General features: G+C 39.7%; 2 protein-coding genes and 1 pseudogene across 3 annotated transcripts; 1 reads left to right on the forward strand and 2 right to left on the reverse strand.

Moving 5' to 3' along the window:
* Nucleotides 1-2,734: 2,734 nt before the first annotated feature.
* LOC121296719 lies at nt 2,735-4,247 on the reverse strand (annotated as a pseudogene).
* Nucleotides 4,248-7,417: 3,170 nt separating this feature from the next.
* cops7a (COP9 constitutive photomorphogenic homolog subunit 7A) lies at nt 7,418-38,211 on the forward strand. The gene is made up of 8 exons (XM_041222071.1): nt 7,418-7,719; nt 19,530-19,694; nt 20,400-20,475; nt 20,711-20,799; nt 31,899-32,101; nt 32,318-32,423; nt 32,653-32,840; nt 36,225-38,211. The coding sequence occupies exons 1-8, from the start codon at nt 7,489-7,491 to the stop codon at nt 36,262-36,264; spliced, it is 1,098 nt and encodes a 365-aa protein (XP_041078005.1). The 5' UTR covers nt 7,418-7,488; the 3' UTR covers nt 36,265-38,211.
* A 5,827-nt stretch (nt 38,212-44,038) lies between these two features.
* On the reverse strand, nt 44,039-120,911 carry LOC121296224 (Na(+)/H(+) exchange regulatory cofactor NHE-RF1-like). Of its 2 annotated transcripts, none has more exons than XM_041221554.1 (6): nt 120,161-120,911; nt 66,154-66,321; nt 63,356-63,509; nt 58,658-58,701; nt 45,691-45,792; nt 44,039-44,229 (listed from the first exon to the last, which is right to left on the reverse strand). In XM_041221554.1, the coding sequence occupies exons 1-6, from the start codon at nt 120,617-120,619 to the stop codon at nt 44,083-44,085; spliced, it is 1,074 nt and encodes a 357-aa protein (XP_041077488.1). In that variant the 5' UTR covers nt 120,620-120,911; the 3' UTR covers nt 44,039-44,082. The 2 variants fall into 2 exon arrangements, with proteins under 2 accessions (XP_041077488.1, XP_041077486.1); XM_041221552.1 differs by having other exon boundaries at nt 66,154-66,324.
* Between the last annotated feature and the right edge of the window lie 23,268 nt (nt 120,912-144,179).

The raw sequence follows: 144,179 nt of genomic DNA on the forward strand, positions 1-144,179 counted from the left end.
GGAATTTTAATATATATATATATATATATATGTTTAATTATCCCTTAGATAGCCCTAGATTCATGATGAAAAGAGATTAACAATTAATATTATGTATGTTTAAGTCTTTCAAAGTAATCATAAATGTGTATTTGTTATAAGCCAAGAATAAACCTAACAATCCAAAAGATTATTACATTTATTTATATGGAGTCCCCCCAGAGGAAGCTGTCCGCTATAAAAGGGGGAGAGGTCTGGAGACCACCTTCCCCCGCAGCAGTTTCGCTGCCAGAGATCTTGGGGGAGGTCTGGAGACCACCAACCCCAGCAGCTTTTCCGCTGTTGGACTTGCCCCGGCTGAAGGAGTCAGTCTGGAAGTTGTCAGCACGTCTGCTGACAGCCGCACCATTGGCTGCATTTCCGCTACCAGTGGTACAGCGGGAGGAGAGACTCGCCCCACTGTCAGCACGTCTGCTGACAGCATGGCCAGTGTGCTTTGCAAAGGGGGGGGAAATATGTGACAAAGTGCCCGCCCCTGTGTGTATTTTCTGTTATATTGTATAGTCATTGGTACACGGGATAGAAACGGGTCTGTGTAACACGCGTGTTTAAAATATATATTTGTATTTAGGCACGAGGATTGCACAGCACTTCACGTGCAAGTAAAAAGTAATAATATGTGAGCACAGGGAATTGCACTTTATTAATTCACGTGCAGTTGTACCACAACTCCAACTGAATGATTGATTAGCAATCGAGTCACGGTACAGTTGCATAAAAGCTGCATGTTTTCACCCACTTGGGGTTGTGCGTTCGGTGAGTGGAGAACGGGTTTGGAGACGGAGGTAATAATAAGTGTAATAATAATAATGATTGTTAAATAGACGCTCACTGTGTTTTGTCTGTATAGTCCGTTTTGTTTGTCTTTTTGTTTTGGCGAATGTGCCGTGTCCTGTGTCTTGTTTGTCTTTGCAACCTTTTCTGCTTGTATAAATTATTAAATGCTGAGCGAGACCATTCACTCAGCTCCACCAAACTCCACCTCTCTCTTTGTTTATTTCCTGGCTCTGGTCTGAGCCACCCACTCCAACCGTCTTTGTGACATGTAGGCAAAAACTTTTGTCATTCCGGTGACAGCCCATCATCTCCGGGACAGCTTTGAAAATTACATCATTGTGTCTTTGTTGAAGAACTTCAGAGTTTGCTGACTTGAGAGCGATGAGATGTTTTGAATCCAGCAAGAAGAGAGAGACCAGAGCAGAGAGTTAAAATCCTTGTTTTGAGTTTAAATAACATAATGTACAGGCGTTCCCTTATACTGTAAAAAAATCCTTATCGGTCCTTCCATTGGTTCACAGTATTTGATAGACAGTTGCATGTCACACAAACAGGGTGTGTTAGAAATGGAATGTAAACATCTATTTTGTTATCAAAGGATTTTACATTTATCATTTAAACCTCCTATTAAATATAATTTTAGTTACATTCATTGGAGAAGCATACAAATTTGTTTCATTCTCTATACAAAACTACGATTACAAGCATATAAAACACATAATACAATCAAAGGATAAAATTTAAAAACAAATATTAGTTTATAATAATCATTTAAAACACAATAAACACTTCAGATTTATTGGGAAATAACTATTAAACTTGTATCCACAAGTAATTACAAATGATTCTTAAAGGATTTTAACTAACTTTTAACCCAATAATGGAGCAACTGCACTGTAGCTTGGCATGTTTTATGAGACCTTTCACACCTTAGGAGACGACAATCAGATAACATTTTGGAAGGCGAGTTTCAAAGAGTTAACACAGTTTGAGGTAACAACCCATTCCCCATAGCATGACACACAGACAACAGAATTAAATATCTGAAGAATGCTTATATTAAAATGAATTTAACCATGAATTTCCTTGATAAACCCCCATTCTCAAAATATAATTATATTGCAAGATATAATTCTACTTTGAAACACTTTACAAATTAAATTCATATCATTTTGCAAATTTCAGATATTAAAATATCACCAGTTATAAAGCATTTATTTTCTCTCTATTACAATAATTTAGCTGAGTAGTTTGCAAACAATAAGCATTCACCTTATCAATCAGTACGACATCTCAGATTTCATCATACAAAGTATAAACTACTTTAATTTTAAAAGTATTGGATATTTCTTAAAATGATCAGGTCATATACAATTACACATTGACATTTCCTGTTAATAATCAGATATATTAGCCTGTTCTGCGTCAAATTGACCCAGTGCTTTATAAGTCACCTCAAAATAGTCATTACGCCACAAAAATGTATTTTACCTTAATGACCATCAAGTCACTCAACTATGATTATAAAAATAACTTTTTTCTTTTTTTTATTCTATATATACCACATTTGTCTTAAAATTATCCACCTGTTTTCATCATAAAACATATAATTTGCAAACATTTTATGCTATAATGGACATAATGTTATATTTTTATTTGCTGAATTTGTTTCTAGCATTTTTTTTTAATCAAAGATAATTTCAAACATGACATGAACAAGACCAAAAATGTTTTTATCCATACACAATGTCACAAGAACAATGCAATCATAAAGTCATGCAGGTATATATGTATTCACATCATGTACACACAGAACACGAAGGGGAGTATGTGTGTTTGTGACCTGCAGATTAACTTTTTGCATTTGCAGCATTGTGTGGCAGTCTTGGTGTCCTTCTTCCAGGGACAGATATGGCCATTATACTTGTTTTCTGCTCCCAGATGGAACCCTCTCAACAATCGTTGCAGCGGCTGGGGCTCTTGGAGTGAATATTCTTCTCTGGATGTAGGGGTTCACAAGAGCCTTTCCCAGCTGCTCAAGGAAAGCCTCCTCTGGCAAAGATTACCACTGTGCCAGCCAGGGTCCATTTTTGTCCAGAGCACAAACACATTGTACACAGAGACATCAATGATGTTGTAGAAGACAACCAGCTGCCAACGGGCCGTCTTTCTCTTGCAGCTGTATGTGCCTGTCACTTTGTCCAGATTGTCCATTCCTCCCTTGGTGGCATTGTAGTCCAGAATCATGGTGAGTTTCTTGTCCTCTCTGGTGCTCACAGCAGCGTCCTTGTGCATTGTGCTCTTCAGGACCACATTCTTGTGTTTTTTTGGCGAGTATGATACAATTGTCGTGAAGGTGAATATGGAGGTGAGAGGGGTTCTGTTTTACATTGCCAGCAGTTCCCTTGGAAGTTCTGGCTTGTTCTTTCTGACAGTCCCCACCGTGGTCAGTTTTCTCTTGAGAAGCTCCTGTCCAAGGTTGTAGGAGGTAAAGAAATTGTCACATGTAATGTGGTGACCCTTTAGACCTTGGTTCATGTCCAACACCACATGCATTCCTTGGTTCTTCTCTGGGGCTCCTCCAGGGGGTTTCCTTGAGTACACATGCATGTTCCAGGCGTAGCTGGATTGGGCATCACATGCAATGCATATTTTTATTCCATATTTTGCTGGCTTGCTCTGTATGTACTGTCGAAAAGGACAGCGGCCTCTGAAAGGAACCAGTCTTTCGTCCACAGTGACATTAGGCCCAGGATTGAACATGAGTGGTAAGCTCTCCACCCACTTATCCCACACATCCCTGATAGCTGCAAGTTTGCCATCTCACGTCGCCTGGGTCTTGTGTCTCGGTTGTCAAACCGTATGACCCTGGAAAAGATATGGAAGGTCTCCAGCAACATGGTTGTACAAAAGATTGCCCTGCCAGTTTCTGCATCCCATAGGCTGGCAACAGATTTATTGTTGGACCTATAGACCCCAGCCAGTATGAGGAGCCCCATGTATGCATGTAAGTGTGTTTCATCAAGCTCCTTCCAATTGTCTGCAAACACACATCTCCCTTCCATGTTTGACATATTCAGTATTATTTTTTCTATTGCTCTGGGAATGAACAATTCAAATGCTGACGTTATATCTTTGACATGTGCAATAGCATATTGTGTGGGACCTGGGACCATTCTTTATATTATATTTTCAGCAGGCACTCTTCCCTGACTTTCATGGGGGGATGGGGACCATTCAATGTTTCCATTCTTTGACATGAACGCCTCACTTTCAGGCTGTGAGGAAGTTTCTTCTTCATCAGCAGATGAATCCTCATGGTCAGAGTTCACTTCTGCATTGTCCTTGGTCTCAGACACCTCTTCCTCAATTTCATTGTCATTGTCAAAGAGGCTTTCTAGCACCTCACTGACTGAAAGTCTTTTGATCATGTTTCAAGAGAGAACATACAGTTCTGTTGTACAGAGAGTGAAGGTTGGGTAGGACCCGGTGTGGGACCCTTTTAGAACATAAGAACATAAGAAATTTTACAAACGAGAGGAGGCCATTCGGCCCATCTTGCTCTTTTGGTTGTTAGTAGCTTATTGATCCCAAAATCTCATCAAGCAGCTTCTTGAAGGATCCCAGAGTGTCAACTTCAACAACATTACTGGGGAGTTGATGTTGATTCCAGACGCTCACGATTCTGTGTGTAAAAAAGTGCCTCCTATTTTCTGTTCGGAATGCCCCTTTGTCTAATCTCCATTTGTGACCCCTGGTCCTCGTTTCTTTTTTCAGGTCAAAAAAGTCCCTTGGGTCGACATTGTCAATACCTTTTAGAATTTTGAATGCTTGAATTAGGTCGCCGCGTAGTCTTCTTTGTTCAAGAATGAAGAGATTCAATTCTTTTAGCCTGTCTGCATATGACATGCCTTTTAAACCCGGAATAATTCTAGTCACTCTTCTTTCAACTCTTTCTAGAGCAGCATTATCCTTTTTGTAGCGAGGTAACCAGAACTGCACACAATATTCAAGATGAGGTCTTACTAGTGCATTGTACAGTGTTAACATTACTTCCCTTGATTTAAATTCAACACTTTTCACAATATATCCAAGCATCTTGTCTGCCTTTTTTTATAGCTTCCCCACATTGTCTAGATGAAGACATTTCTGAGTCAACAAAAACTCCTAGGTCTTTTTCATAGAGTCCTTCTTCAATTTCAGTATCTCCCATATGATATTTATAATGCACATTTTTATTTCCTGCGTGTAGTACCTTACACTTTTCTCTATTAAATGTCATTTGCCATGTATCTGCCCAGTTCTGAATCTTGTATAGATCATTTTGAATGACCTTTGCTGCTGCAACAGTGTTTGCCACTCCTCCTATTTTTGTGTCGTATGCAAATTTAACAAGTTTGCTTACTATACCAGAATCTATATCATCAATGTAGATTAGGAATAGCAGAGGACCTCCACTGGTTACCTCACTCCATTCTGAGGTTTCTCCTAATCTAATCAACATTACATAACACAGAACCCGAACACACAACTGGAGAACTTTTTATTGGAGAACACAGACAACTTTTGCAACATTTTCCAGACAGCACCTGCTACAACACCACAGATAGCCCAACCAGCTTCACGCATTTCTGCAGAACCCCAGTCCTGCACACATTTACATAAATTACATTTATTTGATCCCTGGGCAAAGAACGACAGCTTCAGCAATGGCACTAGGGAAAATGTCAACACAGTCTGAACAGCACCCTCCTTTACATTGCCCTTTCCCAAGTTACTTTCTGACCCAGGAAATAGGGGGAATGTCCTTGATAACAGAGTGGAGGTTTTGGACCAGGTGGGAAGATAGTCAGTGGAACTGAGGAAAGGGCGATGAAGGGGGAACTGGTTGCTGTTCCATGGCGGTTACACTATGTCCAGCTGGTTTGAAGGAGTCAGATTGAACCGCTACAGGAGTCCATTGTGCAGGTTTTCCTACTTCCGAGCTCACAGCACGATGCTGCAACAGTGATTTGAAATTCCAGCACTATTGAATGGCTAGTACTCTTTCACAAGGGCCTCAGCCACTGTATCTACCTCCTGGTTTGGGAGTACATACTGTAGATATCATGCCATGTTGTAAAATTATCCACTGAGACAACTACAAAATAATTGCCAAGGTCCAAGGTGGGGAAGGGACCCAAGATATCACTGGCTACCCTTTCCATTGGTGCTCCAGCTGGAAACTGCTGAGGGCAGTCCTTGCATCTCCAACAGAAATTTTCAAAATTCTGACAACTGTGGCCACAGAAGAAATTGGTTTTCTGAGCACCCGACGGTAGTATGCAAAGACCCTTTCCCTGATTTGCCACACCTGGGAAAGTACCACCCAAATTCACCAATCACTGGGCAAAGTGCAACTCAGGGCATCAAAGTCCCAAAGATCAAAGATCTGCTGGCAGTCACATGTCAGAATTGGAAAATGCAATATGTTGTATGATAAAGAATGGTATGTTTACTATATGTATAGTTCATTTGGGGGGTGTTTTATTGTGTAGTTTTGGAATTAAATAACTTTAAATCGGCCACATTGCATCATCTGTCAAAATGGGGAAATGCAATACGGAGCGTTTTCAAACACTTTTATCTAATTTATTAAAACGTGCGTTGGATATTCAAGCTGTATGATAAAGAATGATATGTGTACTATAAGTATGGTTCATTTGGGAATGTTTTACTGTGTAGTTTTAGAATTAAAGAACTTTAAATCAGCCACATCGCATCATATGTCATAATGTGAAAATGCATTAGGATGCGTTTTGCAACACTTTTAACTCGTTTGTTTTAAAATGCGTTGAATATTCAAGAAGTATGGTAAATAACCGTATTTTTACTATACGCGATCATATGATATATATATATTATATAGATATATATTATATATATATATATATATATAATATATATATAATATATATTAATACATTTTTCTTGAACTACCCCCACCAATGTCTCCCCACGAAACAGTCTTTCATTTTATCACACCAAAAGAAATATCAAAGGGAATCCTTGGGGTACGTTGCAGAAGCTGCTGTGTGTGATCTCTGCCTGGGAAAAACCAGAAAGCCCATGACCCAAGTGTGTGAAATAGCAGCCTCACAATGTTTAAAAAATATTCCTTAGGAAAAAAAAACAAAAAAAACATTAGATATCAGTGCAGCAAAAAAACAAAAAACCAAAAAAAACATACGCAATCAGTGCAGAAAACTTGTTCATAATCTGATTGTAAAATGTTATCATAATTTATCTAGTGTGTGATCATGCCGCAATCCAAATATGTTAAAAGTATTTAAAACCAAAATTAGAATAGCGTGTTCACTTTACCGCAGTTGAAACTGTCATGTAATCGGGTGCAGGGTGAGCTACCCTCGAACTGTCAGTGCGGTCACGGAGATCATTCTGCGCAGATTCTGTGTGGAATCTGACCAATTTAACCAATGGGTGCGTTCACTGAGATCATTCTTAGAAGACCATTGGCTAAATTGGTCAGCTTCTGCACAGATTCTGCGCAGAATGATCTCCGTGTACGCAACCCTCTGCTTTATGCTGTCGATAGAAGCTGCGCACGCATTTAGTACGCTGTGTGCCTCACGCACGAGCTGGAGCCTCAGTCAGCAGTTATGTTACAAAAAAATGCGTTCTAGCCCACCCTCAAGCTGTCAAAACATTTATTTGTTCCAATCAATAAATGGTAAAGGAGACATACTCCAATCGAAATACAAAAACAGTTTCTCGGGCCGCCTCTCATGTGCGGCTGCTCCAATCAGCAGGTCTAGTTTGTTGCTGCCTTTTGTGAAGGGGGATCCAGGCGCTTTAGACTCGCAGCTAGGAAGCAATCAAGAAATCGTTTCAAGAAGAAAAAAGGTGAGAACACAGCTAGCTATCGGCGTGCATGTTCAGCTAAGTCTGTCCATAGCCACTCTTCCCTCGCCCGGCTCCAAACTCTCTATGAATACACGGTTCTTGTTATTTAGGCCTGCTGTCTACGAATGCTCCCGGAATCGAGTAGAAGTAGCTGCCGGGAGTGGGAGCGCAGAGGCTGGGCTGAGTTTGATTTTAAGCGGTCTGTTTAATAAACATGCATTATATATATGTGTGTGTGTGTGTGTGTGTGTGTGTGTACTTTGAATGCAATTGGTTGCAGGAGTGTTTAGAGAGACGCGGGGACTGCACGGGTTTGGTTGCCAGTTACTGTCTGTACTGCAAGTCTTCCATGTAGAATAGATTAAAATCAAAATAATAAAGCCAATTTCTATTTATACATTATAATGTGAACGCAAATTAAAAATGTAAGTTAGTTACTTTTGAGTTTGAGTTTGATAAATACAATGTGACGCACATCGGCATGTGTGTATCTTGTTAAAAACAGTAATAATAAACCAAAGCGTTCATCTTGAGCAGAGCAGCATGCAGCGAAATCATACCGACTAGCACGGACAAAACACTCAAAAAAACAGTTTTCAGAGATGAAAAATCACCGCTGATTGTTGGTTTTCCGCTTTTACTCAGTCCCCATTGGCTACTGATGTGATCAATGCAGATAAGGGGAGGAGGAAAAAAAAACTTTTTTTTTTTTTTTTTTTTTAATGTTAAGCGATTAACACATTTATGAAAGTTCGTGTAAAGTTGTTTTTTGCAGCGTAACACCGCTAAGTTATTATAGATGTCGATCTCGGCAAAGTAACAACAGAAAAACAAATCAGTGCTTGCAGACGGCTGTCTTTGGCTGCTATTTTATTGGTCCACACAAGTACAATACTGTCAGTTAAACAGTTATGGTGCAGTTCTACAGTTAACATTGCAGAAAATACTGGAACGGAGGAAGGTGCTGGTGAAAAATTAAGATACATATTTCTTTTCTGTTTCACTTGTGGACCGAGCGAGCGTGGTGGGCGGAGTTGATCACGGGTGTTGTTGACAAACCCTGTAAACCCCAGCTCTCTTGGAATAATGCATAAACAGTGAGCACCGTCTCTGCCTTTATTATAAATTATTTTCTGTTAAAAATGTACTACAACAAGAACGAAGTCTGCATTGTTTTTGTTGGTCCACATGCAAACCTGCGACTTATTCGTAATGTGAACCCCTATGAAAGAGGATATAAGGCGGTGGAAAGCCATATTCTCTGCAGAAAACATGTAGACAAATACACGTCGCAGTAACTACAGCTTTTTCTTTGTGACCTGGTGTTGATGGAGACAAACATGGTGATCCAGTGAATTAGCAAGTGTACCGCATGTTTAAACAGCCATCTTTTGAAAAACAAGAAGTCGCCAGACATTTGATTCCCATAGAAGACTGAGTAAAAAATCAAGAGGTTATTTTAAACTTTTTTTTTTTTTAATTAAACATACGTGACATAAGCAATTAGTGTTTGTTTTTATTAGCACTATAGAAAATGTCAACTTTGTGCTTTAATAAACATTTACAGTGTTAAATGCTTAGTATTGCAAATGGGCTCAAACGAGTGGATGATTAGCGCAGGTTCAAGAGCTCTTGTCTTGTGTGTGACGCACTGAAAGCATTTTGTGTGTCCTCTTTTGTAGGTTCAGTGTTTAGGTATTATTATTATTATTATTATTATTATTATTATTATTATTATTATTGCCTGCATTGTAAAACTCAGAGGTTGTTTTATCTCGGTTTCCTCATGCCTGCGTTGTAAAATACAGATGTTGTTTTCTCTGTTTTATTATTATTATTATTATTATTATTATTATTATTATGCCAAATATTTAAAATGTCTGTAAAATCAACACAGTTGCACAAAAAGTCACAAAACTTGGTACGGTGTAGAAGCCTATGGGGCATTGTGTCGGTACAAAAACGAAGGTCATAGCTCACATCGTCCAAAACTGCTTCTGGTACAGATGTGAAATTTAGGCCCTATATTTAGACCTATTCAACGCATATTGATTGGTCACATGGTTTGGTGGCCATACTGGATTTGTCAAATATTAAACCGTCTTTTTCTCTGAAACCGTTGTGCTGGTTTAAGCGAAACTTTGCATACATGGCCTTGGCAAGGTTGTCCATCAAGTTGATTCAAATCAAGTCGCTACATAAAAAACATGGATGCCACGAGCCAATCAAATTTGAGCTATGGTCAATTTGCGCATATTACCTTGCTAATGTGTGTGTGTTTATATATATAATATAATATTAATAAAATCTAAATTTTTGACTCATCAAAGTAGCCATCTTTTGCAGATATAACAGCCGAACACACTCGTGGCATTCTTTCTACAATGGAAATCAAGTATTGTTCGGAAAGTTCTTCCCAACACTGTTGCAGAAGTTCCCACAAATGTGTTGCACTTGTACGTTGCTTTGCTTTCACCCTTCTGTCCATTTCATCCCAAACCAGCTCTAGGGGTTTAAGTCTGGAGACTGTGCTGGCCATTCCATGATTTGATGCCTACTGTCTTGTTCTTTTCTTCTAAGATAGTTCTGACATAACCTGGAGGTATGTTTTTGGTCATTATCTTGCTGTAGGATGAACCCCTGACCAACTAGGTGTATACCAGAGGGTATTGCATGGCGCTGCAAAATGCTGTGGTAGCCGTTTTGGTTCAGGGTGCCACTCTGTGCAAGTCGCCGACTCTGGATCCAGCAAAAGAGCCCCAGACCATCAAGCTTCCTCCTCCATGTTTGACAGTGGGTGTCACACACTGAGGATCCATCCTTTCGCCTACTCGACGGCATACAAAAACCCTGCGTGATGAACCAAAGATTTCTAATTTTGATTCATCGGTCCATAAGACCTTCTTCCAGTCTTCAGTAGTCCACTGGCGGTGCTTCATTGCCCAGGCAAGCCTCTTTTTCTTATTTTGCCATCTTAGCAATGGCTTTCTTACTGCCACTCGACCTGTCAAACCTGCAGCTCGAAGTCTCCTCTTCCCAGTTGAAACTAAGACTTGCTTACTTCGACCAGTGTTAAGCTGTGCTTGAAGCTGTTGTCCTGTGAGCCGCCTATCACTCAAGGTGTTGACTCTCAGAAACTTGTCTTCTGATTCTGTTGTGGCTTTTGGTCTGCCAAACCTCTTTCTGTCAGAGTTTCCTCCAGTTTCCAAGTGCCTTTTGATGGTGTAGGAAACTGTACTCACTGACACCTTGGCTTTCTTTGCAATTTCTCTAAAGGAAAGACCTACACTTTTAAGGGTTATAATGGTCTGTCTGTCTTCCTTTGTTAATTACCCTTTTCTCGTCATTATGATAGCAATATACTACTTCCTGCAGTACTATACTGTCCAAATAATGCTTAAGAGGGTGTAGTAACACAGTCTGTTCCAACACTGCTTTTATACAGACAGAGGGTTTGGATGTAATCAACAAAAGTTGGGACACCTGTAGGAATTGTTGGCATCAACTTTCAAGACTTAATTTATTTCCATTGCTGCAGAACAGCTGTAAGTTGTTAACCCATTACTTGTTCCCTGAAAAAGGCCTTTTTGTATAACTCTGAAATGTACATTATTTTTCAGTTTTTGGTAACCTAAACTTTTTTTTTAACCTCTGTATACTATATACATACACATTAAAATTTTGCCTGCCCAGTTGGGCCCATGGTGCTTCATAACTACTGGCCAAACTGAGCTCTCTACCTGCCCCGTGCCATGGTTAATGTCAAACCCTGCTGCGTGATGTGCAATATCATGATTAATTTGGTATAATAATTGTGTAAAATGGTAATTTTATTGATGTTTGTATTTGTACAAGGCACACGGGTCAGTTTGCTGTTTTAAGTTTACCGTTTCAATTTAAAATGAAAACTTTAAACATTAGTAAACAACACAAGCTATGGGAATAACAAAGTTAAACCATTTTCAGAACATGAGGTCAAGGCAATATTGCCTTTGTTGGGTGTGAAAATTCAGGGGCACCAAGACAGCTCTAGGGGGCAAAAAGGCTAAACATAAATCCAACCAAAGGCACCAATGCAATTTCATATTCATTCATAAAACAACAAGAATGGGTAGCCTATTGTGATGATGAAATTTTAATTCAGACAAACACAAATACAGTGCCTATAGAAAGTCTACACCCCCTTGAACTTTTTTCACATTTTGTTGTGTCATTGCCTCAGAGTTTCATGCATTTAAATGAGGATTTTTTTAACACTTATCTACACACCATACTCCACACTGTTAAGGGGGAAAAGATTTTTATTGAGAAAAAAATATATATTACAAATACAAAACTAAAAGATCATAATTGGATAAGTTTCCATTTCCCTGAGTTAATACTTGATGGAAGCACCTTTGGCAACAATTACAGCTGTGAGTCTATTGGGATAGGTCTCTGCTAACTTTGCACACCTAGATTTGGCAATATTTGACCATTCTTTACAAAACTGTTCAAGCTCTGTCAAGCGTTGATGGACAGCAAGTCATGCCACAAATTTTCGATTGGATTTAGGTCGGGGCTCTGACTGGGCCACTCAAGGACATTTACCTTTTTGTTCCTTAGCCACTCCAGTGTAGCTTTGGCTGTGTGGTTTGGGTTGTTGTCATGCTGAAAGGTGAACTACCGTTCCAGTTTCAGCTTTCTTGCAGAGGGCAGCAGGGTTTCCTCAAGGACTTTTCTGTACTTTGCTCCATTCATTTTCCATTCTATCCTGACAAGTGCCCCAGTCCCTGCTGATGAGAAACATCCACATAAATCTTGCAATTTACGCTGTGTACTGGTAGAGAAAGCAGTTTTCTCTCTCGAGCTCTGAGTGAGTGGAATCTGCCAGTATCCCTTCGTCAGATCCAAAGTCGAGATTAACCGCGCCTTACCCAGCTGGTCGAGGAGCTCATCCACCCGAGGCATTGGATATGCATCGAACTTGGAGATGGCATTAACGTTTCGGAAATCCACACAGAACCATGTGGAGCTGCCCTTCTTGCCCACCATCACAATAGGACTGCACCACTCGCTCCGGGGAGGCTCAGTGACTCCAAGCCCGAGCATATCCTCCACTTCCTTGCGAACGGGACCCCTGCGACTCTCTGGGATCCGGTACAATCTCTCTCGGACCCTGACACCTGGCGGAGTAATAATAGTATGACAAATAACATTAGTTCTGCCAGGCAAGTAAAAAAAAAAAAAAAACATCACTAAACAGTTCCACCAACTGGTGGAGCTCACATTTCTGATCTGGAAGTAACTTTTCCCTCATCGGAATGTTAGTTGTAGCCAGTGGATTGACAGTGTTACCAAAATCCTCTTCTAAACTGTCACAAGCTATAAATAGGGCTTCCCTTTCACTCCAGGGTTTTAGCAAGTTAATGTGATAAAATGTGGTCTTATTTCATAATTCACGTTACCAATAGCCCGTATCACCTCATATGGCCCCTGCCACTTTGCATACAACTTAGACTCTGATGAAGGACGCAGCAACAGTACCTTATCACCTGGTCGAAAAGTCAGAATTCGTGCTTGTTTGTTGTACTGCTGCTCCTGACGATGCTGAGCTAGTTTTAGATTTTCTTGTGCCAAATGACCAACCAATGCTAGGAGGTCTCTTAACATGATTACATACTTGACTATGTTTTTGGAAGTTTTTCTTTGCTCCTCCCACCTTTCTTTCACAAGATCAAGGATACCTCGTGGTTGCCTCCCATACAGCAGCTCAAAGGGAGAGAACCTGGTCGAGCTCTGAGGCACCTCTCTCACTGCAAACATCAGGTAGGGGAGGAGTTTAATCCAATGTTTCTGCTCTTGGTTGACAAACTGGTTCAGCATCTGTTTTAAAGTCTGATTAAAGCATTTCACCAAACCATCCATCTGCGGATGATAAGCAGATGTTCGAATGGACTTAATTTGCAACAATTTATACAATTCTTTCAAACATTGTGACATGAAGTTCGTTCCGTGATCAGTGAGGATTTCTTTTGGAATCCCTGGTCCCACTATAATCTGTACTAGCTCTCGAGCAATTGCTGCGGCACTAGTAGATTCAATGGTACTGCCTCTGGATATCTAGTCACGTAGTCCACCACTACCAAAATATGCGTATATCCAGAGTCAGACTGGCTCAATGGACCCACTATGTTCATAGCAATGTGTTCAAAGGGAACTGAGGTCAGGGGTAGTGGGACCTGCAGGGCCGGGCGAACCCTCCCTGACGCTACTTGCTGGTATTCCGGACACTCCGCCACATGTCCCGTCACCTCACTAAAAACTCCCATCCAATAAAACTGAGCCAATATTCATTCCCGAGTCTTATCGCTACCTAAATGGCTCGAACACTGGACATCGTGAGCCAACCGCATGATCTCACATTGAAAAGACTGAGGAACGAGTAATTGTGTTACAATCTGACTTGTGCTTGTGGCTTGGGATACCCTATACAGCAAATGCCTGACAGTCATGTGGTGAGGATATGTGAGCGGCCTTTTATCCTCTACATCCATCCCCTCGATAGACCGAACCTGCCCCCGGAGTTACAGTAGCTTCAGCACTGGGGGCCTCAGTAACCCACCCCCGCAGGTCACACTGAGTACCAATCCTCTTTCCCTTACATTTAACAGACTCTGAAGTTTCCCCCAACAGACCCCAGCCTTGTGTCATTAACATTCCTTCCCATTTTTCAACCCTTCGCTCTCTTTTTGTTTTTTTCGGGCAAAATCGGGAATGGAACAAATCAGCTTCCACGGGAGGATTTTCCCAATAGTTTCTCAAGCTGCTCCCATGGTCTTATCGGAGACTGGCTTTACCGTTTTATTAATCATTGTTTCAAAATGCAGCCAGTCTCGACCTAAAATAACTGGATATGGCAACTTTGCAGCCACGGCCATGATTATGCGGCAGGTATGACATCCAACAGTCAAATCTAATTTTTGTTATCCCCATGAATACAGGAAATGACCACTACCCTGCGTGACCACCAAGGTACCCCCGTCAACAGAGCCTCCTCAATCAAAGTTTGCCCACATCCTGAGTCCAATAATAGCTTGTATGTCCCGCTGCCAGTTTTGCAGGGGGGAGGGGGGGAGGGGGGGCTCTGTGCTCTCACATCGCTGGGGGTCGACCTTGCCCTCCATGGTTGTGGAGAAAGGCCATCCGTGGGGTGCCGATGAGAAGTAGCCCCGTGGGGGGAGGGGGTGAAGTGCTATGGGGGTCCTGTCCTTGGGCCAGTTGTTCCGGGTCGGTTAGAGGGAGGAGCGGGGCCAACGACCACTGAAGGTGGTGCCAGTACATCCTCATATCCCTCCGCTAATTGAACTGCTGCTTCCAGCATAGTGGGTCGATGCCTGGTGACCCAGTTCTGGGTGTCCGGTCCCAGCACCTTCACAAACTACTCTATGGCAATCAGCTCGGTGATCTTCTCTCCATTGTTGGTGCCAGGGCAGAGCCACCGGGTCACATGATCTAATTGCTGGGCCACCACACAGGGTCGCAGTCCTGGGGGTCGCTGGTATTCCCAGAACCGGCGGCGGTGCATCTCCTCTGTAATGTCAAGGCGCTAGGAGGCAGCGTACCACCGTCTTTACACAACGCCGTTTCTGATCAGGAGGGAGATTTACAACATCAATCCTTTCCGTCTTTATCACAAGGCCATTTAACTTGATGTGTGATTTTGAAGGCGATTGGTTACATCTGAGCTAATTTAGGATTGCTATTACATGGGGGGCGCACACTTAAACAACCAAGCTATTTCAGTTTTTATTTTTAATACATTTTTTGCAAATTTCTAGAATATTTTTTTTCACTTGGAAGTTGTGGGGTAGGATGTGTAAATAAATGAAAAAGTGTGTGTGTGTATATATATATATATATATATATATATATATATATATATATATATATATATATATATATATATATATATATATATATAATCCAGTTTAAAAACAAACTTTCATCATGAAAAAATTCGAAAGGGTAATTTGGCAAAAAATGTTCTGTGTATTTTTACTAAACTCTGTCAGGCTGTTAAAAGAGCTAAATATATAGTGCTTGTCTGTGTCCTGTAATTAAAGCTTTATTAAAACCCTCTATGCTGTGTGTTTCATAATTTATGGTATGCAAGTTCAACTGGATTTCATATAAATGAAATATGTCTGCTGGTGAAGTGAACGTTTAATCAATGCATTTTTATTTTTTTTTAAATTTGAAATTGCCAATTATTTTTTCTTGTTTTCCCTCAATTTGGAAAGCCCAATTATTTTTTTTTATTTCAACCCGGCTCACCGCTGCCACCCCAATGCTGACTTGGGAGAGACGAAGACAGACACATGTGTCCTCTGAAATGTGTGCCTTCAGCCGTCAGCTTCTTTTCACTCTGCAGGTTGCAGCCACTTTAGATCTACAGCGTTGGAGGACCACATAGCTCTGGGCAACTTACAGGCAGGCCCACAGTCTACAGGGGTCGCTGGTGCGCAGTGAGCCAGGGAAACCCTGGCTGACCTAAGCAGTGGAATAGCCTGACTTGAACTGGCGATCTTCAGGCTATGGGGCACATACGTGGGTGGTGTGCCTTTACCGGATGCGCCACTCAGGAGCCCCAGTCAATGCATTTTTAAATGCTAAAAATAGTGTTCTTTCAGAAATTTAGATTTTGACAGAGAATTGGGTGTTATTATCTGGACAGAATTGGTTTTAATTCATGGAAATTGTGAAATCCATGCTCACCGTGAAAGAACATAAAAAAGTTTACAAACGAGATGCGTGTTTGCAGTTGAAATAATGTGTTAACCGGTGTATAACAGAATTACGCATTTAGATTATTTCCAGCTGTCCGTATGGTTCCTTTGCAAGGTGCTGGCAGTATCCCAGAAAACACCAGTTTTGAGCTTGTCTTTTTAATTTTCTTCCTAGAATTTGTTTTGCAGGGATCTTGATCTTTCTCTTCCAATGTTGTTTTTACCAATGTGGATGACTACTACCGGGTCATCTTCTGTTCATTCTGGGAGCCTGTCCACATTCTCAGTGATGTGCATGACAGGCTCCTGGAAGGCAGCGCACTGTTGTAGTAAGTGGGTCCAGGCTGCGCACTGAACTTACTGTGTTTCTCAATATGGAGTCCCCAATAATCATGACCTCCCTTGATGTTGTCATCGTTTATGGGGTCCTGGAGGTTGTTCCTTTTGTTTTGTTGATGCTGGTTTTAGTCTTATAAATTATAAAGTAGGACAAATTTGTTTGACGTTTTGATTTCTGGTGGTTGTGTTTGACGTTTTGATTTCTGGTGGTTGTGTTTGATGTTTTGATTTCTGGTGGTTGTGTTTGACGTTTAGATTTTTGGCCGTTGTTTGACTACGTTTCTTTTTTCCCTTTCTCTGCCTGTCTGGATCCTGTTGTTTTGACCCTCTTCTATCTTGCTGGTGGCTTACTGTCTGTTGGGGGTGCAGACTTCCAAAAATGTCGGGTGTGTCAGCTCTTCAAGCTCCTGTAGCGCTCTCATTTCTTGCAGCTCCAATTCTAGCGTACTTACTAGTTGAAGCAAGTCCTGCATATTGCAGCACTTTACACACACATGGTTTAGCTCTTCTGGGTTTTCTCGAATTTCCCACATCATTCAGGTGTCACAGATTACTGGCTTGAAGGTTTATATTTATTTATATATATATTTATATATATATATTTTTTTTTGTAACTTTAAGTTCAGTTTCTGCAGCTGTCAACCTGCTTTCATACTGTTGCACTTTCCACACTGTTGCTGTATGAAGTGTATGTCTTTATTTGTGTCTGTTCCTTTGTTCGCTCCGCCCCGCTCCCTTGACAACAGCACATGTAAGGAAGAGTTTAATAATGATAGCGATCAATTGAGTTGTTCAGTCTGCAGTGTCTGCGCAACTGTAGTTTGCTAACCGCTATTGCAAAACCTGTACCACCTGTCCAAAGAACATAAAAAATAAAAAAACTTGAAATAAAAACTTCATCAGGCAGTGGAGTGCTCTGCATCACAGTCATGAACAGCTAGATATACTTAATGTTAGATGTTTACATTTGAGAGACTTTATATAATTTCACAGTTCTTGAAATGTACAGTACATTTACAGGATTTACAGTTCTGTTATGGTGCATTGCTGGACACTCGATTCAGGGAAAAAAAGTATACTGTTTTTCAGCATACACATTCTAACCCCATTTGTGAAAGCACATGCTTTACTAGTTAAAAAGCAGAACTGTAAGGTAGTGGTAATATATTACACAAAAATAAATGAAACAGAAATCGATACACTTCTCAAGATTGTATTTCATTCATTATTATGTTATCTCTCGTGCTCGTTTCACAATGCAGGGAGCTGCTACTTTAACCATGTCATAGCTACTTACTCTGTTGTTGTATGTTTTTTTTTTTTTTTCTGATATAAGAATTTGAGCAAAACTAATAATTATCTACCTGTTGTGTGAATTTTTAGCATTGATGTTTTGGGGAATAACATCAAATTACAAAACTACAACAGTCATTGAAAGGTCTATATAAATTGGCAATTTATTTACACTGAAGACATGAAATAAGTTAATGTGTATTGCACCTTTGTATTTTATAACATTGCAATTTTAAGCATAGTATCAGATCTTATACCATATATGATCATCGAAAATGCTGTTATGTGTAATGTGTTAACGTTATGTTTTTTTTTGTTTTTTTTTGTTTTTTTTTTTTTTTTTTACTAAGCTGTAAATTAAAAAAGGGCATTTAAATATAGTTCTACATTATTTGAAGAATATTCACGTGTATGTGAAATAGCGGACAGTGAAGCATCGAGAATGCTTGAGAATTCCTGGAAGTGCGGTCATATTGAGCTTAGTCTAACAGCGTCCCTCCCTCTGTTTGCCCTTGATTAACCAATGATAGTCATCTTTTTCATGGCGTAGTGCTGGGAAGTGCACCGTAAAAAGAATGGCAACAATAATACATTATAGTAATGAGTCATTTTCTCACAAAACGAGATTAGACAGAATTAAATTGCGACAGAACGGGCCAGCCGAGCAAGTTTGTGAATAGGTTGTAGATCAGATGTGCTGGTGCTGATGGACATTGACGACAGTGACGGGCGGGCATACAGGCAACTTTTGCTGTAATTTTTAAAAAAATTTGAGAGGCATTGCGGCAAATGGCTTGGACACTGCGGCAATTGCTGTCGGTGCCGTTGGTTGTTTCGTGCCCTGCATTTTCCTGTGTTTTGGATACAGCAACATAGTGCATCCTGTGCTCCAGTGACCCGGATCCGATCCCGTTTTTCTTCCCATTGACTTCTATACTTAAAGCGCTTTGTGATGGTGTTCCACTATGAAAGGCGCTATATAAAATAAAGATTGATTGATACTGACGAGTGATTATACCAAAAAAGTATTGTGAAATAAGTTTTAGTATTGCAATGTGAGGAGGACATTTCCCCATCATTGATAAAGTGAGGGGGGGCTGTCCCCTGTCTAAATTACACCTATGATCTGATCAGTGCTTATCTGTGTGTGTGTGTGTGTGTGTGTGTCTGATCAGTACTTTTCTCTCTGTGTGTCTCATCAGTGCTTCCGTGTGTGTCTTATCAGTGCTTCCGTGTGTGTCTCATCAGTGCTTTTATCTGTGTGTGTCTGATCATTGCTTCTTTCTCTGTGTATTTCTGATCAGTACTTGTGTGTGTCTGATCAGTGTTTTTTTCTCTGTGTGTCTGATCAGTGCTTCGCTGTGTGTGTGTGAGAGTCTGATCAGCGCTTCTTTCTCCGTGTGTCCTCAGATGTCGGCAGCTGAGGTGAAGGCTGGCTCTCAGAATCTGGAGCAGTTCCTCCTTCTTGCCAAATCCACTAAAGGAGCTGCGCTGGCAGCCTTGCTGAAGCAGCTGCTGGAGAGCCCCGGTGTGTACGTGTTTGGAGAGGTGTTAGACATGCCCAACGTAAGAGAGGTGAGGGGGGGGCGTGTTGGACATGCCCAAAGTGAGAGAGGTGTGGGGGGGTGGTGCTGGACATGCCCAACGTAAGAGAGGTGAAGGGGGGGGCGTGTTGGACAAGCCGTGTCGGGTTGCAAGCCAACGTGAGAGAGGTGGGGGGGGGGGGGGGGTGCTGGACATGCCCAACATAAGAAAGGTGAGTTGGGGGTGCTGGACATGCTCGAGGTGAGGGAGGGTGCTGGACATGCCCAACGTGAGCTCTGAGTGGGGGGGGGTGTCGGGACATGCCCAATGTGAGAGAGGTGAGGGTTACAGGTGCTGGACAGGCCCCCCGTGAGAGAGGTGGTGGGGGGTGGGGGGGGTGCACCATGCCCAACCCCCAGAGGTGAGGGGGTTGTGCTCTCTCCATGCCCAACGTAAGAGGGTACGGGTTGGTTCTCTGGACATCCCCACTTGAGAGGTGAGGGGGGGAACTCTCCACTTGACATGCTCCAACACGAACTGTACGGGTTGTACTCCTCTCACCCCCACCCCCCCCTTTATTACCAAACCGAAATAATTGTAAAAAATGTTTTTATTAAAATAATTTCAGAGAGAAAGCGTGCCCCCCTGTACACTGTACATGTCCATTCCCCCTGAAACTGCAGCACAGAATATTATTAATAATAATAGTAATAATAATAATAATGTGTAACATCAGAGCAGCTTTTCTTGTTTTAGCTGGAGTCTGGTCCTCATGCTTCAGTGTATCAGCTTCTCAACCTGTTTGCGTACGGAACCTACTGCGACTATAAAGGTGAGGGAATCTGCATGTGTGTCTCTGTCTCAGGCTGTGTATATTTTTAGAGATTTTCAGGAATTAGAGGCCATTACATTGAGTAAAGAAAGGTGTTGTTTTCCAGTCACAGTGATTACATCGTCTGTATAGTGAAACAGTGGTGGTTGTTCAGTGCGATTTGGAATTCAATGGAGGTGAAGGCACAGAGAAGCCAATCTTCACATCATAATGTATTTCTCTCTCTCTCTCTCAGAGAATGCATCCTCCCTGCCCGAGCTCAGTGCTGCTCAGAAGAACAAGCTGCGCCACCTCTCTATAGTCACGCTGGCATCCAACCTCAAGGTACCTGTGTGAAACTGTACACCTGGGTAGCATCTTGGCTCCAGCTTCTCTATATTTACACTAGAGATGTGCCACAGCTCCCCCTTACCCTGGAAATCCTGGCTTCAGTTTCTGAACTCATTGATCAGCCATTGAAACATGGCGGGATAGTGTAGTGTAACACGGTGCTCGCCACCCAGGCTCGCACTGGGTTCTTTGACCCAATACACAGACTGACAGTTAAGCACTTTTACGCACAGTTTTAATAAAAAATAAACAAAATCAAAACACCTAGCTCCTTTGAGGAGCACTGACTAAACACTTAAACAGCCCTGTCTAGCCAGGGACAGCTAAGCTGTTTGCCCGATACAAAAACAAAACACAATTTTACAAAATGCACAATGTAATTCGTACACACAGTATTCACACTATTCGATGGCTGCTTCCATAGCAGGGTACACAGCCTCTCTGCTTCCTCCAGACCCAGCAGCCTTGAATGAAGGATCTGTGCAGCTTATATGCCTCACAGGAACAGGTAACAGGCTCAGGCAGCTGGCTTCAATTTACACCAATTGCCAACTGCCAGAACAATTAAAGAATTAACAAAACAATTGCAGGGAGGATTTTAACCCCCTCCCTGCCAACTAAACAGACACTCCCATGTGCAGGCCCCCCCTGCCCTGCCACAATAGGTACACTGACACAATCATAACTAACTATTGTTAGTTATAATTACAGTCGAGCAGAGAGACCAGTCTTTGTTCTGTCTCGGGTCATTTGTAACAATTGTAAATGTTCGAGTGTCATCATCACTGGTAGCCAGCAATGTGAAGAAATTAGTATGCTTCTGGACTGTAGTCGTTCTGCTGAGATTCACAGAGCTGAAGCACTGTTTACGTTTCTTTTTGCCATATAATCCAAACACAACATGCTTTGAAACAAAAGGTAGATTGCTAGATTTAATAGATAAAAAAAAAAAAAACTGTGTTGCCATCATTTTTTTTTTTTAAATAAATGTGAATACATGGCCTACTTCTGATTTGTTTTATCCAATGTGTAATGTAGGCTTGAAGAGTGTATCCTAGCAACGCGCTAATCTGGAAACTTAAAACTGAGTACTAATTCGATTCACCAAAATGTAATTGAAGCTCGGTAAAATTTAAGGACATGATCAGTAATAGGTGCATCGATTAATTGTTGTGCCCCTACTGTGTACACTTCCGGTGTGAAATAACTGCAGTCTCCCTGCTGAGATTCACAGAGCTGAAGCACTGTGTTCAGGTTCTAGTGTGTAATAACTGCAGGCAACCCGCTGAGATTCACAGAGCTGAAGCACTGTGTTCAGGTTCTAGTGTGTAATAACTGCAGGCAACCCGCTGAGATTCACAGAGCTGAAGCACTGTGTTCAGGTTCTAGTGTGTAATAACTGCAGTCTCCCTGCTGAGATTCACAGAGCTGAAGCACTGTGTTCAGGTTCTAGTGTGTAATAACTGCAGGCAACCTGCTGAGATTCACAGAGCTGAAGCACTGTGTTCAGGTTCTAGTGTGTAATAACTGCAGGCAACCCGCTGAGATTCACAGAGCTGCAGCACTGTGTTCAGGTTCTAGTGTGTAATAACTGCAGACAACCCGCTGAGATTCACAGAGCTGAAGCACTGTGTTCAGGTTCTAGTGTGTAATAACTGCAGACAACCCGCTGAGATTCACAGAGCTGCAGCACTGTGTTTGGGCTGATCACATCTGTAACCAGTATGTGTGTAGTGCATTGTACTTTAAATAACATGTCTTGGATAATGAATACAATAAACAATTTTAGGCAGCTATTTTGTTATAAATATAAATGTTTTAATGCAGTAATAGCATTCATATGGCTAGCAATGGAACCCTCTATTTGATGTTGTGTAAAGGTCGCTACACACGACACGATGCGACAAAATGAATAGAACCTGTGCTTATAATATAGTATAATACATAATATTTAAAAAAAAAATTGCCAATTTCAACCTCTTTCCAACAGTTATATAACAAAAACTTTGTAGCTGCACAATTTTCCAGGGATTTCAAATCTGAAATCAGAATTGAAATGTCTTCTACAGTTGCAGAACTAGATACGGTTTTAAAATGCATAGTATTTTACAAAAATCAACCTCTGAAAAGGCAAATGTAAAATATTCATACATAATTTTAAAAAATTGGCAATTTCAAAAAACTTTCCAAGTTTTATAGAAAAAAATATATAGTCTATTGTAGCTTCACAGTTTGTCAATGATTAAAAATTTGAAATCAGAATTAAAATATTTTGCACAGTTGCAGAGCTAGATTAGGCAAAGGCAAAGGCAGCCCAGGGCTAAGATTTGCCCGAAAAGTGAGATTGGAAACACTATTGCCCTGTGAGAGAATTGTTTTTCAGTAGAAAAGTAAAGAAACAACACACAAGCTATAAAGTAAATATATATTTTTTTTAATTTGAAAAAAAAAAGCATATAACAAATAAAAGTGCTGTTAATAATTTTATTTGGGAGGGAGGGAGACAAAAACCCTTCCCTATCGTGCTGTATTTATTTATTTTCAAAACTACCCTGCAGTTGAAGTGCTGGGCTGGGGCTCCTGCAGATCATTCTCCTCCTCCTCTTCATCATGGAGGTCCTCGTCCATGGCGTCCTTGCCCTCAAGCTCCTCCTCAGTCAGGGATAATAATTATTCCTCATTCATTCACACTTCGAGTAAAAAAAAATATTAAGTTAAAACAATAGTAATGAATGCATAGCTAAATAATGACTACAGATAAATAATTGATTGACTAGATAAAGTAAACAAAAACTAGCTAATACACAGACGTACACAAACACCTAAATGTTCTTTTGGGACCAGAGGGTATGCTTGAACCCATGACTGCTTCACCTTCCTGTGACTATCGCTGTCATGTTTTAATTGTATGTACATGGTTAGTATTCCTTGGGCTACATATTTCGGAACATGAGTCTGATCATTTGTCTGTACAATTTTTTTTGTAAGTAATCGTGCTGGCAGTTTTGCACAAGTCAACCGTGACGAACTTGGTGAAAAATAGTTGAGCCGCAAGGGAAAACGTTTCACTTGGTGACGTAGTGAGAGGCTAGCGGGAACGTAAGCATATATGGGTTCCTATATGTGTTCCATAGTAACCATTACCCTATCTGCACTGTCTAAGGAATTATAAGCTAGTTTTTAATTTGACCTCTAGGAGAGGTTAGAGGTCACAGGCCAGGACATTTTTTTGTGGGAACATGTATGGGTTCATTTATGTGTTTTATAGTAACCATGACCCTATCTACTCTCTGTAAGGAGTTTAAAAGCTAGTTCTACATTTTACCTTAAATTTTTCAAAGTTCAAGGTCAAGGTAATTTTTGAATTGAGCATACATTCATAAGAACATAAGAACATAAGAAAGTTTACAAACGAGAGGAGGCCATTCGGCCGATCTTGCTCGTTTGGTTGTTAATAGCTTATTGATCCCAGAATCTCATCAAGCAGCTTCTTGAAGGATCCCAGAGTGTCAGCTTCAACAACATTACTGGGGAGTTGATTCCAGACGCTCACGATTCTCTGTATAAAAAAGTGCCTCCTATTTTCTGTTCGGAATGCCCCTTTGTCTAATCTCAATTTGTGACCCCTGGTCCTTGTTTCTTTTTTCAGGTCGAAAAAGTCCCTTGGGTCAACATTGTCAATACCTTTTAGAATTTTGAATGCTTGAATTAGGTTGCCGCGTAGTCTTCTTTGTTCAAGACTGAACAGATTCAATTATTTTAGGCTGTCTGCATATGACATGCCTTTTAAGCCCGGAATAATTCTGGTCGCTCTTCTTTGCACTCTTTCTAGAGCAGCAATATCTTTTTTATAGCGAGGTGACCAGAACTGAACACAATATTCAAGATGAGGTCTTACTAGTGCATTGTACAGTTTAATTAATTTTGATTAATATTATTATTTAAATTCAAAACTTTTCACAATGTATCCGAGCATCTTGTTAGCCTTTTTTATAGCTTCCCTACATTGTCTAGGTGAAGACATGTCTGAGTCAACAAAAATTACTAGGTCTTTTTCATAGATTCCTTCTCCAATTTCAGTATCTCCCATGTGATATTTATAATGTACATTTTGATTTCCTGCATGCAGTACCTTACACTTTTCTCTATTAAATGTCATTTGCCATGTGTCTGTCCAGTTCTGAATCTTGTCTAGATCATTTTCAATGACCTTTGCTGCTGCAACAGTGTTTGCCACTCCTCCTTTTTGTGTCGTCTGCAAATTTAACAAGTTTGCTTACTATACCAGAATCTAAATCATTAATGTAGATTAAGAATAGCAGAGGACCTAATACTGATCCCTGTGGTACACCACAGGTTACCTCACTCCATTCTGAGGTTTTTCCTCTAATCAGTACTTTCTGTTTTCTACATGTTAACCACTCATGTGTTTCCTTGAATCCCAACTGCGTTCAGTTTGAGAATTAATCTTTTGTGCGGGACTTTGTCAAAAGCTTTCTGGAAATCTAAATAAACCATGTCATATGCTTTGCAATTATCCATTATCGATGTTGCATCCTCAAAAAAATCAAGCAAGTTAGTTATACACGATCTCCCTTTCCTAAAACCATGTTGACTGTCTCCCAGTTACCATATAGGTAATTTTCCATTTTGGATCTTATTATAGTTTCCATAAGTTTGCATATAATAGAAGTCAGGCTTACTGGTCTGTAGTTACCTGGTTCAGTTTTGTTTCCCTTTTTGTGGATCGGTATTACGTTTGCAATTTTCCAGTCTGTCGGTACCACCCCTGTGTCAAGAGACTGCTGCATGATCTTGGTTAGCGGTTTGTAAATTACTTCTTTCATTTCTTTGAGTACTACTGGGAGGATCTCATCCGGCCCAGGGGATTTGTTTATTTTAAGAGCTCCTAGTCCCTTTAACACTTCTGCCTCAGTTATGCTAAAGTTATTTAAAACTGGATAGGAACTGGATGACATGTGGGGCATGTTGTCAGTATCTTCCTTTGTAAAAACTTGTGAAAAGTAATCATTTAATATATTTGGATTACCTATAGTGCTTATAGAAACACATTCGTTTTTGTGAAACAACATCACATCTAATACATTATAAACATACAAATCTTGTATGTGTATTCAATCCACAACAAATCAAAACCAATTTGTATTAACACACATCCTACATTAAATAGTAAAACATAAATAAACACTTTATATAAATCATATTTCAAAACTACTATGTGTAAAAATCATACATGCACAACACACTGAGCTACTTCAGTATAACGTTTACCAGGGACAGTATTTAACAGGGTTAAAGTAGGTTTAAGAAAGCGCTGAAGTTAATATTCCAATATAAAAGTAGTATTCTGAGGAGTTCTGTCTATACTTTTCTAAAATAATTAGTTCAATGAAACATATGCTTCTAAAGTTGCGCCACATTAATAATAATAATACCAGCAATAACAATAGGCCTAATAATAATAACAATAATAATAATAATAATAATAATAATAATAACTAGAACAGCCAGGCAGTTTTACGGCTCCCAAGTCCCAGTATCAGTACCTGTCTAAGCTTGTTTAGTTCTCAATGTGCCAAGTTTAAAATCAGCAACTTCAACAGTTCCGCAGAAAATGATTTTTGAAAATGTAAATTCTACCGACACAGGCACGATGGTTTTCAAGTTTAGAGTTAATCAAGTGAACCATTTTTAAACTGAAGCAGTTTTAAATATTTGAAGAAAATGTAGGAGTGGCAGCCATATTGTTTCACAAAACATAACCATTTTAACATATTTGTATTCTGCTGTCACCGGAACGATGCCTACCAAGTTTGGAGTCTGTTGGTCAGACAGTTTTCAAATAAAAGCAGTCTGCTGTTAAGGGCGTGTTTCAGAGAAGTTTGTGGCAGACATTTTACTATTGAATTGTATCACAGCAACTTCTGCTTTGCAAGCAGGTTTGGATGGTGACAATATATGCCAAGTGTCAGATCAATCACTTGAACGGTTCCAAAGAAGAAGATTTCGTGAGGTTTGAAGAAGAAATGCGTTTTACGGCCATTTCGGTTTAACACCAGTTTCTTAAAAGTCAGTTGTATTGCCACAGTGTCAAGGATGATGCTTGTGAAGTTTGGAGTTAGTCAAGTAAACCGTTTGTCAACTGAGACAGTTTTAAATTTCAGACTTAAACGTACATCTGGCGGCCAGATTGTTTTATAAAACATAACCATTTTGACATATTTGTATTCCATTGTTACTGGGACAATAACTACCAAGTTTGGAGTTTGTTGGTCAAACGGTGTTCAAGTACAGCAGTTTACTGTTAAGGGCGCGTTTCATTAAAGTTTGTGGCAACCATTTTTACATTAAAATTTATCGCAGAAACTTCTGCTTCACAAAATTGATGCAGGTTTGGATGCTGATGATATATGCCAAGAGTCAGATCAATCGCTTCACCGGTTCCCAGGAAGATTATTTCAAAAGGTTTCTAAAAAAAATGCGTCAAACGGCCATTTTCATTTCTGGTCAACACAGCTTTGAAGCAGCAGCAGTTTAAAGTTTTGGGAAGAAAAATTAAAATAAAATAAAATAAAATAAATAAATAAATCTTAACAAAAACAATAGGCTTCCCAGTCATTGACTTGGAAGCCTAATAGTAATAACAACTAGAATTGCAAGCAACTTTACTGCTTCCTATTTTTTATCGTGAAATTTACGCGTATCGATTGTTCACCATCCATGTGACCAATTACATTCATTTAATTGTGGGCATTACTTCCCATAGGGTACTACTATACAGCAAAGTTTCACAGGTTTTTGTGCAATGGTTTTATCTAAACTTTCTAAGTAGATATAAGGTAGCTTTTCATGTGACCTTAAGGAGAGATCAGACGTCCCAGTCATATATGGTATGTCCATGCTGTGACCAATGAGCACCATCTAGTGGACAATTTTTGTAAGACCATATATGTGTTCCATACCAACCATGACCCTGTCTGCACTCTATGCAGTCATAAACCAGTTTTACATTTGACATTTAGGAAAGGTCAGAGGTCATGGTCAATGACATTTTTTATAGAGCAACACTCCAAACAACAAGCAAACATCACCACACTCCAGAAAACAAGCAAACATCATCACAGCACTCGAGACAACAAGCAGACATCACCGCAGAACCCCATACAACAAGCCAACATCACAGACAGCACTGCAAACAACAAGCAAATATCACCACAACACTCCCAACAACAAGCAAACATCACAACAACAATCCAAACATCACTGTCGCACTCCAAACAAGAAGAAAACAGAACCACAGCATTCCAAACAAGAAAACACCACCACAGCATTCCAAATATGACCACAGCACTCCAAATATCACCACAGCACTCCAAACAACAACCATACACCACCACAGCACTCCACACATCCAGGAAACATCACCACAGCACTCCAAACACGCAAACACCACTACAGCACTCCAAACAACAAGTAAACATCGCCACAGCACTAAAAACAACAAGCAAACATCACCACATCACTCCAAACAACAAGCAAACACCACCACAGCACTCCAAACAACAAGCAAACAAAAACACCACAGCACTCCAAACAAGAAGCAAACATCATCACAGCATTGCAGACAACAAGCAAACGTCACCAGAGCACACCGGACAACAAGCAAATATCACCACATCACCACAGCACTCCAAACAACAGGCAAACATCGCCACAGCACAACAAACTTCAACATAGTACACCAAACAGCAATTCACTCCAAACATCAAGCAAATATCACCACAGCACTCCAACCATCACCACAGCACTCTAGACAACATGCAAACACCACTACAGCACTTCAAACATCAATCAAACTTCACCACTGCACTCCTAACAACAATCAAACACCACCACAGCACTCCAAACAAGAAGCAAACATCACCACAGCACTCCAAACAAGAAGCAAGCATTACCACAGCACTCCAAGCAACAAGCAAACATCAACACATCACTCCGAACAAGAAGCGAACATTACCACAGCAGTCCAAACGAAAAGAAAACATCACCCCGTCACTCCAGACAACAAGCAAACAACCACAGCACTGTAAATATGACCAAAGGAATCCAAACAACAAGCAAACTTCACCACAGCACTTCAAACAACAAGCAAACATCACCACATCACTCCAAGCAAAAAGCAATCACCACAATCATCACACAGCACTCCAAACAAACAAAAAGCAATCACCACAGCACTCCAAACAACAAGCAAACATCACCACATCACTCCAGACATCAAGCAAACATCACCACAGCACTCCAAGCAAAAAGCAATCACCACAGCACTCCAGACATCACCACAACACCCCTAGCAACAAGCAGACATCACCACGGCACTCCAGACATCACCACAACACTCCTACCAACAAGCAAACATCACCACAGCACTCCAGACAATAAGCAAACATCACCACAGCATTCCAGACAACAAGCAAATATCACCACCTCACTCCAGACAAACAAGCAAACAACCACAGCACTCCAAATAACAAGCACACATCACCACAGCACTCCAGATAATAAGCAAACATCACACACAACACTCCAAACAAACAAAAAACAATCACCACAGCACTCCAGACATCACCACAACACCCCTAGCAACAAGCAGACATCACCACGGCACTCCAGACATCACCACAACACTCCTACCAACAAGCAAACATCACCACAGCACTCCAAACAATAAGCAAACATCACCACAGCACTCCAGACAACAAGCAAACGTCACCACAGCATTCCAGACAACAAGCAAATATCACCACCTCACTCCAGACAAACAAGCAAACAACCACAGCACTCCAAATAACAAGCACACATCACCACAGCACTCCAGATAATAAGCAAACATCACACACAACACTCCAAACAAACAAAAAACAATCACCACAGCACTCCAGACATCACCACAACACCCCTAGCAACAAGCAGACACACCACAGCACTCCACAGACATCACCACAGCACTCCAGACATCACCACAACACGCCTACCAACAAACAAACATCACCACAGCACTCCAAACAACAAGCAAGCATCACCAGAGCACTCCAGACAATAAGCAAACATCACCACAGCACTCCAAACAAGCAAACGTCACACACAGCACTCCAAACAGGCAAACAAACAACACCACAGCACTCCAGACATCACAACACTCCTAACAAGAAGCAGACATCACCACAGCACTCAAGATAATAAGCAAACATCACACACACCGCTCCAAACAAGCAAACATCACACACAGCACTCCAAACAAGCAAACAACACTCCTAACAAGAAAAAAACATCACCACAGCACTCCAAACATCACTACAGCACTTTAAACATCACCAAGCACTCCAGACAAGAAGCAAACACCACCACAGCACACAAAACAAGCAAACATCACCACAGCACTCCAAACAAGGAAACATCACCACAGAACTCCAACCATCACCGCAGCACTCCAGACATTACCGCAACACTCCAAACATCAAGCATAGCACTCCAGAAAAGAAGCAAACATCACCACAGCACTCAAAACAAGCAAACATTACCACAGCTCTCCAGACAACAAGCAAACAAACACCACCACAGCACTCCAGACAACAAGCAGACATCACCAAAGCACTTCAGAAAACAAGCAAACATCACACACAGCATTCCAAACAACAAGCAAAAAGTAATCACCACAGCACTCCAGGCATCACCACAACATTCCTAGCAACAAGCAAACATCACCACAGCACCCCAGACATCACCATAACACTCCTAGCAACAAGCAAACATCACCACAGCACTCCAGACATCACCACAACACTCCTACCAACAAGCACACATCACCACAGCACTCTAGACAACAAGCAAACAATACCACAACACTCCAAACAAGCAAACATCACACACAGCACTCCAAACAAGCAAACAACACTCCTAACAAGAAGCAAACATCACCACAGCACTCCAAACAAGAGGCAAACATCACCACAGCACTGCAGACAACAGCAGATATCACCAAAGCACACCAGACAACAAGCAAACATCACCATTGCATTCCAAACAAGCAAACATCACCACTACACTCCAAACAACAAGCAAACACCACCACAGCACACCAAACAACAAGCTAACATCACCACAGCACACCAAACAACAAGCAAATATTACCACAGCACTGCAAACAAGCAAACATTAACACATCCCTCCATACAACAAGCAAACATCACCACAGCATTCCAAACCTCACCACAGCACTCCAAACAAGCAAACACCAACACAAAGCTCCAAAAACAGCAAACTGGGGTCACGTAATCCTCTGGATATCTGTGGCTGTTTGTTTATTTTGATCACTATGGAAATTTGGTGTAATTATTCCAGGGTAGTGTCTTCTTTTGTGCTGTGAGACTTACTTTAATTGTCTTACTTCAGTTTTAGTGGTCAGTTACTGCAGCATGATAAGTGTTGTGAACATGGCTCATTAAAATGGATGTGATGTTTAACAATTTGACCCTGAGCTTGTTAGCATGGTGTTGTTCTGTACAGTCTACACCCAATAGCTTTCAAGTAAAGATTCATCACTCAACACAATCTGCAAGGTACCTGTCAGATAATCAGGGAACTTTTGAAAAATAAAAGTAACAATTAAAAAACTCAATACTGTACATCATTTTGTTGTAACTGGAAAGTTGAGCAAATGTTTTATATGCAGTTTTTCACAGTGAAAAATCTTGCACAGAATTTAAACACAACAAAATGTGTTTTCTTCATTTAATGATGGTTTTATGAAGGTTATTTAATGAATTACCTTGTTTTCTCGGGTGTACCTTGTGTGACATAGCTTAACATGTGGCTTAAAGTTCGTTCTCATAGCAAATCAGCTGCATTAGCAATGCATGCATGTATATTATAGCTCAGCCATGATAATGACATCGGAGATAACAACAGCTACAAAAGCAAAAATGAGCTTGATGTGAGTTCCTGGCCCTCCCCTGTGTGTGATACTGCTGTTATCTTTTTCATTGTTAATGTTATGTTGGTTTGTCCCACAGTGCCTGCCCTACTCCCTCCTGCTCACGGAGCTGGAGATGAGGAATGTGAGGGAGCTGGAGGACCTGATCATTGAGGCGATCTACGCTGACATCATCCAGGGCAAGCTGGACCAGCGCAAGCAGCAGGTGGAGGTGGACTTCAGCATGGGCCGGGACCTGCAGAGAGGAGAGCTGCCTTCCATCTCGCACACCCTGCAGGAGTGGTAATACAGCACCGTCTGTGGGTGTGGATTTAATACATCACTGTGTGGGTGTGAATTTAATACACAGTGTCTGCATGGGTCTGCCTGTCTGTCAAGTGTGCATTTATTTGTGTAATTGTGGGAGATGTAGTTCTGATGTCAGTGCTTTGTGAAAAGATGTGTTGAGGATTTCAGGGAACTGGTTTTGGTTTCACTGCTTCTATGATGTCATTGCAGGTGCTCTGGCTGTGAAGCAGTGCTTGCTGGGATTGAAGAGCAGGTGATGAGGGCCAATCAGTATCGTGAGCACCAGCTGAAGGTCAAGCAGCAGGTCGAGAACGAGGTCAGAAACTGGGGCTGCCATCTTGGCTGTTGCTTTCCTGTTATTACAGGAGACTGGCCCTCTACTCTGCTCTGTGCCCTGTTCCCTGCCCTGTACTCTGTGCCCTGCGCGCTGCTTGAAGAAGGCATCTAGTCAGAATGTTTGTCATTGAAATGTAGTTTCTTTTAGTATTTCTAGATTATTGATATGTGTATTGGTTATTGATCTCTGTATTGATTCTCTCTCTCAGGTCTCGAATCTCCAGAAAACTCTCAAGGCTTCCTCCTCTAACTCCTCCTCTACGTCATCATCAGGCCCCACCTCCGCCACTGCTGCAGCCAATCAAGACCCAGAGCAGCAGGCTGGCGAGCCACGAGACTCCGTCCCCTCCCAGGACCCCCGGCAGCCAACTAGCAAGAAGAGCTCCAAGGTCAAAGGGTATGAGACATGACTTTATAGCGAGGAAACTGACACCCTGCGTCTCAAACACAGGAGAAAGAGGGAGAGGGAGAGGGAGAGGGAGAGGGAGAGGGAGAGGGGGAAGGGGGTACAGGGAGCTGTGCGGGAGTGTGGCAAAGTGGTTTGCAGTGCTCAAGGCAATGACAAACAACAAATTACTGGTGAAGTGGTAGTTTGTTTATAATCCAAAGTCTGATAACAGCAGTAAAGAAATGGAGGGCAGTCCCGAAATAATAATAATAATAGAAACAGTTAAACACACACATGGACACACACACACACACACACACACACACACACACACACACACACACACACACACACACACACACACAGTGGCTCTCAAAAGTATTCACCCTCCTTGGACTTTTCTATATTTTATCATGTTACAACATGGAATCAAAATGGATTTAATTAGGAGTTTTTGCCACTGATCAACACAAAAGAACTCTATAATTTCAAAGTGAAAAATAAAGTCTACAAATTGTTCTAAATTAATTACAAATATAAAACAGAAAATAATTTGACTGCATAAGTATTCATCCCCTTGAGTCAATATTTGGGAGAGGCACATTTGGCAGCAAGTACAGCCATGAGTTTATTTGGATAAGTCTCTACCAGCTTTGCACATCTGAACACTGCAATTTTTGCCCATTCTTCTTTGCAAAATTGCTCAAGCTCCGTCAAGTTGGATGGGGACCTTTGGTGAACAGCAATTTTCAGCTGTTTCCACATATTCTCAATTGGATTGAGGTCCGGGCTTTGATTGGGCCACTCCAGTGTGGCTTTGGCTGTATGTTTGGGGTCATTGTCCTGCTGGAAGATGAATCTTCTCCCAAGTCCCAAGTTGTCGTATACACAGTGTCTCCCAACTCAGCCATGGAAGACTAACTCCTTTAGAGATGCCATAGGCCTCTTGGTGGCCTCCCTTACTAGTGCCATTCTTGCCCGGATACTCAGTTTTTGAGTATGGCCTGTTCTAGACAGATTCACAGTTGTGCCATATTCTCTCCATTTCTTAACAATGGACTTTACTGTGCTCTGGGGGTTATTCAGTGCCTTGGAAATGTTCTTATATCCTACCCCTGATTGGTGCTTTTGAAGAACCTTATTTTGGATTTGCTTTGAATGTTCCTTTGTCTTCATGATGTAGTTTTTGTTAGGAAATGTACTAACCAACTGTAGGACCTCCCAGAGACAGGTCTATTTAACCAGAAATCATGTGAAACACCTTAATTACACACAAGAGGACTTCATTCAACTAATTATGTGACTTCTAAAGGCAGTTGGTTGCACCAGAGCTTATTTAGCTGTGTCATAGCAAAGGGGGTGAATACTTATGCAATCAATTATTTTCTGTTTTATACTTGTAATTAATTTAGAACACTTTGTAGATTTTATTTTTCACTTTGACATTATGGACTTTTTTTGTGTTGATCAGTGGCAAAAACTCCTAATTAAGTGTATTTTGATTCCATGTTGTAACACAATAAAATGTGGAACAGTCCAAGGGGGGTGAATACTTTAGAGAGCCACTGTATATACAGTGCCTATAGAAAGTCTACTCCCCCTTTCAAAATGTTCACCTTTTGTTGCCTTATAACCTGGAATTAAAATGCATTAAAATAGTTCTTTTTTCATTTATCTACACGTCCTACCCCACAACTTCCAAGTGAAAAAAATATTCTAGAAATTTGTAGAAAATTAAAAATAAAAACTGAAATAGCTTAGTTGGATAAGTGTCCACCCCCTTTGTAATAGCAATCATAAATTAGCTCAGGTGTAACCAATCGCCTTCAAAATCACACAGCAAGTTAAGTGGCCTCCACCGGTGTTAAATTGTAGTGGTTCACTTGATTTCAGGATAAATTCAGCAGTTCCTGTAGGTTCCCTTTGCTAAGTAGTGCATTTCAAAGCAGAGACTCAACCATGAACACCAAGGAGCTTTCAAAAGAACTCTGGGGCAAAGTTATTGAAAGGCACAGATCAGGGGATGGGTATAAAAAAATATCAAAAGCCTTGAATATCGCTTGGAGCATGGTCAAGATGATTATTAAGATGTGGAAGGTGTATGGCACCACCAAGACACTGCATAGATCAGGCCGCCCCTCCAAAATGGATGACCGAGCAAGAAGGAGACTAATCAGAGAGACTACCAAGAGGCCAATGGCAACTTTGCAAGAGCTACAGACATTTATGGCCAAGACTGGTCAAAGTGTGCATGTGACAACAATAGCCCAAGTACTCCACAAATCTGGCCTGTATTTTACTCAAGAAGTCCACCTTGAATCCCATTTGAAGTATGCAAAAAAACACTCGAGAGATTCTGTAGCCATGTAACAAAATGTTTTGTGGTCTGACAAAACTAAAATGCAACTTTTTGGCCTAAATGCAAAGCGTTATGTTTGGCGCAAACCCAACGCAGTGCATCACCCAGAGAACACCATGGTGGCAGCATCATGTTATGTTATGGGGATGTTTCTCATTGGCAGGGACTGGGGCACTTGTCAGGATAGAAGGGAAAATGAATGGAGCAAAGTACAGAAAAGTCCTTGAGGAAAACCTGCTGCCCTCTGCAAGAAAGCTAAAACTGGGACAGAAGTTCACCTTTCAGCGTGACAACGACCCAAAGCAAAAAGCCAAAGCTACACTGGAGTGGCTATGGAACAAAAAGGTAAATGTCCTTGAGTGGCCCAGTCAGAGCGCCAACCTAAATCCAATCGAAAGTTTGTAGCATGACTTGGGAAGACTGCTGTCCGTCAACACTCCCCAAGGAACTTGACAGAGCTTGAACAGTTTTGGAAAAAAGAATGGTGAAATAGTGCCAAATGTAGGTGTGCAAAGTTGGTAGACCCTTATCCCAACAGACTCACAGCTGTAATTGTTGCCAAAGGTGTTTCCACCAAGTATTAAATCAGGGGGGTGGAGACTTATCCAATTATGATCTTTCAGTTTTGTAATTTTGATATATAATCTTTTTCTCAATAAAAACTTTTTTCCCCTTACCAGTGTGGAGTATGGTGTGTAGATGAGTAGGGAAAAAAATCCTCATTTAAATGCATGGAACACTGAGGTACTGACACAACAAAATGTGAAAAAAGTTCAAGGTGGTATAGACTTTCTATAGGCACTGTATATATATGTGTATATATATATATATATATTATATATAATATATATATATATATATATATATATATATATATATATATATATATATTATATGTGTGTGTGTATATATATATATATTAGACACACACACACACACAAATGCAGCTCCACAATCAGGAATATATATGTGTGTGTGTGTGTGTGTGTGTGTGTGTGTGTATTTTATTTATTTATTTATTTTTTTTTTAACAGGTTGCGAGGAAGTGGCAAGATTTGGTCCAAGTCTAACTGAAGGAAAGAAGAGAGAAAGAAACAAAGGAAATGAGAGGGGCTTCTGCTCTACAGAGAGAGAGAGACCCCTAAACACACACATGTGCGCACTGACACACACACACACACACACACAGATTTACATGCATCAATATTGTTCATTGGGTTGTGTGAATGCTTCGTTTTATTTTCCTCACTAATTAAAAGGAAAGTGTTGCTAATGGAGATTTCAATGAGAGAATGGGCTTCATTCAAGCCTGGTTTAGCACTTATATTTAACTTAAAGGGTACATCAGAACTACATGAAAGATAAAACAAACTATCTCACCTTGCTGTTCCGAATGTATTTGGACATTGTATAATAATCCCTATGCGCCCAAACATCTGCATAATGCCACACTGCTATGTCAGTGAAAATCACTGTTCTCAAGCATCATTTCTGAGCCAATAAATAAATAAATACTGCATTTTTTCATCCTTCGTATTTGGTTTTCATTTGCATTTACCGTTGAGTAGGAAAGTCGAATTCGGCCACAAATTCCAGCTCCCTATCACTTTCTGAAAAATTTGATTTTGAAATATTGTCTGGCATTATTTCGGACGTTCCCTGTGTATAGTCACACTTGCTGAGGAAAATTTGAATTTAAACTGTTAATGACACAGCTTCGATATTTAACAACGAAAGCGCACATGATGCATAATTTACTATACAGCGTAAGGTTCCATTATAATAATATTCGTGGTTCCAATTCAGCCTGTAAATCCCTGCAACTTGTAGCAGTGGAACGGTGTGTTTTTCTTTCCGTTTGTAGATGTTTGCTTGCCATTGTAACTGTGTCTGTTTGTTTTTCTGTGTTTTTGTTATTTCTGTATACCCCAAGGTGTCTGATATCAAACAAACCCAAACAGACACAGTTACAGTGGCAAGCAAAAATCTACAAACAGAAAGAAAAACACACAGTTCCACTGCCATATTGAAGCTGTGTAACTGTACACATGGAACGTCATAAATAATGCCAGACAATATTTCAACATCAGACTGTTCAGAAACTGATAGGGAGATGGAATTTGTGGCTGAATTCGACTTTCCCACTCAATAGTTTGAGATGTGTTGAATGTGTTGTGAATGTGTTGTGTCAGGAAATGCAAATGAAAACCAAATGCGAAGGATGAAAAAATGCAGTATTTTTTAGGTTGGGTCATCCTCAAAGACCTCATTCCAAAGGGAAATACATAATTTCTGAATCTCATTTGCTATTTTATTTGTTACGTGTCAATTCTGTAAACATTCCGAATCAGCTGGAGCTATATCTAAGACTTTGAGGACGTATATTGAAATAACACAGTGCTGCTATAATTATGGGTAGGTCCCTTCATTAGTTAGAAATTAGAACAAATCTGTCTTGGGTTTTGTTTTCCCCGCAACCACTTACACAGCACAGATGTGTTTTTTTTTGTTTTAAAAATTGAATGCAACATTAATCATAATAATACATCAAATTACAACATGCAAAGAAAACGTACAGTTTGAAAGATGCCTACTACACAAAACGAAAACATGTACAAGTTCCTTCCTTATGGAAAATTAAATGGTCCGTGTTTGTCACACAGACTAGTGTGTTTCCACACGGGTAATATTGCTTATACAATGCTTGATTGGGCATGCACTGGTATGTTTCAGAGTACATGTGAGGGTACATGCAGAAGTTTTTTGGCATAGAAGAGATGCTTGAGAACTGTGATTTTGGACATAGCAATGTGGCGTTATGCAAATGTTTGGGCACATATGGATTGTTATACAATGACCAAGTACATACGGAACAGCAAGGTGGGATAGCTAAGTGTTTTATCTTTCATGTAGTGCTGATGTACCCTTAGATAAGTCATGCGTTTTAAAGAAATCTTGTCCTCCTATAGTGGTGTAAAGAATGTATCCTTGATTGTTGAAATAAAATACAAATTAACACAACCCTCTTTTAACTGTTGTGTTTCATGATCTTCCATTTGTGATGCTGTTTTGCTGTTTTTTCCTTGGACTCCTAGCCTATTTCTACAGCAAACAGAGAGGCCCTGAGAGGCAGCAGTGTGGGGGAGGGGTGTAGTTATCATGACACTCCACACTGCTATTAGTGATTAGCAGACACAGACACTTCCTGTAACCATCAGGACCCCTGTCGACTGTCTCCATCTGCCTAAATGAAAAACAACCACTTGAATATCTACTATGGCCAAAAGCTTTACATCACCATCTATATAGAATTAACTCATTTTGCTTCATCAAGTCGAATGAAATCTGCTAAATAATGTTACGTTAACAAATTGAATTGCATACCGCTGGTAATTTTCAAAAAATAAAAAACTACTTTCGTATCTACTACTGTACTACTATTATAGTTTCTGGTAGACTTTTTTGGCAATATCATTTTGTAGTTTCTTTGGTGACATGATGTTAAATAAAATGTCTAAATTATGTTCTTGCAGTTTTTAACCCTTTGCGGTTCTATGTCAGACCAGGGCCGACATTACAATTTTCCCTTTCCAGTATTTCAAAAATACAGCGAACAAGGGTGGGGCTTGGCTGGAGATGTAGTACTGAGTGTCATTTTGCTATACAGTGCCTTTTAAACCTATTTTACACTGAAAGGAAATTATTTTAAACGGCGCATGTAAAATAAACAGCGCGTGTGAAAATAAATTGGGCCTGACAAGCACTGAATAAATGGACATAGGACCGTAAAACAAGCGTAAAAACCAATCAAACTTAGATACTGTGTAGCAATTTTTTGTTTCAATTGAATAAGCGGTTTCCAAGAAGATGCTGATTTGATGATTCTACATTTTTACTGTTAATTTTTAATAGGGCATATATGGGTTTCTATATGTGTTCCATAGTAATATTTGCCTATCTCTGCACTCTATAAGGAGTTATAAGCAAGTTTTGCATTTTACACACACACATATATATATATATATATATATATATATATATATATATATATATATATATATATATATATATATATGCATGTGTGTGTATATATACACAGTGCCTATAGAAAGTCTACACCCCCTTGAACTTTCTTTCACATTTTGTTGTGTCAGTGCCTCAGAGTTTTGTGCATTTAAATGAGGATTTTTTTTCCACATATCTACACACCATACTCCACACTGGTAAGGGGAAAAAAGGTTTTTATTGAGAAAAAAATTATATATTAAAAATACAAAACTGAAAGATCATAATTGGATAAGTTAATACTTGGTGGAAGCACCTTTGGCAGCAATTACAGCTGTGAGTCTGTTGGGATAGGTCTCTACCAACTTTGCACACCTACATTTGGCAATATTTGACCATTCTTCTTTACAAAACTGTTCAAGCTCTGTCAAGTTCCTTGGGGAGCATTGATGCACAGTAATCTTCAAGTCATGCCACAAATTTTCGATTGGATTTAGGTCGGAGCTCTGACTGGGCCACTCGAGTATATTTACCTTTTTGTTCCTTAGTCACTCCAGTGTACCTTTGGCTGTTTGCTTTGGGTCGTTGTTATGCTGAAAGGTGAACTTCAGCAGGTTTTCCTCATGGAATTATCTGTACTTTGCTCCATTCATTTTTCCTTCTATTTTTCCTTTTTTCCTTTATACCCATCCCAATCCGTGTATTTCAACAACTTTGTTCCGGAGTTCTTCTTTGTTCCGGAGTTCTTTTGAAAGCTTCTTTCTAGAATATTTTTTTTCCACTTGGAAGTTGTGTGGTAGGATGTGTAGATAAATGAAAAAAAAAAACAATGTTAATTCCAGGCTATAAGGCAAGAAAAGGTGAAAAGTTTGAAAGAGGGTGTAGACTTTCTATAGACACTATATATATATATATATATATATATATATATATATATATATATATATATATATATATGAAGAGTTTAGATGCAAAACACGATATACGCTATTTGCACCAAAACTGAGCTAAAAGCAGGATCATTCATCTCACAGTACTTATTTTCTGATGTTCAGTGTCTTTTGTCCTCAAACCACTATACACAACATTAAATACAACTCAAATGATCGTTTCTTACGTCAGGCTTCTAATTTAATAAAATGACCCTTTTATGGCAGTGCCCAGGAGGAGTATAGTAGGGTATTTAATCTTGATTTTATGATTAAATGATGAATAATTTAAAAATATGCAGAGAAGTCAATTTTCTAACAGGATGTAGCAATGGTGAATATGCATTCACAAATAATGCTTAGAAAACAGTCACGCGATTGGAACTGTGAAACCTCCCGTCATCTCCCTTGCACTTAGTGGTGTTTTACATTTGTGTTCTCCCTCTGTGTAGGATGTGAAGTTTATCATTTGAATTTATTGAAACACGTTGCATCTTTAGAAGTAGGTGTAAAGTAATTTTACAAAAATGTGGAGATTTATAGGTGGTTACGACCCTGACTGAAGATGTCATTAGCAGGGGCAAGGGGGCAAGTTACACTAACTATGTCAAACAATAGGTCACGTTTTACTAAACATTTTAAAACTAATAAACAAACAATTACCATAATGAACACTATCGTAGTATGTTGCTTAAAACATAATAACACAATATTCATAATAAAATTGAGTTCTTATTTATAAACAGTAACACATTTAAAGCTTGGGACTCCCTGTCTGTAGTTTGGTGTTGTTTACATTATCTTCAGCATATTTTAAGTGATTGAAAGCTGAAAATGCTTTTTTTTACAAACACACTTTTCTTATACCAATATAGTACTGATGAACCATAATCAGTTTGTTTGAAAACCAGGCTTTAATCACTGATAATAGGTGCACAGACAGATATTCCGTGAGTGCTGCGGGGCTCAAGCACCAATGGGGGAAAATACGGTCCTGCACAGCGTAAATAAATCACCTGTTCTGTCATATTATAGTGTGGATGCTTTACAAGCAGAACTGTTATTGCAGAGTTTAGAAATATAAAACTAATTTATATCAAGACTCCCAGCTTTCTTGAAAACATCTGCATTTCTCGTTTTTCTTTTGCTCTCATTAGTATCTACAGCAGATACAGTGTCCATCAGTTCTGGCAGATTCTACTGTATGTTGAAGTGGTTTTCTCCCACTGCTAATTAAAACAAAAACAGCCACCTAGCTATTTCACCCCGAGAGCTCAACCTGTGTCATGCCTACTTAGAAGCCAGTAACCAGATCCAGTCTGCCGAGCTTGATCGTATGCCTGGAGAGGACATTCATCTTATGGACTGTGGATCGCCCTTGTAAATCCCAGAGAAATGTGCTGACAAAAATGAACGCCTACAAAGCTGCCTGCAGTCGTACAGCTGGACTGGAAACTACCATATGAGTCAAAATAGGCTGCAAACTGGTGCTTGGCAAGAACGTTGACATTGCCACCGGTCTCATCAATGGAGCAATAGGGAAGCTTCAAGCTGTTTCCTACTATCTGAAAAACACAAGTATGGTCAAAACCATAACCATCTCATTTAACAATGGAGTCACCCATACCTTTGAACGTTTACGCTCAAAGTTTGAAATCATGGACAGAGTCTACATTGTTTAGAGGGCACTTCCCAGTCATTGGTGCTCATTCAATCACCATTCATAAATGCCAGGGTAAGACTCTAAAAACTCTTGGTAACTCCATTTCCTCCTATGGACAAAGTTTTGTTGCACTTTCCTGAATTACATCCTTAAGCAGTGTCCACCTTATCAACTTTTTGACCCCACCTGCACTAAGGCACCTCAAGCTGCAGTTCCAGATTACAATAGGCTCAGAGGGATTTATTGTCCTAAGCTGTTAAGCTTGAAGGACACCAATAAGCACAAGGGTCACAAGGTGAAGAGCGAGTGCATTTCATTCACCGAGCCATCACTAATGTTCAGGAAGAGCCAATCTTTTAATAGAACACTTTCAGTTACACATCCATTCAGAGGCTTGAGCAACCCCAATTTCAGCTAATGTTATGCAAATGCAACATTGCAGTTCCTTCTTCACTTGCAGCCTCTGAAGGATTCATTAAAATGCAGTCAACTAGAGGCTATCAGTAGCTTTGTTCACAACTATGAACACTAGCCATCCACTGCATCTCTAATTACTGTGGATATTTGTCACATCTTAGGAGAACCCTTCAACAGAGGTTATCAGCAAGATTTTGCAGTTTCTCACTAAATTGTCTGAAATTTGTCCTGAAGTATCTTGCATGGTTTCAGACACAACAAGTCAAGACATTCTATGTACTTTACCCTCTACATATACCTGCTGGTACAGATTCCATGTGTTTGGAAGAACTCACTTATAGAAATGCTAGGCCTCAGGTGAATTCATCTTCTCTATACCTGCTGATGCTGCTGGAGATAATGTGGTGCCAGGCCTCAGAGTTCACAGCTGCCTTTCCCTGCTGCAATGCAAAGGCAGCATTATGCAAATAACACATCTTGTAAGTCATTGCAATGCAAAGGCAGGTGTAGAGGTGTTGTTCCTTATTAATGTTGGTTACTGTGTGTGATTTGCATGCCATGTGAAACATCATTGTCTGTTGAGGGACCTATTGTGATGCATTAAAAGTAGTCAAGAGGTAATGTGCACAAAAGGATGAGGAAAAATTGTTTATTTTAAATATCACAGAATAACATCCTGTTTCTCATTACACCAGACCAGGGAAACGGCAGCACTGTGCACTGGAACCTTCCCGGTCTGCCCACGAAGGCAGACCTACAACAGCAGCAGGCATCTGTTTGGGTTAACCTCTTAACAAACAGCACATCATTTGCTATTTCTAAAGGTGAAAGCTTTTGAAATGTAAATAACTGTCCTCAGAGTGGAAGCAGTTAATCCAGGCACCCATTTATAGCTGGGTTGCACATCAATGGCTCCCAGTGTATCCGACTATCGCAGATACGAAAGCCAAGATATACGTTCTGTAATATAATATATATATATCGAACTATCATATAGATATATATATCTATTATATATAATATATATAATATATATATATATTATTTTTTTTTTTTTTTTTTAAATTCGAAATTACTTTTTTCTTCAATTTACAGCACTACAAAATCACTTTGAAAAATCCAACAGCTTGCAAATGTGACAACTGGCATCAGAACTCATTTTTGGTCAACTAAAAACAACATTGCAATGGTTTGATTGTCAGATAAGAGCTACTCTAACCCCATCGACAGAAGGCAAAATCAAATTAAGATATGAGGTTAAAATATTGGGAGGTTTGGTTTTGTTCACCATAAAAACCTTCTAGTGGTATTGATAGAGAAATCAATCCCACAGGATAGCCCAACTGAGCTGCCACATTTCACTTTAGAAAGGGGGTGGGGGTGGAGCGTTGATATGAAACTGGCCTCCAGCCATTCTCCCTTCAGGAAGAGCAGCCTGCTGTTACGGAAAGGCGCAGGCCACTGCATTACATCCAGGGATCAGGGTGTTAGTGGAAAGAACAATCCTGTTAAATGATAGCTTTGATAGCGCTGGTGGACAAACTTAAAAGAGTTTAAATAACAAAATACTTGAGTATTATAAAACAGAGTTAAAGATAGGGTCGTGAAATTTTATTGTTTGTGTTACACATTAATATATATATATTTTAAATAAAATTTTCATATATGAAGACTTTGCATTGTTAAAATACTGTAATTCATTTTTGTATTTACTTTTGTTTTTATTTATCCTAAGATTGTTTTTGTTTTACTCCACTAGATAAAAAATAAACATCTGACTTTCTTTTAAACCTTGCGAGTAGAAGTCAAAGAATATATGTTTGTTTAAAAAAAATAAAAAAATAAGACAGGACAGTACAGTGGGAAGTAGTCAGGCATTTATAAGTTGCTGAAGAGCTCGTTCTTTTTGCTCCAGTCCATCGCCGGCGCTTGCTTGCTGGAGCGTTTCCGATGAGCGCGTTCCTTGGCTTCTTGCAGGGACAGGCCGGAGGCGAGGCCTTTGAGATCACTCTCCACTGGCTTCTCCTGGGAGGGACACAGGAATGAGTAGGATTTTTAAAAATGTCTATTTATATGGGTGTATATTACACACTTGTATTTGTATCACTTCTTAATATTGGCACCACTGTCTTGTATACTCATATTTTAGTAAGACTGTAAACAAGATATGGCATGGTTTATTTAGATTTCCAGAAAGCTTTAAAATCACAATATTATAATTCAAATAATAAAATAAAATAATAAAACCTGTACACAAAGCAGCTGTGCTCGTCTTCTGCGCAAGACAGAAAAACGCACAACACAAGACAAATACTCACAAAAACAGTAATAAAACAAATTACAGTTCTAGAAAATAGTTTCCAAAAACAAACATTTTTATTTATTTTAATTTTAACTCCAGCCAGAGTTATTGGCAGCCTGTAGGAGAGCATAAGTCAGCCGACTTAAGCTGCTTGATCCCTGGAAGGTGCGGCAGAAGCCACCTGCTATGGGAAGTAACAAGCCACAGGCTGTGTGAAAAAATTGTGTGTAATTAGTAAACTACAAATACAAAGTTTAAAAAAATTACTGCGTTAGTAATGAAATATATGCAGAAATGTATGCTCTCCCATCATGATCTTGAAAGGAAAACGATTACTAGTACCTGTGTCTGCAGTCCTCTTATGTTCTCGGGGGCGAGCATGACTGCGTCACGGGCGCTCGAACACAGCTTTGGTATACTATTCAAGTTCAGGATACTTGCAGGTAAAACACCCATTCAGTAATCGTTACATTTCGTGCTTGACAGGGAACACTACTCAGTTCATAAGAACCTAAGAAAGTTTACAAACGAGAGGAGGCCATTCGGCCCATCTTGCTCGTTTGGTTGTTAGTAGCTTATTGATCCCCAAATCTCATCAAGCAGCTTCTTGAAGGATCCCAGGGTGTCAGCTTCAACAACATTACTGGGGAGTTGATTCCAGACCCTCACAATTCTCTGTGTAAAAAAGTGTCTCCTATTTTCTGTTCTGAATGCCCCTTTTTCTAAACTCCATTTGTGACCCCTGGTCCTTGTTTCTTTTTTCAGGCTGAAAAAGTCCCTTGGGTTGACACTGTCAATACCTTTTAGAATTTTGAATGCTTGAATTAGGTCGCCACGTAGTCTTTTTGTTCAAGACTGAACAGATTCAATTCTTTTAGCCTGTCTGCATATGACATGCCTTTTAAGCCCGGAATAATTCTGGTTGCTCTTTTTTGCACTCTTTCTAGAGCAGCAATATCTTTTTTAGTTCAGCAATTTCATTAAAAAATGGAACATCCTACATGACCACCCTGCTTATGCGTTGCCCCTAGACCCCCTACATGAAAACACCCTGCCTGTGCTTTGCCCCTGGACCAGTCTCAAGCACAAGCAGACACTGCTGATCAGCTCTGTGATGAGGAAGACTGAAAACAGAAAGGAAGGGAAGACCACAGTCCCCTTAGAGAAATGCATCCAGCACTTACCTCATTGGTAGGCGTGCCAGTAGAGGTGTTCGAGGAGGTGTTTGAAGGAGATTGGCTTACAGAGACTTCATAGTCTGCTTCCTCAGCCACCTTCCCATTGGCCTAGAGTGAGAGACGAGAGAGTCAGGAAGGCTCAACTTTATAGACAGCTCAATGAACCAACCACTCAACTGTAGGGGCAGTTTGATGTTGTGAGTTGAACTTCAGTTTACATTGGTTCACCAGGTACAGAGTTTCCCACCTCTAAGGTCACCAATCCACACTCAGCCTACAGGAACTCTGAAGCAGAATAAACCAACAGCATCTCCGAGTTTCATAAAGGACTGGGCACTGGGCACTGTGTGGGTTACGTGTCTGCAGAGCTGAGCTTATTTAGATTTCCAGAAAGCTTTTGACAAAGTCCTGCATAAAAGATTAATTCTCAAACTGAACGCATTTGGGATTCAAAAGGAAACACATGTACATGGATTAGGGAGTGGTTAACATGTAGAAAACAGAAAGTACTGATTACAGGAGAAACCTCAGAATGGAGTGAGGTAACCAGTGGAGTACCACAGGGATCAGTATTAGGTTCTCTGCTATTCCTAATCTACATTAATGATTTAGATTCTGGTATAGTAAGCAAACTTGTTAAATTTGCAGATGACACAAAATAGGAGGAGTGGCAAACACTGTTGCAGCAGCAAAAAACATTCAAAATGATCTAGACAAGATTCAGAACTGGGCAGACACATGGCAAATGGCATTTAATAAAGAGAAAAGTGTAAGGTACTGCACGCAGGAAATAAAAATGTGCATTATAAATATAATTTGGGAGATACTGCAACTGAAGAAGGAATCTATGAAAAAGACCTCTGAGTTTTTGTTGACTCAGAAAAGTCTTCATCTAGACAACGTGGGGAAGCTATAAAAAAGGCCAACAAGATGCTCGGATATATGGTAAAAAGCGCTGAATTTAAATCAAGGGAAGTAATGTTAAAACTGTACAATGCACTAGTGAGAGCTCATCTTGAATATGATCTTGAACCTTCCTTCCATGACCTTGAATCCTTTTGAAACTGTGTACCTTCAGAAGAAATAACAACAGAGATTTTCTAACAAAACTATTTGTTTGTGTTCAACCCTTAGAATTTTACTTTCCCCATATAACAAAAATAATGCAAGAGCAATCCCTATGAGGTTCAAGGCCACATTCAAAGGCCTTCCAGATCAGAAGAGGGGTTTTTAACACTAGGACTGGAGAGATACTCATACCTAAAAGCCCCGCAGCAGCCTTTCTGATGACTGTATTCAAAACACTGTAAACAGTATAACAAAAGGAGAAACAGGTCGGATGTAATTATTATTATTATTTTTATTGAGTACATCACAAACATATGAACAACCGAAGCATGCATGCATGCGTATATCTATATATACACACACATTACATTATATATATATATATATATATATATATATATATATATATATATATATATATATATATATATATATATATATACACACACACACACACACACACACACACACAATACACTACCGGTAAAAAGTTTTGGAACACCTCCATTTTTCCAGTTTTTATTGAAATCTACGCAGTTTAATGTCTCAATGTACTCTGAAATTAAAGCATAGAACAAATAAACAATTGGAAATAAAAAATAAATCATGGAATTGTTTTGTTTAATAAAATTGAACCTAAATTTTTGACTCATAGTAACCACCTTTTGCAGATATAACAGCCGAACACACTCGTGGCATTCTTTCTACAATGGAAATCAAATATTGTTCGGAAAGTTCTTCCCAACACTGTTGTAGAAGTTCCCACAAATGTGATGCACTTGTAGGTTGCTTTGCTTTCACCCTTCTGTCCAGTTCATCCCAAACCAGCTCGATGGGGTTTAAGCCTGGAGACTGTGCTGGCCATTCCATCATTTGAAGACTACCGTCTTGTTCTTTTCTTCTAAGGTAGTTCTGACATAGCCTGGAGGTATGTTTTGGGTCATTATCTTGCTGTAGGATGAACCCGACCAACTAGGCGTATACCAGAGGGTATTGCATGGCGCTGCAAAATGCTACGGTAGCTGTTTTGATTCAGGGTGCCACTCACTCCTTGTAAGTCGCCGACTCTGGATCCAGCAAAAGAGCCCCAGACCATCAAGCTTCCTCCTCCATCTTTGACAGTTAGTGTCACACACAGAGGAACCATCCTTTCGCCTACTTGACGGCATACAAAATCCCTGCGTGATGAACCGAAGATTTCAAATTTTAATTCATCGTTCCATAAGGCCTTCTTCCAGTCTTCCTTCAGTAGTCCACTGGTGGTGCTTCATGGCCCAGGCAAGCCTCTCTTTCTTATTTTGCCATCTTAGCAATGGCTTTCTTACTGCCACTCGACCTGTCAAACCTGCAGCTCGAAGTCTTCTCTTCACAGTTGAAGCTAAGACTTGCTTACTTCGACCAGTGTTAAGCTGTGCTTGAAGCTGTTGTCCTGTGAGCCGCCTATCACGCAAGCTATTGACTCTCAGATACTTGTCTTCTGATTCTGTTGTGGCTTTGGGTCTGCCAGACCTCTTCCTGTCAGAGTTTCCTCCAGTTTCCAAGAGCCTTTTGATGGTGTAGGAAACTGTACTCACTGACACCTTGGCTTTCTTTGTAATTTCTCTAAAGGAAAGACACACACTTTTAAGCGTTATAATGGTCTGTCTTCCTTTGTTAATTGCCTTTTTCTCACCATTATGATAGCAATATACTACTTCCTGCAGTACAATACTGTCCAAATAATGCTTAAGAGGGTGTAGTAACACAGTCTGTTCCAACACTGCTTTTATACAGAGGGTTTGTAAGTAATCAACAAAAGTTGGGACACCTGTAGAAATTGTTAGCATCAACTTTCAAGGCTTAATTTACTTCCACTGCTGCAGAACAGCTGTAAGTTGTTAACCCATTACTTGTTCCCTGAAAAAGGACTTTTTGTATAACTCTAAAATGCACATTATTATTTTCTCCTCTGGGAGTTTACCGCTTACCTTTGTACCATTTCAGGTTATTCACTGGACTTGAACTGCTTAAATTTCAATAGAAACTGGAAAAATAGAGGTGTTCTAAAACTTTTGACCGGTAGTGTATATACAGTACCTTGCAAAAGTATTCAGACCCCTGACCAATTCTCTCATGTTACTGAATTACAAATGTACATTGAAATTTTGTTCTGTTTGATATTTTTTTTTTAAAACACTGAAACTCAAAATCAATTATTGTAAGGTGACATTGGTTTTATGTTGGGAAATATTTTTAAATAAAAATAAAAAACTGAAATATCTTGCTTGCATAAGTATTCAACCCCCACACATTAATATTTGGTAGAGCCACCTTTCGCTGCAATAACAGCTTTAAGTCTTTTGGGGTAAGTATGTACCAGCTTTGCACACAGTGTCGGAGTGATTTTGGCCCATTCTTCTTGGCAGATTTACTCCAGGTTGTTCAGGTTGGTTGGACGACGCATGTGGACCGCAATTTTCAAATAGTGCCACAGATTCTTCTCTCCTTGATAAATTCTTCTCTGTGCATTCTTTGTAAAGTACCCAGGAGCTGATGGCTGATAGGTCCAATACATTGTAAAACACCTGAACAGATGACCGTCGGGAGCCAGCTTTCAGGGAATATGTCTGTGCCATCTGATCCAAAACATCAACTCCAAATTTTGTTGCATTGTAAAACTCCACGGTCTCTGGTATTTATTTTCACTAGTCCTGATGTAATTGACTGACCAAAGCAGTGCAGCTGGCAAGCAGAGGCTAGCCTTCAAAAGGCTGACTGAAAACAACAGACGTCAGTCATTCACTCAGGCAGAGAATAGAGACTAATCTAATTAGAGCTAAACATTGCAGACTGGTAAATAAAAATAATAAAAAAAAAGCAGAATATCGTTCCGTATAATCAAAATACAATTGTTTTCTGTGTGGCCGTCAATGTGACTGCTCCCGGGGCTTTTACGTATAATGTAATATATCTTCTTTATTTCTGTACTGCCGCATTTCATGCGTTGTGAGAATATTTAATACATACAGACAGAAAGGAACATGAACACACAGCCCCATATGTGTTACACAACAGAATAAAATTACATTTTAAAACGAAAAACTGCCGAAATGACTGCCGCAGGGCTTCTAGTGTTAAATATAGGACAAGCCAAAAAGCACTCACATTGTATCATAAATGGCATCTTATCAGCAGTTATCACAATATTTTTTAATCCTCCCTGTTTTAACACACACTTATCAATAAACCTCTCATTTGACTGTGCCCATCTGAAAATTAGATCTGGTACTCGGAATATTAAAAAAGAGAGACTTGAAATCACCAGCATTCAAACCCAATTACTGTGATGCACAATGTGCCACATTACCTTGGCTCAGGACACAGTAACTAGTCTCCTCATATAATACAGGCTATCCATGCTCCCTTCACTACACTTGCTTCACACTGAGTGTGTGTGTGTGTCTCAGTCACTTAAGTCATACAAAGAGCATTTCAAGTGGAGCAAAGTGATCAAAAAAAGTGCCAAGTTAGAAGCAAGAATTGTTTGAATCTGGATCCCAGCACCTTTCCAATTGTACCAGCATTCAAACCCAATTACTGTGCTTGACAAGATTAGCCTAATTGCTTCTCCTAACTTGGACTTTTGTGGTTGATATCACTCCTTTAAACGGCTGTTACATTTTTCTAACTTGTTTTTTTTTTTTTACATGGACAATGTTTTTGTTATAGATATCACTTATTTTATTTACTTGATCAAATAAGGGCCTTTTGGACAATATTGAAAGTATAAACCTTGTATTGTTTTAGTTGTAACTGTACATCCATGACTGGTGAAAACAATATGTGTTTTGATAGGTATTGATATATTGATATTTACGTAGGTACAAAACAAGTGTTATGAATGGTTAAAAACAAGTGTTATGAATGGTTGTTTGGTTTGCAATGCAATCATTCTTCCTGTTGACTGAATAAGTTCACTTATTGTGACTGAAACAATGCGAGATACTTCTCATTTAGTGAGAAACTGCATAATCTTGCTGCTAACCTCTATTGAAGGGTTCTCCTAAGATGTGACAAATATCCACAGTAGTTAGCGATGCAGTGGATGGCTAGTGTTCATAGCTGTGAACAAAGCTACTGATAGCCTCTTGTTGACTGTGTTTTAATGAATCCTTCAGAGGCTACAAGTGAAGAAGGAACTGCAATGTTGCATTTGCATAGCATTAGGTGACATTTGGGTTGCTCAAGCCTCTGAATGGATGTGTAAGTGCAAGTGTTCTCTTAGAAGATTGAGGCTTTTGCTGTTCCTGAACATTAGTGATGGCTCGGTGACCCTTGTGCGATTTGGTCTCCTTCAAGCTTAACAGCTTAGGGCAATAAATCCCTCTGAGCATATTGTACTCTGCAAACACAGTCTGAGGTGCCTAAATTCAGGTGGGGTCAAAAAGTCGATAAGGTGGACACTGCTTAAGGATGTGACTGGAAAGTGCAACGAAACTTTGTCCATAGAAGGAAATGGGTGACTCCATTGTTAAATGAAATGGTTATGGTTTTGACCACACTTGTGTTTTCCAGATAGTAGGAAACAGCTTGAAGCTTCCCTATTGCTCCATTAATGAGACCAGTGGCAAATGTCAACGTTCTTACAAAGCAACAGTTTGCAGCCTATTTTGACTCGTATCTCAGTTTCCAGTCCAGCTGTACGACTGCAGTCAGCCCTGTAGGCGTTCATTTTTGTCAGCACATTTCTCTGCAAGTTAAAAGGGCAGTCCACAGTCCATAAGATGAATGTCCTCTCCACACATATGATCAAGCTCGGCAAACTGGATCTGGTTACAGGCATCTACAGTAGGCATGACGCATGTTGAGCCCTCGGGATGAAATAGCTAGGTGGCTATTTTTTATTTATTTATTTTTTAATTAGCAGTGGGAAAAAAACCACTTCAGCAAGTACAGCAGAATCTGCCAAAACTGATGGACACTGTATCTACTATAGATATTAATGAGAGCAAAACAAATACAAAAGAAAAACAAGGGACACACAGATCTTTTCTAGAAAGCTGGGAGTCTTTGTATAAATGGATTTTATATTTTTAAATGCTGCGATAACAGTTCTGCTTGTGAAGCATCCACACTATAATTTGACAGAACATGTGATTTATTTGCACTGTGCAGGACCTTATTTTACCCCATTGGTGCTTAAGCCCCACAGCATTCACGGAACCGCTGCCTGTGCACCTATTATCAGTGATTAAAGGCTTGTTTTCAAACAAACTGATTATCTCTTACCAATACTGTATTGGTATAAGAAAAGCGTGTTTTTAAAAAAGTAATTTTATCTTTCAATCACTTAAAATATGCTGAAGATAATTTAAACAACACCAAGCTACAGACAGGGAGTCCCAAGCTTTAAATGTGTTACTGTTTATAAATAAGAACTCAATTTTATTATGAATATTGTGTTATTATGTTTTAAGCAACATACTACGATAGTGTTCATTATGGTAACTGTTTGTTTATTAGTTTTAAAATGTTCAGTAAAACGTGACCTATTGTTTGACCTCGTTGGTACAACCGTCCTCCTTTGCTAACGACCTCTTCAGTCAGGGTCATTACCAAGTATTTTTGTAAAATTACTTTACACTTATTTCTAAAGATGTAATGCGTTTCAGTAAATTCAAACGATAAACTTTTTATCCCACGCAGAAGGAGAACACAAAACGGAAAACACTGTTAAGTAGGGTTGGCACTGCAAGGGAGATGATGGGAGGTGTCACAGTTCTGATTGAGTGAGAGTTTTCTAAGCATTATTTCTGAATGCGTATTCACCGTTGCTACACCATTAGAAAATTGACTTCCCTGCATTTTTTAAAAATTATTCATGGTTTAATCATAAAATCACAATTTACAAGATTAAATAAGCTACTATACTCCTGCAGGGCTCTGCCATAATAGGGTCACATGACTGATACTGTACACAGATTGACTCAGTGGATATGTCAGATTTTGCTAAATTAGAAGCCTGGAGTATAGCGAGTTATGGAAAGAAACGATCTTTTCAGTTTTATTTAACGTGGAGTATATGTGTTTTGAGGACAAACGACATTGAACATCAGAAAGTAGGCACTGTGAGATGAATGATCCTACTTTTAACTGTTTTGGTACAAATAGCGTATATCGCGTTTTGCATCCAAAATCTTCATATCTATCTATTCCCGATTGTGGAGCTGCATTTGTGTCACATAAATGCGAGAAACGCCATGAGTGTGTGTGTGTGTGTCCATCTGTCTGCGGTTATTGTTATTATACAGTTCTATGTTTATGCACCATACAGCGCTGTGAACACGGTTCATATTTTCTGCACTCTTAAATTAAGGACAGTTCATACACTAGTACAGCCAGGGTGGTCCGTCAGCCCCATCGACTCACTTATATGTGTTCGTGGGTTGCTTTCAGCTCCACGCGAGATATTCGGATACAAATAAGCCCTGTATGAAGCTAATTTGATACGAATCATATGCAAAGTTTGAAATATACGTATGTTTTTTAATTCAATTACATAAATTTGTAACACCTCCCTATCTGTGCCAATATTCCCTTTACCGTTAAACCTATAATATGACATCAGGTGTGTTATTCTATTTATTAAACTTAACCCTGTTACTTTGAATATTAAGTGGCTTATTTAATATAAACGTCGAGGAGTTAACAACATATAAACAATTTATTTGTCTGTGTGTGTTTTGGTTCAGCGCAGAAACTGGACGTCACAGGTTTACACCTGGTTACATTCAATGACACATAAACCCATAAAATCCCACTAACCTGTTCCGTGCACTGATATCCACAGTAAGCCTTATCAATGGAAGAGCAATTACATTCAGAGTTTCACTTGTTTAGGCTGTCTTCAACGTGCCGCTGCCCCTGATAATTATTTCTTAATTTTATTTAGAACTTTACAGCAAAGCTGCCCTTTTAATAATTCTAAAATAAAACCAAACAAAAACACACTGCTTATCAGAATCAGTCTATGTAACTTAAATAAAATCAGTTCAGTCTCTGTAATTTTTCACCAAGTTCTTCCAGTGTAGAACGCAGTAATGCACAGTCACAACAGCCCACAAGCTCATTGAACGTTTCAGTTTAAGGTCTTTTTAAATATAGCAAACTGTCTTTCTCAACTCCTGGTTTATTTAGTTACCCAACTCCTTAAGCTGTGACTCCTGGACTTCCCTGCCGGCTAACACTGTCTCTGGAACCTTGCTAGCTTCCCTTTTGGGGTGCTTGATAAAGCTGAGTTTGGTTGGTTTCACTTGTCTCTGTGACTTGCTCTCATGCACTGCTCTGCGCTGCTTGTCTGCTGAATCAGGAAGAGAGAGTGCATTCACCCACGCAGTCCTTTGTGCTGGTAAGCTGACCTCTGCCCTCTAGGTGTGGAGCCGGGAGGATTATTAAAGAAGAAATCCCTTTCATTTTAAACACATAGTAATGCAGCTCATCTTTTAGCAACCGCTAAAACTTCTCTGAGCACTTTGTCGGCTTTTTTGAATAGCTGTTAATTTTTATTTATTTATTTATTTTACTTGGGTCAAGGTATGTGATTTATAAGGACAATTAAATAGTATTCCTTTCTGAATGTACAATACACCTTTTCATCTGCAATCGGCAACACAAACAACAGCTAGTTTATATATACAGTGGCTTGCAAAAGTATTCAGACCTCTGACCAATTCTCTCATATTGCCGAATTACAAATGGTACATTGAAATTTCGTTCTGTTTGATATTTTATTTTTAAACACTGAAACTCAGAATCAATTATTGTAAGGTGACATTGGTTTTATGTTGGGAAATATTTAGGAAAATTAAAAACTGAAATATCTTGCTTGCATAAATATTCAACCCCTGTGCTGTGGAAGCTCCCAGTTTGCACGATTAAAGTTGCTGTTACATTTTCTGGATAAAAACCCCACTGTTGAAGGATCATTGGTAAGGCTGTGAATCTGAAGGAAAATGAAGACCAAAGAGCATTCTACAGAAGTTAGAGATAAAGTAATACAAATGCATAGATTAGGGAAAGGGTACAAAATAATATCCAAGTGTTTGTATATCCCAGTGAGCACAGCTGGATCAATAATCAGGAAGTGGAAGCTGTATCACACCACCCAGGCACTGCCAAGAAAAGGCCGTCCGTCAAAACTCAGCTCTCAAACAAGAAGGAGACTTGTGAAAGAAACCACAGAGAGGCCAACAATCACTTTGAAGGAGCTACAGAGTACAGTGGCTGGGAGTGGAGGAATGGTGCACCAGTCAACCATATCAAGAGCTCTGCATAACACTGGCCTGTATGGGAGGGTGGCAAGAAAGAAGCAGTTACTCAAAAAGTACCATCTGAAGCACATCTGGAGTTTGCCAGAAAGCATGAGAGTGACCCAGCTGCGATGTGGGAAAAGGTTTTGTGGTCAGATGAGACCAAGATAGAGCTTTTTGGCCAAAGCTCAAAGAGCTATGTGTGGCGCAAACCTAACACTGCCCATGCCTCAAGACACACCATCCCTACAGTGAAGTATGGTGGTGGCAGCATCATGCTATGGGGTGCTTATCAGCAGGGACTGGGCATCTTGTTACAAATGAAGGAAGAATGGATGAAGCAAAATACAGGAAAATACTGCAAGAGAATCTGCTTTAGTCCGCCAAAAAACTGAAGCTTGGGAGGAAATTCACCTTTCAGCAGGACAATGATCCCAAGCACAAGGCCAAAGCAACATTGGAGTGGCTCAAGAACAAAAAGGTGAATGTCCTACAGTGGCCCAGTCAAAGTCCTGCTCTCAATCCCATTGAGAATCTGTGTCACTATTTGAAAATTGCGGTCCACAAGCGTCATCCAACCAACCTGAACAACCTGGAGCAAATCTGCCAAGAAGAATGGGCCAAAATCACTCCAACACTGTGTGCAAAGCTGGTACATACTTACCCCAAAAGACTTAAAGCTGTTATTGCAGTGAAAGGTGGCTCTACCAAATATTAATGTGTGGGGGTTGAATACTTATGCAAGCAAGATATTTCAGTCTTTTTTTTTTTTCTTAAAAATATTTCCCAACATAAAACCAATGTCACCTTACAATAATTGATTTTGAGTTTAAGTTTTTTAAAATAAAATATCAAACAGAAAGAAATTTCAATGTACCATTTGTAATTCAGTAATATGAGAGAATTGGTCATGGGTCTGAATAGTTTTGCAAGCCACTGTGTGTGTGTGTGTGTGTGTGTATATATATATATATATATATATATATATATATATATATATATATATATATATATATATATATATATACACACACACACACACACACACACACACACACACACACACACACTGTACAATAAAGTCTGAGTACACTTGCTGGAAACTAGGTTTTTTTCATAATTGACAAAGTTTTACGTTGTATATGTTTCTGTAAATACTTGAAAATGAAAACACGTTACAATATACATAACAAAACATAACGGGTATCAAAGCAATGTTCAAGAAAATTGAAAATTGTCTCTAAATTTTGGATTCCTCAAAATAGCCACCCTTTGCCTTAATAACAGCCTCACAAACACGAGGCATTCGGTTAACATGTTTCAGCAGGAAATCACCTGACATGTCTTCCCAGCTCTTCTGGAGCAATTCCCAGAGATGTAGGGCATTTGTGGGTAGCTTTGCTTTGACTTTTGTCCAGTTCGTCCCATACAAGTTCTAAGGGTTTGAGGGCTGGAGACGGGGCAGACCAGGCCATTGTCCTTCACTTTCCTTTTTCGCCAGATAGTTCTTGCACAACTTTGAGGTGTGTTTCGGGTCATTATCTTGCTGAAGAATGAAGGACTGCCCAACTAGCCATAATCCTGATGGAATGGCATGCCTCTGAAGTATGCTGATAGCCATGCTGGTTGAGCTTGAAATGGACTTGGTAAAGATCGTCAACTCTGTCACTAGCAAAGCAACCCCAGACCATGACACTGCCTCCTCCATGCTTGACAGTGGGAACTACACATGCAGAACCCATAAGTTCACCCTCTCTGCATCTTACAAATACTCGGCGGTTAGACCCAAATATTTCAAGTTTTGACTCATCGGCCCGTAAGACCGACTTCCACTCCTCAAACGTACAGTTTCTGTATGTTTTGGCCCAGGCAAGTCTCTTCCTCTTATTCTGCACTCTTAACAATGGTTTCAGCAATTCTTCCAGTTAGGCCAGCTTCACGCAATCTTCTCTGAACAGTTGATGTTGAAACATCTGGACTTCTAGTAGCATTTAGCTGAGCTTGTATTTCAGGCACAGTTATTCGCCGGTTTCACAGACTTGTGACTCGAATGAACTTGTTCTCCGATTCTGAGGTCACCCTTGGCCTGCCTGACCTTGTTCGCTCCTCATGAGTGCCAGTTTCCTCAAATCGTTTGATGGTCTTGGCCACAGCAGTTATAGACACTTGCAAAGTTCTTGCAATTTGTCTTAAAGATTGACCTTCATTTCTTAAAGTAATTACAATTTTCTTTGCTTAACTGAGCGTATTTTGCCATTTTCTGCTCCCTTACATTCAGGAATGACAAACTTGTGCCTATGCTACCTATATTTATAGTAATCGTGGACCCTCACCTGTTAACAATAATTGGTGACAAAAGGATAATTAGGTAATATGCTAGTTAACTCAGAGAACATCTAACAAAAACACTTTTATACTTAGGCCAGTTTTCTAAACGCAGCTCAGTCTGGATATAGTGCGCATCAAGTGACACACGCAACAGAAAACAGTGACAAGTAACTAAATGCAATAAAAATAAAATGTCTGATATATGTGCCCGTTGTGAAACAGCAGTATGTGGTAAATGCACACGACAAGTTGATAAGTGTTACTTCTGTGTGGATTGTGCTAATATGGGGGCTACTTTGAAGTATGTTTTCTTGAATGTGCATTCCCGTTACACAATGTGAACAGAGTTATTTTCTTTTTTATAAGAAAGATTTCGATTTTACAGTTCTGTATGAAGGCCTACATATAACCAGTTTACAGCTGGTTACACTACTTTATATTGATAATGTTTATTTTTTTATAGTTTTCATTTTTTGAAGTCATGCAGTAGGCTAATGTGAAAAACAAACCTTATGTTATTTTTGTAAATAATGACTTTGTTTTTGTTTATTTTATTATAGTTTTTAATTAATTAATTAATCTATTTATTTTTAATTTTAGTCATTGCCAATTATTTTTTATTTTCTCCTACTTGGGGGAACATTCTACCAAACAGGAAACCAGAAATTTTCAAACAGGAAATAGAGCATTTCTATGAGCAAGCAGAAACCGAAGTTTTCTGCAAAAGCTGATCAGGAATGGATGTAAGATTAAAAAATGTACGCATTTCAACAACTGTCAGGTGGTGCAGCGGGCTAAAGCAGTGTGCTCTTCAAGGACGTCATGTTGTAAGTTCAAACCATGGCAATTCTTTTTTAAATTATTTATTTATTTTTATTTTGCTGCGATATGTGCCGTTTTAAAAAATAAATGCATTGTTTAATATAAATGGTGTGGATATCAAACTGCTTGCGTTCCCTGGTTTATTTTGACATTGACCAACATGTGTAATCACGATTGGTAGATGTCCAGTTATTTAGTTATTTTTTCTGTTTAAATAGTCGCTACACACTGTAAAAGAGGTATTTACATGTTTTTTTTTTCACATTTGATATAATAAAGTTTCAGACTTTTGGTACAGGTACAGATGGTAATTCTAAGTGGTTTAGTTTTGTCGCTGCAGCATGGTGAAAGCAGCAAAACTCTGAGCTGTATAGAGACACGGTAGTTTCAAACAAGTTTTTCTAACTTGTATGAGGAACTACCGTTCCTCTCAATATTTATTGTCTTCAAATAAAACAAATTATTACCTTCTCTTCCACATCTCCATTGAGAACAGGTTCTGGTAAAGGACCTGCAAACAGAGGAATCTGTTAGTTGTTAGCTCATGGTATTCATGTTCTCTGCAGCTAGCACACATGCACAGGTTCATGGCAGAAGCGCAGGACAGGTTTACAGCAGACTGTTCCTGTATTCCAGAAATGTTGAAAGTAAAAGTTTAAATAGCTTGGGTGCCACCAGCAACAAGTCACCAAGTTTAAAGACAGCTTCTCCCACAAATCAGAACCCCCTTTCCAGCACTGCTAAGGGAACGTTACCTTCCATGGCTCTGCAGCCCTGTCTAATTTGCAAGCCTGCACTGACTCCTGATTCCTTGCTTGGCTGCTTATAAGCCTGCCCTAATCAGCTTTGCCAGCACCCAAGGCAGTTATTTGTTTTCCCAACAGCACAGAAAGGGCTGTTATGTAAAGTCACAGTTGGAAGTCCACTGTGCTTATTTTGAAGCCCTTGGTAACCGTACAATTGGTGCCATAATGAGGTGCGGTGAAAAGAAAGGACTCACTAAGTCTGAGTGTTTAAATACAAGTGTTACCTGGCGACAGAAGGAAATAAATTTCTCACATCAAGAACTTATTGCAAACTTTTGCAGAATACTGTTCAACTATACAGTATAACTGGGAAGTGTGGTGTTAAACATACTGTACAACCATACAGTATAACTGGGGACTGCCGTGTTAAATATACTGTACAACCTTACAGTATAAGCAGGGAGTGCTGTGATAAATGTACAACCCTACAGTATAACCAGGGAGTGCTGTGTTAAATGTGGAAGAGCAGCTGCTAGATACTGGCTTTGGACGTAACCCGTTCACTTTCAACTGTTTTCAAAGATACCTCGTAGCAGACAGATTTAACTAAGTAAATGGTTGAATGAACTGTTGGCCAGAGATGTTCTACACTATTCCATAGAGCAGGTGACGCCTATGAGACACTTCTTGGAATAAGAAAGCAGAGACAGTAGACACCTCATCTAGTAAGCTCAAAAGAAAAAGTAGAGAAAATGATTCATTTGAATATAGTTGCAAACCTCCCCCCAACCCTCTATCCCTGCAGATACCATATTCCATCTTGTGACAAGATAGTGGGTACAAAGTTCTAATGAACAGAGCCACTTGATTTAGAGATACAAATGTAGAATAATGTTTCTCCATATTTACAAAATGCTCACTCCAGCATTTCATTTTGAAAGTTGAAAATTCCACTATTTACAGTGGCTCTCAAAAGTATTCACCCCCCCTTGGACTTTTCCACATTTTATTGTGTTACAACATGGAATCAAAATTGATTTAATTTGGAGTTTTTGCTACTGATCAACACAAAAAACTCCATAATGTCAAAGTGAAAAAAAACTACAAATTGTTTTAAATTAATTAAATATAAAACGGAAAATAATTGATTGCATAAGTATTCACCCCCTTTCTATGACACCCCTAAATAAGCTCTGGTGCAACCAAGTCACAGAAGTCACATAATTAGTTAAAGGAAGTCCTCCTGTGTGCAATTAAGGTGTTTCACATGATTTCAGGTTAAATAGACCTGTCACCGGGAGGTCCCACAGTTGGTTAGTACATTTCCTAACAAAAACTACATCATGAAGACGAAGGAGCATTCAAAGCAAATCTGAAATAAGGTTCTTCAAAAGCACCAATCAGTGGTTGGGTATAAAAACATTTCCAAGGCATTGAATATCCCCCAGAGCACAGTTTGTATCTACATTTGTATTACTCCCCAGTAATGTTGTTGAAGCTGACACCCTGGGATCCTTCAAGAAGCTGCTTGATGAGATTTTGGGATCAATAAGCTACTAACAACCAAACGAGCAAGATGGGCCGAATGGCCTCCTCTCGTTTGTAAACTTTCTTATGTTCTTAAAGTCCATTAGTCCATAGTGATTCTGTCTAGAACAGGCCGTCCTCAAAAACTGAGTATCTGAGCAGGAAAGGCAGTAGTCAGGGAGGCCACTAAGATGCCTATGGCAACTCTAAATGAGTTACAGTCTTCCACGGCTGAGCTGGGAGACACTGTGCATATGGCAACAATAGCCCTGGTGCGTCACAAAACAAGCCTTTATGGGAGAGAGGCAAAAAGAAAGCCATTGTTGAAAAAGTCACATCAAATCTCAGCTAGAGTTTGCTAGAAGGCATGTGGGAGACTCTGGGACCAAGTGGAAGAAGATTCTATGGCCTGATGATACCATGTGACAGTGCAGTGGGTGTGGGTGTGGAGCAGACGTCACAGAGTCACTTCTGAATTTGCCAAACCCTACCACAATGGTAGGGTGAACTTGAACAAAAAAAACACAGTTCAAAGCAACAAAAATATAAATCATAAGTTCCAACAGAGCGAGTCCCTCTCAGCTCCTTGGGTGCACTTCTGGGGTGGTAAAAAGTGCAGGTGCTCAAGTGCTTAAATGTTCAGTTCTGTTGTCCGGGGTGTGTGGTGTCCAAGGTGAAAAGTGCTGGCAGTGGTGCGGCAGCAACTTGGCGTCAGGGATCACTCTGACAATAAACACAAACACGTAGCACAAAAAAATACCCAAATAAACAAACACACTGCTCAGGAACCTAGCTCCCGCATTACCTCAACAAAAGCCTCGCACTTACAAAATGACAGCCCTTATATACCAGGGGACTCCACCCCATGATCAGCGCGACTCAGCACACCTGCAAGTTGCCTAATGCAACACAGCTGATCACAGTGATTTTGTCCCCTAATATGGTCATTCCGCCCTGCACCAAGATGGCCGACTTCCTTTTCCGCCCCTTCCAAGCCGGCCCATCTCTGAACAGGCATGCAAGTACCTCTGCTTAGTGCCCTCTTGGATCGGGAGGGAGATTTGCAGCTCAGATCCTCACGCTCCCCGTCACAGACCAAAATATAACTTTTTGGCCTCAATGCTAAGCACTATGTTTAGCGCAAGCCTAACACCGCACATCATCCTGAGAACACCATCCCTACCGTGAAGCATGGTGGTGGCAGCATCATGCTATGGGGATGCTTCTCTGCATCAGGGCCTGGAAAGCTTGTGAAGATAGAGCGCAAAATGGATGCAGCAAAGTACAGAGAAATCCTGAAGGAAAACCTGCTGAAGTCTGCAAGAGACCTAGAACTTGGGAGAAGATTCATCTTCCAGCAGGACAATGACCCCAAACATACCGGCAAATCCACACTGGAATGGCTTAAAAACAAAAAGGTCAATGTCCTAGAGTGGCCCAGTCAAAGCCCGGACCTCAATCCAATTGAGAATATGTGGAAAGAGTTGAAAATTGCTGTTCAAAAGGTCCCCATCCAACTTGACGGCGCTTCATCAATTTTGCAAAGAATGGGCAAAAATTGCAGTATTCCAGATGTGCAAAGCTGGTAGAGACTTATCCAAATAGACTCATGCTGTAATTGCTGCCAAATGTGCCTCTACCAAATATTGACTCAAGGGGGTGAATACTTATGCAATTACTTTCTGTTTTGTATTTGTAATTAATTTAGAACAATCTGTAGATTTTATTTTTCACTTTGAAATTGACATTTTTGTGTTGATTGGCAAAAACTCCTAATTAAATCCATTTTGATTCCATGTTGTAACACAATAAAATGTGGAAAAGTCCAAGGGGGGGGGTGAATACTTTTGAGAGCCACTGTACCTAACATTACATAATGAGAAACACACAACATGAATGTGAGAACCTGAACTCTAGTTTTATAAAAATCTGTTTAAAAAAATTTAAAAAAATGGAATACAAAGTCCCTGTATCTAGACATACTGTACTTCTAAAGACAGAATAAAACCTCATATATTGTCTGTATAAAGTGTCCGTTGAGATGAGGGAATAGGCTTCAGGATGTCAATCAATAAGAGTAACAGGGACATCCCCCGAACTCAGAGTCAGCTCTGAGGTGTCTGTGCTACTCATAAAATGATTTACCAGGTGTAGGATGACAAGGGAACAGCTGTTCCTATTGGTTACTGCCGTTTCAAGCAGTTTTCCTCAAGAACGTTGACTTTGAACCAAGATAAAGCAGAAATTTTAATCCTGAATGATTACAAGCTAGTTTAATCTTTAAATCAAACAGATCACAAGCCCTGTTACTGCAGCGATCCAAGTTTCCAGGCTCCCATACCTTTCCTTGGGGGAGTAGCCACAACAGTGAGTCACAGTGCTTTCAACAGCATTGCCAGGCACCGTCAGGATCGAATGTGCACTACTAGGGTCTCTCAGTGCTGCCTAAATCTATGGCTCCAAGCAATATAGCAAGTACAAAAGGCATCAGTTCCTGGGGATTGATTCTCAACATGAGTGTTTGCACAGCAATATCAGGTCTTTGATTCTCTCCCTGCTAATTGCAACCAGTGGCTCAAAAGGCCATACTTTGGTTTCCTTTCGTGGGCGAGGGAGATTCAGTCTACCATACAGTTCAAGACTATGACTCAGTTTATGATTTTTATGCTGTTCATTAAATGGTTATGTAAAAGGTCTTAACTTCAAGACATTACAGGTATTTCACAGAATTAGACATTGACTTAGACATTAGACAAGATGAACTGAAACTGCAGAGTGGGATTAACCATGAAATACTGTTGATTTCAGTCATTAACCAGGTCAGTTTCACAGTGCAGATGGGTTGGAGAGAATGGCTGGTGAGGTTGGGGGTTGCTTGTAGACTGTCTGTACCTGTGAGGTGTGCCTCAGTGGGGGTCACCCTGCACCTCTTAAAGAAATCCTCAGTCTCTGGGTCCACTACCAGAAGACTGGTCTCCTGTCCGCCTGCCTTGATTGCTGCCACCACCTCAGAGTGCTGCTTCCCCTTCACAGACATGCCATTCACCTGTACAGAGAGCACAACTGGGTTAGAGAGCAGGGACACTGCCACACTCTGCTCAGGAGAATCATGCCATTCACCTGTATAGACAGCACAGGGGCACTGTCACACTCGGCTCAAAAGAGTCTAGGCTCATTCAAGCTTGTAATCCCCCTACACAAAGATGCACACAATCTAATAAGCTGAAAAGATGACATAAAATAATTGTGTGACATCATTTAATAAATGTATTGAATCCTTTTGCTGGCTGTCCCCAGCAGGATAGCCACGCTTAGAGTCAATTCCAATTTTTTAAATTCCATTTTAAAATCAATTCCCAATTCCTATTACCTTTTAATCAGTTCCAACACATCATTGATCAAAATTACAATTAGCAGTATTCTTTTAAAATTAATTTCTCACAGTGGCAACAAATTATTTAAATGTAAGTCAAATTAAAAACAGTTAATCACAATTATTGTCTCAAATATCAATTCCAATTCTTCTGATTTAAAAAAGGAATTGGAATTAAACAGCAATTGACCCCAACCCTGAGGCTGACCCTTGTGTATAGCCAACACTACAGAGTTTATAATGAAATTCCAATTTTAATTCCTCTCAGGGAATTGGAGGAATGCAAGAAGCATTTGTAAACAGAGATCCTCTTAGCACGGTGCTCCCCTCATAGCTGTCTCCTCCCTGATGTGCACTGTACAAACAGAGAGACATTGCACTGCAGCGTTATCAAACTCAACTGCTCTACTATACAGACTTTGCACTGCAGCTTAGTGCATGAGTCTTGAATTGCTCCAAGGCAGCAGGGTGCCTGGTAGGGTTTTTGAGCACTATGTGCAAGTGCTATTCATTGTTCAGTAAGTTACTGAACTAAACTTTAACAGGGTCAAACACTGAGGAAGAATCAATTCATCTTAAAATAAAATTAATAAAATAAAACTTCCCTCCGAGAAGTTCAGAATGATTAAAAAACACCATAAATAATGTATTTAATTCATATTTTTATATATTTTGATATTAAGTGCCTGAGCTCAGGAGCAGTTGCATTAAAACAATTATGAATTAGAATCTAATTGCTCTTTAAAAGGAACAACAAAGTAACACTAACATTGCCAATTTACAAATTGCAAAGCAACCTTTGACCTCCTGTGAAGGGGGTGCAACGGGTCAGAGCTGTGATCGATCCTCCCAGTCGCTGGAGGCGTTGCATAAAACGGGACGAGACCGGCAAAAAGACAAAGGTCGAACTGTCTGGGAATTCCAGAAAGATCGCTCGCTCCGCCCGAACGCGGAAGTCTACGGCCGCCGCGCCATGTACCTCAGTCGGAGTTACTATGTACGCCCATTGGGTACAGCGGTGACCGGGGCAGAGGCTAAGGGCGGGGTCGAACAGTATTTAAGACGGTACGATCTAAGCTCGGTTGCTCAGTCCTGGGGAACAGTGAAGGAGACGTGCTGTTGGATTTGTTAACGTGTGTAAAAGGTGTGTTGTGTTTCAGAGACTGGAGATGGTGTTTCAGTTTGTTTCCCGGAAGAACGACCGGGACCATGGCACTAAAACCCTACCCAGGACCAGGAGCCCCCTAGAGGCCAGCGCAGGAGCACCAGTGAAACATTTATCTATTTTTATAACTTATCTTTTACTGTGTGCGGGACTTGTGTTAGTTTACCTTTTTTTATTTTCGCCTCCTCCTTTATCATTGTTGATACTGGTGGGGGAATTTATTTTGACTTTTTATTTCATTATTTTTGTTTTTACTTACTTTTTGATTGGAATACTGGTCGGTGGCCATTTTACGGCCAGATTTAATAAAAACCCTGCTGCGGGGAGAACTAGAACAAGCCCCGTGTGTACTTTTTGCCAGTCCCACCATTTGACTCAGCCCACTAACCTCTTACACCTCCCTAGAGGTTGTCACTTGTAACAATATAACATCATTGTGAATTTGGGGGATCTACTATCTATACTGACAGGCTGTGTGAGGCTGCTTTGTTAACCATTTGCAGTCCTATGTCGGACAGGTCCGACTTTACAATTTTCCCTTTCCAGTCAAATGTCAGACCCGGTCCGATATCAAGAAGATGTAAAGCACAAAGCAAACGACTAGAGCTCGTTTTTTCTCCAGAAAAAGCTGAGAAAACCTTTCAATGGCTGAGTGAGACCGATAGGAGCTGAATGAAAACAAAAAAAAGGCCGTATCTCATAGCCCCATCCACTACAGAGATAACACGGACATTAACAAAGGAGGTATCTGCTTCTGCATCCAGTGCTCAAAGAATATCACAAACATTTGCAGAGCTTTTTGGAGATGTTATAGTAATAAAATAATGACTTGGATCACATTATTGAGGAGTTTGGTGATAAAACAAGTGATCAGGAGAGGATTTATCAGTATGCTTGTCTATAAAGAGGTATGTAAAATAAACAGCGCGTGTGAAAATAAATTGGACCCGACGCGCCTGACAAGTGCTGAATAAATGGACTGCAAAGGGTTAAAGATGTTAAACAACAACAACAACAACAACAACAACAACAACAACAACAACAAAGCTGTGAAGCATGTCTGTTTAAAGCAGCATGCAATGTGGCCAGTGCTCTCCATCTCTGTGCAGGAGCAGGGAGGTCTGGTTATGGTTCTGGCTGTGCAGCAAGTACCTCCACAATCCTGTCCTGGGCTCGCAGGTTGGCCCTCTCTGCCGGGGAGTTGGGTTCCACGGCTCGGATGTACTGCCCTGGCTTTGCCTTCTCGCTGTGGAGGTTGAAGCCGTACCCAGTGGAGCCCTTCTTGATGTTACACAGGCGGGGGCGGTGCTCACTCTTAAACTGCTGCAGAAACACACAGGGCTGCTCAGTACAAACCACAGTATAGTGCCTTTAACATAATGCAGGAATAGAAATGTGTCTGAATGCATTTACACAATGGCATGCAATGTAGCCAATCAATTAAAAAACAACAAAAGGAATGGCACCCAATACAAAATGTATGTGACCTCATTACTGCTGACAGAGTCTAGTCTCAGTTGGCTCTGACATTGCCTCCTGTAGTGTTGGAAGGTAGACACAGGCAGACAGAAAAACAGCACAGATCACAGCAGCTCTGCTAAAAGGCTTAGGAAGCAGTGTTGAATGGGCTACACAGGTCATTTAGCACATATTGTGATCAATGAATGTCCATTATAGTGCAATAATCACATTCAGATTTTAAGGCAGGATGTTGTCTAAATATTACTTTGTTTGTTAAATAATACATATACACCATTCTGAGTTGTGGGGAAGCTATAAAAAAGGCCAACAAGATGCTTGGATATATTGTGAAAAGTGTAAACTTATGTTCTTATGTCTGACCTGTGGTACTGTACACTGCATGCACTATTTCATTACTGTTCCATTCACAGCTGTCACAATACAGCAAGTAATTTCCCAAGTTTATTCAAAGCCAGCCCAGAACTACTATAGCTCACCACAGAAGCAGGATCACTGATGCAAAACCATGGAGTGCCCATAAAGTAAAATACTAGGAAATGCTCTCCCAGTCGGAGCTACTGTCTGAATGATTTTGTTCAGCAGCTCTCACTACAGCCTAGGCAAAAATATGACCTCATTATCAAAAGGGAGAGGCCTACATGAACATGTAATAAAAATATAACAAAAAAAAAAAAATGAAACAAATACCTTCTCCCGAAAAACTAATCAAATAAATAAATGTATGTTCATGGTGATTTTGGTTATATTTTTTACCATGATAATACAATCCTGAGATGACATTTCTTGTTAAATACATACGGTGGTCAATACATCTCAATTTAAGGAAGACTATTTGAAAGAAGTGCTATGTCACGCATTCTTTGATGCAGAAGGTTGCCAAACCTGAAAAACAAACTGGAATACTTAGACGCATAAACAAAAATGAGCAGTTCACCGAAAATAGTTAGTACAAATTTTTGCTGGTGCAAATTGCATCTGTCATCTGAGATTCTGAAAGAGAATTTTAAATCATTAACAAGACAGCTGAAAAAAGTTAGGATGCAGAATTATTCTCTCAAGTCTGCTATCTGTTGGTGGTGGTGGGGGATGAAGTATTAAGTAGAATTAGGGTCTTAAATACTTGGCTGGCTGGTTGGTGTGTGTTAGAAGGGCTGGGATTTATAAACTACTGGGACTGCTTTTGGAAAATAAATAGATATTATCGGAATAGTCAGGGGCAAGCAGGCCAGCTGATAACGTCGAACATCACATAGCAAGGTATTTAAAACTAGAAAACTGTGGAGGGGAGGGGAATCTAAAGAGGCATGTAAAATTCAGATTAAAGTATCCTGCCATTCCAGCTACTCGCTGTGTAAACACAAAGGTGTATGCTACAGTAACACTCGTCAAATTCTTATTACCTCTGCACAATCACATGCTCTCGACTGGGCCAAGGTTTACTTAATGTCAGGTTTCTGTCTAATATGGCTCCGTTAATGATTTTATTCAGGATTACAACATTGATAATCTGTCTAAATGAAATTTGGCTTGGACCGAATGACAATGTTTCCCTGACTGAGGCTTCTCCAGCGAACTTTTTTCCAGAAAGCTCGCACTCCTGTTGCTACTGTTTTCTATAGCAAATTTAGAATCCAACAGGGAACCGTTCAAGGTTATTCATCTTTTGAAGTTTTAACCTTGACATTAAAACAGTCCATTATTTGTTCATATTGTAATTATTTAAAATTAAACACGCAAGTCAAACCCACTATTTCTGACTGAATTTGGGGATTTGCTCTCTATATTGACACTTTTTATTGGGTAATTTTAACCTTCATGTTGACATTGATTCTGATTTTAACTCCTTGGAATTTTTTAGGCTACTTTATTCCTTAGATTAAATCCTGCATGTCAAAGGTCCTATGCATAATCGTGGCCATACTTTACATCTGGTAATTTCTCAGTGTTTACCTGTTAAGAATGTTATAACCCTAGTTCTTACTATTTCTGATCATCTTGCCATTCTTTTTATGGTGAATCTGCCAGTATCTACAAAGACTGTGGAATGTACATTTAAATCCCAGGTAATTAATTCTTCAACTGCTGTTAAGCTTTCTAATGTATTGAGCCCATTACCACTTAAAGTAATTTAGGGTACTGTTGGAACAAAAACCAGGAGGGACAGAGGCCCTCCAGGACCAGAGCCAAGTAGCCCTGTTCCAGAGAGAGTTGTTAAAATTCAATACAATTTCTAACTCTTAATGGTATATTTGAGAGAAGTTTCAGTTTGGTTTTCGTGCTGCACATAACACCTGCACAGTTTTTACTGAGAACTATTCTGACATCTTTCTTGCTTTCGATACCTGTATCTTGTGTACCAGCAGAACAGGGTTTTAGCTGTTAGAACAGAGTGCAGACCAACAAATTTGTTTGTGTAAAAACATGACAATTTCAATGGAAGCGCCTGAGAATTATTAAGACTGATCTGGAAAGCACACTGACTTTGGTGCAAAAAGGAAAACTGTAAATAGTTATGATGTTGAAAGCTACCCACAGAGACATTGGTACATGGTTGAAAACGCAGAGATGGTATGCTTTTTACAAATGCACATTTTTAAAGGCTAGCGTGACCTCTGTCAGAATTTATTATTTTTTTATTTTTTATTTATTTTTTAATTCCTTGCCACTGCCATTTTATCACTGTACAGTGGCCATAGACACGTTTTCATATAGTAATAACATGACGTTTACTTGTGCCTTATTATAGCTGAACGAACCCAAACAAAAACCGAAATGTAACGTTCAAAACATTTCAAATAAAACAAAAACATGGAAACAAAAATAAAGATGCAACAAAAAAATATATACAATCTATAAAAATCACTACACAACATTTACAGCAGGTTGGGCACTGTTTAAGCAAGGCATTTCAAAATGACGTGCTTGCCTTTTTTCGGTCATCAGTTTCTTATTTGCGTTAAAGCAGCACAACGCTTTTTTGACCCAGATAGATTTTTAAAAGAGCACTATGATTTCACACCCATAATCTGGTTTTGCATAACCTGTGCTTTTTTTTTTTTTTTTTAAATATACATTAAATCTTGCATATCACACAGTGCTCTTTTTCATTTGCCATGTTTATCACAGAATTTTCTAATGTTGAATTCAGGTAAAGCAGAGGTTATGCCAGTGTGCTCACAGAACCAACAAAAAAAAATTGGATTACATGAACTTGACCCTTGCAGACTCTATCAAAACAAACTGGAAATGAAAAGTTTGGGGTCGTCTTTGATCCTGAGCTCTCATTTGAGATTCATATTAGGGAAGTTTCTAAAGTATCTTTTTACCATTTCAGAAATGTAGCCAAACTTAGACCAATTATTTCCGTATCTGATGCCGAAAGACTAATGCATGCCTTAGTTTCATCTAGAATTGATTATTGTAATGCACTTTTTTCTCGTGCTCCAAAACGTGTGGTATCCCGCTTGCAGCTTATTCAGAATACCGCTGCTAGAACTCTCACTAAAACCAGGAAAAGTGAAAATATTATCCCCTTTTTGGCCTATTTACACTGGCTCCCCTGTGCAGTATGGAACTGAGATTTTGCCGTTAACTTAAAAGGCCCTGGATGGATTAGCACTTAGTTATTTGCAGGAATGACTGACCCTGTATCTTCCTGTTCTCTGAGTGTGGTTTGGATATGGGGCTGCTGGTTATTCCTAAGGTCAACAAAAGCAACACGGGAGGTACAGCGAACACCTCATCCACAGGATAGAGCACAAGGAGGTTAACTGACTTGCTCAGGGTCACACAGTGAGTCAATCAGTGGCAGAGGTGGGATTTGAACTGACAACCCTCTGGTTACAAGCCCTGTACTTTAACTACTGGACCACACTTCCTCCTATTGGCAGTTGTACGTCTGACAAATGTATTGTGGTTTGTTCTATTTTATGCAATGTACTGTACAGTGTTTTGCAATACCTTTGTATAAAAAGCACTATACAAATGCAATAAATAAATAAATATAATAAAAATGGTGCCATGGGTTAAACACAGTACAGTCATGCATGCCTCACCTCACACAATATAAATGAATACAACTGGAGACATTTCTTGAAACTGGAACATTTGTTACATTGGATAACTACTGGCCAGCTCAGCACTGTAGTGCATTTCATCATCGCAGAAACCTTAGGCACATAATTACCTACAGTAAATACAGGAATTACATTCAGGTTATACAAATCTCATGAATCTAAAATAAACACAGATATAGAAAGTTTAAATGGGATTGGAATTCCAAATGCAGCAGCTCAATGCAGCGTGTAACGACTGCCAGCCTGTAGGCTTGGCCTAGAAGGAAAGTAAAGACTTTCCGAACAGCAGAGTCATGCCTTCCACAGCTAGCTGGTAACGAGCAGGTGTGCTGTCCTCAAGAGTTTTCTAATTTGCGTCTGTTGTGCAACAAAGTTACACAGTGGCATCTTTTTCTTTTTATTGAGCGGGTCACTCACTCTGCCTACAATGAGAGGCTTCACTGGAACAATCCTTCCAAATCAGGGGTACATTCACAGAATCAGAAAGAGCATATTAGCAGTTTCCTCACACTAACACTGGCCCTTGTTCCCTACCACCCTGTTCTGTGGAGTCATAGGCAGCTGCTGGCTTCTTTTCTCTTTGCTGAACAAAGCACCTGAAATTCCAGAGGGGGTTTGTAGTTTCAGAGGACGTTAAGAGCTGAGGCTGTAGATGCCATGTAAAAAACACTGTTAGGAGGTAGCAGCGAGATAAAAGTTGGATTGGGCAGGCTTGGAATGAGGTCCTGCTACAAGGACCTGACCATGACTGCAGGGCAGGGCGGACCTCCCACGACAACAGGTACAAACTAATGAGCAACCACTTTGCACTCAGGCACTGGCCCACTCTATTGTCTATTCCACTTGGTTTCTTAAATCTTTTACTTTACACTTGTGTTTATGGATATACTTTAATTTGACAACATAATCTGTTGTAGAGTATATAACAAGGTCACTTTCTAAATTAAGTTTTATGATGAATTAATCCTTTACAGTGAACAAGCGACATTCCCCTTTCCTCTTCCCTCTTTGTTAAAAACAGTTCATTGTAAATTCTTGAAATCCCTGAATCTGAGATCTGGTAATGGTTATGGTTATGAGCCACCATAACTTGCAGTATAGCTTGTTAATGCATATAATTGGACAGGGGTGGAATTGAATTCCGCTGCCTGCTTGTTTGTTTTTTGTCATGAGAAGTCACCGAGATGGCATTTAATTCTTAAAAAGGGCAGAGACATTCGGTAGCACAGACAAACAAAACATGACACACACTTGTTTACAGCTAGGAAAAAAATGGAATGAATCAGCTATTCCAATTTATATTCATTTGAGAAAAAGAAAGAGTAATGTCCACTATTTTATAAAAAGACCCTCCGACTAAAACGTGTATTAATGTCAAGTGAAATAATGTCTTGTAATTTTCCCCAAACACCCAGAAAGTTTTTATTGAAAAATACTGAAGTATTGTACAGTCCCTCTGTTTATGGAATAGCACATTTTTATATACCTATCTTTAAGCAGAATACATAATAAAATACTTAATATTTAAAAAATAAATAAATAAAAATATTGAGTTAAAGCAAAAAAAGTTAATATCATTTCTGAAGTACTTTATAATGTATAATGGAAATTCTCTTAATACTACTTCTGGAAATGTGTACAGCCTGTTCGGACATGTCATATTTAACCTAAATTTCTGCACCACCAATCCTGTGTGATTTACACATCACAGCTCACCAAAAGTGGTATGTAACATCCGGAACACTATCCAACCATTTCTTAATTTTTCTATTTTTTTCCCACCCACCTCGTGTTTGTATTCCTGTGCGTTTTTTATATGTACATCAAGCAAAGTTGATGACTCAAATCCAAACACAAAGGTGGTCCCTACATTGAAAAAGGTTGGGAACCATCAAGCTAGAAAAATTTGACACTATAGTTTAATGTTTAATATACTAGTAATAAATTGCTGTTACAGTATTTAACCTTCACACTGTAGAACACAAATCCTTTCTAAAACATGTCTGAAAGTGAAGTATCACACTGTACTGAGGGCTTGTGTGGTTAAACTTGTTCCTAAAAGTTTAAACGGAGCCTACACACCCCTAACCGTTTGGGTTCCCTCAAGTGGTATGAGAGCTTCAATCTGATGGGGTGAATCAGCCACCCCTCCCTTTGCACTGAAAATATCAAGAAAGACATTCCACAGTCAGATAAGGCTTAGAAAGAATTAGTCTGCCGAGGCATTATTCCCGACATAACATGGGACGTGAGAAGACTGGTTTCTCTATCCCTTGTTCATTTCACCCCCATCCACTTCTCTCCTTGTCACCGTTCCTCTCTCTATCCCCCTCACCCCACCTCCCTCTTTATCCACCCCCCTTCTCCCCCATGTCTCTGGCAAGAGGCTGACTGCATTACCAGCTAGCTGTAAACAGCAGAAATGTTAGCCAAGACTTCATTATTTCCATGGAAATTAGGGAGGAATTCTCTCCGATGAGAGAATCGTCATACTGGACAGGAAGGTCTGTGCTACACAGTGAGAAGAGTGACCAGAACAAGCTCACACGCAATGTTAATATTGGCACTGACCGACAAAAAAATTTTTTTTTTTGTTCAGGGACCCAAATTGAATGAAGTTAAGATTAAGATTACACCTGAAATTAGAATGTATACCAAATAAGTGAACTTTAATTGCTGGTTTCACAAACCCAGAGATACCAATACTTGACTGAACAAAACAGCACCTGCCAAGCAAAATTAGGTTTTGTTTTTTTTTGTTTATTTTTTTGACAACTCAGGATGGTAAAATAGGGTCTGTGAAACTTGATGCAAGTATTCAAATAAAGTTGCGGTAAAATATATAGTTTTCTTAAATAAATGCTGTACAACATGTCTTTTCTTTTAATATTCTTGTTCCTTTCGATCTCAAAAGCAACTTGTTTACATCAGAAAGTCACTTCCTTTTAATTGTTAAAAGGTCAAAAAAAGAACTACACTTTCAATTGTTCTTGTTAATTTTTATTTTTGTGGCACCTTCCTTTTTCTTTGTTTGAGCTTTAACCCAGATCTAAAAATGAAACCCCTTCCCAGGAAAAGCCTGGCTACCCAACCCGAACCCACTATATGTTCTGTTTTATAAACAAATGCATCATTACATTTTAGCAAGTGTTTTTTTCCTCTTGCAAATGCCTCCTAAAATTACTCTCGACTTATCGTGGATCCCATGTGAGCAAAGCGTTCTCGTGTTTATGCTGTAAAAAATATAACCAAAAAGTGATTCTTCATTATTAAGTATGGGGGCTGTTGATATAAAAGCTACTTTGCACAGGCATTGTAATGGATATGGCTGCTGCAGACGCTTGCATTATTGCCTTGTACCTAGTGCTGTGTTTTGATAGTATTTTATCACAGCACTGCCATTTCAAACCAAACAGCTTCCCGTTTGCAGCTGCATGCTCTTTTGTTTGTACAGTTTGTACTGTTCTTGGCTCCACATCCTCTTCATTGCTCAGTGATAAGTCAGCATCACTGTCGCTGGAAATGAAATCCTCTGAACTAACTTCACTCCCACTGTGGCTCTCCACGTATGCTGCCATGTTTAGCTTTCGCTAAAAATAATATAAAAATACAACTAAACAAGTAAAACTAAAATATAAAACAAAAATATATATATAATTTTAAAACACTAATATACACACACTTGTAAAAGCTGAACGGCTTCCCGCAATATATCTGTCTTCTAAACGCCCACAGGTAGATTGGACTCGCTACATGATAAGCAATTGGATACAAATGTCACGGGACCCTCCCTTGATTTTCATTGCACGTTCCACAGTACTAGCACTGCCTTAGAGAATGAAACTTGAAACGCTAGACTGAGAAACTTGACATGGTACTGTACGTGGGTTTTCATTTGACATACATGCATACGTCATTGTGTTGAAGTGGTTAATAATAACAATAACTAACAGTTGCAAGCAACTTGGCAGCTTCCAAGGTATTCTTGTTCCTATCTGTGTTCCATAGTAATCATGACCCTACTCACACTCTCGAAGCAGTTATAAGCCACTTTTGCATTTGACCTTAAGGACCTCTCAAAGGTTACAGTTAAAGACATTTTTTGATACAGCATATATGGGTTCTTATGTGTGTTCCACAGTAACCATGACCTATCTGAACTCTAAGTAGTTATTATGAGCTCGTTTTACATTCAACCTTAAGTAGATATCAGAGGTCATGGACATGCGCATTTTTGATCGGTCATATATGGTTTCCTATATGTGATCCACAGGAACCATGGCCATATCTGCACTCTAAGGAGTTGTAAGTTTTACATTTGACCTTTTTAATAGAGCATACATCAATTCCCATTGGCCTTAATTTGTAATATGTGCAAATTGACTACAACTAAAAATTGACTGGCTTGTGGCAGCCATGTTTTTTTATGTAGCAACTTACTTTAAAACAAACTTGACAAACAATCTTGCAAGACTATGTTGCAAAGTTTCGCTTCAAATCGGCATAACGGCTTCAGAGAAGACAACGTTTTTTTTGACAAATACGATATGGCTGCTGAACAATGTGACATAAGAAAGTTTACAAACAAGAGGAGGCCATTCGGCCCATCTTCCTCATTTGGTTGTTAGTAGCTTATTGATCCCAGAATCTCTTCAAGCAGCTTCTTGAAGGATCCCAGGGTGTCTGCTTCAATAACATTACTGGGGAGTTGGTTCCAGACCCTCACGATTCTGTGTGTAAAAAAAGTGCCTCCTATTTTCTGTTCCGAATGCCCCTTTGTCTAATCTCCATTTGTGACCCCTGGTCCTGGTTTCTTTTTTCAGGTCGAAAAAGCCCAGACAAAATCGACTTCTCTTGAAAAACCGTATGTCTGACACAACTTCCCAAAAGGCCTCTATAACCCTACCAAGTTTCGTGAGTTTTCGTGCAACGGTTTTCATTTTATGCACCATTTAAGGCTTTCTCGGCAGATAGAAAGAAAAAAAAAAACTTCTCCAGAGTGCAGTGCCTCAGTTTATAAGAACCACTGATATAAGAATCAACCGTATATTGATCAAAACCACTTGGACCAAAAAATTCCTATACTAACCAATGTAAAATACTCCGCTTGTATGAATCAAGCAATCCACTTGTAAGAATCATTTCGGGGCACACTGATTACATGTAATAGAGTACTGTATCAAATGCAATGACATGTACAGCCAATAAAGCCGTTTATGAATTTGATCACATCTCAGGTGATTAGGCATGTACGCAGCGTGGATATAACAGGTTAGTGAAAATGTGTTTCAATAAAGTGAATACACATTCACTGAATACATACCGAGTACAGCAGTATTATTGTGTGATATGCACGTAGATGGAATGGGATTGCAGCACGACGAGGAGGGGGGATTGCTGAGATTTGCATGTCCGCTTAGTGAAAAACTGAGATTTGCATCGCAACTGAAAATAAGTAAGCCACAGAGGCTTAAATGCAGTGGTAGTGCCGACAGTAAAATACTGTAATGATGTCATTTTAAATTCAAAGGCCATAACATGTAACACCACACGGCAGTTAAACTAGGCACCCTCACGAGACGATCGCTTCAAGTACACTCTAGTAAAATAGGATTCTGCAGCCTTGAGTACACAAACATGATCATACAACAAGCTGCTTACCCACGATGACTTGTTTTGATGCATTATCCTCAGTGATTGAGCACCATTGACATCTGTATACTGTATTTAAAGTGATGATCGCACGCTTTTGCCAATTGTAATGCAACAGGGTGGCTGAGGACAGTGTAAATTATCAGGCTGGAGTCTCGATTTACAGTTTTAAACTGGTGTTGGTTTTATTTCTTACACTGCGGTGGCAAAACAACCAGCTAATAAAACAAACAAAATAAACCTAGCTCTCAGTTGGAGCACTAAGTAAACAATACTTTGTGTGGAACAAACACTTGGTTCCCTTACTCCAAAACAGAAGGAAGGGCAGGGAGCCAGTTTCCTTGAGCACTCCCTCCAGAGCTTGCTCGCCCTGAAGCCTGGGGGTCTGAAACCAGGGTCTCCTACCCTAACCAAGGGGAGGACAACCTTAGCCCTTCCTGTCCAGGTCTTTGTTCCAAAATGAATTGTCTAATTCTATTAAATGTGTTCATTTAATTAAAACTAGGCGTGGAATGGCCCTTCAGTAGCAGATTTGCCTCTCACTGGGTCACAATGCCTCAATTGCTGCTTTTCAGAATCACACACATAAAAAAAAACAGAATTAAATTAATCAGTCAGGAGTATAAGGAGGTTATCCCACTGCCAGAATCCAAGGCATCATTACAGAACTGCACAAACACTGCGCCTCCCCAGTTTACAAAAACAATATAACAAACTGAAAATCCTATATATTGCAAAAAAATTAATAAAGTAGAAGGGATTTGTTCAATTTAAGTGTTAATAAAAAAAAAAAAAAAAGGAGTACAAATGTCAGCAGCTAAAATGTTTTTTTTGTCCCGTTAACTTTCTTATCTTAGTGGGTTTTAATGTAACTTTAAAATTGCTGCTTTTGTATTGTGTACACCGTTACTTAAATCTGTTATTTAAATGGTCTGACTGTGGCGGTTGTATGTGTGAGATGCTATACACATATATTGTGGTTTGTTCTTTTTTTCTGCTATGTACTACAGTGCTTTGTGATACTTTGTATAAAAAGTGCTATATAAATGCAATAAATAAATAAACTCATTGAGCTTCCTCTGAAAAAACTCTACGGGTTTAGATACTGAGGTAGGGTGTCTTGTTTCGAGATACCTGCGTAGCTTGTAGGGCTGCATACTGTGGTTTGCCAGTATTTCGCTGCATGATAAACATTGAGGCTCGGTGCATCGCTGGACCCGCTCCATGTAAAGCCCAGTTTTAAATATGCTTTGTCGTATTTTCGGCTTCTGCATTTTGCTGGAACCACCGCTGCTGCCCTCACTTCAGCTTACTTTGTAAGCGCGCTGCTGATATGGTTTTTATGTTTACTTGTGGTGGTGGGGAGGGGGAACCACGCAAAGTTTGTGCAACGTGTCACAGTTGCTAAGGAACATTAGCACATTAAAACAAAAGCTTTTTGTGTTATTTTATTTTAGTTATTTTGAAATCTATACATTTAAAATGTATAATAACTGTTATTTTTTTCAAATCACCCAACCTCCAAAAAAGAGACACACAACTCGCGTCTCCCTTGACACCTTGTTTGAGAACTGCTGGTTTAGAGGGATATGTTGTCTAACACAGTTGAGTGCAGTTCTCTCTTGATCCATCGTGGGAGCCTCTATGAATGCTTCTAATACAGGCTGTGCGCCTCAGGCTGCCAGGGTCCCTCAAATCTTCTCCTACAACCTGCCTTGGACAACCACATGAGCAGGTCCCGAGTGGAAATACATTCTTCATAACACAACAATAAAAAAAATGTCTCTTGTTTGCAACTAACTTTTTCCTCCAATGTCTGTCTGTCTGTCTGTCTGTGGGTTGGACTACCAACAAAAATAAGCAATTTCACCAACCTGTGTTATCCCAGGACCACCAAGTATAAAACTGGCCTTGCTTTAGCCTGGGCGAATGCACAAATACAAGTATAAACCTGGCCTTGCTTCATTGCTGTTGCGTAGCCGGGCATTTTAATGTCGCCCGATAATCGTCCTGCTCAAAACGACAGTAGCTGGTCACATCGTTCGAATCAACTTTAATCTAGTCTCTGACCTTGTTGCTAGGCGATACGCTAAAAATGGATGCTGTGTACAATTACGAGCAGAATCTTTGGGAATCCATTTCTGAATAAATGCAATCAAGTTGTGAATATGCTGGTACATAATGTCATCACAATATATGTTAAAAATATACTTAACAACCAGAGCATAGGACTATAGGACAATAACATCCAAGTATAAACGGAATATAACAAATAAAATGAGCTGAAATCAAACGATCTTTCTATCCATCTATTTTAGCTACCAACCTGCCTACTACATACAGTAAAGGAAAGAAATTCCCTGTGTTTCCTCATCTTTTCCATATAATGTGGTAGAACACCAGATTTGCTTTAAATCACACCCTCATTCTAAAGACTGCTTGCCTGACATGTTGGTGCACATCATACATATACTGCAGTTTAATAAAACTATATAATGGTAGTTCTGAAACAGCAATAGACAAACATTACAGCCTACGGCAGCAGTGTTATTTATTTATTTATTTATTTAGAAAGTGATCAATAAATAACAGAATGAGAGCTACATTACAATAAACGTGTTCATTATTAGACAGAACACCACAGCTCAACAAGTAACAACCCAGTGTGTCTGTCTGTCTGGAACACCACTTTTTTTTTTTTTTAAACCCCTGTATTACAGTGCTTATAATTATTTCAAAACATGCATACTTTATAATACCAGATGCCAGAATAAATCTGCATACAGCACAGGGATGGAAATAACACTCACTGCATAGCAGTTTGAGCCATTTCAGGTTTTATAAGCTACAGCCTCTTGTACAAATTGTAAACATGCTTATATGTGAGAATCCCATATAAAAAGCATGTTTACAAAGTAAAGCCGAAGTAAAAACAAACTGGTGCTTCATCTTATACTTCTGCTCAAATAGTTCTCAGGTCAAGTGGAACTGCAGCGTCGCTGTGTACTTATTGTGCGACAAGGGACGATGACAGTGCGTTAAATCGAGTGACAGTCGAGTGTAAACTGGCCTGTACAGCTGAGCTGCCTGATCCACTAGTAATGCTTATTTGTCCACAATACTAATCCCCTCATTCTGCTGTATACTCTTAAAAGGTATCTGTATTCACATTTTTAGTAAATGCTCTCATTTCAAATCATTCTTATCCATTTATTGTATTTACTACTAGCTCTTATTGGAATTTACTCTTATAAACAAACATTTTTACTATACGTTTACTGCTCTTAGTCGAATTTGCTTTTAAATGTAATTTACTGAACCTTTATATTACTCTAAGGGTGTCGACTAATAATAATAAATAATATTTGTCACTTATGTCTGTGTTAATAAACAGAAACATGGTATTTTGGTACCATACAACCCTACCTCCAATGTGTGCCAAAAACATGGGAACCCCTGACAGTGAAATTACCCGAGTTATACAGTGGGTATATTGGAAATCTGTGTGGTAAAGGGCATCTTCTGTGATCTGCTTAAGGACGACGACACGACAACCTTTGCTTACAACTAAACGGAAGGTCATTGAAAGCAATAAAATGGTTGCGTAACGGTTCTCATGTGGAGTGATTCCACACTAAAGCAGGTATTATCATGCACTCTGTATTTACTGTGTGTGTGCAGTACACTCCATTATCCAACAACAAAACCTGTTTGTAGAATTCAAACCAGGTTCAATAGGAAACCCCGATATCAACAAAAACTGCCCTCTTGTCAAACAGATTTAAAAAACCAACCACATTAAATAATGTTATTCTGGAAATAACAAAAAGTTCAGAACCTGTTGAATTAAAACACACAAAAGGCAAAAAATTATTATTTAAACAAGGCAAATGTGCACACATAAGCAAAGCTACAACAAAGCTAAAATAAACATGAAACTTAAAAGCTTTTAAAACTTCAAACTTCACCAATTTTACTTTTGTATTTATTTATTTTTATTGGCAAGCAACACCTCTAGCATATTTTTATTATTATTGGACAAAGCTGCTTAATTGTTAGTAAATTCATTAAGAAGATCATGAGGCTCCAATATAACACATTGTAAGTTTTACAGCCAATTGTGAACTAGCTGTGAAAAGTACAGACACAAGATGACAGATCTAAAGCCTTTCGAAGGGTCTGTAAGGAATGTTACTGCAGCCCTACAGAGCTTTCTTTGTTGTTTTTAAAGTGCTCTTTCAGTAGTGAAGAAGTTTTCAGAAAGACTATTGGAACTACTACTGGAAAATTGCAAACGTAATACCGATCCACAAAAAGGGAAACAAAACTGAACCAGGTAACTACAGACCAGTAAGCCTGACTTCTATTATATGCAAACTTATGGAAACTATAATAAGAGCCAAAATGGAAAATTATCTATATGGTAACAGGGTACTGGGAGACAGTCAACATGGTTTTAGGAAAGGGAGATCGTGCCTAACTAACTTGCTTGATTTTTTTGAGGATGCAACATCGATAATGGATAATTGCAAAGCATATGACATGGTTTATTTAGATTTCCAGAAAGCTTTTGACAAAGTCCCGCACAAAAGATTAATTCTCAAACTGAACGCAGTTGGGATTCAAGGAAACACATGTACATGGATTAGGGAGTGGTTAACATGTAGAAAACAGAAAGTACTGATTAGAGGAAAAACCTCAGAATGGAGTGTGGTAACCAGTGGTGTACCACAGGGATCAGTATTAGGTCCTCTGCTATTCCTAATCTACATTAATGATTTAGATTCTGGTATAGTAAGCAAACTTGTTAAATTTGCAGACGACACAAAAGTAGGAGGAGTGGCAAACACTGTTGCAGCAGCAAAGGTCATTCAAAATGATCTAGACAAGATTCAGAACTGGGCAGATACATGGCAAATGACATTTAATAGAGAAAAGTGTAAGGTACTGCACACAGGAAATAAAAATGTACATTATAAATATCATATGGGAGATATTGAAATTGGAGAAGGAATCTATGAAAAAGACCTAGGAGTTTTTGTTGACTCAGAAATGTCTTCATCTAGGCAATGTGGGGAAGCTATAAAAAAGGCTAACAAGATGCTCGGATACATTGTGAAAAGTGTTGAATTTAAATCAAGGGAAGTAATGTTAAAACTGTACAATGCACTTGTAAGACCTCATCTTGAATATTGTGTGCAGTTCTGGTCACCTCGCTATAAAAAAGATATTGCTGCTCTAGAAAGTGTGCAAAGAAGAGCGACCAGAATTATTCCGGGCTTAAAAGGCATGTCATATGCAGACAGGCTAAAAGAATTGAATCTGTTCAGTCTTGAACAAAGAAGACTACGTGGCGACCTAATTCAAGCATTCAAAATTCTAAAAGGTATTGACAGTGTCGACCCAAGGGACTTTTTCAGCCTGAAAAAAGAAACAAGGACCAGGGGTCACAAATGGAGTTTAGAAAAAGGGGCATTCAGAACAGAAAATAGGAGACACTTTTTTACACAGAGAATTGTGAGGGTCTGGAATCAACTCCCCAGTAATGTTGTTGAAGCTGACACCCTGGGATCCTTCAAGAAGCTGCTTGATGAGATTTTGGGATCAATAAGCTACTAACAACCAAACGAGCAAGATGGGCCGAATGGCCTCCTCTCGTTTGTAAACTTTCTTATGTTCTTATGTTCTTACTAGTATGCTGTTTTTAATGGCTACTATGAGAGAGACATGCAAAAGTTCTATACAGGTCTACTTTGTTACAACAGCTCATTTAAAATAACAGCAACATTTTCCAAGATTGAAAGGGTGATAGGACTACAAGTTCAAAGTCAGGATAGAGACAATCATTTACGTACAGCTATAGACAAAAGTTTTGCATCACCTAAAATTAGGATAGGAGACACATTCTTCCCAATTTTTTTCTCTTCCATCTTTCCTATGTCATATACAGCCAGGGTTTTAAAATACTTCAGCTACAGGAGTGATACACTGCCAATACTATATTTGTACTGGTTACTTTATTTAAAATTTTATATTATATACACTACTGGTCAAAAGTTTTAGAACACCCCAATTTTTCCAGTTTTTATTGAAATTTAAGCAGTTCAAGTCCAGTGAATAACCTGAAATAGTACAAAGGTAAGCGGTAAACTGCCAGAGGTTAAAAAAGAAAGTTTAGGTTACCAAAAACTGAAAAATAATGTACATTTCAGAGTTATACAAAAAAAAACTTTTTCAGGGAACAAGTAATGGGTTAACAACTTACAGCTGTTCGGCAGCAATGGAAGTAAATTAAGCCTTGAAAGTTGATGCTAACAATTCCTACAGGTGTCCCAACTTTTGCTGATTACTTACAAACCCTCTGTGTCTGTATAAAAGCAGTGTTGGAACAGACTGTGTTACTACACCCTCTTAAGCAATATTTGGACAGTATAGTACTGCAGGAAGTAGTATATTGCTATCATAATGGTGAGAAAAAGGCAATTAACAAAAGGAAGACAGACAGACCATTATAACCCTTAAAAGTGTATGTCTTTCCTTTAGAGAAATTGCAAAGAAAGCCAAGGTGTCAGTGAGTACAGTTTCCTACACCATCAAAAGGCACTTGGAAACTGGAGGAAACTCAGACAGGAAGAGGTCTGGCAGACCCAAAGCCACAACAGAATCAGAAGATAACATAAAGTTTCTGAGAGTCAACAGCTTGCGTGATAGGCGGCTTACAGGACAACAGCTTCAAGCACAGCTTAACACTGGTCGAAGTAAGCAAGTCTTAGTTTCAACTGTGAAGAGAAGACTTCGAGCTGCACGTTTGACAGGTCGAGTGGCAGTAAGAAAGCCATTGCTAAGATGGCAAAATAAGAAAAAGAGGCTTGCCTGGGCCATGAAGCACCGCCAGTGGACTACTGAAGACTGGAGGAAGGTCTTATGGACCGATGAATCAAAATTTGAAATCTACGGTTCATCACACAGGGTTTTTGTACGCCGTCGAGTAGGCGAAAGGATGGTTCCTCTGTGTGTGACACCAACTGTCAAACATGGAGGAGGAAGAGTGATGGTCTGGGGCTCTTTTGCTGGATTCGGCGACTTACACAGAGTGAGTGGCACCCTGAATCAAAACGGCTACCACAGCATTTTGCAGCGCCATGCAATACCCTCTGGAATATGTCTAGTTGGTCAGGGGTTGGTGGTCATCCTACAGCAAGATAATGACCCAAAACATACCTCCAGGCTATGTCAGAACTACCTTAGAAGAAAAGAACAAGACGGTAGGCTTCAAATCATGGAATGGCCAGCACAGTCTCCAGGCTTAAACCCCATCGAGCTGGTTTGGGATGAACTGGACAGAAGGGTGAAAGCAAAGCAACCTATAAGTGCAATGCATTAGTGGGAACTTCTGCAACAGTGCTGGGAAGAATTTTCCGAACAATATTTGATTTCCATTGTAGAAAGAATGCCACAAGTGTGTTCGGCTGTTATAGCTGCAAAAGGTGCCTACTTTGATCAGTCAAACTTAGATTAAATTTTGTTAAACAAAATGATTCCACAATTTCTTTTTTTATCTCCAATTGTTTATTTGTTCTATGCTTTAATTTCAAAGTACACTGTGACATTAAACTGCGTAAATTTCAATAAAAACTGGAAATATTGAGGTGTTCTAAAACTTTTGACCGGTAGTGTGTGTGTGTGTGTGTGTGTGTGTGTGTGTATATATATATATATATATATATATATATATATATATATATAGTATATTCCTTTTGTTGCGATATTGTAAAAAATATGTATCCAGGTGCTTAATTGTCAGATATTGTGGGTTCATGTGTAGATGCAACAATTGTGATGGTGACCAAACGTGTGCGAGTACTGTTGTGTGAAAAATTGCTTACAGTGAACAGTTGCATTCAAGAAATGTAGAACAGCAAAAAATAAAAATACACTTAAGGTTTGTGTGTTGCACACGTGCGTTAACAAAATGCCCAGAAAACTTAAAGAAAATAATTGTAAATGATGGGCTGTAATACATCAAAAATTTGATTAAACAAAAAAGAAAGCGGAAAGGTTACCGTACCAAGCAGATTTTTTTGTGAACGTCAATAAACCTACATTAGCTTTTGCCAGTCCAATCGTAGAGTGTCTAAATAAAGTGTGTCCCACTAACACATTTGTTGTCTGTTAGCCACAACTATCCCATACAATTCGGTTACATTGTTTACCATCAGGATGCAACGATTTCAAAAGATTTTACTGAGTTACAGTTCATATAAAGAAATCAGTCAATTGAAATAAATTCATTAGGGCCTAATCTATGGATTTCACATGACTGGGAATACAGATATGCATCTGTTGGTCACAGATACCTTAAAAAAAAAAAAAAAGGTAGGGGCTTGGATCAGAAAACCAGTCAGTATCTGGTGTGACCACCATTTGTCTCATGCAGCACGACACATCTCCTTCGCATAGAGTTGATCAGGCTGTTGATTGTGGCCAGTGGAATGTTGTCCTACTCCTCTTCAATGGCTGTGCGGAGTTGCTAGAACACACAGTCGTACACATCGATCCAGAGCATCGCAAACATGCTCAGTGGGTGACATGTCTGGTGAGTATGCAGGCCATGGAAGAACTGGGACATTTTCAGCTTCCAGGAATTGTGTACAGATCCTTGCGACGTGGGGTCATGCATTATCATGCTGAAACATGAGGTGATGGCAGCGGATGAATGGCACGACAATGGTCCTCAGGATCTCGTCACGGTATCTCTGTGCATTCAAATTGCCATCGATAAAATGCAATTGTGTTCGTTGTCCGTAGCTTATGCCTGCCCATACCATAACCCCACCGCCACCATGGGACGTTCTGTTCACAACGTTGACATCAGCAAACCGCTCGCCCACACGACGCCATACATGCTGTCTGCCATCTGCCCGGTACAGTTGAAACTGGGATTCATCCGTGAAGAGCACACTTCTCCAGCATGCCAGTGGCCATCGAAGGTGAGCATTTGCCCACTGAAGTCGGTTACGACGCCGAACTGCAGTCAGGTCAAGACCCTGGTAAGGACGATGAGCACGCAGATGAGCTTCCCTGAGACTGTTTCTTACAGTTTTTGCAGAAATTCTTCAGTTGTGCAAACCCACAGTTTCATCAGCTGTCCGAGTGGCTGGTCTCAGACGATCCCGCAGGTGAAGAAGCCGGATGTGGAGGTCCTGGGCTGGCGTGGTTACACGTGGTCTGCGGTTGGCAGGTCGATTGGACATACTGCCAAATTCTCTAAAACGACGTTGGAGGCAGCTTATAGTAGAGAAATGAACATTCAATTCTCTGGCAAAAGCATTGGTGGATATTCCTGCAGTCAGCATGCCAATTGCTAGCTCCCTCAAAACTAGAGACATCTGTGGCATTGTGTTGTGTGACAAAACTGCACATTTTAGAGTGGCCTTTTATTGTCCCTGTCAGGTGGATGGATTATCTTGGCAAAGGAGAAATGCTCACTAACAGGGATGTAAACAGATTTGTTTAGAGGAATAAGCTTTTTGTGCATATGGAAAATTTCTGGGATCTTATTTCAGCTCATGAAATGTGGGACCAACACTTTACATTTTTGTTCACATGATTAAATGTACCGCAGTAGTAAAATAAAAACTGACATTCACTCAATTTAGCTCTGACTGTGCTAATATATATATGAGAGAGAAATAAAATTATATGACAATGTGCTTTCTGTGGTGTATTTAATATCACATAGCATAATTAACATGATGCAATTTAAACTTGTTTTACTGAAAAATAAACAGTAATAGTAATATGTAAATCATAAGAGCTGTCGTTGTTACATGCTGTCAGATGTGGAGCATGGGAGCTGCAGCATGCGGTGTCCCATATTAAAACGGTACACAATTAAAAAGTGCAGCCACCAATTTCACATGCATTTTCAGCCAGTCTTGTATTGCAGGGGCCTTGATGCTTCAAAAATTCAATTTCATTTTTTCATTTCAGGTATATACTATTCCTGCATGTCTTACATTATAACTTTAAATCTGTTACACTGAATTTCAAACTGGCATATCCTCCAATTTCCCTGCCCAGTCCATTTCTCTGCTGCACTATACAATGCACATTTCTATAGTGCCTTACATCCCAAGTCCAACACACAATTTTATAAAATTGAAAAAAAGCACAAAAAAAAACCATGTGGTTTTAATTAGAAAATTAGGTGGGGGAAACAAACACTAAAAGCTAAATTTGTAAAAATAGAACAATGAAAAAAGTCTTACAAAAATGTAATAAAATAAGTTTAATTGTCAAATTAGAAAAACTAAGAAAAAGCATTGCACAAAGTTAACCTTCCTGAAATGATACTCTTTAGTTTGTGTAGCCTTGTGCCTGGAATCCCAGGTAATCTCGAGTGTAACCGTGTTATGATCACTAGACCCTAGTGGTTCTACTACTTCTATATCACACAGCATGTCCTGGTTGTTTGGGAACAGCAGATCTAACATTGCGCTGCCTCTTGTGTTTTTGACACTGGGCCAGGAAGCAATCATTTACTGCATCTATTAGTTCAGTTTCTATGTTACCACATCCCACTGGAGTTCCCCACTTTATATTGGGAACATTTAAATCTTTCCTGATTATAGGATTCTTGCCCCTACATGCATTTCTAATTGCTTCGTATAATAATTTGCTATCATTTCTATTCTGACTTGGGGGTCTGTAACATTGAGTCGCTTTTGTTAACATTGATGTTGACATTTATCTTTGATAAATCAATGTTTACGTACTTCTCGCCCATCCCTAACATACAGAGCTGCACCACCTCCTTTCCTATCTAGTCTATCTTTTCGGAATAGTGGACAGTCCTGTACGTGGAATAGTTATCCATCTTCAGGACGAAGCCAAGTTTGTGATTTCAAACACCGTCACACTTTTCCGTTCTAACAATTTCTGATGCTTCTGGCATTTGGACACAGGCATTTATTTTGATTCTGTGTGACCTACACCTTTAACCCTAACTAGAACCTGGTTGGTTACTACCCACACCCCTGCCTAGTTTAAATCCTGTATGCTCCTCCCAAGGGTTCCTTCTGTGCTCCATGCCAGGATATCTGCTCCCCTAGGTGTAAGCCATCTTTCTTATAAAGCTCACTTTTTCCTCCAAACAACTACATTGCAGGGGGTATAATGAAGACTACCACCAATATTCTTCAATGGGGGTATGAACAATGTTTGGGGTACCAGGATACGGACTATAGGGGACATGACGCATACATCATATTTTGTATTCTACATGAATTTTCCTAATGCGTGTTGGGAAGATAGTGTACAGTACATGAACTGTTTCACAACAAATGTGCCGCCTAGTTTGACTGATCGAATTGTATTTCACCAGTGTTTGACAGCCTGTCTACATCCATAACTGCAGTAAAAAAATGATTTGACTGCTTGAGGCCCAGAAATAGGCTTTTGAATAGAAGCTTGCGATCCTTTTAATAATGCAAAATTATGGCGCAGTTTATTAACGCACCAACTTGTATAAATGCTATCTTCTTTGAGCTGGCTCTGAACTTTGCAGCGAAGGCAGCAGATCAAGCATAGAGTGACTGAAATCCACCTCCTTCTCAACTGAACTCAATATCATTATCATCCAGCTACAAAAAGGGAGGAGAGGCTAGGCACAGTCATAAACACCTTGAAGTACCAAGCCCTGCAGTGAATCACATTGCACCCGTGCAGCCTCGCCCATTCCTGTTGCTCGGCATCTCTGAGAAGTTCCAGACCCCACAGGAGGTGCGTTTACGTTTACAACTTGGACCTGACCAGATTAAAAGATTTCTATTCTTTAAGCCACCTGTTTACACTGAAACACAGACCTAAGCTGGCTTTGGCATAAAGGACTGTATTTGCCCTGTGAAGGAAACTTTTTATTTTCTTACCGACTTTACAGTAAGGATTTGTTTAATTCTAGATACAAGTACAAACAAAACCAAACATTTCCTCAGATCATTTTTGGTTCTGTTGTCCATGTAAGAATCCCAACTTCCTGCTGCTATTGTCTGTGCTTGTTTGACGCCACGAATGTAAGTGACAAACATGAGCCGTCTCAGGGACCGCTGCGTTCGGGTCTATGACAATTTATCATCAACATCACAGCTGTTTAAAATGCTACAGGGGAAAATGACCGGTACATCGCTTGTAACCCTAAATCGGAGAGTTATTGTCCGTGATGAAGAGTGCGTGACAAATTGACGGGATACCAGAGCATTCACAGTAGAGCACAAAAAAACAATCAAAGCTGTCGTTGATCCCAACTCTGGAGCAGGACACTTTTGAGATGGCTGGACCCAGGACAAAACAATACCAAAAAAATACAACAACAAAAAAAAAAAAAGCCCTCATAAGAGCTAAGCCACCTCAAAGCCAGCTTTAAAGTGGCTTATACAAATAAAAATAAATAAATAAATAAATAAAAAATCAGGCTCCTAACCTGGCTAACTACATTACAGGACTACAGAAATCAGTCATGCTCTAAATGTATCTCTGGACAAACTATAAGCAGTTGTGTCTGTTGTCTGCCTTTCAATGAAGAATAGGAAAATATAACTGGTCAGCCCACCACAAAACAAGGTATAAAAGACAGAAAATCTATAAATAAAATAATAATAATAATAATAATAATAATAATAAATAATAATAATAATAAATCAATGTTTAACCTTTGTGCTGTGATTGGAACAGCTTAGCACACATTCTATTAATGTCCAGAGTTTGGAGACATTTGAACAAGCAGACTGCAGATTGCTTATTTATTTAATTGTTCTGCAACCTTTACTCTGCTTCATCATTGGCCCTGAACTAATATGAGTAATAACTATCTAATGTGATCACAATTGCCTCCAAGCGATAGCTGTGAAGTCAAACAGGCTCAGGTGTGTGCAAGAATCTCTCCCAGCTCTCCTCCACACCCATAGATACACAGGCAGGGGCAGAGAACAAAACAACTGTGCTCAATCCCTGCAGTTCAGGGTTAGAGTTAGAGTCAGGGTTTCTACAGAACATTTAAACAAAGATATAGGTTAGTACTCAACAGCAGTGTCCACTACTTCATACAATCATCTGAGATGGTGTTCACTCTGGGTCCGTTTAGTAACATGTCCAGGTGGTCTCAGTCTGTTTGACAAAACGCACAGAGTTTGGTTCACTTGCTAAACATAAACGTGAACAACTGCTACTCGGTCCTTTCGCACATAGGAAACTAACTATATAAGGTAACCTGACTAGGAAGTAAACATTTTGCGCAAAGTTTAGTTTATATTCTCAGGAAACAAAGTAGAGGGGAAAAAATAAATAAAATCTCAAACTACTACATTACGGTTACCAGACATCCCCGGATTGTCGCAACTTTCAGACAATTTTTTGCCCCAGTCAGAAACAGTACAATTATTAATTGTACACATATATACACACAGTCTAACTTCACTATAATGAATCATTCTTATGACGAACCCCCCTTTTTGAAACGACCCAAGCAGCAAGAACCGTTTTTTCCAATGAAAATTAGCCCTATTAGAATGATCACTTTTTGAAATTAATATGATATAAATATATATATATATATATATATATATATATATATATATATATATATATATATATACACACACACATACACACACACACACACACACACACACAGTGGCTTGCAAAAGTATTCAGACCCATGACCAATTCTCTCATATTACTGAATTACAAATGGTACATTGAAATTTCGTTCTGTTCGATATTTTATTTTAAAACACTGAAACTCAAAATCAATTATTGTAAGGTGACATTGGTTTTATGTTGGGAAATATTTTTAAGAAAAATAAAAAAATGAAATATCTTGCTTGCATAAGTATTCAACCCCCACACATTAATATTTGGTAGAGCCACCTTTCACTGCAATAACAGCTTTAAGTCTTTTGGGGTAAGTATGTACCAGCTTTGCACACAGTGTTGGAGTGATTTTGGCCCATTCTTCTTGGCAGATTTGCTCCAGGTGGTTCAGGTTGGTTGGATGACTCTTGTGGACCGCAATTTTCAAATATTGCCACAGATTCTCAATGGGATTCACCTTTTTGTTCTTGAGCCACTCCAATGTTGCTTTGACTTTGTGCTTGGGATCATTGTCCTGCTGACAGGTGAATTTCCTCCCAAGCTTCAATTTTTAGTGGACTAAAGCAGATTCTCTTGCAGTATTTTCCTGTATTTTGCTCCATCCATTCTTCCTTCATTTGTAACAAGATGCCCAGTCCCTGCTGATGAGAAGCATCCCCACAGCATGATGCTGCCACCACCATACTTCACTGTAGGGATGGTGTGTCTTGAGGCATGGGCAGTGTTAGGTTTGCGCCACACATAGCGATTTGAGTTTTGGCCAAAAAGCTCTATCTTTCTCTCATCTGACCACAAAACCTTTTCCCACATCGCAGCTGGGTCACTCTCACGCTTTCTGGCAAACTCCAGACGTGCTTTCAGATGGTACTTTTTGAGTAACTGCTTCTTTCTTGCCACCCTCCCATACAGGCCAGTGTTATGCAGAGCTCTTGATATGGTTGACTGGTGCACCATTCCTCCACTCCCAGCCACTGTACTCTGTAGCTCCTTCAAAGTGATTGTTGGCCTCTCTGTGGCTTCTCACAAGTCTCCTTCTTGTCTGAACGCTGAGTTTTGAGGGACGGCCTTTTCTTGTCGGTGCCTGGGTGGTGTGATGCAGCTTCCACTTCCTAATTATTGATCCAACTGTGCTCACTGGGATATCCAAACACTTGGATGTTATTTTGTACCCTTTCCCTAATCTATGCATTTGTATTAAGAACATAAGAACATAAGAAAGTTTACAAACGAGAGGAGGCCATTCGGCCCATCTTGCTCGTTTGGTTGTTAGTAGCTTATTGATCCCAAAATCTCATCAAGCAGCTTCTTGAAGGATCCCAGGGTGTCAGCTTCAACAACATTACTGGGGAGTTGATTCCAGACCCTCACAATTCTCTGTGTAAAAAAGTGTCTCCTATTACTTTATCTCTAACTTCTGTAGAATGCTCTTTGGTCTTCATTTTCCTTCAAATTCACAGCCTTACCTATGATCCTTCAACAGTGGGGTTTTTATCCAGAAAATGTGAGAGCAATTTTAATGGTTCACAGGTGGAGGCCAATGGTAAGGTAATTGCGTCCTCGTTTGGGCAATTTCGTTCATCGGTGCAAACTGGGAGCTTCCACAGCACAGGGGTTGAATACTTATGCAAGCAAGATATTTCAGTTTTTTATTTTTCTTAAAAATATTTCCCAACATAAAACCAATATCACCTTACAATAATTGATTCTGAGTTTCAGTGTTTAAAAATAAAATATCAAACAGAACAAAATTTCAATGTACCATTTGTAATTCAGTAATATGGGAGAATTGGTCAGTGGTCTGAATACTTTTGCAAGCCACTGTATATATAACTAGCATGTTACCTAATTAACCTTTTGCCACCAGTTATTGTTAACAGATGAGGGTCCATGATTATTATAAATATAGGTAGCATAGGCACAAGTTTGTCATTCTTGAATGTAAGGGAGCAGAAAATGGCAAAATACGCTCAGTTAAGCAAAGAAAAAAGTCTGTAATTACTTTGACCTTCATTTCTTAATCTAAGACAAACCGCAAGAACTTTGCAAGTATCTGTAACTGCTGTGGCCAAGACCAAATGATTTGAAGAAATAGGCATTCATGAGGACCGAGCAAGGTCAGGCAGGCCTAGGGTGACCTCAGAATCAGAGAACAAGTTCATTCGAGTCACAAGTCTGCAAAACCGGTGAATAACTGCCCTTGAAATACAAGCTCAGCTAAATGCTACTAGTAGTTCAGGTGTTTCAGCATCAACTCTTCAGAGGAGATTGCATGAAGCTGGCCTAACTGGAAGAATTGCTGCAAAGAAACCATTGTTAAGAGTGCAGAATAAGAGGAAGAGACTTGCCTGGGCCAAAAAACACAGAAACTGGACGTTTGAGGAGTGGAAGTCGGTCTTACGGGCCGATGAGTCAAAACTTGAAATATTTGGGTCTAACCGCCGAGTATTTGTAAGACGCAGAGAGGGTGAGCGCATGAGTTCTGCATGTGTGGTTCCCACTGTCAAGCATGGAGGAGGCAGTGTCATGGTCTGGGGTTGCTTTGCTGGTGACAGAGTTGGTGATCTTTACCAAGTCCATGGCAAGCTCAACCAGCATGGCTATCACAGCATACTTCAGAGGCTTGCCATTCCATCAGGATTACAGCTAGTTGGGCAGTCCTTCTTCAGCAAGATAATGACCCGAAACACACCTCAAAGTTGTGCAAGAACTATCTGGCGAAGAAGGAAAGTGAAGGACAACTCAACCTAATGACCTGGCCTGCCCCGTCTCCAGCCCTCAAACCCATAGAACTTGTATGGGACGAACTGGACAGAAGAGTCAAAGCAAAGCTACCCACAAGTGCCCTACATCTCTGGAAATTGCTGCAGAAGAGCTGGGAAGACATGTCGGGTGATTTCCTGCTGAAACTTGTTAACCGAATGCCTCGTGTTTGTGAGGCTGTTATTAAGGCAAAGGGTGGCTATTTTGAGGAATCCAAGATTTAGAGACAATTTAAAATTTTCTCGAACATTGCTTTGATACTCCTTAAGTTTTGTATATTGTAACATGCGTTTTAATTTAACTATTTACAGAAACATATACGACATAAAACATGGTCAATTATGAAAAAAACCTAGTTTCCAGCAAGTGTACTCAAACTTTTGACTGGTACTATATATCACACACAGAGCCTATAGAAAGTCTACATCCCCTTTCAAAATGTTCACCTTTTGTTACCTTATAGCCTGAAATAAAATGCATTATTTTTTTTTTCATTTGTCTACACATCCTGCCCCACAACATCAAGTGAAAAAAATATTCTAGAAATTTGTAGAAAATTAATTAAAAATAAAAACTGAAATAGCTTGTTTGTTTATGAGTCCACCCCCACCCCCCCTTGTAGCATAGCAATCCTATGTAACCAACTGCCTTCAAAAATCACACACCAAGTTAAAGTGTGTTAAACTGTAGTGATTCACACGATTTCAGGATATAATGCAGTAGTTCATGTAGGTTCCCTCTGCTGGGTAGTGCATTTCAAAGCACAGACTCAACCATGAGCACCAAGGCGCTTTCAAAAGAACTCCGTGACAAAGTTGTTCAAAGGTACAGATCAGGGAATGGCTATATAAAAAAAAAATATATATATATATATATATATATATATATATATATATATATATATATATATATATCCAAAAGGCCTTGAATATGCCTAGGAGCACGGTCAAGATGATTATTAAGAAGTGGAAAGTGCACGGCACCACCAAGACCCTGCCTAGATCAGGCTATCCCTCCAAACTGGATGACCGAGCAAAGAGACTGATCAGACAGGCTACCAAGAGGCCAACGGCAACTTCGCAAGAGCTACAGGCTTTTATGGCCAAGACTGATCACAGTGTGCATGTGACAACAATATCCCAAGCACTCCACTATAGGTATTCAATACATGTATTAAATCAGCAAAGTGCTCCCCCAGTGCTTTCTTCCACAGCAATATGCTAAAACACGCTACATTAAAAACCGGCACAATACATCGATAGCTGCCATCTTTCAATATGCCTTGCACAAATGAACTCTGTCCTGAAAAAAATGGAAAAACTGCCAAACACACACTTTAGCTTGCATCCAAAACAAACTCAATCCCTTTGCTCGCAGATAAGTGTGAACAGCAAGCAAATCGATACATTGTTTCAAACTAAATTAAAATCAGACCGAGTCCGTTTGAAACTAACCCACTCTGAATGCAGCCTAAGAAACCCAGGTCACCCCATTACAGTACCTTTCCAATACTATTCAGCCATTCACACTAGAACGAGACTATAGGTTGGACCAGCCTGGGGTGTTATACAGGGCAGGAGCGCCCCCAGAAATTTCATATGGTACGCACAACTGAACCACCCCAACATCCCACTCTTTCTTGAGTTTCACAGCACCTACACTGTCACATTAGAAAACTGCAAAATCAAACTGCATCACTGTTTCCCTTTCTAAAAATGAATAAACACAGCCATCAAGACAGAACAGCAACTACAGCAGTGCTCTGCAAATGGCGGCCAGCGGGACAAATTCGTTCGTTGTAATATTGTTGCAAGGGGGCTGCATTAGGGGATTCTGCATATGATCTTCATATAGAGTAGCAGTGGGGCAAACACAATAAACTGTATACTGTGCACAATGTTTCCTGTGTTGTCTGCTGATGTGATTGACTGTGTGATGCGAGTCTCTTTCACCAACTAATCTCTCTCCCTAGAAGACTGCCTGCATGTCCGTTTTATGTGTGTGTGTAATAATGCGCCAATGGGTGATGAGTGGGCAGAGTCAGCATCCATAAAAGTGCATTCTTCATGCCAATTGATGGAACTGAGTAAGCAGGGAAGAGAAAGAGAATAAAACAGTGCAAAAACAATTTGATAAAACATTTTTAAAAAGCAGTTTTACTGCTTTCGCTGCACCGTTGTCTGTCTCTTCATAGACCACCAGAACCCTCGCACATAGCCGGCTGCTACAATATATTTCTTGCCACCAAGCAGAAAATTAAGTGTTCTGCAATATTGATCCCAAAGTGCTTGCTGATTGTGGGATAAACAATACATTTGTATATCAGTTTCTGCATATTGTATTACATTTGGAGTCTCGCTATGGTCCTGGAATACACACAGGAATGCACAAAAACAAAGTAAATTTGATCATCTTTAAAACATCTGGTGCGAGTGGTATAGACTTGACAGAGATAACAGGCAGTCCTCCAAAAATGTACGCGCCCCTCATTGAATTACCAATTTGTTGAATGACCAAAACATTGAGTTACTTTTCACTTTCACTATATCGGAATGTAAAAAGTAAACTAATTTGTCTCTTAACAGATGCAGCACAGATGGTACATTGTTTTTACTGATATGTATTTGGAGTTTACAAGGCACACTGTCACAATGTTACTTTATTCCTTTTTGATTTGTTTTCAACCGGCCGCAGCTTTTTTTTTTTTTTTTTGATGAGCCGGTTGCCGGTGAAACAAGTAAAAATGTTCAGTTTTTTTTTCCCCCTCCATCATGGAACAGATATCAATTCCTTTGGGTTGTATATGCAGGTAAAGATTGTTGATGAGCCATTGGCACCAGGAATGCAGTTGAAGCTCATACAGTGCTGTGAAAAAGTATTTGCCCCCTGTCTGATTTTCTCAATTTTTGCACATTTTTCACATTGAATTTGGTAAGATCTTTTTGCGAGTTGTAGTAGTATATAGAGGGAGTTGGAGAGAAAAAAATGGCACGAAAGTTTGGTACTTCTTTCATTTGTTTGGTGTGCAAGGTAATCAAGCATGCAATCTTCAGGTGTGAAAGTTATTGCCCCCTTGTTAACTCAACCCAATTAACCCTTTGAGGTCCATTTATTGTGCAGCTGTGAGGCTGGTCAGGTCCAATTAATTTTTGTGAACAAAATAAAATTTCAGACCACATGCTGTTCAAATTGAAATGAAGTGATTTTTACCTAAAACAAGCAACAAAGCAGTGCAAGTCTAAAGGGTACCCTATACAAAAACAACAGTACCAAAAATGTATGTATGTATATACATATATATATATATAAGGTATATATAAAAGGTCACAAAATTTGAGTTTTTGTTTGATTACCTTTAAAATAAATGAGATAGATACAAAACTTTACAAATCAATTACACACTACTACAAACAAAAAAATGGACTAAACTATTTTTCATTAATGTTAGAACTATTTACACCAGGCGAGGTTTGCAAACAAAAAAGGCATTTACTGATAGAAATTATCTGTGTGTTTCCATGGTATGGTATCTTTCAAAACAGTCACTGGGTGTAACCCTGGCTGCCTTGAGCAGATTTTACAGAACCACAGAGTCTCTCTCCTCCGCCCTTTCTTCTTTGTCACTGCACAGTCTTTGGTGCTCTTCGATTCATTTTTGGAAATGAAATGTGGCTTTCCATTCAGCCTTTCTTCTCTGTCTGTTGATGATGGACGACCACATTTTCTTGAGTCAGGGTTGCACACATTACACCAGTAAGGCTTTCCTGAAGGTTTTATGGTGAACAGGTAGCTGTCCTGATTCCACCTTCATCAAATTGAACAGGATAGCACTGCTTATAATTGCCACTTCCAGCAGCCAAAAGAACATCTTCCCCCGCCACTTGAGACTTTGTGAAAAGCACAACTGGCACAATAGTGATCCGCCTGATCCACTGCACCCATCTTGCTGGTATAAATCGCAGATAATCAAAGAAAGAGTGCAAAGAAGAGCAACCAGAATTATTCGGCATGTCATATGCAGACAGGCTAAAAGAATTGAATCTGTTCAGTCTTGAACAAAGAAGACTACGTGGCGACCTAATTCAAGCATTCAAAATTCTAAAAGGTATTGACAGTGTCGACCCAAGGGACTTTTTCAGCCTGAAAAAAGAAACAAGGACCAGGGGTCACAAATGGAGTTTAGACAAAGGGGCATTCAGAACAGAAAATAGGAGACAATTTTTTTACACAGAGAATTGTGAGGGTCTGGAATCAACTCCCCAGTAATGTTGTTGAAGCTGACACCCTGGGATCCTTCAAGAAGCTGCTTGATGAGATTTTGGGATCAATAAGCTACTAACAACCAAACGAGTAAGATGGGCCGAATGGCCTCCTCTCGTTTGTAAACTTTCTTATGTTCTTATGTTCTAAAGGTTTGTCCAGATCTTCTATTGCTCCTCTCTTGATGGTGCGCTGTACCTTCTCACAGTCACTGCCATGGAAGGTGCTCAATATGTTCTTCCATCCTAGCACCATGACCTTGTTGTCCTTGCTGAATGAGACTTTTTTTTTTTTGAGGCCTCGCATCGCTGGTATTGGCAATCCTCTTCTGTTGGCCATTACTGTTCCAGTAAGGTGGATTTTTATTTTCAGCAGTTCCATGGCCAGGTATAACCTGTGTAAAATTTGTCTGTAAACAAATGAAAGCCATGTTGTTTGAATACTTTGGCTAACAATCAGGTCTGATTTGGGCTAGCCCTGCCCAATATAAATCTGACTAACTTTGGCCGTTACCATCAGAGTGAAGTTGTCAGCACACAGGTTCTAGAGGCACATCATGCCACGATCAAAAGAAATTCCTGAAGACCTCTGGAAAAAAAGTTGATGCCTATCAGTCTGGAAAGGGTTACAAAGGCATTTCTAAGGCTCTGGGGCTCTACCAAACCACAGTCAGGGCCATATTGTCCAAATTGAGAAATCTTCCCAGGAGTGGCCGTCCTGCCAAAATCTCTCCAAGAGCAAGCCGTAAAATCGTCCAGGAAGTAAGAACCCTAGAAGAAGATCCAGGGATCTGCAGGCCTCTCTCGCCTCGGCTAAGGTCAGTGTTCATGACTCCACCATCAGAAAGGCACTGGGCAAAAATGGGATTTATGGCAGAGTAGCAAGGCGGAAACCACTGCTCACTAAGAAGAACATGAATGCTCGTCTCAAGTTTGCCAAAAAGCACCTGGATGATCCTCAAGAGTTCTGGAACAATGTTCTATGGACAGAGAAGTCAAAAGTGGAACTTTTTGGCCCCGTTATGTCTGGCGAAAACCAAACACTGCATTCCACAGCAAAAACCTCATACCAACGGTCAAGCATGGCGGTGGTAGTGTCACGATTTGGGGATGCTTTGCTGCATCAGAACATGGACAACTTGCCATCACTGAAGGAACCATGAATTCTGTTCTATATCAGAATTCTACAGGAGCATGTCAGGCCATCCGTCCGTGAGCTGAAGCTGAAGCACAGCTGGGTCATGCAACAAGACAATGATCCGAAACACACAAGCAAGTCTACATCAGAATGGTTGAAGAACAAGAAATTTAAAGTTTTGGAATGGCCTAGTCAAAGTCCAGACATAAACCCCATTGAGATGAAGTGGCAGGACCTGAAAACGAGTAGCTTATGCTCAAAAACCCACAAATGTCACTCGGTTGAAGCAGTTCTGCATGAAGGAGTTGGCCAAAATTCCTCGATGGCGCTGTGAGAGACTGACCAATAACTACAGGAAGCGTTCGGTTGCAGTTATTGCTGCTAAAGGCGCCATAACCAGTTATTGAGTCTAAGGGGGCGATTACTTTTTCACACAGGGGCATTGGGTGTTGCATAACTTTCTTTAATAAATAAGTATCAAAATGTTGTGTTATTTGTTCACTTAGGGTCCCTTTTCTATAATATTAGATTTTGGTTGAAGATCTGATGACATTTAGGTGTCAAAAATATGCAAATGTCAGACAGGGACAAAATACTTTCACTGTACTGTATAGTCCAGTGTTCATGCATGCACATCTTAATGCACGCACATCAAAAATACAGCAGCAGTCATACACAGGTTTTGTGCCGTGCACCCTGGACTATGATATAAATGATAGGTTGAAATACATTGAAAATTGTTTGGTGTTTAGGAACAGCCAAATAGTCTACATCAACAATAGCTACAAATAAACCTATTTGAAATAGACAAACTAGGGGAAAAACAAGCTCACAAATCTTTTATGCCGATTCCATTTCTAATCCTTTTACGCTCATAAATCACTACAACTATTCATTATTCATCCCCTAAACAGGCAGTTCAAAAAAGAAAACAAACAATAATAAATAAGGAATAAAACACTCTTGTGGCAAGACAAACGACGAGACTGAAGGTGCAGTACCCATGTCACCAGAAGCCCGAGATACAATTACAGGCTTTTTATTGCACACCTAGGTGTACTTTGTTATAATTTGTTGTAGCCGTTTACAATAGCAATAGGTTTTTGTTAAGTCCATTTGGTTATAATAGTAAAATTGAGAATTCATATTTGTGTCACGTTAAATACCTGTCTTTGCTTCCCAGTATACCGTAATGTTGTTGAGTTGCTATACTGGAATTTGATGAATTTTCCTGTTCTCTCCACTTTCTTCCAGTTACACTTTTAGTAAATGTATCACTTTTTTCTTGTGGGCTTCCTGGGTAAATATACCACTATAATGGTGCAGGATTTTAATATATTATAATGTAACTCTCCACTATCTACAAATGACATGCTGGACACGTGCCCCATTTCACAGCTCTGGGATCTAAAACTCACGGTTTAACAATTAAGTTTTTTGAAATTCACTGATACTTTTTTTTTTTTTTTTTTGCATGGCTTACTAAAAGTGTTTACTGTGGAAAAAAATCTGCGATACATACTCTGCACTATTGCACTTCCTTTTTAGAAATAAATATTTATAAGGTTAGTGGCACTGAAAATGCAAATAAGTCAGGCCCAATCTGCCCATCTTGCAGATGCTACTGCATTTAACAATAAGGATTGATTGCGCTTCTAGCAGACTAGATCAGTTGCATGTTTTTGGGCGAAAAAAAAAAAAACATTAAAATGACAGCCAAAAAAATAAAAGATTATTTTCAAAGCAAAAATAGTGACAATGAATGCAGGGTTTTCACAATAAGCCGGCGATCGGCACAATCCACCGCCTAATGCTATATTTGTGCCGGCTACTTTATTAAAAATAAATAAATAAATAAAGATTATTTTCGGTTATCATAGTCATTTTTTTGTAGTATTATTGTACTGTAAGCTATACATATGCACAAAAAAAAAGTATTCCTTTTGTAAAAGATATGTACCCAGGTGCTTGTGAGATATATTGGGGGTTCATGTATAGTGGCTGTACACCTTTAAGAAGAAAGTCGTGATTGTATGTCATCTGACAACAGCTGATATCCCAAGGCTGAAGTGCAGAGGTACTAGATTATTTTACATTCCGGTTTCATGCAACAGTTATGATGGCGACCAAACGTGTGCAAGTACTGTTGTGTAAAAAAAAAAAAAAGGTTAAAATGAACAGTTGCATTCAAATTTCATGGTAATGAATTCCACCAGTCCCTGGAGAGTCTAGCAGCAAGTCATTCTTTTTTCACTTGGCCTCAGTCCTGTAGCTCCCAAAATAAGTGGAGCTGGTCCCCTCAGCCCACCCCACCACCCAATTATTTGAAGAACTTGAGCAGAACAGGCAGCAATACTGGACTTTTGGTCTCAGGAAGCTGTCTATGGTTTGTTTCAATACACTTTTCTAAATCCACCCCAGCCACTGGGTGCAGTTACTTAATACAGCTTAAAACGAAAGGGCAGAAACAGACACTTCGGTCAGGACACACTGTACATTATTTACTTATTGAGGCTCCATTGAACACCAGAGGCTCAAAGGACACAGTACTGCCATCAACTTCAAGTTTTAGAATTAACCCTTTGCAATCCATTTATTCAGCACTTATCAGGCGTGTCATTTTCACAGATGCCGTTTATTTTACACGTCCTTGTTCGCTGTATTTATAGACTGAATGAAAGAACAGACATGAGAGAATTTCTCAGAGGAATGGGCCGACAGAATGCCGTTTATCAAAGACATATTCAAGAGATGTATTCACGGTTCTTGCAGATCTTTTGGGTGCTGCACTTTTACACAGGTTACGTCCTGGCCATGGCACTGCTAAAAATAAAAATCCACCTTACTGGAACAGTAATGGCCAAACAGAAGAGGATTGCCACTACCAGTGAAGTGAGGCCTCAAAAAAAAAAAAAAATATTAAAAAAAAGTCTCATTCAGCAAGGACAACAAGGTCATGGTGCTAGGATGGAAGAACATATTGAGCACCTTCCATGGCAGTTACTGTGAGAAGGTACAGCGCACCATCAAGAGAGGAGCAATAGAAGAACTGGACAAGCCTTCAGTTATCTGAGATTACACCAGCAAGATGGGTGCAGTGGACCGGGCGGATCACTACTGTGCCAGCTATGCTTTCACAAGAAAGTCTCAGCAGTGGTGAAGGAAGATGTTCTTTTGACTGCTGGAAGTAGCAATTGTGAACAGTGCTATCCTGTTCAATTTGATGAAGGTGGAATCACGGCAGCTACCTGTTCACCATAAAACCTTCAGAAAAGCCTTACTGGTACAACTGGTGGGAAATGTGTGCAACCCTGGCTCAAGAAAACATAGTCGTCCGTCATCCACACACAAAGAACGGCTGACTAGAAAGCCACATTTCATTGCCAAAAATGAAATCGAAGAGCACCAAAGACTATGCATGACAGAAAGACAAAAGGGGGGACGAGAGACACTGTATGGTTCTGCAAAACCTGCTCAAGGCAGCCAGGGTTACACCCAGGTGACTGTTTTGAAAGATACCATACCATACTATGGACACATACAGATAATTTCTGTCAGTAAATGGCTTTTTTGTTTGCAAACCTCGTCTGATAAATAGATCTAACATTGATGAAAAATAGTTTGTTTTATTGTTTGTTAGTAGTGTGTAATTGATTTGTAAAGTTCTGTACATGTCTGATTTATTCTAAATTTATTATAATCAAGCAAAAACTAAAATGTGAAATTGCAATGCTAAGCAACAGCTAGGACTATTGCTCACAACCCCCCCCCCCCCCCCCTTAAAATTATTTTTTTTTGTTTTCGGTTTCATTCGGCTCCTATTGGTCTCACCCGGCCATTGAAATGGTTTTTCTCTGCTTTTTCCGGAGAAAAAACAACTAGAGACCTGTGCTTTTACGTCTTTCCGACATTGGACTGGAAAGGGAAAATCGTAATGTCGGACCTGGTCCGACATTGGACCGCAAAGGTCCCCCCCCCCCCCGGCAGGAAGGAAAGAAATGCTGCAACCTGGGGTGAAGATGATCACTCAGTACCATTTAAGGAGTGAATAGCATTGACCTTGCCTTCTAAGGTAATAAGTGCACCAAAACCATGCCAGGAAAATGCGCCCCACAACATTACGGAACCACCTCGTGCAACATCAGCAAGTTCAGCTGTGTTGGTCATTGAAGCTCCTGCCAAGTCAGCCCCAACAATCACCCCTCTTTCAAAGTCAGAGGTCTCCTCTTGCAGCCATGCTAGCCATAATTATAGGCAACCAGGCCTATCCAGCATTTTTATACATGACCCTGAGCATTCTGGTATGCTATTTGCTTAATGCATGAGCCACACCTCTGAGAAAGCATACTGATCTGTGTTTTACCTTTCTGAAAATTGTCTTTTGGACAAAACCTATATAACCAGCTAAGCACACTCGCAACCTTGACACTTATTAGTCTTTAGGGGCATGCCTGATAGTCAAGCTGTGTTTAGCCTCACTATTTAAACATGTGGGGCAGGTACTAACATGCAGGTGGCAGCTGCAACAAATCTTCATTATTTGAGGATGTGGCGGGTTTCTTAGATTTTATCTAGTGAGAAAGAGGCGTTTGTCACTATTGATTCACTTGAGTTTGGTCCATTTAATTTATGTGTGTCATGTTTGTGTTGTTTAACTTACTTATTGTACGCATTTAATCATCTTCTACTACTACTTCTAATTGCTGCATGGCAATGCAATCTTCCCAATAATGCTATTATCATACTGAATAAACCAGTACTTTTGGTATATGATTGTATTTAATAAATAAACCCTGTTTGTTTTTACAGCTTGACCTTGCCTCAGTTACTGTTATTTTTCACCCACATAACTGGGTTACACGTCATTAAATACAAAATTTTGGTTTGTAATTATTTAAACTTTTTTTTTTTTTTTTTTTTTTTTTACAAAAAGCATACTGTGTATGGTGGTGGTGTCGCTGGAGGGGGTTATAAAATTCAGAGACAAGTTCATATTTTATCATAATGTTTTATCTGAGAACTGTTCAATAAAGCGTACAGTTCCACAGCGAGCTAGTAGTACGAGCGCCATGGTATGTCATAAAACAGGATCTGCGATGGAAGTTGCTACTACAGGCTTCTGGTGAAAATCTGCGACTTTGCAGCACTGCCAAAGTTTTATGAAACACAAATTGCAATCTGCAAGGGTTCTGCGACAGCGATTCCTCGCAAATCACTTTTATGAAACGGGCCCCAGGTGCTCTTTTTCCACTTGCTATCAACTTGCAAATTCTGGCATGGTGATGTGACATTTTGATTCTTGCCTTCAATACATCATGGGGGCCCTTTAAACTAGAAAGACTGAAGCAGTGTCACCATTCAATTGAGCATTTTAAGCCGGTTGGTCATTCAAGTGCAGTGAAGTTCTGCTCTACATTTAATTTCATGACATTGACAGTATCATGAAATCATCACTACATCCCTGTCAGTTGGTTGAAGGCAACTGTAAGCATGTGTCTCACAATAGACATTTACTTAACCCTGACAATGGCTTTTCCATTTAGTATTGCATTGATACAAATAAACCTACATTTGTGTATTTATTCAGAAGTTCAGTAACAGCTGGGTTCCCTGGTGTGGTGGGAACTTAATATCTTGCGTGTTCATCGTGCACATGTATGTTAATTTGTGAATGTAACACTATCCAGATTACTGGGGTTTGCAAGCATCATTGTATTTATTTTTATAATGCTTCATCTGTCTAGATGTGTAATGGTGTATGTCCTTGCAAACATTTGCTTTGTAGTTGTCATACTGGTCCTTCTATTGTTCAGTTTATAATGCAGTTACCTGGACTTTTTGTTTCATAGTTAGTAAAATCACAAAGCAAATAGCAACCACTAATTTTACCATATCTTTTTATGAAAATATAATGTCTCACATAAAAATGCAAGTACTCTACTCTGAACAGTTAGAATAATCTTTCCCTATTCATTTTCCAGTGCAGACCCCACCCCTGACCTTTTATTCTGTAACATATGAAAGTTTGTATCTCCTCTTACACTCACACTGTTTGTCTTGGGGCCTGCAAGAGCGCTGCCCAGTTACCAGCTAACCCAGGTATCTGTGATGGTCTGCAGCCCTCTACTCCTGTGTGATTGAGAGGTGGTTGTAGGTCCAGGTTAATCTTTTCTCTGTCTCTGGACTCTGCTCCCTTCTCTCCCCAGTTTAGTGAAGTTTTATGATCTTCGCATCCTTTGACCCTGTGAGCTCTCCCATGTGTAGTTGCTGACGGCAGGATTTCAACTTGAAATACTGCTAACGCACAAGAAAGCAGCCTTGGCTGTTTTTTTTTTTTTTTTTTTTTTTTTAACACACACAACTTTTCAATATAAATAGAACACTACCAACTTTTTTTTTTTTTTACTATTTTTCCAACTTTTAAATGTTGTGTTTTTTGTTTTTTTTATTTTCTATCTATTTATTTTCAGCCGTTTACCATAATACAAAAATGGTTTGAATCAGAGTTTATTTATTGTTTTTATTTATTTAGCAGCTTTTATCTAAAGCGATTAACAGACTAGGGGGAGAACTATGCATCAACAACTGCTGCAGAGTCACTTGGGCCTCAATTTTACGTGTCATCTGAAAGAATGAGCACAAGGAGGTGACTTGCCAGAGTCACACACAGTGAATCGGTGGCTGAGCGGGGGTTTGAACAGGGAGCCTCTTTGTATCAAGTCCTTTCCTTTAACAACTGGATCAACAAAAAATGTGGCCACTCATTGCAGTAGTTCTCCTAGAACGTTTTAATTGCACAGTCAGTAGGATCACATGCTGCATCCCTTAGTCAGGGCTCAAAGGTGAGAAAATAAAGCTTTGAGTTACCACAGGAATGGTAAGGTGAAGAGGATGTTCCACTGTGTGCTCACACAGAAACCCAGGGGCTCCAGTAGAGGAAAGGAGGAGGCCTCTGAATCTCAGGGCGCCTGATGAGGCCTGGCCATTGCAGTGCTCTCTGAGGAGCAGCTTCTGAAATCGGAGGTGATTTTATTTAGTTTTGTATTGAGTGGCTGGAGAGTTGCATATCCTCAAAGGTCAACTGGAGGCTGGTTTTAGTACTGACCCCTCTCATTTACATGTTTACACAGAGGGAAATTGAACAATGCCGATCCTGTGAACTCAGATTTTCATTGTGCCATGTACTGCATATGCCTGTGGGAGTGGTTAGTTTGGTAAACATCTCTCATTCAGCCTGTGTTTTTTTTTATTGATTTAACATATTTACACAGGTAGTAGCAAGTAGGATATTTTGTCTCGATCACAAAGAATAGCTTCCGATCCAGTGCAAGAACTCAGCTTCACTCACTGACTGGGAAGGAACAGGTCAAACAGTTCAGCAGCGAGAGGTTTTCCCACATTTAAATTTATGACTTGTAATAAATTTGCATTGATCAGTCAGTTAAAAGTCTGAAATGTCTGTGTGCCATGGTACACCCTCCATTTCCTCGCCCTCGTCTCCCGCCGAGATACCACTTGGCGAGAGTCCCCAGTGGTCCCTAGAGGAGCTGGGGACCTCGCATCAGGAGAGATCCAGCGTCACTTTACCAACTCTGACTAACTGCAGAAAGGGCATGTAACATCCGTGTCGGTAATACACAAATTTTATGCGCCAGGCTGCAGCCGTTTTTCCTTCTTCTGAGGAACCTTATGCTGTAGTTTTGTTTCACTTTTCCCCCACACTATTTTTTGGCACCCTGTTTAAGACTCCACCAAGAAGACGACCTCCTGGTGAATCTGCTCCTGGCTATTGGTAAACTGGCAATTTACAAAACCAGGAAAAAAAAAGGTCACTGGAGAGGGTCTCCGATTGCGGAGCCATGATCAGGGCCCTAGTCTGCTCCTGGATTTCTTTAGAGCACACCAACGCAGAGTCCACTGGCGTCATGATGGCTTTTGTTGCCAGTGGGCTCTAAATGGCATACTCTGTACCGTCCTTTTTCATGCACTTTTGCAAACAAATACTTAAATTTACAGTCCCTTATGTTTTTTTTTCTTTAAAATTAGTTAGATGACCGTCCCTGTTAGCTTCCTCTTTTTGAAGTAGTCCCCATGATGGTCATTTAAATAGTACTACTACTAATTATAATTTATTAACCCTTAGCGGTCAATTTATTCAGCGTCAGGTCCAATATATTTTGACATGCACGGTTTATTTTACATGCGCTGTTTAAGTATTCCCCCCCACAGTAAAACAGGTTCAAAAAGGCACTGCATATGAAAAGGACACTCAGTACTGCATCTCCAGCCAAGCCCCACCCCTTGTTCGCTGTACTTTTCACATACCTCTTCATAGTCGTGCATACTGATAAAACGAGTGATCAGGAGAGGATTTATCACCAAATTCCTCATTAATACAATCCAGGAATCATTATTTTAAAAAGGCTCTGCAAATGTCCCTGACATTCTTTGAATGCTGGATTCGGAAGCACCTATCTTGTTTGCTTATGTCTGTGTTCTCTCTGTGGTGTAGGACCTCTGTGTGTTGCTCATATCCGCCCCTTTTTATTTATTTTTTTCCCCCGGCTTCTCTCGGTCTCACGCAGCCATTGAAAGGTTTTCTCAGCTTTTTCCGGAGAATAAACAACTACAGACCTGTGCTTGACGTCATTTTGATGATGTCAGATCTGGTCTGACATAGGACCGCAAAAGGGTTAATAATCTGAAGACGACAACATTTACGCTTGTCAAGTGACCCCGGAGATTGATTGTGCATCCACGATACATCAAGAGGTGTTTTTTTTTTTTTTTTTTTTTTTTTTTTTTTTTTTGCTCGTCTGGACATAACAAAAAATCCCTAACAGCAGAGGGTTTGATACATTTCTTATAATGCAGCTTACACTATACAATGTGATGGCGAATGAAGAAGTTAAAGTTCTGGCTTTGGATTTGGGGTGGACACTTATCTAACCAAGCTATTTCAGTTTTTATTTTTAATTAATTTTCTACAAATTTCTAGAATATTTTTTTCACTTGGAAGTTGTGAGGTAGGATGTGTAGACAAATGCAAAAATATATATTTTAATGCATTTTAATTTCAGGCTATAAGGCAACAAAAGGTGAAAGTTTTGAAAGGGGGATAAAGACTTTCTATAGGCTCTGTGTGTGATATATAGTACCAGTCAAAAGTTTGAGTACACTTGCTGGAAACCTAGGTTTTTTTCCTAATTGACAATGTTTTACGTCGTTTACGTTTCTGTAAATACTTGAAAATGAAAACACATGTTACAATATACAAAACAAAAGGAGTATCAAAGCAATGTTCAAAAAAATTGAAAATTGTCTCTAAATCTTGGATTCCTCAAAATAGCCACCCTTTGCCTTAATAACAGCCTCACAAACACGAGGCATTCGGTTAACAATTCAGCAGGAAATCACCCGACAAGTCTTCCCAGGTCTTCTGCAGCAATTCCCAGAGATGTGGGTAGCTTTGCTTTGACTCTTCTGTCCAGTTTGTCCCATACAAGTTCTAAGGGTTTGAGGGCTGGAGACGGGGCAGGCCAGGTCATTAGGTTGAGTTGTCCTTCACTTTCCTTCTTCGCCAGATAGTTCTTGCACAACTTTGAGGTGTGTTTCGGGTCATTATCTTGCTGAAGAATGAAGGACTGCCCAACTAGCCATAATCCTGATGGAATGGCATGCCTCTGAATTATGCTATGATAGTCATGCTGGTTGAGCTTGCCATGGACTTAGTAAAGATCACCAACTCTGTCACCAGCAAAGCAACCCCAGACCATGACATTGCCTCCTCCATGCTTGACAGTTGGAACTACACATGCACAACCCATAAGCTCACCCTCTCTGCGTCTTACAAATACTCGGCGGTTAGACCCAAATATTTCAAGTTTTGACTCATCGGTCCATAAGACTGACTTCCACTCCTCAAACGTCCAGTTTCTGTATGTTTTGGCCCAGGCAAGTCTCTTCCTCTTATTCTGCACTCTTAACAATGGTTTCTTTGCAGCAATTCTTCCAGTTAGGCCAGCTTCACACAATCTTCTCTGAACAGTTGATGTTGAAACATCTGAACTACTAGTAGCATTTAGCTGAGCTTGTATTTCAGGCGCAGTTATTCGCCGGTTTCGCAGACTTGTGACTCAGATGAACTTGTTCTCTGATTCTGAGGTCACCCTTGGCCTGCCTGACCTTGTTTGGTCCTCATGAGTGCCAGTTTCTTCAAATCCTGTGGTCTTGGCCATAGCAGTTACAGTCATTTGCAAAGTTCTTACAATCTGTCTTAGATTGACTTTCATTTCTTAAAATAATTGGACTGTCTTTTTTCTTTGCTTAACTGAGCGTATTTAGCCATTTTCTGCTCCCTTACATTCAGGAATGACAAACTTGTGCCTATGCTACCTAGTAATCATGGATCCTCATCTGTTAACAATAATTGGTCACAAAAGGTTAATTAGGTAACATGCTAGTTAACTCAGATCCTGCTCGGGTTGTTCTCGAGGCTTTCTTATCGAAAGGGGCATCTCACTGGTCTCCAGACCCTGCTCAAAGGCAGGTCCTAGCAGGTCTACAGGACAGGAGCCCATGTACTACAGAGATAACACGGACATTAAAGGAGGTAGCTGCTTCTCCATCCAGCGCTCAAAGAATATCATGGACATTTGCAGAGCTTTTTGAGAGGTTACAGCATTTAAATAATGACTTGGATCGCATTATTGACGAGTTTGGTGCTAAAACGAGTGGTCAGGAGAGGATTTATCAGATCCACATCTATAAAGAGCTTTGTGAAAAACACACACTACTAACAAACAATAACACAAAACAAAAATGAACTGAACTTTTTCATCAATGTTAGATCTATTTATCAGACAAGGTTTGCAAACAAAAAAGCCATTTATTGACAGAAATTATCTGTACGTGTCCATGGTATGGTATCTTTCAAAACAGTCACCTGGGTGTAACCCTGGCTGCCTTGAGCAGGTTTTGCAGAACCATAGTCTCTCTCGTCCCCCCTTTTGTCTTTTTGTCACGCATAGTCTTCGGTGCTCTTCGATTTCATTTTTGGCAATGAAATGTGGCTTTCTATTCAGCCGTTCTTTGTGTGTGGATGACGGACGACTATGTTTTCTTGAGCCAGGGTTGCACACATTTCCCACCAGTTGTACCAGTAAGGCTTTCCTGAAGGTTTTATGGTGAACAGGTAGCTGTCGTAATTCCACCTTCATCAAACTGAACAGGATAGCACTGTTCACAATTACTTCCAGCAGCCAAAACAGCATCTTCCTTCACCACTTCTAAGACTTTCTTGTGAAAGCATAGCTGGCACAGTAGTGATCCGCCCGGTCCACTGCACCCTTCTTGCTGGTGTAATCTCAGATAACTGAAGGCTTGTCCAGTTCTTCTATTGCTCCTCTCTTGATGGTGCGCTGTACCTTCTCACAGTCACTGCCATGGAAGGTGCTCAATATGTTCTTCCATCCTAGCACCATGACCTTGTTGTCCTTGCTGAATGAGACTTTTTTTTAAATTTTCTTTTTTTTGAGGCCTCACTTCACTGGTAGTGGCAATCCTCTTCTGTTTGGCCATTACTGTTCCAGTAAGGTGGATTTTTATTTTTAGCAGTGCCATGGCCAGGATGTAACCTGTGTAAAATCTGTCTGTAAACAAATGAAAACCATGTCAGTTTGTGGTCTGCAGCAAAGTTTCACACAGGTGAAAAACAATTCTTGATGAAAACAGCATTTCAGGTCTCAACAGGGAGTCTGCTGTTGGGCTGCCAAAGTAAGTAATACAATAGCAGACACATAACCAGTTTCAGAGTCAGCTAAAGCAAACACACGCATCCCCCACTTGGTAGACTTCTGAGGATTGTAGGAACGGTGCTCTCATCAATGCAAATGTCTCTACCTGGGATAATAACTCATGGCATTTTGCATCTATGTAGCTGACCACATTCCTGACCTTTTGTCCTCTCCTAACATAAGCAACCTGAGGCAACTGGGTGGTGGGAGGGGAGGGCAAAGTGCAGGACCCAAAAGATCTGCAAGAACCGTGAATACATCTCTTGAAAACGTCTTTGAAAAACAGCATTCTGTCGGCCCATTCCTCTGAGAAATTCTCTCATGTCTGTTTTTTCATTCAGTCCCATATTCAGCAGAACACCAAAAAATGCCTTCATCTCTGGTAACGTAACAGGTTTCCAGGAGTTTCCAAATAGAATTATGACGGAGCGGTCCTGTTAGTTTTACACCCGCATGTCTATTGGTTTCATTTAGAATTTCAGTAAACAAAGTGTTCCTGAAAAAAGTTGAAAAAACTCCAGTGCAGCCCTCAAAGTAGTACTCCCTTGAAATCCCTTATTTAGCACAGTAAATTGGAGTTTTGTGAAATCATCTGCACTTACCGATGCACATCTCCGCCTTATGGCTGCCAGTCTGGTTCGTGGTCACTTTCCTCAGATTCCTCAGTAAGAGAAAAATGTACTTCCTTGTCACTAGATTGATCAAAATCATCATTCAAACTGCTTTCGTTTGTACTTTCTGCCTCATCCATCACCTGTGCAAGTTCTTCAGGCTTCATTGACTTTCTCTGTCTGCTCTGTGCCATTCTCACTCTGTGCATTTCCGTCTGTTCACTTCGGCTTTGCTCAGCCTGTATATGGTCTATTCAGTTGTCTCCGCCTTCTTTCTGATCAGAGACAAATTAGGGAACGCCTTGTCTTGGCTTAAAAACAATACAGGCGGTGTTAGATCATGGTTTTCAGCAATAACGGGCAGAGTCCGACAATGGACTGGAAATGGATTTTCGCTATGTCGGACCGGGTCCAACATAGGACCGCAATGGGTTAAGATGAGGCTTTTTGAGTAATGGCTTCTTTCTTGCCACCCGTTCATACAGGCCAGCTTTGTGTAGGGACTGGTTTATTGTTGATGTGTGAACACTAACTCCCATCTCAGACACAAAACTTTGAAGATCTCTCAAGGTCATTGTTGGCTTCAGAGTGACAGAGGTTTCCTGCTTGCCCAGCTGCTCAGTTTGGAAGGGCGACCTGATCTGGGCAGTGTCTAGGTTGTATGATGCATCATCAACTTCTTAACAATGGACTTCACTGTGTTGGTTGGTATTCATGGTTGCTTTGTTGGATCACTTTGCTAGTTCCAGCTTGACAATCTTTATATACCTGAGGGAAATGATCTACAAATGAAACCACTTTCGTACACAGGCTGAAATCATTTCACTAATTTTGTGACCTTTCAAACAAATCGTTTGCACCTGAGCGGATTTAGGGTTGCAGTAGCAAAGGGGTTGAATACTTAAACTGAGATTAATTTGTTTTTTCTCAAAATCTTACTTATTTATATTCTATATGCATATTTTAACTTTATCAATGTTTAGTAGTTTGTGTAGATTCTATGTGAAAACTTTGCAGGGGGGTGAATACCTCTGCAAACCACTGACAGACAGATAGATAGAATTAGATTATTAAGAAGTGGAAGGCGTATGGCACCACCAAGACCCTGCCTAGATCAGGCCGTCCCTCCAAACTGGATGACAGAGCAAGAAGGAGACTGATCAGAGGCTACCAAAATGCCAATGGCAAGAGCTACAAGCTTTTATGGCCAAGACTAGTCAAAATGTGCATGTGACAATAATATCCCAAGCACTCCACAAATCTGGCCTGTATGGTAGGGTGGCAAGGAGGAAGCCATTACTGAAGAAAGCCCACCTCGAATCCCGTTTGAAGTATGCAAACAAACACTCCGGAGATTCTGTAGCCATGTGGCAAAAAGTTTTGTGGTCTGACGAAACTATAATGGAACTTTTTTGGCCTAAATGCAAAGTGTTATGTTTGGTGTAAACCCAACATAGCACATCACCCAAAGAACACCATCCCTACTGTGAAGCATGATGGTGGCAGCATCATGTTATGGGGATGTTTCTTATCGGCAGGGACTGGGGCACTTGTCAGGATAGAAGGGAAAATAAATGGCGCCAAGTACAGAAAAGTCCTTGAGAAAAACCTGCTGCCCTCTGCAAGAAAGCCGAAACTGGGACGGAAGTTCACCTTTCAGCATGACAACAACCCAAAGCACACAGCCAAAGCTACACTGGAGTGGCTAAGGAACAAAAAGGTAAATGTGCTTGAGTGGCCCAGTCAGAGCCCTGACCTAAATCCAAATCGAACATTTGTGGCATGACTGGAAATTTGCTGTCCATCAACACTCCCCAAGGAACTTGACAGAGCTGGAACAGTTTTGTAAACAATGGTCAAATATTGCCAAATCTAGGTGTGCAAAGTTGGTTGAGACCAATCCCAACAAACTCACAGCTGTAATTGCTGCCAAATGTGCTTCCACCAAGTATTAACTCAGGGGTGGAGACTTATCCAATTACGATCTTTCAGTTTTGTATGTAATATATAATTTTTTCCCCATAAAAAACTTTTTTCCCCCCCTCAAGTGTGGAGTATGGTGTGTAGATAAGTGGGAAAAAAAAAATCCTCATTTAAATGCACGAAACTCTGAAGCACTGACACAATAAAATGTGAAAAAAAGTTAAAAGGGGGTATAGACTTTCTACAAGCACTAATATATATATATATATATATATATATATATATATATATATATATATATATATATATATATATATATATATATATATATATATATATAGACACACACACACACACACATATATCTATACACATATAATATACATAATGTTTCTCAAACCATACATTTGATCAAATGAATAAAAGGTCTTAGGTAGGTGGCCAAATTAACAATTTTATTGTCAATTTGACAAATTGCCTAACCACCTCTTAATAAACCAGATACTGAAGGAAGAGTAAGGCTCCTAATGTCTTTTGTAATCAGGACCACAGGGTTACCAATACTGGTGTCACAGGAAATAAGCTAGCGTTTGCCTTTTTGAGCCTTTCTAGCCATGTGCGAATCTTCGAACTTCAAGAAGCTGCTGATGAGATTCTGGGAACAGTGAGCTACTAACCAAATGAGAAAGATGGGCTAAATGACCTCTTCTTGTTTGTAAACTTTGTGATCAGCAATCATTTAAAACCAACAGATAAATATTCCAGTTCCAAATGTGTATATACATCTGTAGCACACTATCAGCAATCCTAAACAAGACAACAATTATGATTTTTTACACAACTTTAACCCCTTTTTTTATACAAGCTTAAAACCACTGTCCCAGCACTTCCGGGGGAGAGACTGCGCAAGCTTCAAATCAGTACTTCCCTAAATAACAGCACGCATCTCTCTCTCTACCCAGAATGCACGACTAAATTGTGTATAATTACATAACATGACATCTTCTTTATGTATAGTTTTTTTTCCTTAAATACTGTAAAACCTGTCTAACGACATCCTTTGTTTTGTAGTTAATTCAGTGGGGTCACAACCTATTCTTTCTGAGTTTTTGTACTTAACACAGTGTTACATAAAACATGTTTGATTACATTTTGCAAATGAATGAATATTCAGGTACTTTTCTGAATTGTGAACAGATATGCGGACAGGACTACACCATGTTCATCCCAGCACTAATTACTTGCAATCCACTGCTACGTTAGGGGTTTATAAAGAAAATGTTGATTGGAATTGTTCTAGAATGCATGGCGAAATTGCCAATCTTAAAAGACTGAAATAAAGTAGAACCCCTTTATCTATACATCTTTGTATATCAATTGCAGCAGTGCAAGGCACTAGCCATTTGTATAATTGACTTCGTAAGTTTTACATTCAAATTCATGGACAAATGGTTTTGAACCCTGAAACCTAGGAAATGCGATTTACAATTGCACTCCCCATCTCACTTCACATCTGCATATGGTACACAGGTACAGCATTCTCCCTGCCATTTGCTATGCAAAACAGCTAAATAAAAGTAAAACAAATAAGGTCATAATATTCTGCTTTACTTTTAAACTATTGGTGAGTTTAGGTCGGGACAACCACATGGGTACAAGTTAGGAAGCGAATAAAACGGGAGTACCAGAAAAAAGGGAAGACTCTGGGTTATGCCATCTTACTGACTAAGGGACAACAATCCCTTAGTCCCCTTACAATTAGTTTGTAATTTACATGCTAGATTGAGGCTCCTGTCTCTTCGGGGAACATAATTTACATGTACATAGTCAGTGTTTTGCATTTGTTTACTGTGTGTTTTTTTAGTAGGGTGAGAAAAACATACCTTAATGTTTCTTTATTGATAGCAGCGTTTATTCAAGGGCGGCCTCTATTATAAAGCTGATCTATGACTGCGGTGTCAATACGAGGGCAGTGCCAAATTAAAGTAATACAGTATTCATAAAGTTGAGTTCTTATCTATAAACAGTGACACATTTAAAGGTTGGGACTGTCTGTAGCTTGGTGTTGTTTACTATCGTCAGCCTATTGTAAGTGATTGCAAGCTGAAACTACTTATACACTCTTTTCATACATTATAATACAGTTGCACAGGCAGCGATTCCGTAAGTGCTGCGGGGCTCAAGCACCAATGGGGGAAAATAAGGTCCCACGCAGTGCAAATAAATCACCTGTTATGTCAATATATAGTGTGCATGCTTCACAAGCAGACTTGTTATTGCAGTGTTTAAAAATATAAATTATATTTTTCCATATTTGTTTTGCTCTCATTAGTTAGTATCTGTACTAGATACAGCGTCCGTCAGTTTTGGCAGATTCTACTGTACTTGCTGAAGCGATTTTCTCCCACTGCTGATTTAAAAAAAAAAAAAAAAAAAAAAAAAACACACCTAACAATTTCATCCCGAGGGCTACAGTGAAATATCCAGCTCAAATTCCAACTAGAAGTCTAATAGACTATCATCTGAAAAAAAGGCCTTTAAAGCTTGAAAACGCTCAGCTCCCGGTAGAGAATTATTTCTGTGTTTTTCAGACAGACAAGGTACTAATACATCCTTCTAGGGTGGGTATGTCATTGGCAATGTGGGTAAAATAAATAAATAAAAAAAAGAGGCTATTTTTAATGTTATTTACCTGAAACAAATATTTTAAAGCGCTAGGTGTGGTGGCAAGACAAATGGCAATAACTAGAGTTTTACACATTGGATTAAACACAAAAGTGGTATCATTGCATTGAACAGGACCTGTGTTTTTATTGAATATGTCACAGTGTGGGGTAATATGATTATGTGACATACAGTGGTCAAAGGGCACGAGTCATGTTTTGAGCTGTTTTTGGGCTTTTAGTTCAAATGGTTAAATGGTTTAGTTTAAAAAGGTTAATCTTATTTCTCAGATTGTCAGTTTTTTTACCAAAAAGATTTGATCTCTACCTTACCGTTCAGTTTTGGCAGGGTGTCACAAATGTCGCTTTTTGACATAAATGTGCATGGTTTTTCGAACACTCCATGACAATGTCAACCTGCAGTACATAATTCTGATCGTCTCAAACCCTTGCAAGTTATACATCTATGGAAAGCTTTTTTGCCTCCCGTTTTATATTACACATCAATATTTTCAAGGTAAAAGGTACACTTGAATAATTATTGATATCTGTGCAGAAATTATTGTATCCTTCAAAAGGTACCCACTATAGGTCTCAGCAGTATAAGCCATAAGCTTCCTCAGTAAAAAGGATTTTCAACAGCTATTGAGATTTTGTTGTAGGGATGTGCCATTACACTTGAATGACTATTTTCTATTATACCTTTACAATCAGCCTGTAATTAAATTTTATTTATTGCATAACAATAAAAACAATAACATGAATAATTATAAATGTGCAGGACGTAGGAGGCACATTATTGTTGCTCCACAAAAGCACCAGGGATTCCTTTTTGCCTTAATGTTCCTTCTCATCACTACTGCAGACAATACTTGGCTGTTCATCATCATGTATATCGAAAGGGTTCATTGGCACTCCTCTGATGCCATTCAATTGCAAGATTCAATACACGAGAGGCTGTTGGCCTTACACTGGCACGCCACACTTGCAGGTTAGGAGCTCCAAAACTAGAGGTTGCTCCTTCACATACATTAGCATCAGAAGCCTACACTCATCATGCTGCCATCCATTCCCTACTGTGTTTGGAGTGTATGCAGAGGCATTGTCAGCTCTCTTCCAGATACAGGTCTGGTAGTTTGCCCTCTGCAAGTGAAGTGCAAGACTGTCGGTTGTGTGTGGAAGAGACGCAATAAGCAGCTGCTTCTTACAGTAGAGCTCATATCTCAGTTTATCTACCTATTCACTGTTTGTTTGTGCGATACCATATAGAGCAGCTACGAGGGCTTCACTTCCTTTCACAATGTCATCAGACAGATTAAGTTCTAGACCCAGACTTCCTACTGATACAGCATACTTCATTGAGAATTTCTGAAGTTGTTTTAGTGGCTTCAGTTTGCCTATGCCTACCATGGCTCTTGTAGTGCAGCCTGATAAGGCATGTAAACCCGGGAGGGCATCGACTACCTCACCAAATGCAGGATATGGATTGGGATGAATCTTCTTTGCTTTCCTGCACCTGTGAGGAACCAGAACTGCTCTGCATGTATCCCTACATCTGTATGTGGTGACTTCATAATAACGCAGGTAAATCCATCTTTGGCAGCTTGTGCTGCATGGAGAATCATGCGAGTGTCTGCATCTTCCTAACCTGTAAAGAGATCCGCTAGCTTCTATTTATGTCCCAGTGTGATTCTTTTTCATCACAGCTCATCCTTTCAAATTCAGCCTCTCTGTGAGCAGATTTATCATCACCTTTCATGTCGTTGATTTGCTTCATTGCAGTGTCAATAGCTGACCTTTGGTGGGAGATCAGGAACCACTTGTTCTGAGCCTTGGATTGCCGGGAGATGCTTACGATCCCTCCTGGAGACTTGGTATCCCGGTTTACTGACTGTTCAAGAGCCAGGTCAATCCACACACCACAGAAAGGCTTTCCTAATCTGGATATGGCATGATGGCCTTCTTGAAACTGAATGTATACAGAATGACTGCCAGGACAACCACTCCATTACCTGCATGACCAACTTGTGAGCATGGATGCCTCGGCTATATACATTTCCTTTTAGAAGGCTGGCAGAAGTGTTTTCTGCATGAGCACCCGATTCAACCAGAAGATCTTCCAACCAAGAAAAATCTAACATCTTGCCTATGATACCTAAGAAATTAAAGTTATGTGCATGCCTCCTAGACTCAGAAACATGTTTGGCCTTCTTGAGATAATTTACTTCGCCTTGCATTACATTGCCTCATCCTGTGTCTTCTGACTTAGAAGCTTCATTTTTTTCAGTGCATAAAATTGTACAAACCGTACTGTACTCGGTTGGTGAGGCGCAGTAACCAATTACTGAATTGATATAGACAGATAGGCTGTCGATCACAGTTAAGTTCTACGATTAACGCGTTAATTTTTTGGGAGATTCATTTTAACGCATAGCGTAATTTCCTGTAGCACCATTTTAATACGAGCCAGGATTGAAGGAGTGAAGTAATTGCTTTTAATATAAAATTAGCCATGGAACTGCACTGGGTAACAAAACATGCAAAGAAGCTTATTTTTAAAAAAAAAATTCTGACGGTTCATTGGAAAGAAAGAGGGTTACTTGCATCACAGAAGTGCATCTACCCTGCTGTATCCCCTGCGTGGTGCTAAACATGCATTCACTTCTCAAAATACAGTCTAGTAGTTTTTTCTGCTACAGACAATAACAATAAAACAACAAATTAAACATTTCAGTTTCGACTTAGTACTCTGAGATCCCTGCAAACCCGTTTCAGTCCGATACTATAACCAGTGCTGTTGGGTAGCTACCAACTGCAGGTCCATTAATAGTGTAGCTTTGTTTCATTTCAATAACCACAATTATTTAAACGACATTATTTACAATTATGAAGGATAGAACTGTTACTCGGTGCATGTTTTGTGTTATTTTGGTAATTTAAAGTTATTCACAAGAGAATTTAATTGTATTATTATTATTATTATTATTATTATTATTATTATTATTACTACTACTATTATTTAAACGGCAATGAAAAACATCAGTATATGAGTAAAGGAAACTGGTTGTTTTAAATGCAGAATGGTGAGTAATAAACTGACTCCACTGTGATTTAACAGCTGGTTCAAACCATTTCACAACAAATGCTGGATTGTAAATAAATATAAAACTATACAGAGAATCCAGCAATAGGAAAACAGGGTTGTTTTTTGGATGATGATATTAATAATTAGTATCATCAATTAGTATTTAAATCCCCTGTCAGCCCATATATACATTTTGATTTCAAACAAACTTACTAATAGTTAAAAAAACAGATGTCGCAATGTTGTGTGTGTCGACTCAGTCACGTCTTCAGAAGTTTGTTAATTTTATTTGGCGCTTCGAAAGTTCTATATAAAACTGCGCCACTGCTCACATATAGGCCTACAGCATAGCATTTTTATCTCTGTTCACATGTATTTTTTAGGTGAAATATTGAATAACAACAAATGTTTTTAATGGTACAATTTAGCAATTTTAGTTGAAGTCAAGATTTGGCACAAGTTATATTTGAAGGATACAAGAATTTCTGTTACAGCGCATATATAAACAGTTATTCTAATATATCTTGTACTGCATGTTGACATTTTCAAGAGTTAGAAAAAAACCACACCTTTTAAATTTATTTTTAAACATAGCGCCTTTCATTGTGGGCCACCATCACAAAGCGCTTTATAAGACACGTGACTAGGGTGTGTGAACTATGCATCAGCAGCAGAGTCACTTACAACAACGTCTCACCCGAAAGATGGAGCACAAGGAGGTTAAGTGACTTGCTCAGGATCACAAAGCAAGTCAGTGGCTGAGCTGGGATTTGAATCAGGGACCTCCTGGTTAAAAGCCTGTTTCTTTAACCACTGTACCACAGATGTCTCTGTTCTTAGCAATTACAGACCAATCTGTTTTACCATTTATGTCAAATATCATTGTCCCTTTCAACAACTGCTCTACTGAAATTGACAACAAATGATACATCACTGTCAACAGATACAAACTACAGAGGCAATTTTCATTGATTTCTCTAAAGCATTTGATTTAGTCAACCAATATATGATTTTTCTTTAGCTGTCCAACTTGAACTTAAATGGTACTGCACTGTCACTGTTTAAATCATATTTATCGTTCACAAGCAGTTGTATTTGAAAGAATAAAATACAACTTTGACAAGCGTCAAATGAATGGCTTCTGAATGACCACTGGACCACACAGCCTCATCACTCTGCCAAAACGGTAAGGATCAAATCTTTCTGGTAAAAATACTGATGCCGAGGAATATGATGAACCTACATTTCTACCTCATGTGAAACACATTCTTCAGCCATTTGAGCTCATAACATGACTCAACGTGCCCTTTGACCTCTGATAATATCACATGACCACATTCAATAAAAACACAGGTCTTGTTCAATGCAATGATGCCACTTTTGTGTTAATAAAATGTGTAAAACTCTAGTACTGCCATTTGTCTTACCACCACACCTAACTTTTTAAAATATTAATTTCAAGTATATTACAGGAAAAACTGCCTCTATTTTTTATTTTACCACATTGCCAATGACGTACCAAACCTAGAAGGATGTATTAAGACACTATGTCTGTAAAACACAGAAATAATTCTCTACCGGGAATTCAGGTTCATCGACAAATTTGGTACTCAGATGAGTCTTTAACCCGGCTCTTCATGAATAAAACGTTATACTGCATCTCTTGTGGGGTCATTCCTTTATTTGTTGGACCATGTTCTAGGACTTAAAACATTGAAACGGGGGTGTATATTATAAAGTTTACCTTTTCTGCCAGTCTGCACCTCTACATTTTACCCTGTCCTGAATTATGTAAATGGTTATGATAAAAATAATGATATGGTAATTAAATAAAACTGTTTAATGAATCTCAAACAATACTCTACAAACTATTGTAGTGAATTTTCTTTCAGAACTAAATAAATAAAAATAAACCCGGATCACAATTCAAAAATAGCAGTCTAAACCCAGTCTTGAAAGAGTTAAATGTTTACTTTAACTTGTCCCCTAAATATAGGTCTTATTTGTTTTTTCTAAATGAATACAAATAAAACCATACAGACTAATCATGCTTAATCCAATTTACCTTGACAGAGCCGATACTCTTCCCAGTCACAGCCTCTCCGTTTCTCTCCTTCGTCGGAGCGGATTCCTCCGACATCACCTCTTCCTGGAGTCGGCTCTCCCCGGGCTCACTGGGGTTGGGGATGCCGCTAGTCACGAACTCTTCCAGGCACAAAAGTTTCAGTTTTTTGAGGAGGTCGTCGGTCTCTCGGTCGACCACTACGAGTTTGAGACCCATGGTCTGCGCCTTTATCCGGGACACCACTTGCTGGTGGCTCTCGTTCTCTACATTCACTCCATTGACAAACGCCAGCCGGTCCCCAGCGCGCAGACCCGATTTCTCTGCCGCGGAGTCCGGCTCAACAAGCCGGATGAACTGGCCTATCTTCCCTTTCTCGCCGTGGAGGTGGAAGCCGTAGCCGTTTGCTCCCTTTTCCAGAGAGCAGAGTCGGGGCCGGAGGCATTCCGAGTTGCGAGACATTCTCCTTAGTATACACTTGGCACTGGACAAAATCTAAACTCTAGTGGCAAACCAATCAAACCAGTTCGAAAATATTAAATGAAATTTGTAAAGCCACCTAAAAAAAAAGTACTGTTTTAAAACATTATCAGTTATTTGAAAAACAAATACGCTCTCTGTGAAAATAAACAGACAATGTCTAGGCGTCTGCAGATGAGTCGGCGAGTTCAAGTACTTCTGATTGTTCACGAGATGAATCTCAAAAGATTCCACCCTTCAATTCTCTACCATAAACTCACAGCAACTCCTAATCCAATCGCCTGCAGTCTGCTGAAATTAACCTCTTTCAGTATATAAAGGAATGGGGGCGTCAAATGAAATGACACGTAAATTGACCAATCACATACCGAGAAAGTATATCAATAAAAAACAAGGACCAATGACAGAGGAGTTGTCCTGTTCGGTGTATGGGGTATGATGAAAAGAAATGAGTGTGATAAAAGTTTAGGGGTGAGAATTAAGAAATATATTGAGGAGCAGGTAACATTGAAAGACTGTAAAGGAAGTACGAGACAAAAAAATACAAACTCTGTCATCAGTCCATGGTGTTTTAAAAATCCAGTGATTGATCTGTAAAGAAAAGGAGGAAGGGGGTTTTCTGTGAACTGGCAAGGACGTGGGTAAACTGTGTATGGGAAAATGACTAAGATTTTTACAGATGGGTCTAAAAATACAATAATGGTAGGGTTGGAGCAGCTTATTACAGAATCTGGGGTAGGAAAATGTGTACGTATTACATTAAGTGTCTATTATGACAGCTGAACTAATTGGGATTATTATGGCATTACAATGGATTATTGAGGTTAAGATAGAGAGGGCAGTAATTTTTTTCAGATTCGTTATCAGGACTACTGGCAATTAAGTATGAAAGAAAAGGGGATAGAAGGGATTTAGTACAGGAAGTAATGTATCTAGTGTCAGAATGTGTGTGTTTAGGATTGTATGTTTTTTTTTTTTTTTTTTTGTGTTCATTCCAGTGCATATAGGAATAGAGGGGAATGAGAGGGTGGAAGGGTTAGCAAGAATTGCAGTGAAGAAAGTGAATGTGGGTGTGAATGTTCATTATGGGTTAAGGTAGTATTATAAACTAATAGAAACAATTATAGTGGATGAATGGCAGAATATGTGGAATAGGGAAAAAAGGTGTAAATGATATAAATCACAAAGTCAGTTTGCAGGAAGAATGGTATGGAAGGAATAGACAGGAGGAAGTTAACCTAATAAGGCTGTTTATAGGCCATTCAACTTTAAATGAACATGGCTATAGAATTGGAGCTCGTGAGAATGGGTTCTGTATGAGATGGGGGCTATGGAAACTGTAAAACACCTGATGGTTGAATGTCCTAGATATAGGGAAGTGAGATTAATGGTAGGGGAAGAGTTGAGGGCTTTGAATATTCAGAATATGTTTTTTAGGGATGGTATAGGGGATAGTAATAGAATAGATAGGGGTATGGTCAGGTATATAAGAAACTTCATTAGGAAAACAGGGAGATTTAACCAGACTTAAAAAAAAAGAAAGAAAAATCAGGAATCAAAGTGTTGGGCTCACAATAACTATAATCAAAACAAACAGTAGGTGGTGACAGTAAGCTTTGGCGGAAGCTTGGTGGCCATTAACCAAAAAGAAGAAAAGTGGGGGATGGTTATTGTAATATTGTCATTCGCTTAATTAGACCTTTTTAATTTATTTCAGTTCTTAAACAGTTGTAGAGTTCAAGTTACTCATAAAAATGTTATAGCTTACTATAATCTTCAATTGTTAGGTTCCTATAATGAAACTAGAAATGGGGTTGATTTGTTTTTTGTGAAGAAAAACAAGCATCTCCGGGAACGTAGTGTAAAGGGACTGGCAACCCAAGTGGATGGTTTTTAAACTGCCACAAATACTGTTCCTTTTACTTTTACAACACCCCAAATGACCAGTCACTGCATATGAAGCAAGTGTCTCAAAGCGATGGGTCTTTATCATCCACACAGTCACATGACTGCTGTATGAAGGTCACTGCTGAGCTCCCATGCTGTCTATATCTACTATATATCAGGGGAGTATATCTACATGATACATTTGAACCCGTATTCTGATAATGAATACATGTTATGTTAATGAAATCCCCTTGCGCAGGCATATTTCGTGGTGTAAATTGATCAGCCAACCCCTGGCCTGGTTTGTGCAGCTGCTGCACTGCCGTTGTTTATTCTGGGGCTGCATTAGGTCCTTTAACCAATTAGGGCATCCTTTATAAAATGTATTGGATTACAAGTACACAGAACTTGAGTAAGAAGAGGTTACATATACATGTAGAAATACAGTATACTTACAATGAATTTGTATACAACCCTTTTTTATTAGTAGTAATACATACAAGTTTCATTGTGATTATTATGCTGGTTGAATTAATTGAAGTTTGGCATGTTATGTGTTTGAAACTCATCAGTAACAGTATTCACAGGTCCAGTCCAATACCCATGAAGCATGTCTTGTTCTCATTTTTCAACACATAAGTGTGGACACTAAAGGCTCCACTGGTTATTGTGTTGGTATTTCTTTGGAGTCCCCTATGAGGTGGTTTGTGGTCCTGCAGGGCTGGTGCTGCTCGTGTTTAGGAATCTTCACTCCCTTAACCAATGCAACTCCTGGGTGCTTTGGGGCTATGCTGGGCTGTGCCAGAACCACTACCTATACCCACCAGCACACAGTCTATCCAGTCCTGTACTGCAACACGTGTGAAACCAAATCCTTTCTGCTTTGCGGACACACACACACACACACACACACACACACACACATCCAATAAGACATTTTATTAACCTCAGTGCCCAGGCCAGGGTTCCAAAGGGAGATTCAGTTCCCCACTGTCAGAGTCTCTGGAAGTCCTATAGAATTAGCAACAATGTGTGTACAGTGTATAGGGACTAGACAGTTCATTCATAAGTGCCTGTCACACTGTACTAGCACACAGTTTAGTTTGTTAATCTAATGGATTCCCTGCCTGGCAGTATATTGCTGGTTCATTTCAGCCAGGATGCTGTATGCTTTAATGGGGGAGTACTGACAATAGGGCATGTGCTTCTGTATGCAAGATTTTAACCATTACCAATCTTACACAGAGAGGTGCTAGCAATGTGAGGAGAGGAAGGCAGGTGTAGGCCAGCGCCAGTCTCAGAAGAGAGGCAGACAGAATACAAAAGTGCTGATTCAAATGTGTACTGAATAACACCGTGTAACAATTTTATTTATTTATTTTTTGTTCCTGGGTAGTAAGTGTTATTTCCTAAAATATTCAAAATATCACTATTTCCAATGAGAAAACAGGCGCTTTTGTGTCTTTTCGTTCACATAAAGTCAGAAAAAAACAACATATGAATCAGAATTAACATGTATTTATAATAAAGTAATACAAAAATGACTACAAAAGATTTAGAAGTGAGTAGTTTTTCAAGATTTACGATTATACTGTAAATTTATGTGAACGAAAAGACACAAAAGCGCCCGTTTTCTCATTGGAAATAGTGATATTTTGAAATGTATCTGTCCTGGTCACAAAAGCAAAGTTTGTGGGGAATAATAGCCATTTTCTATACTTTTGAGGCATAAGCAATTAGAAAATAACACTTACCAGGAACAAAAATTGTGTTACATAGTGTAATCAAAGACAGAGAAAGTGAAATCGCTCCATTACTGCTTCAGCATTGTGAAGTACAGCAGTGGAGCTGTGGAGCTTGCTGTTTCAGGAGCCCATGTGAAGTTTAATACAAAGCCCTTCATTACCCTTATTCTGTAGCTGAAGTCCATTCATACTGCTAGCACACTATTGATTCAGTCCCTAAGCACCAGGTGTGTGTGAGTTATCTTATGAGTGTTTGGAAATATGGATGCTCTGTCCCAAACCAGACAACTGCAGAATATAAAAAATTATGAAACAGTCATTAAGTCTGCACCTGCAGGTTGACATTCCTACAGGATGCTTGAATCATGCTTGTAGTTTATCAGCAATCTCCTCTTTGCCAGGTCCATACCGTTAGTGTACAGTAGGGTCACCAGTCGTTCCGATAAAATCGGAATCATCCCGATATTAGGGGCTTTGTCCCGCGTCCCGAATGAGGTACTGTCAGGACAAACGTTGAAAACCCAGACGTAAAACGTGAATTTTTTATTTTCGCGTCAGGAAATTTCGTATAGCTGACCGACGTACTGTCTCGCGGCGCAACAGCGCACTCTACTGGTTTAGGGCGTGTTGTTTGACTCAACTGTTTGCATTGTATCTATGCAACTATCCAATCACGTTAACCTGCAGTCATATAATGAGGTATGCGTCATGTGTTTTTCCGTTTTAACTAGCGAAGTCTCATAGCTGGTGTTGTTGGTGAGCCTGTCGCTAAAAATTAGCAAAAAAAAAAAAAAAAAGTAAGTGCAGGTACCGAACGTAGTGGGGAAAAAAAACAGGATTCAATCATATGACTGTGTTACAAAGGCATTTTGTAAAATATATACGTAACAATGTGTCGCATTATGCATGGAGATAAATTTGCAACTCCGCTTGACAACTTCCGTTGTCTAATGATACGGTTGCAAGACGTATTGGAGGGATTGCTAATGATATAAAGGTTCATCTTATCGACAATGTTAAACAGAGCCCCAGATTTGCTTTGCAACTTGATGAGTCTACGGACATTTCTGATGCAGCTACTTGCATGTGAGGTACTGCTATGACAGGAAGCTACACAAGGATTTATAATTGTCACTCTCCCAGAAAAGACGACGGAACAAGAAATATTTTGCAATATCGACAACGTAATGCGCAAAGAAGGCCTGCATTGGGCATGTTGTGTTGGTTTATGTACAGATGGGGCCAGTGCGATGATGAGGAAAAACACTGGACAGAAAGCTAAAGTTCTGGAAGTGTCGCTGTCATGGCAAATTTCACGCCCTCCTTCCCCCCCAAACTGAGTTATATGACATGTTAGCGTACGAGTCACGTGACGATTAGGTTTCGTGATGCGAAGAGAGGATAGGGTAAAACATCTTGGGATTTTTCTATCTGAAAGTTACGTTTGCGTTTTTATTGTCATTTATTCGTATTATTTATTATTATATTTATTTTTTATATTTATCAATGTTTTTTTTGTATCATAAATGGTTGTATTTTATTTCATTGCTCTTCACGTGATTACATAAGAACTTTTGCAGTAAATATAAAATACATTAAATATTGTTTAATTACGGTACAAATAAACATTGTACATAAAAAAAAAATTTACCACAAGCGATTAATTACGGGTAGAGATGAGAGATAGAAAGATATATCTATTATATATATTAGATGACTCTCTATCTATCTATCTATATATATATATATATATATATATATATATATATATATATATATATATCTATATTATATATATATATATATCCACCATCAGCTCCAGTGCAATCCTGTATGGTCTATCCATGTGTAGTAGACCTCCACATCACTTCTGGGAGGGGGTTCTTTCACAGCCCCTGAAAAGAGCAAGAGATCAGGGATATACAGGTACTTAGCTGACAGAGGAACAAAAGTAAAGGTAATATTACAGTAAATACTTCAATGAGTGGAGGTTTTTAAATGATTGTTTTTAAAAACAATGAGCTAAAACCTACTCAAAAGAATTAGAAAAGCATTCATTGTAATATAGCCCTTGAAAAGACCACTGAAACTCCTGACATGTTATGGAAAACTCTGCATCTCTGCCCTTTATACTGGTCATTTCTTAGAAACACTGACTCCTAAGTTATGTAATTTTTATATATTTCTTTTTTCTTTTTTTAATACAAATTCTGTTTTTTGGTATTCACATCTCTGCTATTATTTAAACAATTCCAAATAACCTGTGTGTGTGTGTGTGTGTGTGTGTGTGTGTGTGTGTATCACCTTATCACCTTATGCAGAACACCTGACTGATTCTAAGTGGCTATCAAATTAGCATACTTAGCAGATATTTTTGAAAAACTAAATGTGCTAAATGTCTTGATTCAGGGTCCCAACACCAACATTCTGACATTAAGTGATAAGATCAATGGCTTCATGAAGAAACTTGACCGCTGGAATGAACAACTGGAAAGTGGCAATGTGGAAATGTGGCAATGTGTGAAGTAACTTAAAAAAAAAATGATGGTGATTAAGTAGATTCAAGAAAATGCACAGAGTCCTTTTCTTCAATCAGTTGCCAGGTTTATTGAAATATGCAGGGAGTCTGGTCCCAGGTACAGGACAAACAGAATACTCATCATTACAATGTTTGCATGACATTAAATACCCTTCTGTATAGATGGTCCACCTCCCCTTTCTCTGACACTTAACCAATTGCAAAAGTAATTTAATTTATTGTGTGAGTGTGTGTGTGTGTGTGTCTGTGTGTGTAGTCTAGTGTGACAACCTCTGAACTCAGTGCATTCTTCACACTCCTGGAGACAAAAGGTCCATACATCTGCCTTTTGTTATCTTCTTGCGACCCCCTTTGATCCTAGTGGCATTATCTCTTTCGATCTGTCTGAAGTCTTTAGAGCCTGTGCTAATTGTAGTCCACAGCATTGTTATCTTGTTAGCTTGCAGTCAATGTTGGGCAAAAAGGTTGTAGACGCAATGTCTCTATCAATTGTTAGCAGTACATGCAATTTGAACCAAACAGTCTGCTATCTGCAATATTAGTCTATTTTCAGAAAAGAACACCAGTATAGCTCTGCCAGTCCACATGTGTAGCAAACTGCTAATCAATTATCGATCCATGTTTTCCAACAATGTGAAAATGTGGCAATGTGGAAATGTTTCCGGTGTTGGATGAATTTTTAGAGGAAAATTAACTTGAAATTAACTAATGAAAATAACAATTGACAATCATATCACAATCCTTGGAACTCACTTTAAGAAGTACATTGAAGATTTAACTCTTGATAAGTATGACTGGATTCGACAACCTTTTGCAACTGCCGCTACCAGCAGTATGTCATCTGAGGCAGATGAAGCCCTCCTGGACTTGTCAAGTGAGCGATCACTGAAGACCGTATTTGCTTCCACCCCACTGAGTGAGTTCTGGCTGTCAGTTGCTGAGGAGTATTATGTATTATCTGAAGCTGTGAACTATTATTGTGTCGCGTTCCCCCCCCCCCCCCCCCCCCCCCCCCCCCCCCCCCCCCCCATATATACCACTTGTGCAAACTGGAATTGAATTGTAAAATTGTCCACATAAAAAATGGGTTAAAGTACATTTAGCATATAAAAAAAGAATTAGCATTTAGTGCCTAAGTGTAAAGTTTAGTGTAGATCTTCAGAAAGAAAAAAGGGTGAATCGTCACGTGCCAAATCGACTGCCGCTCGTTTGACGGCGAGCAAAGTAATCTGTTATACAATGACATTAGAAATGCGTGTAGCAAAGGAGAAAACATACTAATGGGGGATTTCAACTTCCCCCATATAAAATGGGAAAACAAGGTGGGGAGCATGACGGATGAAATTGTAATGGTAGAAATGACAAATGACTGCTTCCTAACACAATTTGTCAAGGCACCGACTAGAGGGGAGGCATGCCTTGATTTAGTCTTTTCAAATAACGAAGACAGAATAACTAAAACAGAGGTCAGAGAACCACTGGCAAACTCAGACCACAACATGGTCTCATTTGAAGTGCTTTTTAAAACCCAAAAGTAATGACTAAAGCTAAGGTTTACAATTTTATAAAAGCAAACTATGAAGGTATGAAACATAGACTAACAGAAGTAGATTGGAGTAAAATAGAGAAAGCATCCACAGAAAAAGGAAGGCTATTCTTCAAAAATATAGTATTAGAAGCACAAAACAATTACATCCCTAAAATAGACAAATCTAAATGTAAAGCTAAATTGCCAAAATGGTTTAATACATCAATTTAAAAAAATATTTCGAAAAAAGGCACTTATAGAGCATTTAAAAGGGACCAAAAACAAAGTACACAGAAAGAGTACACGGAACTGCAAACGCAAGTCAAAAAGGAAGTTAGAAAGGCCAAGAGAGAAATAGAAATGAACATTGCTAAGGGGGCTAAAAGCAATTCCAAAATGTTTTTTCCAATATTATAACAGCAAGAGAACATTCAAAGAGGAGGTTAAATGTCTAAGAGATGCAAATGGCAAAATCGTAGACGAAGAAAAAAAATAGCAAGTATATTAAATGATTATTTTTCACAAGTTTTTACAAATACGGACAGCATGCCCCACATGTCAACCTGTTCCTATCGAATTTTAAATAACTTTAGCATAACCGAGGCAAAAGTGTTAAAGGGACTAGGAGCTTTTAAAATAAACAAATCCTCTGTGCTGGATGAGATCCTCCCAATAGTACTCAAGGAAATTAAAGAAGTTATTTACAAACCGCTAACCAAGATCATGCAACAATCTCTTGTCACAGGAGTTGTACCAACAGACTGGAAAATCGCAAATGTAATACCGATCCACAAAAAGGGAAACAAAACTGAAGCAGGTAACTATAGAGCAATAAGCCTGACTTCTATTAAATGCAAACTTATGAAAACTATAATAAGATCCAATATGGAAAATTACATATATGGTAACAGTATCCTGGGAGACAGTCACCGTGGTTTTAGGAAAGGGCGATCGTGTCTAACTAACCTGCTTTATTTTTTTGAGGATGCAACATCGATAATGGATAATTGAAAGCATATAACATGGTTTATTTAGATTTCCAGAAAGCTTTTGACAAAGTCCCATATAAAAGATTAATTCTCAAACTGAATGCAGTAGGAATTCAAGGAAATGCATGTACATGGATTAGGGAGTGGTTAAAATGTAGAAAACAGAAAGTACTGATTAGAGGAGAAAGCTCAGAATGGAGTGAGGTAACCAGTGGTGTACCACAGGGATCAGTATTAGGTCCTCTGCTATTCCTAATCTACATTAATGATTTAGATTCTGGTATAGTAAACAAACTTGTTACATTTGCAGACGACACAAAAATAGGAGGAGTGGCAAACAATGTATGCTTGGATACATTGTGAGAAGTGTTGAATTTAAATCAAGGGAAGTAATGTTAAAACTGTACAATGCATTAGTAAGACCTCATCTTGAATATTGTGTTCAGTTCTGTTCACCTCACTACAAAAAGGATTTTGCTGCTCTAGAAAGAGTGCAAAGAACGACCAGAATTATTCGGGTTTAAAAGGCATGTCATATGCAGACAGGCAAAAGAATTGAATCTATTCAGTCTTGAACAAACAAGACTACGCGGCAACCTAATTCAAGCATTCAAAATTCTAAAAGGTATTGAGAATGTCGACCCAGGGACTTTTTCGACCTGAAAAAAGAAACAAGGACCAGGGGTCACAATTGGAGATTAGACAAAGGGGCATTCAGAACAGAAAATAGGAGGCACTTTTTTACACAGAGAATTTTGAGGGTCTGGAACCAACTCCCCAGTAATGTTGTTGAAGCTGACACCCTGGGATCCTTCAAGAAGCTGCTTGATGAGATTCTGGGATCAATAAGCTACTAACAACCAAACGAGGAAGATGGGCCGAATGGCCTCCTCTCGTTTGTAAACTTTCTTATGTTCTTTCTTCTTATGTTCTTATGATATGTTAAACCTGGGTTTCTATCAAATACATCAGTGAATTTAAGTATTTTGTTTACACTTGTCAAGTCAACATTTAGCTAACATTTCTAACAAATAAAATCAGTAAAAAAAAAAAACACATGTAACTTATTATTATTTTTTTTTTTAATTTAACTTTTACCTGACAGATAAATCTGAAAAATATTATCGTTCAGTAATTAAATCTTGGGTTTTCACAAAATAAATATGCACATTGGGAGCGAAGTGAATGACATGAATACAAAGAAATTATGTAACTAGTTGTTGGAAAACATGGATTGAGAATTGATTAGGGGTTTGCTACGCATGTGGACTAGCAGAGCTATACTGGTGTTCTTTTCTGAAAAGAGACTAATATTGCAGATAGCAGACTGTTTGGTTCAAATTGCATGTACTGCTAACCACTGATAGAGACGATGCGTCTACAAACTGCCCAACAATGACTGCAAGCTAACGAGATAACAATGCTGTGGACTAGAAGGGAACAGGCGCTAGACTTCAGAGAAATCAAAAGAGATAATCCCACTGGCATCAATGGGGGTCGCAAGGAGATAACAAAAGGCAGATGTATGGACCTTTTGTCTCCAGGAGTGTGAAGAATGCACTGAGTTCAGAGGTTGTCACACTAGACCACACACACAGACACACACACATTAACACCCACACAATAAATTAAATTACCTTGACCATTGGTTAATGTCAGAGAAAGGGGAGGTGGACCATCTATACAGAAGGGTATTTAATGTCACGCAAGCATTGTAATTTTGAGTTCTGTATGTCCTGTACCTGGGACCAGACTCCCTGCATATTTCAATAAACCTGGCAACTGATTGAAGAAAAGGACTCTGTGCATTTTCTTGAATCTACTTACTCACCATCTATTTTTTAAGTACTTCATTGGCGAGCCACCTGCGGACTGTTTCCTGAAACTTTTTTTTTCCAAATACCGGGGGGTTGATACTTGATTACGGAGAAACCTTTTTTGCAAGCCTGTATCCCATGAAGAGGACCAGGACAAAGCAGACAGAAGGAGACTGTTTCTACTTTCAGCTCAGACGGTGTGGAGAATCTTTGAATCAGGACTTCAGATCGAACATATAACCACGTACATTGGTGAGTAGTTACTGGTTTTTTGTTTTATATGCAGTTTTTAGAATGTAGTGAGAATCAAGGGTAAAGTATGAAAGAGGACTTTTGACTACTTGATAATTCATGTACATTGAGGACACAATTAGTTAAGACTGCTTAATTAAAAGTGTATTGACTATTAGGACTTTATGTATGAAAGAGGACCTCTGGAATCCTAAAAAAAGTCATGAGTAAATCGTGTAGTGTTATGACGTGCCAGTAGAGTTTATTGGACTAGTTACACGGACTTGTATTGCTCAACAGGTACGGGCATACTCGGATTTATGTTTTATGTTTGTTTTTGAGAAGATTTGTTACACTTGTTTTGTCTTTGTTTGTACTGTTTGGTTTATATGTCACGATAAGGGGGCAATAGGATAAGCCTCTTATTTAACTGTCCACATTAGGTGGTACAAATAAGGAACAATCAGACAGTAAGTTCCAGTTAAGAACATTGGTAACAACGAGACAAAACTAAAAAGTGGTGTTGTTTTTTTTGTTAGTTTTGTTTTGTTGGGAGTCTGTCTGATCAACTCCAAATATGTTAAAATATAATATTGACGGTCATCAAATGGATGACTGGAGAATATGGAACATAGGCTATGTTTTAAAACATGGCAAAAAGGGAAGCTATGTACAGAACAGTAATGTACATGTTCATGTAACAGATCAGGAGTGTGTGTCTCGTAAGAAGAAAAAGACAAAGGCAATTCAAGACTGGTAGCCCACAAAAAACAGAACAAAAAAAAAAACTGTAATGCTAAAGATTCTATATCAACTTTGAGGAATACATGTTGTAAAAATAAAATTAAAAGGTCACATTAAAATGTAATTAAGAAGTTGTTTATTAATGATTGTTTGAGTAATTCTGATTTTGCTCAAGCGTGGAGATAAAGTAACTTCTTAGTAAAACTACGTACTAATAAGTTGTTTATTAATGATTGTTTGAGTAATTCTGATTTTGCTTAAGCGTGGAGATAAAGTAACTTCTTAGTAAAACTACGTACTAATAAGTTGTTTATTAATGATTGTTTGAGTAATTCTGATTTTGCTTAAGCGTGGAGATAAAGTAACTTCTTAGTAAAACTACGTACTAATAAGTTGTTTATTAATGATTGTTTGAGTAATTCTGATTTTGCTTAAGCGTGGAGATAAAGTAACTTCTTAGTAAAACTACGTACTAAGAACCAGCACGAATACTTATTGTGTTGCCCCGATCATAAGAGGGTTTGATAAGGGAAAGAGACCCAGGTTAATTGATGAATTGTTTGACTGCAAAAGAATGGCCAACCTTTGGACTGAAACAGTAACACAAATATACAAAGGAACAATGAAAAAGTTTGTGTTGGATTATATTGATATACACAGAGCTTTTTGTTTTTCTAAGGGTTAACTAGAAAAGAAAGTGCAGAGAGGGAGAGAGAGAGATAATGTAGAGATTGCTGCTACATTGACTGCTTGAAAAAACACTTAGGAAGAAAACAAATGTTTTTGGAGATCAATAAATCTGAAACTAAGTAAATCAACCTTGAAATATTTTATTAAAAATATTTTCATGAAGCAAGTTAAGTGTTTGTTTGTTTGTTTGTGAATTTTATGTTTAAGACACGGGTGAATTTTATGAATCACCTATGAATACATATTTGAAACCACAGATCACATGAGAATGAAATAGGAATGTTGGCGCAAGGGATTTTACAGTGCAGTATAGGACTGTAGGCTTGGTGGATGGTGGTACTGGATAATCAGCAGTACTGATTATGGAAAGTTTTTAGAAACTTATTTTTCAAGAATTAACAGATTTATTTAGAAACTTATTTTTCAAGAATTAACAGATTTATTTGTAAATTCTTGAAAATGCATGGCGTGATATTAATCAAACTAACACGTTTTTGAAAAGGGTTTTATAACTTGTTAAAAAAACAATAAAAACAGAGAAAGGAATCTGTTTGCTACAGGCAGATAAACTAACACAGAGAGATTAAATAACTTACCTAATAGGCTACTGTTTTATCAGCTGCAAGAGGGTGGGTTATTAAATTGAAAATTGAATAAGCCAATACCAATAACTTTTTTTTTTTATTACAAATACAAGATATCACTGAGGGATAATGTATACTAAATGGACCAGCAACTAATGTTGTTGAAGCTGACACCCTGGGATCCTTCAAGAAGCTGCTTGATGAGATTTTGGGATCAATAAGCTACTAACAACCAAACGAGCAAGATGGGCCGAATGGCCTCCTCTCGTTTGTAAACTTTCTTATGTTCTTATGTTCTTATGTTCTTATGTTAGTATACTATCACCCTACAGGGGTTTCTCTGTCAATTATAAGCACAAATCAAAGTAGTGCACAATTAGCATAGGACTAAGCCCCTACCTAAAGGGTTACAATTTCAAATTGGGGAACAAATGTTGCTTATAAAAAAAAAAAAAAAAAAATGGGGGATGGCTAGGGTGCCAATTGGGACAGTTCCATATGAAACTATGGACAAACTTGTGCAAATCAATAAAGACTGTATAAAAGATATTAACTTGAAGTTTTTTTCGATTCTGGGTGATGTGCTCAAATAGCTGTTTTGTGATAAGACAAAGATAAACAGACTTTGCACTTAAACACCAGTAGAGATCTTGTAAATAAATAAGCTTACAAAGGCTTAAACAGATCACTGGATTTAAGAAGCGAGTATTATATTTCTCTGTTACAAACTGCTTTAATAGCCTATACATTCCCAGATGAAATAAAGAAAATTCAAGGAGAGAATAACCCCATTGAAGGTTTAAATGAAATCAGATGTTATCAAAAGAATTAATATTGCACTTGATTTTTCTTCTAGGTTTGGAAAATAAATAATTCTGATGGAGATTCAAGCATTGGGACACAGGTGGAGACAACGGTGAAACAACTGATCGTACAGCAGGGGCTGTGAATGGGATGAGACCATTGAAAACTGCTGTGCTACTGAAGAATATTGTCAGCTATGCTGGACATTCATTTTGAAAAGAACGTGACATTTGAATGATTCAGTGTTGTATATGTCTAAAATGAATGAAGGGAAATTCATGTTAACATTATTTGTAATAGGTTAGCAGTAGAAGTGTTGTGCAAAATGATTATATTTGTGGGGGTATTGTATAGAGAATATCACGAGATATAATTAAGGTTTTTTATAACTATGAGAAAAGAAACACTTACCTACTAATGTGTTACATATAGATAGTTAAGCATTCACACGCTATTTTAGTACTTGTTCAATGTATTGTGATCATTTTTAAGTCATAGTTTTAGTTTGTAATCAATCTTACGTGCATTTTAAGATTGATATGGTCGAGCTAGAATATTGGGTGATCATTTTTAAGTCATAGTTTTAGTTTGTAATCAATCTTACGTGCATTTTAAGATTGATATGGTCGAGCTAGAATATTGGATTCTAGAATGATGGAATTTTACATATGCAAGTTAAAAATAACAATGATTCACCTAAATGTGTAAGGTCAGAGCAACATACCAATATCCAGAATTGGCTTCAAAGAGAAATAGGTAGTACAATAAAAGATTACAAAGAGGCGAAAGCAAGGTAGATACCTACACATAATGGAGAGACTTAGAATAAAGGAACATGCTTCACTATAATATATTATACAAACACGTTACTTGATGTGACTACTCCGAACCAGAGAAGAGGACATCTGAGGGCTCGGGATCACGTGAGCAACATGGTTGTAGCGGGTCACCCCCCTCCATCTTATATTCTAAAAGTAGGGTATGTTGGAAAACATGGATTGAGAATTGATTAGGGGTTTGCTACGCATGTGGACTAGCAGAGCTATACTGGTGTTCTTTTCTGAAAAGAGACTAATATTGCAGATAGCAGACTGTTTGGTTCAAATTGCATGTACTGCTAACCACTGATAGAGACGATGCGTCTACAAACTGCCCAACAATGACTGCAAGCTAACGAGATAACAATGCTGTGGACTAGAAGGGAACAGGCGCTAGACTTCAGAGAAATCAAAAGAGATAATCCCACTGGCATCAATGGGGGTCGCAAGGAGATAGCAAAAGGCAGATGTATGGACCTTTTGTCTCCAGGAGTGTGAAGAATGCACTGAGTTCAGAGGTTGTCACACTAGACCACACACACAGACACACACACATTAACACCCACACAATAAATTAAATTACCTTGACCATTGGTTAATGTCAGAGAAAGGGGAGGTGGACCATCTATACAGAAGGGTATTTAATGTCACGCAAGCATTGTAATTTTGAGTGTTGTTTGTCCTGTACCTGGGACCAGACTCCCTGCATATTTCAATAAACCTGGCAACCGATTGAAGAAAAGGACTCTGTGCATTTTCTTGAATCTACTTACTCACCATCTATTTTTTAAGTACTTCACTAGTCATGAAAGAAAAAGGCCGTCTCCCTTTGCTCCTTTTGTGGAGACGAAATAAAACACAAAAAAGCACGGGTACACCACACACGAAACAAGGAAACAGTTCGGGGAATACCACCGGCTTGTTCAACAGCTAATGTGATTATTATTATTGGTCAACATTGTACAACAAAGAAGCTTCATTTTACAGAAATACAAAACCAGTATGTGGCAATCCCCGTCACTTTGACTAAAGTTAAGGTGAAATAAAGAGAGGTAGACATACCATCAATTTCCAGTTGTTCTGTTGTTTCTTGACATGTGGAGTCCTTCTTTTTATTGTCATTATAACCACAGACACTACCATCATAAAGAACATTTTATTTGTAAAATACAAATAAAACAAATGTATTTCTATATTGGCTTGCTTGGCTTGCGTTGTGCATTACTTCATTTAAATCAACTGTTTTATTTTTTTGGGATTCTCAAGCTCGCTTCCGGTGTGCATAGCTCTTTAACATCCAAGCCCATGCTCATTGACGTGTTTGATTTGGTATTGTATATTGCACGAGGCGCTTACACTCTGACTTTTAAGAATGTGTTTGTTAACATTTATGTATTTAGCTAAAGCTGGACTTTTTGTTGTTAAATCTAGGAAAAAATACGTGATTTACATTAAATTCGGGAAAAAATGGCTGTTAAAACATTAGTGTTTCTTTTTACCTTTGTCGCCACTGTTCACCTACAGTTTCACTGACACACTCGCCACTTCAAACATAATTTCTCTGGTTCTACAAGTACTAAAGTGATTGTCAACAGCTCTTTTGAAAGGCTAAGATCTTGTCCTAATTAGCTGTCATTTATGATTTATTTAAAATGCTCTTTTTTTTTAATGGAACTGCTCCTTTAGTCATAGTCTCGCCCCCCAATTTGCGCACCACTGATCTAGATGGAAAGTACAGAAGATGACGTTGGGAAATGCAGTTCCCTTTCAATTCGAAGATGGCAACCAAATATAATTTATGGGATATACGCCTGCCTATTAGTATGTGTCACTGAGCTCTTACTATCAAAGCAGCCGATAGGCCCCCTTCCCTCGATGACCTCCTTGGTTCCGCCTACCGAGGGTATATAATGGTCACGCAGGGAAGGATCTGTCTTTTTTCGCTTCTCAAGTTGGTACGGTAAGACCTTCTGTGTTGCATTGAGCCCGTCTTATTACTTAAAAAGCGCTGTGTTGAACTTGCTGCTAGTTCCCCTGCACTTCGTGCTGAAAGCTGGCTTGCCGCTTTTCACGGAATCAGTAGATCCTAAATTGTAGCCATTTTTCTAATTCTTATAGTGTCTTCAGCACCTGCTCACTACGCGTGTCAGGCTGCTTGTATTTCTGTCTGTCGTCTGTGAGTCGACGGTGCACACGTTACGCATGGCGTGGTGCTCGGTGCAAGCGGTGCGCACGTTATGCACGGCATGGTGTGCATGGTATCTGGCACTGCACGATACTCGGTGTACATAATGCTCTCGGTGCACTGTGCACACGGTGCGTTAGTAACACGGTAGTCAGAGCAAGTACTGCACGCGCTCTCCGTGTCACGCACTTCCATTGTAGACACCTCAGCAATGACGGGCAGGGCTGGGTTTCATGCCTGTGAGGCCTGTGGCATACCATGTGTGCTCGGTGCTTAGGCTCTGAACACGCCTCTTGAGCCCTACAAGGCTCTTGTATCGTCTGCGCCATTTTTCAGCCCCGAGTGCTTGCCAGTCGCCTGGAGAGATTTATAATTAAAACACGCCATAGTGCTTTCATACCAAAGTGCTGTCTATGTCTATGTATGTCTTCTTTCGGGTCTGTGATGTCACACTACCCAGCCAACCTGCCACAGACTTTTTAGAACAGCTGAATGGCTTCAGTTTACAAATGGAAAAATACAAACCCCAATGTAAACTGTTCCCATTTAATTTTTTTGAAAAGTACTAACCTACAGACAATATTACATTATCACATCATTATTGCCTAATGAACAAAGCATCCAGATTTGTATTAGAATGCCACCCTCAAACCCATCACTTCCAGTTACTGGCTTATTTAAATTGTTGTTGCTGAATTGCAGAAGGCAATTGCACTGGGTTTTTCTTTTGTGTAATAATGTAATAGTTCTGTTGCCAGGTTACCTTGGCTCAATATTATAGGTAAATATAGCTAAGAACAGGTTACGAGCTAGTCTTACTCTTGCTTAGCAAGTGCCTTGGAGAGAGTCCAGTGTTGGCTGATGAGCATTTTGTTACAGTGTCCCTATGATATGGAATAGTTTGGACCAGAGAATCCAGGTTATGGTAGTCATCAAATAAATAACTTGAATGTATCAGCAGCTAAATGTAGAATAATGAATAATGATTACATCTATTATAATGAAATATCAAAGTGTACATATTTCTGATGCCAGATTGTATGTATGTGTCACAAAGACGGCCAAGTGGGCGGCGTCAGAACCAGGAAGGAATGAAATATACAAAGACGATGATGTGAAATGAAATGATGATGGCGCTGGCTGGCGCCGGTTTATTGTAAAATAAAAGGGTTTAACAAACAAAAGACAGGACACGGCACTTCGCGTCAAAATAAACAGACAAACAAAACGAATAGACACGGACAAAACACAGAGTGGACGAACGCTACACAAACAATTGAAATCTATATTTACACTTATCTATCTCTTTTTCTCTCTCTTCCGTTCTCCACTCCCGAACACCCAACCGCGAGTATGTGACAACGTGCATCTATATATACTGTTGTGCTGGGATTCAATTACCAATTAATTATTCACTTGAATCCCAGCACGTGAATTAATAAAGTGCAATTCCCCGTGCTCACATATTACTACATTTTACTTGCAAGTGAAGTGCTGTGCAATCCTCGTGCCTAAATACAGATATACATTTTTAAACACTCGTGTTACACACACCCGTTTATATCCCATGTACCAATGTCTATACACCAACATTTAAAACACACCACACGCAACACATAACAGATAATATACACAGGGGTGGGCACTTTGTCACAGTATGATACTGTTTTTAGAGCAATGTTGTTTTTATTGATGTGAAATTAGTGCTGTCTGTTTCTGGGCCTCTTGCCAGGACACCTTTTAAATGAACACCCTGTGATCTATATGGAGACTTTTGCCTGTGCACTCAGTGATGCACGTTGGCTTTGTGGTTCATCTGTGGATGGGATCCTCTGTGCAGCCACGTTCATGCTTCTAGGGGAAAACTTAGTCATGCTGCATAAACAAACCTTGGAACCAGAAATGGTCTTGACAAATCCTGAGCAGGTTAGCCATCAACCTATCCACTGAGCTGCTCTGCAAACCATGAGTGTTATTTTATTATGGGTTGCATTGGTAAAATATTGGTAACATCAAAAGAGATATAGAGATATAAGAACATAAAAACATTAGAAAGGTGACATTTGGCCCATCTTGCTCATTAGTAGTTTATTGATCCCAGAATCTCATCAAGCAGCTTCTTGAAAGGTCCCAGAGTGTCAGCTTCAACAACAATACTGTGTAAAAAAAAAAGTGCCTCCTGTTTTCTGTGCTGACCGGATGCCCCTTTACCTAATCTTCATTTGTGACCTATGGTCCTTGTTTCTTTTTCAGGTCAAAAAAGTTCCCTGGGTCGACATTGTCAATACCTTTTAGAATTTTGAATGCTTGAATCAGATGTGGGTACTATTGTGGGCAGTTAATATTTTCTTAAGAGCAATAAATTAAAGGACCTCCAAGAACTGTAGGGGATAAAGAGATACCTTCGATAGTCAAGATCTCAGTGGGACCTCCAATTAGAGCTGTGGGTACTATTGTAATGTACAAACCAGTTTTTAATATCGCTCTCTGGAAACGATGGCGGATTTACACGTTACAACAAGCCCCTCCCTCTCGGGCTCTGAGAGCGGCGGCGGCTCCTCCCTCTCGGGCTCTGAGAGCGGCGGCGGTGGCTCCTCCCTCTCGGGCTCTGAGAGCGGCGACGGTGGCTCCTCCCTCTCGGGCTCTGAGAGCGGCGACGGTGGCTCCTCCCTCTCGGGCTCTGGGAGCGACGGCAGCTCCTCCTCCCTCTCTGGCTCTGGGAGCGACGGCAGCTCCTCCTCCCTCTCTGGCTCTGGGAGCGACGGCAGCTCCTCCTCCCTCTCTGGCTCTGGGAGCGACGGCAGCTCCTCCTCCCTCTCTGGCTCTGGGAGCGACGGCGGCTCCTCCTCCCTCTCTGGCTCTGGGAGCGACGGCGGCTCCTCCTCCCTCTCTGGCTCTGGGAGCGACGGCGGCTCCTCCTCCCCTCTCTGGCTCTGGGAGCGACGGCGGCTCCTCCTCCCTCTCTGGCTCTGGGAGCGACGGCGGCTCCTCACCCCTCTCTGGCTCTGGGAGCGACGGCGGCTCCTCACCCCTCTCTGGCTCTGGGAGCGACGGCGGCTCCTCACCCCTCTCTGGCTCTGGGAGCGACGGCGGCTCCTCACCCCTCTCTGGCTCTGGGAGCGACGGCGGCTCCTCACCCCTCTCTGGCTCTGGGAGCGACGGCAGCTCCTCACCCCTCTCTGGCTCTGGGAGCGACGGCGGCTCCTCACCCCTCTCTGGCTCTGGGAGCGACGGCGGCTCCTCACCCCTCTCTGGCTCTGGGAGCGACGGCGGCTCCTCACCCCTCTCTGGCTCTGGGAGCGACGGCGGCTCCTCACCCCTCTCTGGCTCTGGGAACGACGGCAGCTCCTCACCCCTCTCTATTGGAGTGACCGGGGCATCTCCCATGTCTACCGCCAGGTAATTAACCACCATGAGGGCAACCTCTGGGAAGGAGGCCGGGTGGTGTTGTTCCTCCCACTGTTCCCACCTCTCCCCATCTCGACGCCACAGCGTGTTGATAACTATGGGGAGATCGTGGACGAGGTCTGCCTCAGGGTGCATCAACCAGTCCCAGATCTCCTGGGACGGTGGTGAAGGTGGTGGTGCTGGAGGTAGTGGGGTGGCCCCTGATGCCCGGGGTGAACAAGGCACCTCTTCCTGGGCCTGGTTGTAGGGGCATCCTGCCCAGTTGTGGCCGTCCTCCTCACACCGGCCACACCAGTTTGCCGGTGGCACGTCTGGGCAGGACCGCCAACGATGGTCCTCCTTCCCGCACCAGGAACACCAGGGGAAGAGGCTGGCCGGGTCCTCCAGCGGTGGCTGCAGCAGCTTACATTTCTTCAGCTGCTGCTGCTTTTTCTGCCTTTGCCGCTGTCTGCTCTTCTTTCCCATTTTTTTTTTTTTTCAAAAAAAAAAAAAAAAAAAAAAAAAAAAAATCCCCAAAAATCCACAAAACAAAACAAAAACACTGCTCTGAGCCTCTAGGTGGCGCTATCCCACTTCTGACACCAAATGTGGCAGGCTGGCGAGTGGATAGAGGCCCAGAGACAGTCTGCAGTTCAAAAAAATAACAATTTTATTATAAATGAACAAAAATAAAGTGCACAAGGGCAAAATAACAGATACTCAAACACAAATAAAGCAAAAACAAAACTCACAAAAATAAAGTTTCCAGGCTGGGCAATGCCTTCACTGGATTTAGAAAATTCAAAAACCACAAAACAAACACCAACCTGCTTCCTCAGCTTCCTTTCCCCAAATGAGAAGCAGAGGCCTCCTTTTATATCAGGTGGCTGGGCGCTGATTGATCGTTAATCAACCTAATCAACTAATCAACCCCAGCCACCTGAACATAATAAACCCAGGCAGGTAGGGGAAGTTAACCCCATCCCTGCCAATTTAAAGGGCAGAGCTTTGCTCTGCCACACATGCAAACAAAATAAGTTTGAAAATCACACAAAACAGTTACACAATTAAATGTCTCATTAAAAGCATTACAATGAGAACTAAGGTTTAAAACAACAATTCACCAAAGAAATACTAGTACATACTGACACAAGGGGTCACAATACCTGAATAGATATTTTAAGAGTATTGTTACCTAGCCTGAAAAGTAGTCACTTTCAGCGTTCCGTTGCCTTGCGTTTTTCCAAGTGTCAGGGCTCCCAACCTTGATGGATAAATACTTAGAGCTGAGGACTCCAGGTGCAGTCTTTAGTTTCTTAGAGTCTCTTTAGGTCTGAGGCAGCAGTTACAGGCTTGGGGCGGCCATCAAAGGTCTGGGGGAGCTAGCAGAGGTCTGGGGGAGATATCGCAGGTCCGGGGGAGCTAGCAGAGGTCCTGGGGAGCAGGGGACAGGGGTTTTATACTTTTCAAACAGAGATTATTTGAATTTCCCGCTGCATGCTCCGATTGGCTATTTTGTAGCACATAGGCTTGCAATCTTGATTGATTGCCCCCTCCTTCCTCTGTCTGATTATTATAATCTGGAAAGGGGAAACTTTAAAACATGCATAACTTTTCCTAAATAATTCAGATTTTATTCTGAATTCCCTTATTTTTAAGGGTTTAAGGTATTTTAAGGTTGCGATTTTGATTATGGTTTGGCATTGCAAACAGTTTTATTCTCTTAGAGATTTATTACTTGGGTTATTCTGTACTTTTAAGGCAATTTAAGAATAAAAACACTTGCATCTTGTACTCAATGGTATTAAATCATTATGTGAAATTTGTCTTAAATCTTTTAAGACATTTTTCTCTCTTTCTCAGACTTCTATGCTAAACCACCTCTCTCTCCCTAGACGGGTTAATTAAATCACGGAGACGGGTTTGATTAGCCTTTTGTTTCCTGAGTGCCTGGTGCATTCAAGGTGTTAGGTTGACTGTTATCTCTAGGCAAAGCTAGACAAATTAGATTAAGGTTCATTCAATGTAGATTCCTGATAATATAACATCATAAGAACATAACATAGGAAAGTCCATGACATTTGCAATATATTTGTGATGACAATGTCTATAGAACCTACACAGATCACCACATAGACTTCTTTGTTCAAGACTGAATAGATTCAATTCTTTTAGCCTGTCTGCATATGACATGCATATACAGTGTTTTAAAGTGTTTGAACAGGAAGCAAACCACAGTTCGCGGGATATCAGAACCTCTGTCATAGAAGTGAGGAGTACTTGCGTGGATACAACTGTTGATGAACCTAATGATCCTTGTGAACCCGGTCAGATGAACCAGTGGAAAAGAGAAAAGAACCTCAACGGGCACAAGGCTGGAGTTAAATGGCCAAGAGCTTGTGAGAAAACCTAGTGGGATACAGTAAACACAGACCTCTGTTCTACTTTGGAAAGGTTAAGTGGAACAGTTGAAAAGAAGCTGGATAAATTTGGGGACGTCATCTACACATATGAAAGTGAGATGTTTGGAATTGAAAAAAGGAAGGAAAAAGTACAAACTATTCCTGGAAAGTCTAGACGGCAGCAGGAGATTGACCGCTTAGTTAGAGAAAGGAGGCAGTTGAGGAAGCAATGGAGAAGAGCAGAACAAAGTCAGAAGGATGGACTCAATCTGTTACAAAGGGTCATAAAAAAGATAAGCTTGCAACATTGTGCAGAGCTGAGTGCCAATGGAAATGCTACAAAAAGAAATAGCATGCAAGAACTAACTTTTATAAAGATCCATTCAAATGTGTAAAGAAGATATTCACCAGTGAGAAAAATGGCACACTAAAATCATCTAAGTTTGAGATGGAGAGATATTTGGAGGAAGGACATACAGGAGCCTATGTCACTTCCTTCAGACATCCCACCTATCAATCCACCAGAATACCAAATGTAGGACTGTGCACCTAAAGAGGACTAAGCACCTAAAGAAGTAGAGTAAGCTGTGAAAAAAGAAAGGGCATCATCATCTCCAGGGACTAATGGAGTTAAATACAGAATGTACAAGAGTTCTTCTGGAGTTTTATGAATCCTGTGGAAATTGATGAAAGTGGCATGGGAAAAACAAGTTGTATCAAGAGCATGGCGCCGAGCAGGTGGAGTCTTTATACTAAAAGAAAAAGATTTTACAAGCATCAGTCAGATTTCCCTATTTCCCTATTAAAATGTAGAAGGCAAGATTTTCTTCATTATTGCTCAGAGATTGTCAACCTACCTATTAAAAGAACTGCTTCATTGACACTTCAGTACAAAAAGCAGGCATTCCAGGTTTTTCTGGATGTTTAGAACACATCAGCGTAATCTGGCAACAAATTCAATCAGCTAAAAAGGAGAAAAAGGAGCTCCATGTGCCATTCCTGGATTTGGTTAATGCATATGGTTCAGTGCCACATGAACTTCTTTGGGCAACATTTGCTTTTTTCAGCGTACCGATGACAATAACAAATTTAGTGAAAGCCTACTTCGGAGGTTTGCAATTTAGTTTTTGAACTTCAGAATTCAGCACTACATGGCAATGCCTAGAAGCTGAAATAATGGCAGGATGTACCA

This window comes from Polyodon spathula, chromosome 21 (assembly GCF_017654505.1).
Source record: "Polyodon spathula isolate WHYD16114869_AA chromosome 21, ASM1765450v1, whole genome shotgun sequence".
Classification (NCBI taxonomy): domain Eukaryota; kingdom Metazoa; phylum Chordata; class Actinopteri; order Acipenseriformes; family Polyodontidae; genus Polyodon; species Polyodon spathula.

Excerpts from the sequence above, each read along its gene's own strand:
- cops7a (XM_041222071.1), top strand. The coding sequence starts at position 7,489 with ATGCGTTCTAGCCCACCCTCAAGCTGTCAAAACATTTATTTGTTCCAA. Across the intron at positions 20,800-31,898 it reads CGCTGGCATCCAACCTCAAG|TGCCTGCCCTACTCCCTCCT; the intron begins GTACCTGTGTGA and ends TTTGTCCCACAG. Across the intron at positions 32,841-36,224 it reads AAGAGCTCCAAGGTCAAAGG|GTTGCGAGGAAGTGGCAAGA; the intron begins GTATGAGACATG and ends TTTTTTTAACAG.
- LOC121296224 (XM_041221552.1), bottom strand. The coding sequence starts at position 120,619 with ATGTCTCGCAACTCGGAATGCCTCCGGCCCCGACTCTGCTCTCTGGAA. Across the intron at positions 63,510-66,153 it reads CCCAGGACAGGATTGTGGAG|GTGAATGGCATGTCTGTGAA; the intron begins GTACTTGCTGCA and ends CTCTCTGTACAG. Across the intron at positions 58,702-63,355 it reads CACTGAGGCACACCTCACAG|GTCCTTTACCAGAACCTGTT; the intron begins GTACAGACAGTC and ends CTCTGTTTGCAG.